At 37.6% G+C, this 144,179-nt stretch overlaps 9 protein-coding genes across 12 annotated transcripts; 6 read left to right on the top strand and 3 right to left on the bottom strand.

Moving 5' to 3' along the window:
- The first annotated feature begins 36,220 nt into the window (after window positions 1–36,220).
- On the top strand, window positions 36,221–37,012 carry LOC105233886 (cuticular protein 47Eg). Its single transcript, XM_011216056.4, has 2 exons — window positions 36,221–36,377; window positions 36,571–37,012. Exons 1-2 carry the CDS (start codon window positions 36,366–36,368, stop codon window positions 36,910–36,912), a joined length of 354 nt encoding a protein of 117 aa, XP_011214358.1. The 5' UTR covers window positions 36,221–36,365; the 3' UTR covers window positions 36,913–37,012.
- A 9,050-nt stretch (window positions 37,013–46,062) lies between these two features.
- On the top strand, window positions 46,063–46,646 carry LOC105233885 (larval cuticle protein 9). Its single transcript, XM_011216055.4, has 2 exons — window positions 46,063–46,219; window positions 46,290–46,646. The coding sequence occupies exons 1-2, from the start codon at window positions 46,208–46,210 to the stop codon at window positions 46,557–46,559; spliced, it is 282 nt and encodes a 93-aa protein (XP_011214357.1). The 5' UTR covers window positions 46,063–46,207; the 3' UTR covers window positions 46,560–46,646.
- Window positions 46,647–49,540: 2,894 nt separating this feature from the next.
- LOC105233884 (larval cuticle protein 9) lies at window positions 49,541–50,199 on the bottom strand. The gene is made up of 2 exons (XM_011216054.2): window positions 50,051–50,199; window positions 49,541–49,963 (listed from the first exon to the last, which is right to left on the bottom strand). The coding sequence occupies exons 1-2, from the start codon at window positions 50,060–50,062 to the stop codon at window positions 49,628–49,630; spliced, it is 348 nt and encodes a 115-aa protein (XP_011214356.2). The 5' UTR covers window positions 50,063–50,199; the 3' UTR covers window positions 49,541–49,627.
- Window positions 50,200–64,703: 14,504 nt separating this feature from the next.
- On the top strand, window positions 64,704–69,622 carry LOC105233883 (endocuticle structural glycoprotein ABD-4). Its single transcript, XM_011216053.3, has 3 exons — window positions 64,704–64,881; window positions 67,673–67,873; window positions 69,070–69,622. The coding sequence occupies exons 1-3, from the start codon at window positions 64,870–64,872 to the stop codon at window positions 69,280–69,282; spliced, it is 426 nt and encodes a 141-aa protein (XP_011214355.1). The 5' UTR covers window positions 64,704–64,869; the 3' UTR covers window positions 69,283–69,622.
- Window positions 69,623–82,558: 12,936 nt separating this feature from the next.
- LOC105233882 (larval cuticle protein LCP-30) lies at window positions 82,559–83,914 on the top strand. Its single transcript, XM_011216052.4, has 3 exons — window positions 82,559–82,713; window positions 82,787–83,343; window positions 83,602–83,914. The coding sequence occupies exons 1-3, from the start codon at window positions 82,696–82,698 to the stop codon at window positions 83,840–83,842; spliced, it is 816 nt and encodes a 271-aa protein (XP_011214354.2). The 5' UTR covers window positions 82,559–82,695; the 3' UTR covers window positions 83,843–83,914.
- Window positions 83,915–88,259: 4,345 nt separating this feature from the next.
- Window positions 88,260–89,652, bottom strand: LOC105233881 (uncharacterized). Of its 2 annotated transcripts, XR_007422073.1 has the most exons (4): window positions 89,048–89,652; window positions 88,846–88,985; window positions 88,641–88,778; window positions 88,260–88,561 (listed from the first exon to the last, which is right to left on the bottom strand). XR_007422073.1 is itself a non-coding variant. In XM_011216050.4 (3 exons), exons 1-3 carry the CDS (start codon window positions 89,499–89,501, stop codon window positions 88,704–88,706), a joined length of 669 nt encoding a protein of 222 aa, XP_011214352.2. In that variant the 5' UTR covers window positions 89,502–89,651; the 3' UTR covers window positions 88,261–88,703. The 2 variants fall into 2 exon arrangements, 1 of the variants encoding a protein (XP_011214352.2); XM_011216050.4 differs by having other exon boundaries at window positions 88,261–88,778; window positions 89,048–89,651.
- Window positions 89,653–105,215: 15,563 nt separating this feature from the next.
- On the top strand, window positions 105,216–106,350 carry LOC105233880 (uncharacterized). The gene has a single exon (XM_011216049.4). It carries the CDS (start codon window positions 105,316–105,318, stop codon window positions 106,213–106,215), a length of 900 nt encoding a protein of 299 aa, XP_011214351.2. The 5' UTR covers window positions 105,216–105,315; the 3' UTR covers window positions 106,216–106,350.
- Window positions 106,351–122,672: 16,322 nt separating this feature from the next.
- Window positions 122,673–130,298, top strand: LOC105233894 (activating signal cointegrator 1 complex subunit 2 homolog). 3 transcript variants are annotated; one of them, XM_049452168.1, is made up of 7 exons: window positions 122,673–122,913; window positions 125,550–125,598; window positions 126,413–126,442; window positions 127,004–127,154; window positions 127,280–127,295; window positions 128,519–128,682; window positions 128,912–130,298. In XM_049452168.1, the coding sequence occupies exons 1-7, from the start codon at window positions 122,878–122,880 to the stop codon at window positions 129,507–129,509; spliced, it is 1,044 nt and encodes a 347-aa protein (XP_049308125.1). In that variant the 5' UTR covers window positions 122,673–122,877; the 3' UTR covers window positions 129,510–130,298. The 3 variants fall into 3 exon arrangements, with proteins under 3 accessions (XP_049308125.1, XP_049308122.1, XP_049308123.1); XM_049452165.1 differs by having other exon boundaries at window positions 125,550–125,688; XM_049452166.1 differs by lacking the exon at window positions 126,413–126,442 and having other exon boundaries at window positions 125,550–125,688.
- A 9,268-nt stretch (window positions 130,299–139,566) lies between these two features.
- On the bottom strand, window positions 139,567–140,477 carry LOC105233879 (uncharacterized). The gene is made up of 3 exons (XM_011216048.4): window positions 140,350–140,477; window positions 139,816–140,281; window positions 139,567–139,747 (listed from the first exon to the last, which is right to left on the bottom strand). The coding sequence occupies exons 1-3, from the start codon at window positions 140,365–140,367 to the stop codon at window positions 139,674–139,676; spliced, it is 558 nt and encodes a 185-aa protein (XP_011214350.2). The 5' UTR covers window positions 140,368–140,477; the 3' UTR covers window positions 139,567–139,673.
- Between the last annotated feature and the right edge of the window lie 3,702 nt (window positions 140,478–144,179).

Genomic DNA, 144,179 nt, shown 5'->3' with positions numbered 1-144,179 from the left:
GCCATGAGTGCCAAGTACGCGTCGCGCTACGAAACTGTGTTCCTTTGCATCTATCCGAAAGGTCCCAAAATGTCACAATCAGCGGCTGCTAAATATATGAGAAAGTCGAAGGCATTTGTACAGAAGTGAATACAGTGATATCAGTGGCTAAAAATGTCGATGATTTACCAGAACGTGGTTCGGTATGAAAAGAGAACAAAAAAGATGAAAAAAGAATAGTGAATCTGTTTTCGCAGAATCCTGCTTAAACACTGCGGCAAGGACAAGCTAAATTAATGGCAAAGGGTTTAGATATATCCTACGAAACTATCCGAACCATTATTCATACTCATGATCTGAAATGGCGCAACACAATGAAGAAGCCTCTGTTGACCGAAAAACTTCTGACAAAGCGATTCGCTTGGGCGCATGAGAATATTGATAGAGATTTTGAAAATGTCTTTTTTACAAATGAATGTTCTATATGGACACGTTCTGTCCTCACGGGAGCCTGGTCAATATCCACCAATAAGCTTGTTCAACGGACCGTAAGACATGGAATAAAGGGGCATCTTTGGGGCTGCTTCTCAAAGCAGGTATTCGCCGCTTTGAACCTCTTTACTGATAACCTAAATGCCGGGAAAATAAAAAAATAAAAATCTACAAAAAGGCTTTACTGCTATCTGCCAAACGATGGTTCAGAAAAAATGAAAAACACCACAGCAAGCTCTGTACTCAGTGGAAAACTCAATCTGGTATCGTTACATTGGACTGGCCGTCGCAGTCGCCCGATGCAAACCCTATTGAAAATGTATGGGCATATATTAAACAGAAGCTTCGTGGAAGACCCACATACACTTTGAAGCAGTTGTCTTACGAAATTCGTGGGATCTGGAGATCCTTGCCACTAGAATACGCCGTCAAATTAGTAGAAAGCATGCCTCGGAGATGCCAGGCAATTATCGACGCCGGTGGTGACTGGATATATTATTGACCAAATTGCATCATTGTTTGTGATGTGTACAATGTATATATATATATAGTAAATATGAAAGTTTCATAAAATAATTTTTTTTATAAATTAACACGACCACGCTCTTACTTGACAGACTGTATTTGTTATCGACATATTTATATTCATTCAAATGTAAAAATATCTCTGAATAATGAAATGTAATAGATTCTGTGACTGTCACTTACAGGAATAGCAAAATCGTCTCAAGTCTCAAAAATTGTCTCTAACTCAAAATCCCAAATTTAGAGATTTGAGACTGTGTCACAGTACAGAAACGCACGGTAAAAAGATTAAAATAGCTGTTTTATTGTAAAACCAAGGGTACAACATAGATGAATAAAGGTAAGATAGTTATTAAAAATGAAAATATGTCATTGGAAAAGCGTTTAGTTTGTTTACAATAATTTTTTAAAAGTGCTGTTACCTATAGGCAACATCCTGTAACAAACGAAGCAGGACACTTAGGACTTTGAAATTTGTATCACTTCATACTTGAGTTAAGAATAACATATATCTGTCCTAAGAAATGTTTTAGCTCTGCCCATTTTAATGAGAAGGTTAAAACGTGCGCTGCGCAACGATGGATGTCGCTTTAAGAGCGGTATGGTAGTAATCGGTATGAATAGTATTCTTTGTTGACAGTTTGGCTGATTGAAAGGAATTTAGAGTGCACCACACCTCGAATATTATTATCAACATAACCTTGATAATAGACCTGCTTTGCGTTTTTTCGGCTTCGGCTCACCTTTGTCACGGTATTCGGCCGATTGGTCATCCGGGTCGTAAGCTTAGATCATAGATCTCAATCCCATGTATTTTTGTACCGACAATACCGTTTCGTCTTTATTCGTAAGATACAATTTCACTATGAAAAGTTTGCTTATTCAATATAATTTTTTATATGCTATATCATAGCCACAGCATAATTAATATTTTTTTTAGCATTTATGCTTACTTACAATAAATTAGTATATTAATAAATATAACCCCTGCAAAATATTTAGTTATGGAACTTTTTTCACGCGGTTCAATTTAGTGTAAGCCTAAAAGTTATTTGACTACATAAAGAACAATAAAATAAAATAAAATATAAGAAAAGCTTAGAAAAGCGACAAATGTCTCGCTCGTCTATAGTTTTTCTTAATGAAATCCATTAATCCTTCCGCTGTAGCAAAACACCTACACGACATACTTAAACATATTATGGAGTATTTGTATGTACCACAAATACACAATCATTTTTTGGAAAATGCTAATAAATTATTTGTAATTAACACTTTCAGTTGTTTTGGGTTCAATTCCCCAATCTACGGCTCACTGGTTAACTTGTAAATGGAATTGTTTTATTGACAGCTAACAGTTCAACGAATGATGAACGATGTGGTGGCTGCTGTTGATGCCAAAGCTGTCGATTGCTAGCAGTGTTTTAGGTAAACAAACACACAAGAATTGATTTGTACATACATACAAGTTTCTACGTATGTACATTTGAATGATAAGTGAGCGCAGTATTTTGCATTAAGGGGCACATCTAGTGTAACAGCGGAAAAAAGGAAGATTTTTGATAAGTTTTTAAAAGAAAACTATTTTGTGGATTATATTCAAATGTTAAGAAAACACTTACACGTATTTGAAGAACTCACACAAAAATTTAAAAAAAAAATTTAATATTTTTTGAGTTATGCAAGATCTCCGACTGCGCTAAAAAACGGTCATGCGTTGTTCAGTGATTCCGGCCTTCTACGAAATGAAACTTAAAAATAAAAAGTTCGCGTTAAACAAGAAGATATTCTCCAATAATTCAAAAATCATTTGCGATGTCGAAATAAACTTTTTAATACGGTATTTTTAAAGGCGATAGCTATCTAAATATAAAAAAAAAATATTTTTTCAAACTTTCGCACTGGTTGTGCCCCTTAACTTTTGGTTTTGCTGCACAATATTTGTAGCATACATAGTATTGTTATTGGCGCTACAAGCAGTTACAATATTTAATCGGAACACACACACTCCCGCATCTATTATACAATGAAATTTTGATTTGAAAAGTGTGTTATTTTTAGTGCCTTTTGCCGATTGTGCTGCAAGCATTTAACGATGGTGTTGCTGCTGGCTTTGGTGGTGGCGACAGTAATGTCAGTGGGTCTGTGATTTACGATGCCACAAGATCCCACTCACCCACTTGCTGCTATTGTTGAGGCATCAACATTTACTACTGTTGCACCGCTCCTATCATGCACGAACAGTTACATGAGAAAACGAAATCAAAAGGCGAAATCATATGCGAACTTAATTCAATTATAATCGCTGCCCTGAACTAACTGTTTGCACTAATAAGCGCTAAAGAGCTTTGTTCTAGTGTAAGCATAGTCATTTTAGGTGTTTACCGATTACCTTGAATAGATTGCTGAACTGCTGCAGAACTGCTGCGATTCTGTATTGCTTAAGTGATTGAATGCCTACGATTATGAATTTACATACATATGTACCTATATGACGTCGTGTGAGCTTAATGTGGCTGAAGAAAATGGATCTCTTCCAATGAAAGTGTACAGGTATTACGAGTATATTGTCATATATAGGGGAGTTGAAGATGTATTTTAGACAAAGGTGTTCAAGGGACAAGATCCTTTAGAAATTAAATTCAATACGAATTCCTAATATTGCCTTCCCTTCCAGAAAAGAGTGGGAAAGAGAAGAGGTATAAGAGATATAAGTATTTATATGTACGAAGGGGTCTAAACTACTTAAGAGCCATCTTATTCTGACAAATAGTGTACTCACAGCAACAATATATTTATTTGAAATCACTTAAATCTCTTAGGGTTTCATCAAAGATACTGAAAACTGTCTTGATCTCTTAGTGGATATAACAATATGTTTTATGATATACCTGCGATGGATTCCAGAACGTAGCGATACAACTATTCCTGAAACTGTGAAGCAGATGAACTAGTTCGAGCAAACACCACTCTGCAGTTAGACTGAAAAAGAGGTAATTTGTTTGCCTTTAGCTAATTGAAGATATTTCATCGACAAACATCTTATAAATATGGCGATAGTTCAGAGGGTGGTTCAGAGGGGACATAATAGAGAGGAGGATTTTAGTCCCGATGGTTTTAAAAGAGACGTCCTAATGACCCAGATGCATCATCCTGTTTAACTATCTACTAAATAATTCGATTATTTTATAAAAAACTAGAGATTTATTAAACTTTTAGAAAAATGTGGCATTTAACTCCAATTCACTAATTTATTCATATTTCTTGTTACTTGTTTCTACATTCTTGACACTTATTTGTATTTCAAACTATTAAGACATATTCTGACTTCAGGAAAGCATATACTGGTCAATCAAGGAGAAGGATGAACAGAAATATGAACAGACTTTAATACATCTGTTCATATATCGATTGTTTTTAATACCATAAACTGATGATATACATACGAGTATGAAGATACGATAAAAATTTCGAATGACTTGGGTAGAATTCGAATTCGCTGGTGAAATAGATGTGTTCCCTTGGCATACTAAAGAAGATGATATTGCAGACTGGTAAATTGCCGTTTATGAAATATGTTACGAGGGCTGCTATATATATTTCTGGCCTAATAATGAAATTAGTATAACAAAGCCACAAATTAAATAAATTTTGTATAGACCGCACAAAATAAGACCACATAAAGCATACACAATTTTGAAAACTAATTTCAATAAAACTATTTCAAAAATTACTAAAGCGACATCAACCACCACAAGTACGTAAACCACAACTTTACTGTATACTATTTAAGTACAGCATCAATTGAGCTATGGACGTAAAAATTACAAAAAATATTGTTTCTAAGGCATGGCAACTCTTGTCTAAAATTTGTCTAAGTAATTCGCAATATATTCTTTCTATTCCTATCATATCTACTATGAGGATCTCCTTGTTTACTGTAGAGAAATTGAGCGCGCCAGTCGTTTCTTCTTTTCGCTACGTGGCGCCAATTGGATATTCCAAGCGAAGCCAGGTCCTTCTCCACCTGGTCGTTCCAACGGAGTAGAGGTCTTCCTCTTCATGACCGGAAATATTGATAAAATATTGTACCTGCTTAAATTCTGCAGCTCGAACTATTTTCTCCAGCATCAGATTGAAGAAATCGCATGATAGGGAATCACCTTGTCTGAAACCTCGATTGGTATCGGGAGAGGTCCTTCATGATCCTGATGAAGCTTTTGGCGGCATAAAGGCAGGCCTTTTCGTGCTGTCTAAAGCTGCTTTGAAATCGACAGAGAGGTGGTATGTGTGGATTCTCCCTTCACGGGTCTTTTCCCAGATTTGTCGCGTGGTGAATATCTGGTCGGTTGTTGATTGGCCAAGTCTAAACCACACTGATAAGGTCCAATCAGTTTGTTGACGATGGGCTTTAATCTTTCACATAATACACTCGATAGAACCTTATACGCAATGTTGAGGAGTCTTATCGCACGTAGATTATGGGGTCTCCCTTTTTGTGGATTGCGCAGAGCACACTTAAATTCCAATCGTTGGGCATACTTTCGTCCGACCATATTTTGCAAAGAAGCTGATGCATGCACCTTATCAGCTCTTCGCCGCCGTGCTTGAATAGCTCGGCCGGCAATCCATCGCCCCCTGCCGCTTTGTTGTTCTTCAGATGGGTAATTGGTATTCGAACTACTTCATGGTCGGGCAGTGGAACGTCTGCTCTATCGTCATCCATTGGAAAATCGGGTTCGCCTTCTCCTGGCGTTGTACTTTCGCTGCCATTCAGCAGGTTGGAGAAGTGTTCCCTCTATAGTTTTAGTATGCTCTGGGCATCAATGACTAGATCCCCTATGGGAGTTCTACAAGAGTATGTCCCGGTCTTTAAATCTTCTGCTAGCCGCCGCATTTTTTCGTAAGTTTTTCGAGCATTACCCATGACGGCCAGACTGTGACGCTCTTCGTGCTCACGCTTTCTTCAACTCTCGGTATCTATGCCATACCGCACGTGTTGTGGTCGATCGTAACGTTGCGAGGTAGGCAGCCTGTTTTCTCTCCGCTGCGACTCGGCACTCATCATTGTACCAGCTGTTCTTTTGCATTTTCCGAAAAAAAGTGGTTTCGGTTGCAGCTGTACGTAAGGAATGTCGTCCCGCGGTTCCCTTATACCGAGTTGTTGACGAGTGCTCTCAGACAGCAGGAGGGCAAGCCGAATAGAAAATCGTTCGGGTGTCTGTTGTGGTTGCAGGTTCTCGACGTCGAACCTTCCTTGTGTTTGTTGACGTGCCTTCTTTGGTGCACAGAGGCGGGTGCGAATCTTGGCTGCAACAAGGTAGTGGTCCGAGTCGATTATAGGACCTCGGAGCGTGCGCACGTCTATTGGAGACGTGTCTTCCGTCTATCACAACATTATCGATCTGGTTGGTGACTTTTCAATCCGGAGACAGCCAGGTAGCTTGATAAATTTTTCTATCCTGGAATCTAGTACTACAGATTACCATATTTCGGGCCCCGGCGAAGTCGATCAGCCTCAACCCATTTGGGGATGTTTCCTCGTGCAGGCTGAATTTACCGACTGTTGCGCCAAAGACACCTTCTTTGCCCACCCTGGCGTTAAAGTCGCCAAACACGATTTTGACATCGTGGCGGGGGCATCTCTCATAAGTGAGTTCCAAGCACTCATAAAAGGCGTCTTTGGTCACATCGTCCTTCTCTTCCGTCGAGGCGTGGGCGCAAATCAGCGATATGTTGAAGAACCTCGCTTTGATGCGGATTGTGGCTAGACGTTCATTCACCGGAGAGAATGATAGTACTCGGCGGCGGAGTCTCTCTCCCACCACGAATCCCACACCACACTTGCGCTCCTTTATATGGCCACTGTAGTAAATGATACAAGGACTTGTCCCGTCCATCGCATTTCTTGGACGGCGGTGATGTCAGCCTTTATTTTTACGAGGACATCAACCAGATTGGCAGCGGCACCTTCCCAATTAAGGGACCGGACATCCCAGGTGCATGCCCTCAATTCGTAGTCCTTATTTCGTTTGCCATGGTCGTCATCAAAAGGGGGGTCACTCATCCGAGGCTCTTTTGTCTTTTGCATTGGTACTGTTTTTTACATGGCGGGTCCCAAACCCAACGCACAACCCTGTGAAGGGGGTGTTTCGCCTTCTTACCCCCACTCGCCTTCAAACTGATGTTCTTAAGCCACCCAGAAGATACTTGGTCAAAGATCGGAAGTCGTGAGCAGCTTGAGCCATATGTAAAATAGTCATTTCTGGCCACTCCCCAAGTGAATAGCGATCAGAGAACTTTTCTCACCTGTGTGAACTTCTACACATGGGTGTTTTTTTTAGATATGTTGTTTTCGAAAAGGAATAAAACGAATATAATTTAATATGATGGTCAAGAATTTAGCTTAATTATAAAAATAAATGTTTCTCATTATGTTCTGAAAAGGATTTCGAGAAAAAAAAATAGAACACACCAAAAAGTACTTTGTAGTAATCGAAATGACCAACTCCGAAAAAGTATTACTTCATTAAAAACTACAAATCGATCTTTAAAGTAAAGAAGTTCCTTCGAAAGGCTTTTCTGCTGTTTCTCGCTGATTTATCAAAATAAAAAATTGGATATAATTTACCACAGCGTCCGTGTTAAAGTTAGTTGTATTCCATACACATTTTGTAGGGACAAAAACTTAAAACGGCGCTGAGTTCCTTCTACAGAACTAAGCTTCCACGACTCTTTAAAATCGCTACAGTGCTCTACCAAAATAGTGAAACGCCCCTTTTCGATTTTTCCCAACCATTTACCAGCACCTCATTGTCAGTTAAATCATTTAGACGGCGAAGTGAATGCAGTTACCTAGACAGAAGCGGGCAAACGACGAGACAAGTCAGATAACTCGAATTAAGCCGCCTTCAGCGCTGGTGGCCAAGTGCAAAAGAAGCTCGTATGATTTATTTACATATATCTCTTTGTTAAGTTTTTTTTATAGATTTATCTTTTGTTGTTAACAACACATCTTCCTCTTCGCAAAGCAACCTCTAAACGGACTGTGAATTATTTAGTAGGAGCATGATTACAAGTACCTGCAATTACATATTCATTATGAGTGCTTTGCTGCGGCTCCATGAGTTTCTATGTGGCTGCGTCTGTTTGTGCTTGGGAAGCATGAATCGACGCCTCGTTTGCTCTACCACTTTATTAATGTGTTCAAAGCTTAATTTTCCATAACCTTCCGAAATCATTTTTCCAGCGCTTCTTAGCTTTGTACTCATACCGTCATGAAAATGATCGCCTCTTGTTCGGCGTGTTGATGAGATTATTTACCCACTCAACGCCGTGTTCCGTACGCTTTTCATTATCTTTATTGTGTTTTGTAAATTGGAGCTGTTAATTGCATGCTTACTATCATTTCAAATGTCTCTACCGACTTGTTATGATTATTATAATTTAATTCTCAGCTCTCAACGACTTTCGATTGCAAAATTATTCGTTCGTTTCATTCTGTGGGAAATTCATTGAAAGGCTTAAAAAAGCTATTTCGAAATTCTGAAAGTATCATATTCGTTGAGTTTATACATAGATATACATATATGTATAACATATAAAAAGCGGTAGGAAATAATGAAGTAATAAGTATTATGAAATTTCAGGCGAAAATCATGTTCAGCAATTTAATTAACCTATTTTGCGGGTGATTAACACTCTCACATGCTTCATAAAAAATAAATGCTTTTGAATGTAAGAAAAATTTTCTCTTGATTGCTGTTTATATAATTCCGTTTAATGTGGAAAGTATATGAATAAAACGGCAAAAAAATTGCTAATAATAGCAGAGTACAGGGCGTACTATTCTATATTTCAATATGTAAAAATTTTATGACTTTGACTGAATATTTGCCTTGAGCTCACCATTGATCCCAGATTATTACTATTTATAATTTGCTTAGCGAATAAGATCAGAAATTGGCAAATTTCGAGATATGTGACAGCATTTTGAACGAATTTTCTCGTTGCTTAGTAATTTCCGTTTTAATGACTTCTTTCAATTTATATTACTTACTCATAGCTATTTCCGTACGTTGTTTCGATGTAAAGCGAACGCATGGTTGATGCTGTTTAGAATTAAAGCTTCCAACTATAGTAACTATTAGTTAATAAAATTCAGTGTTTAATGATGACACACCCTGCACATTAATGTAGACCAGTGGTTCCCAAACTTATTTTGTCTACCGCCCATTTTGAGAATAAATATTTTTTTAGCGCCCCCATTTTTTCACCTATTTAAAAACCACTATAACTTCAAATTAATTATTGTGACCTATATACATATGTATATTAACGGAGAATTCTAAACAAAACTTTTACTATAACCAGCAACTTGAAACCTGAGCGCAGTAGGTAACATACAACGGCGCTTAGGTCTCAAGTTAACTCTTACGGGCTCCACCTGCCAATAAGAATGATTATTGAAACACAACTTTATAGTATTAAAACAGAGAATATTTTATTAAAAATTAAACTAAAATAATCGATCCATATATAAAAACTAATGTGAAGAATGAATCTGATGCTCTTTAATAAGTTTGTTAATATCAGGTTCCTATTTACTCAAGAACAGTCGCAAGTCGCCACGTTCGGTAACAAGCAAACGATTTCCATTTTTAGTAAGCAGTGTTGCCACAGCACTAAATCCACGTTCACACAAATATGACGATGGGAATGCTATCAAGAATCGTTGAAGGATTGACCACAATCCAGGGTACAATTACGAGATCGGTTTTTGTAGCCAAAATTCTTGGAACCATTTTTGAACTTGATTTTTATTTCCTCGTTTGTTGTCAATTCTATAAGTTCTTCTTCCAGCTGAGGTGACATTGCTGTGTTGACATTTGAAAACGGATCCAACACCCAGTCTGATATCTTTAGTTTCCAAGAACTAATCTATCATTCAAAGAGCTGTTGCGGATTTTATTGACTGCTTTGATGACATATTGCAGTGATTGAAATAGTTTTTCACTTAAGTTTCTAGCAACTAAATGTTGTCTATGAATAACGCAATGTACGCCAAGGACATCTGGAATTTTATTTTTTAAGTGCGCTATTAAGCCTTTATGGCACCCTATCATAGCCGGAGCGCCATCCGTAGCAATTGAAATAATATTTTTCAAAGGAATCTCTTTCTCATCGCAAAACTTTTCCAATATATTGAATATGGTTTCGCCTTTTGTATCGGTCTCTAAATTTCTAGCAAATAATAGTTCTTCACATATTTTCTCATCTGTAAGCCTCTTTCTACACAACGCCTCCATTTTCTTCCTGGGTCTCTTACCGCCCCCCTTGACACCTGCAGCGCCCACAAGGGGGCGTTATCGCCCACTTTGGGAAACACTGGTAAAAATATGTATAGGGATTTCAGAGCATTTTAGTAAGACTTTTTAATTTAAATTTCGCACGCATTTGTTAACAAAGGACGGTATTATGGACTACCGTATTCGCCGGATTTAGCTCCGTGTGACATCTGTCCATTCAGTGAACTCGAACGGCCGCTCCGGGGAAACCGTTTCGAGTTAAATAAATACACTAAACATAAATCGCTAAGCGCATTAAATGCTATTCCGGAAACTGGCTTTAACAACTACTTCAAAAATTTGAAAAAACGTTGGTACAAGCGTATTGAGGCCAAGGAGGATAACTTTGAGGGGGGCGACATATGTATGTACATATGGAAAATAGGTTTTGTAGTTTTTTTACTTTGATTCAGCATTTTTCCGTGCGCAAAACCCAGTTTTTAAGTATCACCTGCTTCAAAGCTAGCTGATTTAGCTTTTGTTGTTAATTAAGCACAAGCAATTGAAATTTGAGCTGTAGCTTTTATTATTATTCATCACCTTATACAAAATAAAAGTCTTAAGCTTGACTTACTGAAATATGGTATGTAAAGATGAATTTATCAAAATATTTGTAAATAACAGAATAAAATCAACATTAAAAATCGGTACCGTTTTAATCAAACATAATAAAGTTGCGAATTAATATTTACTATTATTGTTATTAAAAGCATTTATTTTTATGGTGCCTACCAATACCTACGTATCATATCACAAGTCAATTTAAACACTTTCAATCTTCTCATATTTCATCCGTTTTATTGTTTAATAATATGGCTTAGCCAAAGCTTGGAGTATATTTATTTACATTTATTGATATTTTTATTATTATAATTAATGAATTAATAATTAAATATTGTGATTATTAGCAAATTGATTTTTGCGCTGTCTCGCAGATTATATAAAATACAACTTCATCAGCACACATTGCTCTGAGAGCTTCATTATAGTCACTAGTTTCTTAGATTTGTCATCAAGCACAGAGTTCACTAGATGACTTGAAAACCACACATGAAAACTTTTACGCCTAAAAGTATGCAACTATTTGAAAAACTGACTTAAAAAAGCTTTCTCGCTGCACTCTGACAGAATCATTCATCATGCATTATTGGCGTTTTTGTGCATAGAGTCAGTTAAAATTTAAAGTTTTAGTTTTAAATTTAGCTATAATGTGTGCTGCTAATATAATTAAAAGTTCGACTTCGACTTTTCTTTAATTTTTTTAAGAAATTATTTTCCAACTAGCAGTATCTAACTAGTGTAACTTAAAAAAGATATCTTGCAATCAAACTCTGCATATTTATTTATCATTTTAAAGATCAGACTAATTATGACAAATTATGCGGGCAGCCAAAATCAAACTCTATGTCAAAGTATGTTATTTTCTTAAATTTCTTATTTTTCTAAAGTGAGTCATTGGTTTTGATCAGTATCGAGCTGATTTAGAAACTTTATGTAAATTGACTTTTATCTTCACACTTTTAATTCCGAACATCCATCACTACATTTTTATGGCATAATACAGATCCACGAAAGCATAGTAAGGAATTTCTTATAAGCGGCGAATATGAAACAATTTTGTACTTTTTGTATCTTATTCAACCTAAAATGCAGCGTTATTCAAAAAACACGCTCTCACAATTTTATTAAGATAATTCACATATTTGCTGTTATATGCTGCATTAAGTCACCTGGAAGTTCGAAATTTTTTACATTATTGGTAAAAGAGTCTCTCTGAGTTGCACTGATCCACATTTTCGGCCAAAAGTCAAATACTGGGGTCCAAATATTCGGTACCTGGGGACTTGAAAAGTTTTGGTAAGATTTTAACCATTTTTGTTCATAAAATAGCAAACGAAAAGGCAAGCAAAGTTATATTCCGTTATATTCATTTCTTCTTGATTTGGAAAATTAAATTAATGCATATACAAAATGCATTCCAAAGTAAACAGGAATCTAGTGCCCCCTGGAGGCGCCATCTATATGTCGACTGGTGTCGACTTAGAATCTGCTATCTTTATCGATGGCCCAGTAAGAATTTCATGACATTTCATTGATTGAAAGTGAAGTTATTGCGTTTTAAGAGTCAGTATGTTTGTGTTATCGGTGCGAAAATGAGCTTCGAACAAAGAGCCAACATTAAATTTTATTTTAAAATTGGTAAAACTTTTACCGAAATGTTTCAACTGATGAAACAAGTTTATGGCGATGATTGCCTATCCCGTAGCAGAGTGCACGAGTGGTTTCAACGTTTTCATAGTGGTCGTGAGGACATAAATGACGATCAACATGTGGGCCAATCAAAATCCGTGATGACCGGAAATTCCATCGAAATTGTGCGTGTATTCATCAAAAATCAGCGGAAATCATCATTGAAATTCATGGAACTGGAATTGAATATCTCCAAAACATCGATTTATCGCATTTTGAGCGAACATTTAGGCTTACGAAAGGTGTGTGCACGGATTGTTCCGCACAAATTCACTGACGACCAAAAATTGCTCAGAATCCAACATTCGAACGACACCATTAATGAGGTTTATTTGGCAAAATATCACATTTTAACCATTAACCACTCCCCGTATTCACCTGATATGGCACCGTGCGACTTCTTCCTTTTCGGAAAAGGAAAGCGTTATGCAGACGTAGAGGCCATTCAAAAGGCTTGCACCGGCATACTGGCGGTCATACCGGCCATAGAGCTAAAACACTCGTTCGACATGCTTTTGGACCATGCAAAAAGCTGTATTGAAGCGGTAGGAGTCTATTTTGAATAAAATAAATTGATTTTGCCGAAAAAACCATTTGTTCTGTTTTTTTGGAACATTGTACATATAATAACATAAGATTGTTAAAAATCTTAATTGCTAGCTATTGCAATGGAGACTAATATTTCATGGCATTTATTAATAGCAATGAACTGTACGATTGGTGATTTGGAAGAACTGTTTTCGTTTGCACACAAATTTTTAATGGGCAACATGGGCATAGTTTCAGTCGCATGATGCCTGCAAAGATGACATCCCAATGTCCCGTGCTTTATGTTTTGTTGCGTAAACTGCAATTTAGCAAAGTAATATTCGAAACATAAGTTTTAACAAAGCATGGAAAATTGTAATAAAATGCATAGATGTGTATGTATGTATGTATGTCTATAATTAATGTTTTAAAGATCGTTGCTAGCATACATATGTAAATATCTTTGATCATATTTCATTACAAAATTTTGTGCCATAAACACAATAATTTAAGTCTTCAAAAAATTAACTCTTATTTTTCCAAAAAATACATTTGTAGAAGAAAGTAAAAATCCATATACAAGTATATATTCTCCACATAAACTTTTGCCATCCTCGTATAATTTAAGCGATCCAAGACCTCAACCATGTTATATATCAGCTAGAACATACCTACCAGAGTTCATTTCGAGAATGTTTATTTCATGATAGCAAATGCCCACACAATTGACAACCTCAACGACAATGTATTTGGCAGAGGTCCAGCAAAGTACATTGCCGGTGAAGATGCGGCGTTAAAGTCACCTTCGTTTTATTTTCTTTCACTCATTCGCTTCATTCACAGATTCAGATACTACTACTTTGCAGCGCCGCTGTTGGAAGATTAATGAAGACAAGTTGCAACTGAAAATGAAAGTGAAATACGAGCCAACACACATTTCTCCAGGGAAAAAATGTAAACAAACTGGTGACCCACTGACGGCTTAGTTCGTTGTGCTCTTTACCCACTTTTGCCGCTACACAGCTCACTAGCTCTCTTATTTTGCTTTATACTCACCAGTACAGAGGTCGGCAACAGTCGATTGACGTACAGTGGGATTGAGCGACAAACATTTTAAATATTTGATATTTGAGCCGCTGAGTAAAATTGCTCAATCGTAACTTCATAATCTTACAAAATCTGCAAATTTAGATTATATAAATCTTATTTATGTATGGAAGACAACACGAGAAATTAAACTGAGTCTTCACATCCCATTTTCTACAAAAACTGAAAGATTTTACAAAATCTAACCATAGAAATTATTCACAGTCCAATAAAAGGATGCAAATCTTATAATAGCCAATCCAATAAAATTATACTCGTATTCCATTTAAAACAGAAAACCGTCACTGCGAGCCAATTTTGGGGAACAAGGTGTTCGTCCAAAAAGTCAGTCACAACCGTGCTAGAATGTAAAGGCGTAGTACCGTGATTAAAAATCGATGAATTATCTGCCCATAAGTCCAGTCTTTTGCGACGAATTGCTTCACGTAGATGACTCAAAAAGAGCAAGTAGTATACTTTATCGACCATTTGGCCATGTGAAGCAAATTTATGGTGAACCACACTATAATAATCAGAGAAAAAGGTTATCGTCATCATCGGTTTCGGACCGCCATTGGCCACATTGTTGGAAAATTTCGACGTTACATTGATAAACCCACGTCTCGTCAGCAGTAATGATTATTTGGCAACCTCTACATGACGTAATTTTTGCAAAAGATTTGGGTATTTGTGTATGAGTCCAACATTGACACGCTTCGTACCCAAAACTTTAACCAACATTAACTGAAATGAAATTACATTTTTGTGTTCGTAATAAAGTCGACTTTACAACTAACTAACTAACTAACTAACTTTTTCAACTTACTTCTTTTTTATTTGTGAAACCATATATGATTTTTAGATAGTTTGGTTGACACTAGAACACTGTACGTTCATACTTTTTACTTTCATTTCCGCCAAGTTTTGTCTCCGTATACAATTTTTTCGCAGTGTATTCACAGTCACACTTTGCACTTGAAAAATGATTACTTCGTCAACTGCCCGAATCGTCCGGAAACCGGTTATGCCTCCTTAATGGTGTCAGCATGCCAGCGAGGTGTGAATTATGCATAACTGCATATCTCTGGTATATACTAGGTATACTCTTGTATATGTATTAAGTAAAAAGTGAAAAAAGATCTGTAATAAAAACTGTGATTCACATTTTCTTAACAAGTCTACACATGTATATTAAAATAATGACAATTATATTGAATAATTCTTCTTTTCTAGCGCATACTAAAATAGAAGATTTTCTAACGGACTAAAGAAAAAACTTAGAGGAGCATTTTACTGATCATGGAGGAAATTTTAAAAAACCAAGAGTTGTCGTCCCATAAATCCGACCTCTTTTTACGAATAGCTTCGCGCACTCGATGCATAACACTCAAAAGTATTCCTTGTTAACAGTTTGGCCAGACAACATAACCTCTATTTTTGACCTGCTTTGACGTAGATTTTTCAGCTCCGGCTAACCTATGCCACTATTTTCGGCCGATTGATCGTCTGTTTCCGGGTCATATGCATTGATCCCAGACTCATCGCCCTTAATGTTTTTTTTGAAAAAATAGAGTATTTTTGGAACCAATCGTGATCTCACTTTTCTTAGCCCTAAATGGTTTTTGAAAATGGTTTTCACGATCTTTCCGATATTTCAACGATGGCAGTAAGATCTCTAACTGTTAACCGTCGATTATCAAGCATCAATTCCCTTAATTTATTGACGTGTTGATCATCGGTGATGTTGGCTCATGTCTAGCAAGGGTGTGTAATCTCCTTTTAGCACACGACTGAACTAATTACACATCATAACATATCTACTTTTTAGACAGAGGAGATGAACACGAACCCCTAAATGTGGCCGCAGCGGTGTCAGTCCTCAGTTCTACCGGACATCCACTACTGGACAAACAGACGATCTGCGGACATGGATTTCTATCTGACCCAAATACTTAATGAACGTGGGTGCTTCAAAAGTTACCTTTAAAGATTCCACAATGACATTAGTCCGAACTATCCGACGATCTCCAATTCGCGCCACCTTGCGAAAAGAAGAAACGACTGGCGCGCTGTTGTTAACTCGGCTATAACCGCGTAGGCAGTTTCTACTCCAGTCAAGAAGAAGAAAATCCGACGTGACCGAGTATATAGAAGACTCAAACTTATTGTCCTCACTTTTCAAATACGAGGGAAATGAAAAGCTCTAAGCAACGCGTCAGCTTTCATAATGACATAACATAGAAGAGACTTAAATGTTCTGTCCCTCTTACGAAGTAGTACTTAACCGGTGGTTCCATGAGATAGTCTTGAGTTGGGAGTAGTTTAGTTTTAGCTGATCAAAGTTTCGTACTCCGCCTTTCGATGCTTCCCCCTATTATAAAAAAAAAATGCTAGGTAGATTGTTTGCGTGAGTACCATGGGATTCTTTATGAGCTCAACATCCGTGTTTGATCGCCAGATGTCAAGTATTTGAAGGTATGTTTAATATGTTAAGGCTTTCGCCCAAAGGGATAACGTTCCGAGGGACACCACCATTTGTAAGACAATTGTATATATAGTATATATAATAGAGCGAGACGATTTTTTATATAATCGATCCAGCGATTTTTAAAGTAAAGTTTAATCTGTCTAATCATACGGATATCTCGAAGACTGACAAACAATTTTTTACAATTCCTACAAAACTTCGCCTTAAAAATCGTCTAATTTTCGATGGAGCCCACGAGGAGAGAAATTCGCTCACACCAATGGCTTGTAACTGCTGTCAAAAAGACTAGCTCACAAAAATGTACTGCCTCAATGAAACCCACATGACGAAAAAAAACACCCTGCATATTTCATGCACATTTGTCTGTCCGTATATATTTAATAAACCATCCGGTTTCCCCGGCATTAAAATTCAATATATTTTCGCTCTGTCTTTTCATTATTTTTCTTGTAGATAATGCGATAATAATCTTATTTCTTGTTAACAAGATGTCCAATTAAGTTTTTATTATAAAGGGTGATTTTTTAAGAGCTTGATAACTTTTTTTAAAAAAAAAACGCATAAAATTTGCAAAATCTCATCGGTTCTTTATTTGAAACGTTAGATTGGTTCATGACATTTACTTTTTGAAGATAATTTCATTTAAATGTTGACCGCGGCTGCGTCTTAGGTGGTCCATTCGGAAAGTCCAATTTTGGGCAACTTTTTCGAGCATTTCGGCCGGAATAGCCCGAATTTCTTCGGAAATGTTGTCTTCCAAAGCTGGAATAGTTGCTGGCTTATTTCTGTAGACTTTAGACTTGACGTAGCCCCACAAAAAATAGTCTAAAGGCGTTAAATCGCATGATCTTGGTGGCCAACTTACGGGTCCATTTCTTGAGATGAATTGTTGTCCGAAGTTTTCCCTCAAAATGGCCATAGAATCGCGAGCTGTGTGGCATGTAGCGCCATCTTGTTGAAACCACATGTCAACCAAGTTCAGTTCTTCCATTTTTGGCAACAAAAAGTTTGTTAGCATCGAACGATAGCGATCGCCATTCACCGTAACGTTGCGTCCAACAGCATCTTTGAAAAAATACGGTCCAATGATTCCACCAGCGTACAAACCACACCAAACAGTGCATTTTTCGGGATGCATGGGCAGTTCTTGAACGGCTTCTGGTTGCTCTTCACCCCAAATGCGGCAATTTTGCTTATTTACGTAGCCATTCAACCAGAAATGAGCCTCATCGCTGAACAAAATTTGTCGATAAACACATTTCGAACCGAACACTGATTTTGGTAATAAAATTCAATGATTTGCAAGCGTTGCTCGTTAGTAAGTCTATTCATGATGAAATGTCAAAGCATACTGAGCATCTTTCTCTTTGACACCATGTCTGAAATCCCACGTGATCTGTCAAATACTAATGCATGAAAATCCTAACCTCAAAAAAATCACCCGTTAGTACACTAGTCTTAATATGGGTTCATAGGCGGTCACATTAGTTAAGTGAGCAGGTGCCAAGAATGTCACTGTTACTTCTGAGATCAAGTGATCGATCTAGATTTTTAATGCTTAATGGCTTAATAGGTACTCAGAACTCATAATAAGGGTATATTAAGTTTGTCACGACGTTTGTAACACCCAGAAGGAAGCGTCAGAGACCCTATAAAGTATATACATATACATGATCAGTATGTTGAGCTGAGTCGATTTTGCCATGTCCGTCTATCCGTCTGTCTGTCTGTCCGCCTTCGACGAGCAAATTGCTCGTCTCTATGAAGTTGTTTGGGGGGTAAATGATAGGGTCTTTGGTAGGTATGAGTGTTCCAAGATTAGTAAAATTAAATGGTGGACGCATGAGTTAACCTTGATGAGGAGGACTGTCAGGCGATTGAGGCGAAAGTTTCAACGCGCCCGACGGTCCAATTCGGATAGGCTGTCCCAGCTTAGGCGGGAATTTAGTTGTGCGGATAGGGAATATAAAGAGATGTTGGTGAAAGTAAAGGAAGATGAGTGGAGGAGCTTCGTTAGGGAAAATAAGAACGACCCCTGGGGTCAGGTCTATAGGATCTGCAGGGGTCGTAGGAGGGAGGTCTCTTCGCGTCGGTGACACTCTGTTATCGTCATGGAGAGAGTGTGCGGGGTTCTGTTAGGAGCGTTCTTTCCTAGATCGGAGGTGCAGGTTCCTCATGCACAAGAGGTGCTTGTCCCTCCATTAGATGATGGGGAGTTGGGGTACGCCTTTGGCCTGGTTAGGTCTAAACGGTCCCCAGGTTTTGATGGTTTGAACGGAGAGATGTGTAAAAGCTTATGGAAGTTCATTCCGGAATACCTGGAGGCCATTTACAATAAGTGCGTCTGGGAGGGATACTTTCCACGCGAGTGGAAAAGTGCTAGGATTGTTCCTCTCCTGAAGTCCCCTGATAAGGTCAGGAGCGATCCTCGATCTTATCGGGACATCAGTCTCCTTCCAGTACTTGGAAAAGTGCTGGAAAGGGTCATGGTGGAACGGCTTCAGGAGCTAACGCGGGGTATGTGGTCGGATAGGCAGTTTGGGTTCAGGAAAGGACGCAGTATAGAGGATGCATGGTTTTTTGTACAGAATGTCGTTAGGGAGAATGTCAACAAGTATGTCCTTGGCATATTTGTTGACTTCAAGGGGGCATTTGACTACCTAAGCTGGGATCGAGTGGTGCAACGGCTGGAGGAGCTTGGCTGTCTGGAAATTACTCTTTGGCGGAGTTATTTTTCGGGCAGAAAGGCCTCTCTTGTCGGCATGAATGGGAGTGTGGAGATTGGAGTTGTTCGAGGCTACCCGCAGGGTTCCATCTGTGGTCCATATATTTGGAACCTCATGATGGACACTCTGCTTGGGCAGCTCGAGCCACTCTGTAAATGTTGTGCGTATGCGGACGACCTTCTTCTTATGGTTGAAGGTCGCTCGAGGGCGGAATTAGAACGGGTGGGAGGAGATCTCTTAGAGATTGTTAATTCTTGGGGTTTAGGTGTGGGGGTTGGCAATGCTGCTGAAAGGTAGATTATCGCCGGTTCGTCCACCGATTGTCCGTGTGAACGGGGTCAGCATCAGATATGTGACGCAAGTTGGGGTCTCGGACGTCGTTAGGTGCACCCCCTCTTGACCTGATTGTCATACAGCGTGCTGTTGCATTCAGGTTAAGAAGGGGCTTGAGTGTGTCATTGCTGCGGAATGACTGGATTTCTGACGATGATGTGGAGAGGGAGGGATATCTAGGGAGCAAGAGGCTCCTAGATGATAGGGTTAGGTGTAGGTGGCAACAACGTTGGGACAATAGTCCTAACGGCCGAGTGACGTACGAGTACATTCGGAACGTGGGGTTCGTTGAGGATAACCCAGACTTCAGATTTTGTCTGAGTCTGGGTTTTCTGCTTTCGGGGCATGGGCCTCTGAATGCATTTTTGCATCAGAGGCACCTATCAGATACGTCGGGGTGTTTTTGTGGGGCAGTTTCAGAAAACTGGTCGTATTTAATTGCGGAGTGCCCGATGTACTCGGACATTAGTGATCTGGGTGGTATGGGGATTAGCTGGACAGATGGACGGTTAGATGTTAGTGGTGTGATCTCCACTAGTCGGAATACCGAACAGTTAGGGTTGTTTGCGCGTGAATTATTTAAGAGGCGAAGGCGGTTTGCTGGAAATTAGGGTTTTAGTTTTTTGTATGATTGGTGTGTGTAAGTGATGTATGTATGGGGTCCAACCCCTGGCCACCAGTCCAGAGCAGTATGGAAGCTCAACTGGTAGTAGTTTCGGCTACGAAGTCTGACCGGAGACTTAATTCTGGTACCACGGGGAGCAGGAGCCCTTGGAGGTAACTCCAACCTGCTCATGCGGACTGGCCCCTCGGGGAGTATCGTGGTGGTTGTGGTTGAAACCCAAATCGCGGGAAGAACTTTGTCAGTTGAATGTGGAGTTGCATTGCAACCGGGTGCCGGACCCAAAGCACGGTAGAGGTTTTAGATGGGCCTCGAACCCGACCAAGGTGGTTAGTGTGTCCATTCCACACTGCCAATTGGTACTGAAAATGCTTAGCATTCTCAGGGCGCTGATCAACGCATTGATTTGATCCGCTGTGCTTTTGAGCGCCGTGGAGTAAGGTTGTCGTCAGCAGGTACCCACGTAAAACACACCGGACGTTGTCTGTCCGCCTGTCTGTCTGAATATATACGAACTAGTCCCTCAGTTTTTAAGACATCATTTTGAAATTTTGCAAAAAAAAATTGTCTTTCAAGGAGCTGCTCATTTGTCGGAACTGCCGATATCAGACCACTATACCATATAGCTTTCATACAAACCGAATTCGGAATCAAAGGCTTGTATGGAAAACTTTCGCATTTGACGTGGCATCTTCACGAAATTTGACATGGATTACTGCTTAAGTTTATAACATAATCTCCGAAAAAATTGTTCAGGTCGGCTTACTATAGCATATATCTTCCATACAAACTGGACACATAGTTACTAAAAGAAATGCACCTGTGAAAGGTATATTAGCTTCGGTGAGCCGAAGTTAACGTTTTTTCTTGTTTTAAATAAATTTATATAGAAACGAATGTTTAGTAGTTATTTTTGACCTTTCCTAAAAACAAATAAAAATTATGCACCCTACACTTGAACCCACTATCTTACATATTTTGCAAAAGCTCAACGAACTCAGTGTAATATTTTATCCATATATAATGTCACATCTTCTCATTAACCGCGATTTGTTTTCGCATTTTAATTAAAATGTCACGACTTTGTCATACACTTTTGCTTTCAGTTTTGCCATTTTGCTTTAACCGGCTTTCGCAGTGAGTTTGCATGTTACGGAGGAATGTCAAGTCATCGCAGGTTTTGTGCGTCTGCAACTAAGAAATCACATGCAACAACTAAATGTGAATATAAATATTTGACAGCTCCAATGTCATTAAAGGCATTGATCAATTACACGAGCCGCACTTCATTAACATAGGCGTTTGAAATCTGGTTAGGCCAGGTTTGGTTCGATTAGGTAACATGGTTGATATAGACTGATCGCACGTGTACTGCCATAGGGAAGTATTGTGTTGTTTCCACTTCATCTTCTTCCATACAGCTTTGACAAATGGCTTCTGATAAGATTCCTAGTCTTGCCGCTCAGATGCCAATATGGCAATGCCCTGTTAAAAGCCCCACAACTAGGGAGAGGCTTACATAATGGGTTTGACTATGGTGTCGTAGAGCCAGAGGACCACTTTCGATGGTCACTGCTTTTACAGCATTGTAAGCCAGTCGATGCCTTTTTTGCTCTCTCTGCGCTTTCGGCTTCCATTAAAGCTTCCTAGCCGGGATGAGCCCTAGATACTTCACTGTATTTATCGACTGCGGATGGATGTCTCCCATTTGCAGCGGCGGTGCCACCGGGATTTTGCACATTCAAGCGAATAAAACAATCTCGGTTTATTTGGGTTGATGGCGAGACCGTTTATGACTGCCCAATTTATTACGATGCTGAGATACCCCTGGGTCAATTCGTAAACGGTATGCAGGAACTTTCCTTTGATCATAAGTGCTATATCGTCTACATAGGCAATCTTCCTGTACCTACGATCCTCAAATTTTTTAAGTAGGACAATAACGACCAGGATCCATAGACGAGAAGAGTGAATTCCACCTTGTGGGTCATTCACTCTATCGCATAGAAGACTGAAAATGGTTTGATTCAACCCTAAGTCCTTTCAGAGCAGTTATGGCTGCTTCCGGGAGGACGTTATTGAAAGCTCCCTCAGTATCGAGGAAATTCCCAACAGCGAATTCTTTAACTTTAATGTCTTCTTCAAGCCATGACAATATAATATGCAAGGCAGTATCAACTGGGTTGCCTTTACAATAAACATTTTGCGCTTCGGATAAATGATCCCTCAGAAATGCTTCTCTGTAGGTACCAGTCCATCAGTCTCTCCTAAGTTTTTAGCAAGAAGGGAGAGAGTCTGATGGGGCTAAGGTCCTTGGCTGTAACGTGAGAGCCCCTACCAGCCTTTGGAATGCACGTAACTTTGACTCGTCTCCAGTTCCCCGGAATGTAACTCAGTGTTATGCAGTTCGCAGAAATGGAGACGGCCAGTTCCATGACACCTAAACAGTCTGCTGCAGTTGCGCTGGTATAATGCTATCCGGTCCAAGTTATTTAAAAGGTTTGAACGAGATAGTCGCTCAGATCAAGTGCCGTTTATCGAGAAGGTCGACAAACACCGCGCAATCATCTTGCACCACTGCTAGAGATATTCTCGCAAGTACGTATTGCTCGAGAAGGAACATCAAGGAGTATCCGAAGTGTATTTTCACTGCTTAAGGTCCACGTCGCTGCGTTCTTAAGATAACCCCGGGAGATGGGCTTCTTTGTTCTCTCCTCTTTGCCTTTCTTAACTTGACCTATATGTTGTAAATCCCGTTTTATACAACGTCCAGTTGTCAGTTGACCCACTCCTACGGGCCTTGTTCAATATACATCTGCAGGTCGTCCAGATTTCTAAGAGTTCCATAGTCCACCAGAGAGGTTTTTCTTTGCCCTTCGGTGTTCTCAGTGGACAAAAGCTCTCTAGTACAGTTTTACACGCCGAGCTGAAGACTTCGACCCACCCGTCCAGCGTGTCGGTTTGTGTCTCACGAATGGTCCAAACTTCTCTAACGCTTGGCGAATGGAAGATTTTTCGATTATCTTATGACCTAGTAGCTTCACATAATTTGAATATTTCTTAATTTTGTACGCTGATCATAAAAATAAAATATGAATAATTCTTCAAACAAATACAAATACAAATAATACACATCAGAAGAGAAGATTATTAAAAATCGGCGGCATAAAAGTGATAAGTTTATTTCTTATATATGTTTTAGATTATTTAGCATTTGGATGCTATTTAGCCGTTAGATTAACTTTTGAATATTCAAAAGCATGAATATTTATATATACCCAGTTGGCAAAACTAAGAATAATCCATTCAAACATATTATCTACGCACAAAGCGACGAATATTTTTCGTTTTCATTAGCATATTTTTTTAGTTTGGTTAAATGCTTCATTAACTGTTAATTTATTCAATCATTCTAATTTTGTTGATTGATTCTAAAATTATTTCGATTTTTTATTGAGCAATGAAAGTGAAATTTATGCAAACAAACTGGTTTTTGGTTGTTTTCGATTACAAGTACAGGCTTCAATCGAATAGATGAACATTTTAGAGCAAACATGAATACATATGATGAAGTGGTTTCTATGTACTCAACAGAACAAACTAATAAAAAGAGTTTTGATGGAATTCGAAAAAGCATGGAGACATAGCTAGAGCTCCGAAAACGTATCTATCGATAGGTGTCGCTGCAATTGAAATAACTTCATTTGGTATTTACTCGATATTTACTAGGTATTGACATATGATAATTACCAACAGATCGCTTTATTTTTATTTCACTTGGGGCAAGTGGTCCTCATATAGACGAAGAGATTAGAACTTCGAACTTTTAATATTATTTGTACTCACTTCGGTAGGCGACCGCTTCACAGGGAGACAATTGAGCGAGTGAGGCGTGAGCCGAGTGACACTTTATTTCATGACACTGACTCTCCTCTCGTGGTCCAATGACGCCCACATCGCTTGTTATGTTGAAGCCTAACTAACCGAGTCTCCGCTCATAAGGTGACTTTTTTCTAATACTTACATTTTTAATTCGTGCGATCTTTCGAATAGAATATCGAAATCAAATCATTCCAAAAATATTAAATCAGTCTGGAATACGAAATAGATAATTTTCCAATGATAAAAACAAAGTTGTAGTACATTTTTTTTGTTCAGTAGGACTCACAGGGCACGCTATGTAAGAAATTGTTTGAGTACAAGTTTCACGACTTGGGTTACATTGTTGGTGTTTTAGTAAGGATGCATAACTTTTTTTTACAGGGCTAGTATACCAGGGTAACACTTTCAAAAAAAAAGTTTTTTTGGGCACTTTGTTTTGGCACCTCTGAAGATGTGCTGTCTTCAGTTATTTTTAAAACTTTTTGTAAAATAAAAATCTTAAAAAAGAAGTCCGAAACATTCAATCGAGTACTTTCTTTAAAAAAAAAATTATTATACTAAAATTATATATACTACTAAGTTCACCATAGAGAGTGTAGCTTCCCAATGGTGAAAGAACTCAAGTAGTTTCGGAGCGTATCCAATTCAATTAAACGATCAAATCTTTCCTCTTTATTGATAAACTTTATAAAAAAACACGGGGTTGATCGGGGTTTAGAAGCAATTGTGATTTATATCATCTCAAAAAGGTGAGACCTAGGGCTTAACAAGTGTTGTCATAACATGGTATAAAAATGAAGTCACACTATTTTTCTTTAATCAATTTGTCCATGCTTGATGCTCCATTGATCCATACTCCATGAGAACCGTTCGTTATAGAACAACCCCAATATACAAAAAATGTTGTATAGGGTGATTTTTTTGAGGTTAGGATTTTCATGCATTAGTATTTGACAGATCACGTGGGATTTCAGACATGGTGTCAAAGAGAAAGATGCTCAGTATGCTTTGACATTTCATCATGAATAGACTTACTAACGAGCAACGCTTGCAAATCATTGAATTTTATTACCAAAATCAGTGTTCGGTTCTTTTCTTTTTTATCGACAAATTTTGTTCAGCGATGAGGCTCATTTCTGGTTGAATGGCTACGTAAATAAGCAAAATTGCCGCATTTGGGGTGAAGAGCAACCAGAAGCCGTTCAAGAACTGCCCATGCATCCCGAAAAATGCACTGTTTGGTGTGGTTTGTACGCTGGTGGAATCATTGGACCGTATTTTTTCAAAGATGCTGTTGGACGCAACGTTACGGTGAATGGCGATCGCTATCGTTCGATGCTAACAAACTTTTTGTTGCCAAAAATGGAAGAACTGAACTTGGTTGACATGTGGTTTCAACAAGATGGCGCTACATGCCACACAGCTCGCGATTCTATGGCCATTTTGAGGGAAAAACTTCGGACAACAATTCATCTCAAGAAATGGACCCGTAAGTTGGCCACCAAGATCATGCGATTTAACGCCTTTAGACTATTTTTTGTGGGGCTACGTCAAGTCTAAAGTCTACAGAAATAAGCCAGCAACTATTCCAGCTTTGGAAGACAACATTTCCGAAGAAATTCGGGCTATTCCGGCCGAAATGCTCGAAAAAGTTGCCCAAAATTGGACTTTCCGAATGGACCACCTAAGACGCAGCCGCGGTCAACATTTAAATGAAATTATCTTCAAAAAGTAAATGTCATGAACCAATCTAACGTTTCAAATAAAGAACCGATGAGATTTTGCAAATTTTATGCGTTTTTTTTTAAAAAAAGTTATCAAGCTCTTAAAAAATCACCCTTTAAAAGCCATTTGAACCTGAAAACTGACATTATTCTATATTGTACATATATTTTGAACTACAGGGTGTAGTATTAACGCAAGAATTAAATTTGCCACCATTTCAAAAACTCTTCATAGTGGACAAAGTTAAATCTTGCGTTAATTTTGCGACACGCTTTATTAATCATGTATATGGTAAGGTTGAAATCTATCTTGAGTACACCAATACACCTAATAGTAACACATAATATGCTAGTTCTATAACTCCTCCTTTTAAATTTTCGCTTTGATTCAAAACAAACTTGAGAACCCCAAAATTTGCGCTTCTATCGGCTAAAACTGTTAATATTTTCCTACATATTTTCCTATAACATCCTTTAATGTATATCATAGCACCGGATGTAGAGACTTCTTTAAAAATACAATTAATTGTCAATTTGGAAATAAATTTTTGGTAATTAGCACATAGTTATTAGACAAAGAATCTCTTAAAAATAACTTGTAGAACAAAACAAAAACAAACTCACCCATTTAACTGCAGTTTTTGTCGAATTTCAACCGGTTTGTGTGACTATTTTATTCTCATTATAATTTCGTTTGACATTTTTGCGTTTTGCCAATAAATTGTTTACTTCTAAACTTTTGGTAAAAAAATCCGTAATCTTTGCTATTTCTTGTTTATTCAAACAAATCTGATAGACATGTGGCCGAAACAGCCACTTAAAGCATACATATCTATATTTATTTGCAGTATAATTATGAAGCTTTGTTAGCCACAGCCGCAGCCGCAGCCAGAGTCAAAGTCAATTAAATTCTCCATGAAATTTTCGTATGCAAAAGAATAGAGATGCGACCGAATGTTGGCGCATGCAGTGTAGATTGGCCGGCAAATCTAGTTTGGTCGGTTTTTGGGCTTGTTTTGATATATCGTCGCCATAAAATGCAAAACAGTGCCGCTGAACAAACGCGCACCGTTAATGAGCGAAGTGGTTTGTGGACCGACTGCTGGGCGGTCTTGGAGACAAAAGGCGAGAGATTCGTTGAGCAGATTGCGGTAATTGTCTGAGCAAGCGTGAATTGACATTAAGCTTGGAATTAATGCAGAATTAAGAGTTTTGTCTCCTTGCTGATAATGATTATCCAATATGGCATTGATTACACAAAAAATTTCTATAAATATATTAATAACGATTATCAAATATGTTACTGAAGACATAAAAAGGTTCCTGCTGGAATATTGATAGAGCCAAAGTAACCAGTTTTGGTCGAATATTTTCATTTTACAGCTTATTTAGAATAATGTACGAAGAAACGCATAAGAGGCATAGCATCTCTGGTTGCATCATCGATATATAAATTATTGATTTATCTATTCTTAAAGTACATTTTAAAGGTCCGTTTATCTCCATACTTTAAATTCAGAAAGAAGAGCAGAAGATCGAACTATTCAACGAGGAAGGAGATTTGGTAGCAATTCGCTCGTGTTTCGCACTGATGAACGTTATAGACGTACCCAAACTGGAAGAAAAATTGTAACGATGGCGTGTGCGACTTAAATGGTTTCATTCAAGTCAAGTTTAATCTTGAGATATGAAGTATTTATTTTTAATATAATTTTATTCGAATATTAAGTAGTTTTGAAATATTAAAAAGAACTGACTATAGAAATGCACATGTCCCTATATACTTGAACACTGCTGTTACCTATTTAATTACCTCTACGTTAAGTACATTCGGCAAAATGTTTGTCCGCTGAACATCGGTAGACATAAATTATATTATTGATGTTTCTTAATTAAGTGTTTAGCAGTTTTCAACGTTTGCAATACATGTGATATGATGTGTGAGAGACAAGAAATATAATAAATTCTAAACTAAAGTAATAAAAGAAGCATTAAATATTTACAAACTGATAAAATAGCTGAGAATTAACCAATTTCATCTAAATACGACGTAGTGTAAAATATATATGTCCGATTTAGGTAAAATATGTTTGAAGGTAATTTAGCATTGCCCTATTTCCCATTGGCAAACAACTAAAGCATCCGATTTTCATAAGCTTCTCTTAAGCCGAATTTTTCACCAGCAAAATCATTCACCATAGAAAGGACCAGGTACTAATCGCTTGGTTCCAGGTCCAGATTATAAGGTGGATGCACAAGAACTTTCAGCCAAGCACATGGAGCTTCTGGCATATCACCATACATGTGTGTGACCACTTGTTGCATCAGGACCCAGTTCTTCTTCTATCTGCCAAACTGGCCATTTCTGACAGATTTCTTCTCCAGACGCTTCAATTGTTTACAAGAGAGTTCCTCATAGTTGTCGTCAGAGACCCATTTGTCATCACCAGTTATATCCACTTCCGAAATGCACCGATTTTGTTGCGATTCCACAGCAATTCGGTCCATGAGGTTATTTCAGATTAATGCGTGTTGCACTGTGTTGGTATCCAGCCTTATTTAAATGATTCCAAAAGGGTTTTTGTCCTGGACAATCGAAACAGGTCTTACACAAGAAATTGTGTGGCGTTCAGCGTGAACTAATTTTGTATACAGTAAATGTCCCACTTATGACTATAGTTGTCTCAATGGACAACTGACGCTCTTGAAATATCAGTTTGCGCACAGCATCAATAGTTTCCGAAACAACAAGTGATTTTTAGGACCTTTTCGAAATTGGACTTGGAGTGAACTACGAGCTCTATTGGATTCACCATACCATCGATACCTCTGGACCTTGATGGAGTTTCATCGTGAATAGTTTAATGAAGTTCACAAATGCACTTTAGCTGAGATAGTTCTCGTCGAAAGTTGTAAAAAAAAATTGCGCGAAGAAGTTCGTGATTTAATTCCATTTTTGGTCGAGAATAATATTTTAGGTTACTGTAAACGACACAAATAGCCCTGTTAAAACGTTCTGAGTTTACTTACCACCAAAATGTCAAACTTTAAGATAAAATTTTAAAATTGCAAGACTAGTCTTGCCAAATCCCGAAATATAAAAGGCAGCCTTTGTATTGAAAAAGAACGGATTTATTTTTATGCATCAATCCAGTCTTCGAATTTATCAGCTGTAATTAAATTGTGCCCACCATAAGCATTTGATTAAACATCTTCAAATGAATTACAATTTCAGAAGCATCGTGACTGCACTTGACTTTGGTGCAACAATAGCAAACAATATCTAACCAAAACGAAAAATACTACTAGTACACTGCCTTTAAAATCGATGTTTAGACATATTTACATGATGACTTTTATTCTTGAACAAATGCGAATGAGAATGAGAATAAATTTCATTACCAAAGTCAGCGAGCATTAAATGTCATGCACGTGCTATTACCAGCGTTATTTACGATTATGTGGCACTTAAATGTGGCAAAATGGCTGTCCGTATTCACAGCTCAAGCACAAAAAAGAACAACGCTGGCACCCAATGAGGCTTTTAATAGCGCATGGTATGTATGTGTGCTTGTGGATATTTCATTGTTCTCTAGTGACGAGCAATTCCATTCACAATTCTTCTCACGCGCTTGTGTTAGTGTTTATCATTTACATGTGTACGTTGAGGCATAATTGCACCCTGACCTGACCCCATAATGCATGAAACAACAAATGATTTGAGCAATATGGAATATCGACTTGCCACCGCGATTGTGGCATATTGTAACAACAATAGCAATAAAATTATTTGTGTGTGTTGAAACACGATTGACCTTCTTGCTCGTGGTTGCAGTGCACTTTGCATGCCACCACTCACAACAACATTGCCACATTGCTGCCGCCAGTACTCCGCAGTTAATGATTTGTGCAAATATTTGCGGATGCTTATGACTCTGCATTTGATGAACACTTGTTTGTGTCGTCTTATGATCGCGGCCAGCGATTCACTGCAACCGATCTTGCTCCGATGGCATCATCACCGCTGCCATGCAATAACCATAAAACGGCAATAATGGTGATAAATAGCTGAAATAAGTGTTTGTCCAGCTGCGTACAGCCGCCGCATTCAGCTGAACACACCCACAGACACACATATCTGTAAGCCAACCGCTAAAGCTACAACTCTACGCCAGCGCTTACACGCGCATGCTCATACCGTACTTCTATTCATATTCTGCTTCGGTTTTTGCGCAGATTGACTGTCAACTATGAAAAGCTATCGTCTGCTTCGTATTGTTACATGCCAACCGGTAGTGCGCTGATCGTAAAGAGCACTTGATTGCCTTAAAATATTTGAAGTGTTGGAAGCTGATAATCTTGACTGGAAGTAGTCGAGTTGTAAATACGCACACATACTTACAATTTATATTAAATTTAATATAAAACTTGATGAAAACTACATAACAGGTGAGACGAAGCTAGAGAATTCGGAAACATACTTGGAGCTAAATGTTTAGGAAGCGTAATTTGGCTGTGAGTGTTTACAAAGCTATACTAACTTTGATGGCTTATACTATTTCAGACAACCCAACATGTTAATAGGTATCTAGCAGACAGACAGTGAATTTAATATCGCCAAAGTTCAAATTAAAAATTCGATTTCTGTGGTCAACATTGTTGCCATGCAAAGCGATATACCACCATATTAGACATATAGACAAATTCATAGAAGATTGAAACCTATCGGAAAAAAGGATGAAAAAAGTTTATGTTTTGACTTGAAATTTTTTGATTGTAAATTAGGGTTATTTTTCAGGTCAATATAAGGAGAATTTATAACCAAAAAAATGCTTGGGACACAAGAAGGTAAGTTTCCATATAAGTTCGTGAAAGAAAAAATTTATGTAAGAGATCAAAATAAAAACATCAAAAAAGTTTGCTTTCATAAATTTTGAGGTTATGTGGTAAAGTCCGTACACAAATGTTATATTTCACTACCTACAACTTTGCCTTATAACTTTTTTCTATAGAACTCTTGGTTTCACCGCAAATCGAGGTAAACCCCTTTATTTTCCTGCCCACAGATCACCCGTAAATTGCTTAATGTTTAATGTTTATTATTTTATCTTTTATGTCTCATGGGTTTCGATTTCCTATGCATTTTCTTATAATATTTCCAACTTTTCGTTATAAATTTTGTAGCATAGTAAACTTTTTGCTTTAAAATTGGTCTTAGTTCTCCATCGAGACGAAAGGACATGCGACCCATTAACGAAACTAAGTCTCAGGTGACCCTGGACATCGCATTATGTCTGAGAATGCCCTTGGAAGCTGAGAGGCAGTAGATATGATGGCTGTCAAAAAGCGGCTACATATATTCTGGATTCCACACAAGTGCCATCTGCTTGACTACCGAAACAGTACAAAAAATACGCAAGTCCTAAAAAAAATAGACAATGAAATTAGCAAACAGCTGACACGGATCAGCGTGAAATGAAATGCCTTATGGATAGGCAGAATTGCCGAGCTCGTATTCAAGAGGACAGAAAGAAAACAAGCTTGTTTTTTACTCACAAGGTCTCGAAAAGGCTAGAAGATAGTGTTTGTCTTCACAGGTCATCACATACTGGCATCGCACACGAGCCGAATGAAAATTAATAACGATGACACATGTGGAAAATAAACGGAAATAGGCATCAGAGTGATGATGGAACACCTTATTTGCTTGTTCCTGGCCCTATCTAAAATGTGGTAGATATATAAGAACTTCACAGTTTAAGGGACGAGTCTCTTTTAATTTTTACAGAAAGCGTTGATGTCCTGAACGTCTGGACTGAACCTCCATCTGCCAGACCCTGTAAGTATGCGCGGTGTGAAAGTTTATCAGTTTAAACTAACCTAACATAGTTTTGCCTATTATCTCCTGAGGTCTGCGCACTAAATGAATTCAGTTCGGTTCTGTTCATCATTTCTAGTCCACTCTGTAGGCTGTCTGTTGGCCTAAAGAGAGAAAATGATGTGACTTTATTACATCCATCGCCACATATCTACGTAAAACGACGATTATACAATACAAAAACTGCTCAAAAAAAGCAACTGGTTGTTGTATTGTGAGTTCGGGTGCACACAATTTTGATATTTCTTCTATTTTAAATACGTTCAAGTCCTCCGATAGTCCACAAGGAATTAGGCAAGTCAAGAGCTTATGAGACCGCTTTTTAGTATCTGTTTTTTAGAAAAGGTTTAATTAATACGAAATTTCTATTCATCTAATTTTTCTCAAAACCCGAAATTTATATCAAAATTCTATATCTCACGAATTTTACAAGTGTGTTTTGAAGGTTAGTTCTAACTTCAAAGCACGAGGATTCTAGTATATCCATCTTATAGTGACGCCATGAACTTTTTCCTGTCTTGTCGATATTTTTAAAGTATTTTCGAAAGCTATCAATAGGAGTTTAAACTTCCATTTTCATCATCTTTAAATTTTAAAATTTATAACTTCTACGGTCGAGCCAATTCAGATATGACTTGCAGGCAGGGAAATTTTATAATTTACCACATGACTTAATTTTATTAATGCTGTTAGAGTAATGAGGCCTCAAGAGCTTGTTAGGCTGCTTCTAACCAATAATAATTAGTTCGTTCATTTTATCATTTATCAGCTGTTTACTGCTAGAAAAAATTATGAACCCTTTTATCATATTAATATCTCTTATATATTTAACAAAGGGATAATAGGATGCATATGATATTTTTTTTATTTGAGGGTGTCTAAATATTCAGTATAATTTCACCAATGGGTGTATCCTATTGTACATAATTCACCTTTCACTGAACGAAAACTTTCACCATTGTAAGTTCAAGGATATTTACTAGATTGTGGCTAGTTCGAACCACTGAGTGAGAAAAACTATCCTGAGCCAATAGTCTCACGAACGTTACTTTCGGGAAACTACCGTCATCCCATTAACTAAATCCAAATATAAACGTTTATGGCTGGCAATGAATTGTTTTAAAGTCTAAATGTTCATTTGAATAACCAGTTTTATAGTTTTCACATGCTGTTAGATCATGTTTCGTAGACTCAACTCTATGTAGCAGCCAATGATCAACCGTCCAATTAAAACGCCCTTTACGAAAAACTAGACTCAAATCCAAAACAAAAACTAAATCTATTAATTTAAGCAGATTTTTATACAAGTAATTACATATTCGAAAACTAACCGGCGCTTATTAAATTATTCATTGCTTCCGAAAATTAATTAATAAATCAGCAAATCGGAAATCGTTTGCTAATTCAGTTGTTTGCGAGTGGTCTTTAAAAATTTCGGTCTCAAAATGCAATAAAAACAATGAGTCGCAAAAAATAACTTTATTTCAATATATTGCCAAGTAGGTGATGTATGTATTCATATTTAAATATATATTTATTTGTTATTTTCCAAAGCTCTTCGCTTGTGTTAATTTCAATAAAACTACTATAAAAATACATTTGAACAACAGGTTAATCGCTGATGAACTATCGAACCAAATTGATTCTACAAACAACTAAACATTTACACGCATATTTCGAACATGTTTATAACTTAATTTGACTAACTAAATTTTTGTCCAAGCGCATGTTCGCACAATATTTATAAAATAAACTTAGCAAAACTATCATTAATTATGTTGTTATAACTATTTTAGAATTTGGGTGGAACTTGGTTCGTTAAGCCACTAATAGGATTTTTGCCGAAGTTTGTTTTGATCTTCTGACACTTTTGTACCAGACATTACCTGCCGAGGGCTATGAAACATTAAAAAAAATATGTTTTTGAGTGCCAATTATGTTCTTACATTTTTTTCTTCTTTATTGAATTTGTCTTTATTATTATAGCCAATTGTAGCCAGGTCCTTAACTACCTGGTCTTTCCTCTTCCTCTGCTTACACCTAGGTCCTTCGAATGCGGTATTCGCCGTTACCAGTATGTAAAGTGCAATAAATCTTCAGCAGAACCTTTTCCTGGAAAATTGCCTCAGCACCTTATAGCAGGACGGAAATAATGAGTGACTCATAGGCTTCCTTGTCCAGTCTGGAGAAAACAGAACTAACGGCGCGGGTGTTGAGGCCAAAGTTATCAATATCATCGGCATATGCCAGCAGCTGTACACTCTTATAGAAGATGGTACCTTCTCTATTTAGTTCTGCAGCTCGAATTATTTTCTCCAGCAGCAGATTGAAGAAGTCGCACGATAGGGAGTCGCCTTGTCTGAAACCTCGTTTGGTATCGAACGGACCGAGAGGTCCTTTCCAATCCTGACGGAACTTTTGGTATTGTGCAACGTTAGTTTAAAGGCAGCTCCTTTTTGTGCCGTCAAAAGCAGCTTTAAAATTGTTGATGTAATAGTGTACGCCGATCCTTTTTTCACGAGTCTTTTCTAAGATTTGGCCCATAGTGAATATCTGGTTAGTTTTTGATATGCCCTGTCTGAAGCCACATTGATAATATCTAATCAGTTTGTTGATGGTGGGCTAAAATCTTTCACACAATACGCTCGATAGAACCTTACACGTGATGTTGGAGGCTTACCTCACGGTAGTTAGCGCAGATTGTGGGGTCTCCCTTTTTGTAGATTGGACAGAGCGCACTTAAATTCCAATCGTTTGGCATGCTTTCATCCGACCATATTTTACAAAGAAGCTGTTGTATGTTCCTTATCACTTCTTCGCCGCCATATTTAAATAGCACGGCCGGCAACCTATCGGCCCCGCCGCTTTGTTGTTATTCAGACAGGTAATTACTATTCGAAGTTTTTCTTGGTCGGGCAGTGGAACATCTGCTCCATCGTTATCGGTTGGGGAAGCGGGTTTGTCTTCTCCTGATGTTATGCTTTCACTGCCATTCAGCAGGCTGGAGAAGTGTTCCCTCCCTAATTTTAGGATGCTCTGGGCATCGGTTACCAGATCACCTCCTTTAATTCTATAAGAGTATGCTCCGGTCTTGAAACCTTTTGGTAGTCACCGCATTTTTCGTAGAATTTTCGAGCATTACCCTCACGCATTTCGGTCTCTCTTTTTCCGTCTGCAAATGCATCTCGATTCCCTCTTCAATTCTCGGTATCAATCCCATCCCGAACGCTCTCTCCACTGCGACACGGCACTCCGCATCGTACCAGCTGTTCTTTTGCTTGTTCCGAAAACCAATGGGTTTGTTTGCAGCTGTACGTAAGAAGCTTGAAATGCCGTCCACAATTCCCTTATACCGAGTTGCTGGCGAGTGCTCTCAGAGAGCAAGAATGCAAGTCGAGTAGAAAATCGTTAAAGAGAGATTATTGGACCACAAATACGGCAACTATCAGCATACGACCCTTTGAAGAGAAACTGAATGATTAGAAAAAAACTGGAAATGTTTTGTGAATATTGTTCAAATTTTTCTACGAAGCCATAAATCGGAAAACTCCAAAAACTTTCTAATGTCATATATAGTTTAGTTTAGGGTGTAATATGTCCTCAAAAAAACTTAATCTGGACTTTCATCTGAAAGATTATCTTCATAACTTCCATAAACAAAATGTTTTCCAAAATTTTGAAAACTTCCACGAATCACATTCTTGCCTCAACGAAATTTTTTTGAGAAATGCTGCTTAGTTTGTACTCCTTTCCGGATAAAAATAGTGGTCTGTTCCGATTACATAGACGCGACTGCTGAGAGAATATTGCTGGTACCATTACGTTTTTTGATAAATTTTTCGAGAGCTGCTCATATCTGACAGCACTTAGCTATTCGCACTCAAATAAATCACTCTCTTTTGTACTTACAACTAAACCTTTAATTTCATTGAAGTTTTTTGATTTTCTTGTATCGCTAAGCTTTCGCACGGCTTCAATTAAGCGCCTTTCTACTATACTCGAACTCATACGGTATTCACCTGTACTTAGTTTCTTGTCCGCCGCTGTGCGATTTTAACGAAGTCACCTCAACGCACTTCGTATCACTTCTTGACGCCCTTAGCTGAAATATGAAGTATGTAAATTAATTTAAATATGACGTCTTAAGTGTTTAGCCAGCCGATAATATGAACATGCGGACTCGTGCATATCGATATAACGACTTCTACAGTAAAACATGTATATTACCTCAATGCTAGTTTCCAAACAAAAAGTCAACGAAGACGAAAACAATATTTTTTAGATGCGACAAAAACAAAGCGTTAATATGTGATGAGCTTGTATTTTCAGTGTCATCAATAGACCAGACACTCATTAGTGACTTGTTTTTAGAAAAATTTAAATAAAATTTGATGGTTAGCATGCCAATAGTAATTAGCACATTTGTATAAAAACCCGTGAAATTGCAGACTTCTGTATCAGTTTCGTACTACGAATCAACGTGATAGCACATAACATTTCTCAAAATGAAATTCTTTGTAAGTGTTTCAAAATCCAAAAAATCGAAATAATATTCAATTGAAAATCATAACAACTCAAAGAAAAAGTTTCTAAGTTCTTAAAAAAGTTCAAATTGAATAACAGATTTTAAACTAAAAATTAAAACAAAAAAAATTGTGAACGTGCTGTGCTAATTAATTACTCTCAACTGTCTCGTTATCATTTACTTAGGTCGTCCTTGCCTGCTTTTTGGCTGTCGCCTACGCCAACGAAGAAGCCGATGTCCTCCGTTTGGACAGCGAAGTGAACCCTGATGGCTTCAAATACGCCTACGAGTTCTCCAACTCCATCAAGGCTGAGCAAGAAGGTACCCTGAGCGGTGATGCTTTGGTCGCCAAGGGCCAATACTCGTTCACCTCCCCCGAAGGTGAAGCTGTTGCCGTCCAATATGTTGCTGATGAGAACGGTTACCAAGTTGTGAGCGCCAACCCACCACTCCCAACTCCACCACCAATCCCAGAGGCCATCCTTAAGGCTATCGCTTACATCGAAGCCCACCCATCCAAGGAATAAGCAGCTGTTATGTGCTTTTACAACATTTTTAAATTGATTGTTTCGTTTTTTACCTCCGTTTTTTGAATAAATGCATTCTAAGTCATTAGGATAAAAAAAATATGTTTGTGTTTTCATCCAATTCAGTTCAGTTTTTTGGCGATGAAAAGTGAAAGTTGAAAAAAAAATTATTACTCAATAAGTATAAACTTAAAATAAATGTCATAAATAGTTAAAGTGACGTTATAAAAATTCTTTATTTTATCCGGAATACATTTTTTAGTAAAGACTAAACATGTATATTAATTTTGTTTTCGAGTGAAACCTCTTTTGGTGCATATTCACTTGTAGAAAGCATCTCAAATGTCTCTCTGAAGTAGTATGCCATCATTGAGGCGCTCCATTGTCCCTGGTATCTATTTTATATCTGCTAAATGGCTTAGTGAAATTGACATCTCCTAAAGTTTCTGGAAAGTAACAGAGGTGAGAGTTTAGAAATTGTACTTTTGGACTCATTAGGTAATCGAAGACTAACAAACCTTTTAATATTCTTTTGGCGATTGCTTTAAATTAAGTTAAGGCTTCTGTTATTCACCAAAACGTTCACTATGACGTCTTTAAAGACAATCCAACCTTTTGTTTAAAAGGACTTTATGAAGCTCATTACGTAATCAATGAGACTAAAGTCCCCTACACCTATTGTGTTCTCTTTGAACCCCTCCATGCTTCTGATGAAGTTTATCAATACAAAAAGTTTTATCTGTACAACATCTGAAACAATATACATCTATAAGCAGTCCTACGAGAATTTATATGTCTTTCCTTTTGAGCTTTAATAGTCGGCATATACTATACAGCCCAAATTCCATTCATCCCACTTTTGCCTGCTTGTTAACCAAACAAGAAATTGACTCCACCAAAACTCAGCTATGCATATTTACAGCCTCTTCTTCGATTAAATTTTTACAAGTAGCCAGAGGCATAGAAATCTTCTATTTATGGAAGCCTGAATCTACCTTAAGACGTGCAATGCCTAGTCTGACGAAAATACTTTCCTTCAACATTGCCTCGCAGTGGTCGGACAATTTTAATACCAAGCAATCTCTTGGAAGAGACTTTACAACTTGCTTCATCAATCCCAGCGTTTTGTCGATAAGTTGATGAGGAGGCACTAAAATTTCTTTCGCTAACTTATCGGTCCATTGGATGCAACACATTTTAGTGAAGTGCCAAAAAACATTCATTTGAAGGCGAGCTAAAGTGAAAAGGTAAGACAATCCCTTCCCTGGATTGTGTGCTAAGTTTGGGACCCGCCACGTTAAAACCCTACTAATAAAAAGAATAGAATATTCTCGCTTTTTTAAACTCGGCTATAACCCCGTAAGCAGTGTCTCTGTCAATAAAGAAGAAGAATAATAATAATAAAATATACATATATACTATGTATGTTTCATATTAAAAATATTCTTTTCCGCCTAACAAAAGTACTTTCTGTTTAAATTCTTAACACTTTTATAAAATAGGTAAATATAATGGAAAAATATGAATAAAATAAAGCTAGCCTACATTTTGGCGCAGAGATAAATGGTTTGGCAGAGTTGCCATTTGGCTTTTGCTGCCAAAAATTTCCTTATTCTATTTAAACGAGACAAAAAATTAAAACGTCTGAAGTTTATGTTAACTTCAACTCCATTTTAATAATATATGTATGTACATTCATGTAACAGTCTGAAAGTGAAGTAGTGCTTCTTTAAATGAAACGGCTAAAAAATACTTTAGTTTTTATACACTTGCAACATATTGTTACAGAGTATAATTAGGTATAATAAGCATCATTGTGTCTAAAACTGATAACATCATGTTAAACTGACTCAACTTCATATAACTGATATTACTATATAACCAACGTTCGCGGCGAGTCTAAGCCTCGTGTGAGCCTATGTATACGACAGTGTTCAGTCAGAACAACCGTAATTGTGGCGGGATTGATTTTGCTAAGAGCCAGTAGTGCGGAGGGCCCCTTACAGTTCACTCTATGCCGGTAGGATCTCGCAGTCGCTTAAGTTTTGTGGTTGTTGAACTCACTGGAGGTCCAAAGCTCCAACGCCAGAACGTCAATGAGATATTATACCTTTTTCGGAGTAGAGCGTTCCACAGTATCTAATGTACGAGTATGCCAGTGGAAATGTCGCAGATACTATTTAATATTGTTGGGAAGTGGTTATTATCCGGAGTGAGCAAACGCGCCCCCATCTCGTCGATAGCTTTCTATTGGCCAAAGAGGTAAAATTTAGGTGTGGCACTGTCTACCTTTAGATGAAATCCTATATCTCTCGTACATTATGTTGACTATTTTATGTTATATTGTGAAGATTAACACAGTAATATTTAAAACAAAATCATATACCTAATAACCGATTTTTGTACGTCTAGTTGACTTTGTGTAGTATGCTACTGTCAACAATAAATAGTAAGACCTTTTAATATTGGGTTGTCAAAAAGGTCTTGCGGTTTTTATACTCTCGCAACAAAGTTGCTAAAGAGAGTATTATAGTTTTGTTCACATAACGGTTGTTTGTAAGTCCTAAAACTAAAAGAGTCAGATATAGGGTTATATATACCAAAGTGATCAGGATGACGAGTAGAGTTGAAATCCGGATGTCTGTCTGTCCGTCCGTCCGTCTGTCCGTCCGTCCGTGCAAGCTGTAACTTGAGTAAAAATTGAGATATCGTGATGAAACTTGGTACACGTATTTCTTGGCTCCATAAGAAGGTTAAGTTCGAAGATGGGCAAAATCGGCCCACTGCCACGCCCACAAAATGGCGGAAACCGAAAACCTATAAAGTGTCATAACTAAGCCATAAATAAATATATTAAAGTGAAATTTGGCACAAAGGATCGCATTAGGGAGGGGCATATTTGGACGTAATTTTTTTGGAAAAGTGGGCGTGGCCCCGCCCCCTACTAAGTTTTTTGTATATATCTCGGAAACTACTATAGCTATGTCAACCAAACTCTACAGAATCGTTTTCTTTAAGCATTTCCATATACAGTTCAAAAATGGAAGAAATCGGATAATAACCACGCCCACCTCCCATACAAAGGTTATGTTGAAAATCACTAAAAGTGCGTTAACCGACTAACAAAAAACGTCAGAAACACAAAATTTTACGGAAGAATTGGCAGAAGGAAGCTGCACCCAGGCTTTTTTTAAAAATTGAAAATGGGCGTGGCGTCGCCCACTTATGGACCAAAAACCATATCTCAGGAACTACTCTACCGATTTCAATGAAATTCGGTACATAATATTTTCTTAGCACCCTGATGATATGTACGAAATATGGGTGCAATCGGTTCACAACCACGCCTTCTTCCAATATAACGCTATTTTGAATTCCATCTGATGTCTTCTCTGTATAATATATACATTAGGAACCAATGATGATAGCGGAATAAAACTTTACACAAATACGGTATTTGAGCTGAGGTATCACGTTTAAAAAAATATGTAAATGACGGATAATGAAATCTCGATTATCACTTTATCATGCGAGAGTATAAAATGTTTGGAGACACCCGAACTTAGCCCTTCCTTACTTGTTTTTATTGAAATTGAAATGATTTTTTTATGACTCATGCCCAGCTCTTGACCGATGCTACGGCTGATGCCGGTCTCTTTCGACCAATTCAGCGATTTTATCGCAATTTTCGAGGACAGGCCTTCCGGAGCGTGGCGCATCTTCAACCACCTCTACACCAGAACGAAAACGTTGAAACCATCGTTGTGCGGTGAAAATGGAAACTGTATCGGGTCCATAAACTGCACAAATTTTAAAATATGCCGTATTTTCTCTTTATTTTGCTCCATGTTTGCGACGCTATAACTTACGAACGACTTAAAAGAAACGACAATCAATCAAACACGTGTTAGCGCGTGAAATAAGCTTTCCAAAAAGGTATAGCATGACCCGACGCGACGAACTACGCGCTTTCAGCGCCAACTAGTGAAAACACCGCAAGACTTTAATACTATTATTAATTTGACTGTAACAACTATTTCAAAGATTGAAAAAAACTTTGTCGCAAGTACATTTGGGCCAAGGGAGAATACTTTGAGGGAGCAGCATAGATTTTGAAGATTAATTTATGAAAAAAAATCTTACTATTTTTTGCTCATAGTCAAATATCGGTCAACACGTGAGGTATCTAGTTATTAGAGAAATTTGACGTATCTCTCCAAAAACATCCAATTTCAAACTTCCAGTAGAATTAAATGAAAATTAATTGGTTAATGTGAAAAATATCTTAAAAAACTTAAGTGAATGTATAATTTTCAGTAAGATAAAGGTTTATTCCGGAAATATGTGAAATTGTCCCATGAATTATCCCAAATTCCATAAATTATATATACTGACATCTGTTATTCTAGCAAACCTTATGCTCAATATGTCGGTCAGAGTGTGAGATATCTTAAAAAAAAATTACTTGCAAGCATGTTTTCGCGTATACCTGATATTCGATATTAAAGTTAAAGCATTCGGTCAATATCTTCCTTCTACCCAAATTATGGTGTAACCATTTGCAACCATTTTAACACACAATGTTATGGTTTGAGGTCGGAAAGACATTCTTTAATCTATTTATCTTTGTGAAATAATGCGTCCACAACAATATCTCTAAAATTAAACCTAATATTTCCATGATATTAACTATTGTTATATTTTGCATATAAAACTTGTTGCGTGATTATAAGATGATATAATAATAACAGCTGATATGAATGTATATAAAAGTTTAAAATGCACCCGAATTGTTCGTGATCATATGAAAACAGTGTTATGAAATGTTGTCTGTTTTGAAATCGAGAACAAGAAGAGTAAGTAAAAAAAGACGTTAGAGGTTTAAATTATTAGATCTATTCATTGCCTAATCTTCTTTTCAACTGTGTTCCAGAAAGTATAATACACGTTTTAAATTTGCTAATTAATTTAAATTTATTTTCTGGAGATGTTGTTTTATTAAAACATATAATATACACATGTATGTATATATATACATATGTACATGTATGTAGGACAGTACAAAATAATTTATCTGGCTGTTTTGGAATTTCTCTTCATTCTAAAAAACTAATTAAGTGAAAAATTTAACAGCAATTAAGCACAATAAATGTTCGCAATAAAATTAAACAATCTCGCAGATAAAATCAGTTTGGTGAGTTAAAAGTAGGTGTTTTAATCGAAAACAAGAAGAAACGCTAACATGGACTGCACTAAAGCTATAATAACTTTTTTAGATATATGTATAACTAAATCTGACAACACAATAACCAACGGTTTGCATCCAAAGAAAATTGTTTTGCCTTTTGTTATAAACAATCCTCTAATCGTATCGATATTATCTTCCAAGAAAAACATATATGTTATTTTTATACTCTCGCAACAAAGTTGCTAAAGAGAGTATTATAGTTTTGTTCACATAACGGTTGTTTGTAAGTCCTAAAACTAAAAGAGTCAGATATAGGGTTATATATACCAAAGTGATCAGGGTGACGAGTAGAGTTGAAATCCGGATGTCTGTCTGTCCGTCCGTCCGTCCGTGCAAGCTGTAACTTGAGTAAAAATTGAGATATCATGATGAAACTTGGTACACGTATTTCTTGGCTCCATAAGATGGGCAAAATCGGCCCACTGCCACGCCCACAAAATGGCGGAAACCGAAAACCTATAAAGTGTCATAACTAAGCCATAAATAAAGATATTAAAGTGAAATTTGGCACAAAGGATCGCATTAGGGAGGGGCATATTTGGACGTAATTTTTTGGAAAAGTGGGCGTGGCCCCGCCCCCTACTAAGTTTTTTGTACATATCTCGGAAACTACTATAGCTATATCAACCAAACTCTATAGAGTCGTTTCCTTCAGGCATTTACATATACAGTTCAAAATGAAAGAAATCGGATAATAACCACACCCACCTCCCATACAAAGGTAATGTTGAAAATCATTAAAAGTGCGTTAGCGTACTAACAAAAAACGTCAGATATGCAAATGACGGATAATGAAATCTCGATTATCACTTTATCATGAGAGAGTATAAAATGTTTGGTGACACCCGAACTTAGTCCTTCCTTACTTATTATAGGATAGTTTTTTGCTGAACGCTTTAATGGTTTAATATGAACAAACTGTTCGAAGTAGACAGTATTCTGTGCCAAATTGTGTCCAACGAAACAGTTGCCCTTACAAAGGCAGAGTAATGGATACATGCAAATTTTGGATAGATAGCTCAGTGAGAGAGTAGTTCACGTACATTGGGGCAAAAGGTAAAATTGAGAACTATAAATTGAAAATTGGAAGTTGTAAACAAAACGCAAAATTTTTAACTATTCATCAATATTAATTTTTTCGTCTTCAAAGTGATCCCCATCAGATGTAATACACTTATGCCAACAAGTGTTCCAATCATCGAACCACTTTTCATAAGCACATCCCAGGTCTTCTGCGAATTCCGTTTTATCTCTTCGATCGAAAACGGGTTCCACGGAGCGATAACTTCCGGTCGGGGAACAAGAAAATATCACACAGAACCAAATCTAGTGAATACGGTGGTTGATCGATGGTATTAATTGCGTGGATCAATGCGATGATTTCCACAAAGGAAAAAAATTAAGGACAGTCCTACCAACTTGCCAAATACAGTTTTTGAAATATCATTTACCCAGGAAAATTAATTATAATTTCAGGTTACTTTTTGTCACAATGTATATACAGACAAAGATGGTTAAATTAAATAATTTTGTGACACTGCTCATACGCAACGTGTGTTTTTTAAAAGTGTGGTTTCCATTGAGGAAATACTTTTTTTAGAGTTCGTCTATTTGATTTATACTCAGTTTGTTTATTACTAAAATAATTGTTCGGTTCGCGCAACACATCGAGCTTTGCAATAATTTATCGGTTTGCACCATGTTAACTTTAGCAAATAATTTGAATCCTCAAAGATGCTATACAGTACTCAGCGAAGACGCTATTGTTGCTGTTGGTCAGAGTATCGAAGACAACTGTAACGTCATCAGTCTGTCTGTTTGCGGACTTACAAAATCGAAATCGTGCAAGAATTGAAGCCCAACCACCAACAGGTACATCGTTTGTTTGATGAGTGGGCGCGAAACGGGATAGCCCGACCGACAAATCCCGATTGAAGCTCACTCCCGATCCCGATGAAGCTCACTTTTTGAATGAATATGGGTGATACTCTATAAGCTATTGATGAGACGCCGTTGTTTCTGCAAAAAGTCACCGTTTGATATGCTCTGTGGGCGCAGGGAATCATTGGTCTATATTTTTAAGAATAAAACGGACCCTAATTTTGCAGTCAATGGTAATCGCTATAGGGACGAATGACTTTCTTATGAGGTGACGTAAATCAATTTGTTGAAAAAAAATTTTGTTGCACGCATTATCGTGCGGTTTAACACCGCTGGAGTATTTCTTTTTGAAGTTAATTGAAGTCGCTTTTCTATGCTGTTAAGCCTGATGACGACCCTAGCAAACGTGTTAAGGATTTCGATTTAAGGGCATGTACCTGGAATGTCTGATCCCCTAATCGGTAAGGTACCGCTACCCAACTGGTTGATGTTCTCATAAGAATAAAGGCTGTCATCACCGCCGATGCGATGAACGGGACAAGGACTGAGACGAGTAGGTCTTTATTGCATTTACTAGAGTGGTCATATAAAGGAGCGCAAATTTGTTGTGAAATTCGTGGTGGGAGAAAGACTCCCTAGCCGAGTCCGAGGCATTCACAGATCAATGAAGGTCTAGCCACAATCCACACCAAAGCGAAGTTCTTCAATATATCGCTGACATGCGCCCAAGACCCGATTATGTTACCAAAAATGTTTTCTAAGAGCGCTTGGAAGGCAAGCTAATCCCAACACGATATCAAATCTGCCTCTGGAGCGAAAAGCCACCAGCCTGATCGATCAAATTGTGATAGACGGAAGATACGTTTACAGTGTTTTAGATGTGAGTACACTCCGAAGTTCTAGCATTGATTTGGACTACAATCTTGTTGAAGGTTCGACATCGAGAAGTGACTGATGCCCAGAGCATACTAAAATTATGGAGGGAACACTTCTCCAACCCGCTAAGCTAGCAGTAAAAGCCAGATAGCGAATCCGGTTTCCCAATCGATGACGAGGAAGTAGACGGTCCTTTGCTCGACCATGAAGAAGTTCGAATAGCAATTACCCGTCTGAAGAACAGCAAAGCGGTGGAGACCAATGGATTGTCTGCCGAGCTATTCAAACAGCTTCTTTGTAAAAGACCCGTGAAAAAAGGATCGACACACACCACCTCTCCCTCGACTTCAAGACTGCTTTTGACAGCACGAAAAGAAAATAGAAGAGCAAAACTCTTGGCTATAACTTTATATTATAAGCTTTATATGTCTTTTTGAAAAACACATGTCTAAAAAAACATCTCATGTGTATGTACTTATATGAGTTTCCGACCTTTCCCTCTGGATATTACAAAGTTCCGGCAAACTTTATTACACTGTACAGGATATAAATATCGGAGCATTCATTGCTTAAAATGTGAACCAGTTGCTTTCGACTCTGAACTCTCTGAGTGCAGTTTGTTGAGCGTGTTTGATTTAATTCCGACCACATTTTACATACCAAATCAAACATTTTAGTTGAACTAGAAGTGTTTATCATTACGAAATTGTTTATAAATCTCTTGTTCTTCTTCTCTTTACTCAACATACTAATTGATTAACTCTCCACTGCATTCGCACACAAATCATTTACTGTTGTCATTATCAAGATCCTCAGTTAGAAAATATAATTAGGCGTTTAATATTCACCGCTTGGCATGTTTGCTCCTTTTATTTCGAACCCAGTTTTTGCAAATCATTAAGCTTGTAGATCTGGGCAGCTAAAGTTTCGGCATTACTACAACTACAAAAGCGACTTTAAGGTATCGGCTGTGTCAAGTAGTTTGACAACGGTAATTTCGCAGAACCAGTTGCCGGCGTAAATATGTGGTAAGCGTGAATAATGGCAGGGCGATGCAATGTTCTAGCAAAACAAAAGCGGCATTTGCCGCAATAAATTCTAATAATTAAGTTCAAAACTGGAAATATTGCAGCAAACGGTTTCTATTTATATTTTCTTTGTGACACTTGTTCGGCGAAATTGGCGCCTCTCCCCACATTTAGGAATCACATAAATATTGCAGTTAGAACCTATGGCGGATGTAGTCGAGTGTTGTGTGCAGTCAGATAAACTTAAATTTAAATAGACAAAATGAAATTCGTTGTAAGGATTCACGTTGTAGTCATATTATTAAATAAAGAAGCACTCTTTTCATATAAATATAACTTTCCAGATCGTTTTCGCTTGCCTGTTCGCCATTGTGTTGGCCAACGAAGAAGCTAATGTTTTGAAGAACGAACAGGAAGTCAATCCAGAGAGCTTCTACTACACTCTTGAGCTAGACAATCATATTAGAGCCGAACAAAAGGGTTCATTGGAGGGCAAGGAAGCATGGATCGTCACTGGTGAATATGAGCATCTGACGCCCGAAGGCAAAACTGTCAAAGTAACTTACAAGGCCGATGAGACCGGTTACCATCCACATGTTGCCACCGTGCAGTAAGGAATATCAAAAAATGTGCAAATGCTTTTTAATTAATAAAAGGAACAAATAAATAAAGAATTTTTGAAAATAAAAATATAGATTAAATATTACTAAACTTTTAAATTCCATTCCGGCAATGTGATTTATCTTCATCGTAATAATATTAGGTTGTCAAATTCTTCCTTCCGCCTTTTTGTCTTTTGAATTTCGCGGCTATGTATAATATAAAGCGTTACAGAGCTCGTATCAGGCAATACTAAACATCTTTGAAATACTAAACATCTTTGAAAGGAGATTTTATCATATCCACTACATAGCCCGGACATAGCGCCAAGTGATTACTACCTGTCCACGGCAAACCCCCTTGTTGGTGTAAAGTTGAACTCAAAAGAGGCTTGTGAAAAGTCGCTGTTCGAGTTCTTCGCAAATAAGAAGGGGGGTTACAATGAAGTTGCCGTCAAGATGGAAATAGATTATCGAACGAAACGGCGCATATTTGAACTAAATCCGATCACAGTAACACTTTTTATAAAACATTGAATAAAGAGCAAAAAAGCGGAAGGGAGATATTTGACACCCTAATATAAATATGTAAATATCTGTTTATGTACATACCTACATACAAAAAGGAGTGCGCTTTCCTCTGAAGCACGGAAAATCGATAACTAACCATTCGACATACAAAATCCGCTGCTTTCGAGTTAAACTATCATATAAATTATATGAAAAATATAATGCTCAATATTTAACATACTTTTAGGCATTGTTAAAGTTATTTAGTAAACAATTTAAGAAAAACAAGTCGGAAGATAAATATTTATTCTTCCATGCACTAAACTCATAACAAATTAAGTATGATCTTTTAAACTTGTTCACTAGGAAGAACATTTATTTGCAGTTACTGATTAAGATTTCTTAGTTAACGATATACATGAACCCAATTGAATCCTTATGGGTTGTTATGAAGCACTATCACTTCGAAAAAATGCGTACAAATTCAAAAGGGATCAAAAGTGCTCTACAATCTAGCAAAGGTAATAATTTCCATCTGTAGGAAGATTGTTTTAATGCTCATATTCTGCCTAGACGAAACAATTTTCTCCAATCAATAAGTATCTGGCTTCTGGTGACTTTATTCCATACTGGTTTTCTTTCAATAATCACATCAATTATATCCGACTCCTTTACGTTATAACTACTATTTACATCTTTTGTTTTTTTTTTACATTGGAGTATGGTGTGTACACCTTAAACTCGACGCTCTTTTTCTGTCTTTCATTTGTTTCCGATGTTATTAATGGAGGTATTGACTGTCCTTATATGTTAAAAAAAATTAATTTCAATATTCCTCAGCGTTGCCTCAGATTGATATCTCCTTCTAATTTTACAAATGAGAAAACTGATTTGTAAAGTATGCCCCCCTCAAGCACGCTGTACGCGAGTTTAACTCGATTTCTGGGAAAGTTCCACTCGATTGTACTCACTATAGGGCTTCCTTTATTAACACACTTAATTCTGTTTTTTACTAACATTAGCCTTTGTAATTTCATTATTTTATATTTAAGTCATAATTTTCTAATAGTCTGTAAAAGTTAATGCTCATAAACTTAAGCAACTAAATAAAGAAATGTCAGTTCAATTATTATTTAATTTCAGTTAGCGCTTGATTTTTTGTCTTAGTTAGTCCATATATAGATAGGCGGAGGTAAATAGCCGCTCTCCCCCAACGCTTCATGAACAATTCAATTAAAAGAGCAGACAAATTATTTGTACATATTTTTAGTTCTTTTAAATATTTATATAAATGAAAATAAACAAATTCTGCAATTTTTAAATTTATAAGAATTTTTTAGTTTTTGATGCAGTTTTATTTATCACTTATATAATCTTCAAAAGAAAAAAGTGAGTTTCTCGAATAAATGTTAGCGTTGTTTCTAAACTTATTCGTATTGCGTTTATAGAATTTTACGTCCTCACATTTTATTTAAAAATAGGTATTTTATATCAATTCAGCCCTTTAAAAATAGTAGAATTTTTTTGATTAAAATCAAATATCAAAATGATATCAGTTTGGGAAGCTCTATAGAGAAAAGTTGTGAGGCAAAATTGTAGGTAATAAAATTTTCTACAACTTTTCTATTATCACCTTTCTGGCTTAAGCTAACTTGAAAATGTACTTCAAATATCCAAAAATCGGGTTTCTTATTTTTATCTGTTCAAACGCAAAACTTCTTCCACGAAATTACCCGTAAACTTACCTTCTTATATATGTCCCAAACATACTATATTTTCCATTTGAACGATTATCGAGGAAACCTTTTTTGGATATAAATCGAAAAAACACGAAATTTGAATCAAAACATCTCACGACAAAACAGCAGATTTTTTTTAAAAAGTTAGTAGCTTTTATGTTGGTTTAAATCTTTACGTTCTGAGTATAAAAAATATATACATCACTGTAGTGAATATGCTGAGAAAATGGAAAAAAGTTCTCTATTATAAAGTACATTGGTCTATATTAATAAATCAAGGCAATTTCTGCTTCAAACCCGAGGCATGTGTAAATTAGTGGAAAAAAAACGAAAAATTAATCGTCAGTAACTGTTACAAAGTTAACGAATAATTATCAAAAAATATGTGTTCGATATTATTGTTATTTAAAATAAAGTTAAGTATTTCCAAGAAAATTTAAAAGACTTAAGCAACGAACCCGATAATTCTATGAAGGTACGATTACGTATTGATTTATACAAATGGTTGTAATGTGGCGGTTAAAACTTTTGTTTTATATTTTATTTTTTTTCGTTTTTTATTGAAAAAGGCATGCAAATAAAAAAATTATCCAAAAATAGAACTCATACAACATTTTACCAATGAATGAAGACTAGTTTCAAAACCAGATTGTATGAAAATTTCTCGTATTTTTTCTCAAACCATACGCTCTTACCACGAATCATCACAATAATACAACAAAAACGATAAAACATAAAACAACTGAGTTAATATCACATTCGTCCATATATTTTCATTAGCAAGCAAATTAAAACTTAAATTAAAGAGAAATTAGTTTTTACAGTGTGAACACTTTATTCTTGGCTTGGGTGATTCTTAATGTACTCAATGGACTTGATGATGTGTGCAGGAATAGGATGGATCCACTTGCTGTTTGGATCGGGATGGAAACCGGTATCATCGGCATTGTAAGTCCAACCGACCTCTTCACCTTCTGGCGAAATAAATTTGAAAGAGCCATCCACCGTCCAGACATCATCACCCTCCAAACGACCTTGCTGCTCTAGGAGCACACCATTGTCAAGTTCAAGTACATAGTTGAAGCGATCGGGCTCAACTTCTTGCTCGCTCCTAAGTACATTAGCTTCCTCGTTGGCGAAGGCAATGGCCAACATGCAGGCGAATACAATCTATATAAAAGAAGAAGAAGAAGCATTATATATGTTATAACAAAAGTAATAGTTTTATGTGGATCAAGAATCAACTCGTCAACTCACAAGGAATTTCATATTGTCTGTTGCTCAGTGATTTGTGTGACAGATGCCGAAGAACTGTTGATGCAAAATATTTGGTTTTCTATATTTATACTAAACTAGATCTATGCAAAATTTCTTGCTTTGCCATAAACTAAAACTAGTTGAAGAACTAACTGCAACATATAAATATGTGTCGGCAAAGAAAGATGTACACAAGATCGCCCAATGAAATACATAGAAAATTCACATAACACTATCTTAATGTTTTTCCAGTTGTGCACAAAATCTGTGTTTAAATTTAGTTAAATGCTAAGTTAAATTATTTTTACGAATTTCCAAACCGGATATTTGCACTTCAGTTAACCAAATTTAAGTATCTCTTGATCGCTTCAAAGAGTCTTCTTTTTTCTTATTTCGCTTATTTTTATTTAAAGCGGAGAGAAATGAGAGCAATTATTGTATTCGCATAAAAAATATTAGTCAAGTCGTTAAAAATTAATTGAAAATGTTGTGGATTTCAACAAAAAAACTTTTACAAGAACTTGTTGTTTTGCCATTTTTTTTTTCACTGTAACTTAAATCGGCAGCTGGAAGTTAGAGTTCATAAGCATTCCTCCGTTGAACGGTGATTCAAAGCAAAAAACCAAAGAAATTACAGTGCGTTCAAAAATTTTACTTTTTTTTGAAGTGCAGATAGCGTTGAGAAAAATGTTTTAATTATAGAAAATTCATTCTTTTGTTATATCTTCCATTACAGCTTTTCCGCATTTTTCACAGAAAGCGACTTCGAGATTTGTTGAAGTAGCCTAATGAAATCCTTCGTTGGTATTTAATATTGATTTATATAATTAGCTCAGTCAATAGTATCACGGTCTTCAATTTTCAAAATTTGGAGAGTGGCATATCTCATAAGCAACTAGTACTAATACTCTTTCTTATAAAAGAGCTTTTTTCACATGGCAGTATTTTGACAAGAAGCCATGAACAGGAACAGCTGGTAATCACTTGGCGCTGTGTCCGGGCTACATGGTGGACGCGAGAAAACCTCTCATCCGAGCTCCCGTAGCTTCTGACGTGTTATCAACGAAGTGTGTGGTCTGGCGTTACCCTGGTGGAACACTACACCCTTCCTGTTGCCTAATTTTGGACGCTTTTGGTCGATCTCATGCTGCAAGCGGTCCACTTGTTCGCAGTAGGTTTAAGCGTCTGGCCATATCGGAGCAGCTCATAGTGGATGATTGCCTTCAAATCCCACCAAACACACAGCAAAACCTTCCTGGCCGTCAATCCCGACTTCACCGGCCTTCGATTTGCCTTTAACGAAGGAAAACCTGAAAATAGCGCCAATTTCGGCGTTAGCGAGCTCCATGTTTACACGTCTGTAACAGTTGAACGCAATATCCAAACTTATCATTCATAGCTTGGTTTTGTAGATTGCTCCCAATTGGAGCTTTGATCCACATATCCTATATCTGAGAACTTGAATAGTTACGGGTCGGTTTGAACAATTTTCTTTCATAAGGTGGCCGACCTTAAGCGCACTATTTTGTAATGAAAGTAGGCGTGGTTGTAGTCCGATTTTGTTTATTTTCGCACTCAAATATAGGAATGTCAAGGAATGTATACCAAATTTAGTTGATATCAATCGAGTAGTTCTTAAGATATGGCTTTTCACTGAAACGTGTTCGGTGCCACGCCCATTTTCCTTTTTGTTCCTTTCCAAGCTTTATTATTAGATTTTAATTTTTACTCAGTTATCGCTTGTATATGCGGACATTGAAAAGTAGAGTAGTTTTAGCCATGTCCGTCTATATGTCGGCTCTTCCTTTGAGATATGGATCAGAAATTCTTCACCCGCCCTTTTTTCATCAAGAAGCTGCTCGTCAAGACCTTTGTCAAAAATTATTACCATACAAATTGACCGATAAAAGTTCTTTTAAGGAATCGTTTATATTTTCAACAGCAATTAATGTTTTCTTCTGTTTGAATTAGCTTTCTGTCAGATTTAATGATAATATTGCTTTCCCAAAAGAAGTAAGCATGGGAAATTTGACAATACGACAATGATTTTTCATTAAAACGCCACCGAGTGATGACCTAAATCTTGTATTAACAGTACGAATATTAAAATATTTGAAAGGAGTTTAATTCATAAATTCTCTTTAGTTTCAAAACTTGTTCGATATTTAAACAAATATTCACTCAGCAAGTTCTAGATCGAATTACGAGATTTCTCTGTCCCACTGACAATCAATTTATGTTTTATGACTGTTTTTGAAATTCTCTCCCACGAACTATAAAAATATTCCTGATATTGAACAATAACGGAAACTTCTGGCAATACAAGTTTAGACGGTTTCGTAATGCTACTCAAAAGCTAGTTTCATATTTTCAGCTTAAAGTTTGCATCTAAACACATGCAATGATAACATATTCTATATATAGTATATACTTTACTTCTATATATATGTATAATATGTACATAACGTTAATTCATCTTTGGACAGAGTCAACGGCAGAGATAAATTTAGATAAAATTCAAATGTTCAATAAATATGCGAATGCTTATTAGGTGCCTGCATTCGATTTTTTTAAGAACTGGTTCGCAGCAAAAATAAACCAATAGAATTAATTTATGTGACAAGAATGAAAAGTTAGAACCAAAATAGTGCATGCGAAATATTGAAGGCAAGTAAGGCAAGTGAAGAATGGAGTTAGGCGGAGTTCGGCTTAAAAATGCCATGTGGCAGATTTTTCAATCATTCACGTTAAAAGTTCTTAGATAAAACATTATTTTTAGTTCCTGGATAAATCCACTGACATAAAATTACCAACACGAAGCTGAAAATCATACCAAATTATTGTGGACTGTATAGTATAAGGTGTTTTTGGGTGTAAAAAATCTTCTAAAGGGAAAGCTGTCAAACTAGCTGTCAAAATAATCGAATATTTGACATATAAATTGAGTATAATTTGGCATGCAACCAAAGCATCACATCAAGAAGTGAGGCAATTAACCGCCTAGATCATATTATTTGACTTCACCGAACTACCGACACTACCTGGTACTTCAAAGGTCAATGCTTTATACTAATAAGGTAGCGTCGCTGAGCACATGGATTGCAAAATTTGTCTGAAACTGCCAAACGAAATAACGGGTGATTTTTTTGAGGTTAGGATTTTCATGCATTAGTATTTGACAGATCACGTGGGATTTCAGACATGGTGTCAAAGAGAAAGATGCTCAGTATGCTTTGACATTTCATCATGAATAGACTTACTAACGAGCAACGCTTGCAAATCATTGAATTTTATTACCAAAATCAGTGTTCGGTTCGAAATGTGTTTCGCGCACGTGTTTTGTTCAGCGATGAGGCTCATTTCTGGTTGAATGGCTACGTAAATAAGCAAAATTGCCGCATTTGGGGTGAAGAGCAACCAGAAGCCGTTCAAGAACTGCCCATGCATCCCGAAAAATGCACTGTTTGGTGTGGTTTGTACGCTGGTGGAATCATTGGACCGTATTTTTTCAAAGATGCTGTTGGACGCAACGTTACGGTGAATGGCGATCGCTATCGTTCGATGCTAACAAACTTTTTGTTGCCAAAAATGGAAGAACTGAACTTGGTTGACATGTGGTTTCAACAAGATGGCGCTACATGCCACACAGCTCGCGATTCTATGGCCATTTTGAGGGAAAACTTCGGACAACAATTCATCTCAAGAAATGGACCCGTAAGTTGGCCACCAAGATCATGCGATTTAACGCCTTTAGACTATTTTTTGTGGGGCTACGTCAAGTCTAAAGTCTACAGAAATAAGCCAGCAACTATTCCAGCTTTGGAAGACAACATTTCCGAAGAAATTCGGGCTATTCCGGCCGAAATGCTCGAAAAAGTTGCCCAAAATTGGACTTTCCGAATGGACCACCTAAGACGCAGCCGCGGTCAACATTTAAATGAAATTATCTTCAAAAAGTAAATGTCATTAACAAATCTAACGTTTAAAAAAACGAACCTTTTATTTTTTGCAAATTTTTTGGTTTTTTTTTTTAAAAAAAGTTATCAAGCTCTTAAAAAATCACCCTATAGAAGTTCTGCACCTCTAAATAATTCGGCGAAATATAGCTGATCAATACGAAAATACTCTGAACAATATGATGCGAGTGTACAAAAAAAAATATTTTATTGCAGCAGATCTCAACTCACTTCGTTTCCGGATATTTTGCTAAAAAAGGAAAACAAAGTACTAAATCATCAGTAAATGTTCTAGTGAATTCATACTAAGAAATATATCAATTGTCACACCCTCTTTCTTTGCAGATTCTCTTCTGAATATGCTTTATTCAGCTTTCTGTTGCTAAGATAAAGCATGGCAAAAGCAGCATGAACTGGAAATCATAAAAGCAAAAGTAATAACAAATTTAAAAATGTCAACATACATATATCCGTATATTTAAATAGATTGCAGCTTCAGCACGATTTAATTCGGTAGTCGGAATACAGTGCAAATTAGTCAAGCGAAAGGTGACAATACTCTATTTCATAAAAGTATACATTATTATTCTATTTCCAGATTTTTTTCTGAGAAAACTTTTGAATTTAATGATTCAAAAATTTGTACTCATATTATGGTAACTTTTAACTGTATTTTTATAATTGAACGTTTTGCGGTGACCGCAAGATCTCTAAACTCGAACCTCTGAAATTCAAAAAAAGTCTAACAGAAAAATTATCTAAGAAGCTCGTGTTAAAAAGCCTTTCCAAATTTGCGTGTATCTTCGACAGTATTCACCGGAATGATATGAAATTTTTTGTGTGTATTCCTAAGTATATGTTCATTAAGAAAATAAAATAAAACAAGTAAGGTAGGGCAACCGAACATTTTTACTCTTGCAACTTACAAGAATTAAAGCCAGAGCCAAATAACTTATGATGTATAACGTCAGCCAGAGGATCGAAACTAAGCAATTTTACCTATGCTTATACTCTAAATGCCTCATACACTGCCGCCACATTTGGCATGAGATTTGTTAGAAAAACGAAAGTCATTATACGTACATAGTATATGGGAGTTAGGTTAGCATTGACCCGATATTATCGAATAACTATTGTCATTAAAGTAGCTCACATATGGTACAAATACCAATCAAATGGAGCAAAATCAGCCGCATCTTCAAAAATCCTAGTAATGGGGCTGGGCCAAAGTTTTCGCTCAAAAATATATATTGAAGACACAAATATACAATGTTATGATTAAAACACGCTCTCCCTATTTCATTGAGATAACTAAAATTTTAATCGATATATCCAGCATAAAATCACCTGGAAGTTCGAAAATCGTTATATTAGGAATATGACGGTTCAGGGAAGTATTGACCCGATTCAATCCGTTTTCGGTATACACACATACCATTATCAGGAAATGATTGTACCTTCATTTTAATTAGTTACACACACATTGCGCCATATTTTCGGTCAAAAGTCAACTATCGATACTGGGTTCCATATATTCGGTACCTAGAAACTTCAACAGTTCGGGCTGGATTTTAACAATTTTAAGTCATAAGGTATAAGGTCATAAATTATTAGTGTAAAATTTTATTCCGTTTAAATTATTACTTCTTGATTTGTGTACTGGAAAGTGAAAGAATCAAGTGGAATTTAAATTTTGTTATATGGGAAGAAGGCGTGCTTCAACCACTAATTTCGCACATTATCGAAATAGGCCCATTGGGTCCCGAGATATGAGATTTCATCAAGAAGTAGGTGATGCCACGTCCATCGTCCTATTTTCAGCCTAGATGTCATAAGATCTACTCATGCCACCTCTGAAGTAAAACTGAATGTCTCTGGCGTAATTAGTTATGGATATATTGCCCTTTTAGTTGTTTTGAACAGTACTGTATCAATTAAAGACTTTAACTAAATACTTACACTAAAAACGGTAGCATTGCACTTGGAACAAGTTCGAAAGTAGTATTAAAGTAATTTTGCTTATTTGAAAAAGTTTTTAAATCACTCCAGTTGGATTTTCATTTCTTAGCTCAACATCAATTATGCGCCACTGCCGTCTCCCGCAGCTTCTCGGCCGTGGATTCCCCCAAAGAACACTTCTGTAAATTTCGTCAATATCCTAACGTAATCATACCACAATTAGGTAGTATTCAGAATAGTGACTAAATTAGAGCACTATCCGGGCTATAGACAATACGAGAAAAGCCATTGGATTGTTAAATTCATGGAAAGGAGGAAACGATAAAAGCAATGTCCATAAGAGTCTGTTACAGACGAAAACTTCAAAATAATGTACAAAATTACTTCGAAAAACCTTAAAAGGAGGTTAATCGAGATACCTGAGGGTATGCGAAAACTCTGGGAAAAGCGGGCAATATTGTATGAAACGGGCTTTGAAAAACTTTTACGTTCTCCTTATTCTCCATATCTGGTTTTAGCTACTACTCACCAACTACAAAGGTTAAGAGGTAAGGAAAGGCTAATTTCAGTTTACAAGGATCAAAGCTCGGGTAATATTACATTTACACTCGTGCCCATGTAAAGCTTATGTATGTATGTATGTGCAAGAGCAATTAATATTTTATATCTGCAGGTATCTTCTGTGAAGGTCTTCATGCTTTTATTACTTATCATCTGTGCATGCTGAGAATTCTGATAAAAAAGTTGACAATCTTTTTGTAGTTCGCGAACATTTCATTTGAGTCACACATAGTTCTGTGGATGTTGATGAAGATCTCCTTGATGACCGCCGCAAGAACGAATTGCCTAGAGAATACGAAATGCAAAGGAAGCCATTAACCTCTGTAGGTGTTGCGCTGTGATAATGAATAAAATCAAAAGCAACAAAAACATATTCTTTTATATTCCAGTAGGCAAAAGCTGAAGACAATTTTACGCTTCCAGCGCACGTCTCAAAAGTGCGAATGTCAATGGTGTTTAAAGAGAAAAGTAAGTATGCCTACATAATATTTGAATTAAAACTTGAATTAAAACACATTTGATAAAAAATATTTGAAATTATAATTTGTTAATCTAAGCCATGCGAAGTTCAAAACATAATATTACAAAAAATTATCAAAACTTTTACATTTTACACACGATTGTTTGTTTGAGTAAATATTTCACTAACAATAAGTTGAGAATAAATTACTTTAAACCAAATTCATTTAACAGTTGTTGTGTTTTTAGCGCAGATAATGCTTTTGAAAAAATATCCGCTATCATTTCATCGGTGTCAATATGGTATAATTTAATTTGGCCATCTTTAATTTTTTCTTTGATGGAGTTTGATTTGATGTCTAAATGCTTCGTTCTGCTTGAGTATGAGTTGTTTTCAGATATTTGTATGGCGATTTCGAAGCTTTGCGCACTAACTCCTTTTTAAATAGCTTAAGCCAGTTTGATTATTGTATTGCAGACACCAACGACATTAATTCGGCCTAATTAGCTGATAAGGTTATCATACGATGCTTTTAGAGTGCCTAATGAATGGCAGCATTCTGAAATGACATAGCCAGTTGTCGAGCGGCGATCACTTACATTATTTGTCCAGTCAGCAAAGCAAAATCCAAGGATTTTTATCGGAGCTTCTCTTGTAGACTAAGCCCTTGTTCTTTGAGATACCGCATGACCCGCTTTATTGCAGTCCAATAGGCCATCCATGCCGAAAGTTCGGATTACATCCGCAAAGTAGCATGATCGGTCGAACCTCAGAGTTCCTTCTTTGCGATTTTGAGCTATGCGCATACCAAAAACCGATGATGCTGCATCCAGATCTTTCATTTTGAAAGTTTCAGAGAGCTTGTTTTTAGTTTGTTCAGTGGCTTTGTGTCATTGCAGTAGAGGATGACATCATCCACATGAACAGCGATGACAGTATATTTTGATCAGTTTGTTGATCACAGTACTATGTATAAACTACAATTCTCTATTGTGAAGTGTTTGTAATTTTTTACTATAAATAGACCACGTTATACAAATTTTATAAAACTCAAATGATTATAGCGCTAACCATTATTATAACCATTAACTTTTATTAAAATTAATAAAACTAATATTAACTTACATTGTCAGAGAGTGTTAACGAGAGCTCCCAAAATCGAGTCGCCGGCATATTGTTGATTGGAAGTGGCACTGACTAAACGCCTGTTAATGAAAATTGTCCCAAAATCAATGCTATGCCGCTCCAAATATTCTAATGTTGGTAAGTTGAGAATCAGATTGAAAGAAATACATAAATCAACCCTGGAATACATTTAATCATCATTGGCTTGCTTCACTCCTATCTTTTGTCCAAAATATCTGCACCTAAACTCACAAGCTTCCAGCGAGCTCTAATTAAGCTTTAGTGCATTGTTACTATGACACCAAGGCTACCATCATTCCTTAAACTATATCTTTTCAGTGGCTGAAAGATTTTATGGTTCTTATACAATCGATTTTTAAACAATGTTAAGACTGCCATAAAATAAATATACGAGGTGTGTTCAAAAAGTATCACGAATTTTGTGTTTTTTCAAAAATTATTTATTTATTCATGAATATCTATTTTGTCCTCTTCAAAGTAGAAATAGAAATAGAATGATATTTGAGGTTCTGCACCGCGACCTAGGGTCTATTGTGCCCTCCCCTATATCACATGACCTCCCAGAGCCCCAGCAGCCTGAATAATTCCAGTAGTTTGCCGGGTGCCAGTGAGGTGATGTGATCCCTGCTGATGTATACTGAATCCAGGGCCTTGAGCCTTTTTCCACAGATTGCTGAGCAATCTAGGATTAAGTGTGCTGGTGTTTCCGGCTCCAAGTCGCAGAACAGGCAGGCAGCACAGGAGACCATGCCCATGTTGGACAGGTGCTTCCTGAGCTTACAGTGCCCTGTGTAGACTGCGACGAGGAGACGGAGTTTCTCACGGGGTAGGTTCATTAATTCTTTGAACCTGGAGAGGTTGTATCCTCCTAGGAGCAGCCTGGCGTGATGCATACTTGCTGCCTGCTGCCAGTACCGCTCCCTCTCCTCTCTCTCCTCCGTGCGGAGCAGCTCCTTAAGAGTGTGGGGTCCTACTGCTATATATGGCTCTGGTCCCCACATCTTGGACGCTGCCGCCTTGCGCGCCAGTTCGTCGGCCTTCTCATTTCCTTCCACTCCCTTGTGCTCTGGTACCCAAATTAGGTGCACCCGGTTGCGCAAGGACAGGCGGTTTAGCCTTTCTACACATTCCTCGACTAAAAGTGATTTTGTCTCGAACGACAGCATTGCTTTTAGTGCCGCTTGACTATCACTGAGAATAGCTATGCGCTGGTTGCGATAGTTGCGGCTGAGGTTAACTTCGGCGCACTGACTGATGGCAAAAATTTTAGCCTGGAAGATGCTCGGGTAGCAGCCCATAGGGATGGACATCTTAGTATGTGGACCCACTATGCCTGCCCCAATGCCTTCCGGTGTTTTTGAGCCATCAGTGTACCATTGAATGGTACTGTCCTTCCACTCCGTTTTGCTGCCTTCAAAGTAATCCCCATGAGATATTGTGCCAACGGTTTTTCCAATCTTCGAAGCACTTCAAAAAATAATTTTTTTTATCTTCTTCAGCTCCTCCTTCGATGCCGTCTTTATCTCGTCAAGAGAAGCGTAACGTCGTCCTTTCATGGGCCTCTTCAGTTTAGGGAACAAGAAAAAGTCACAGGGGGTCAGATCTGGGGAATACGGTGGCTGCGGCATCATTAGTGTGTTGTTTTTGGCCAAAAAGTCGCGCACAAGCAACGATGTGTGAGCAGGGGCGTTATCGTGGTGCAATTTTTTTGATAGGTAAAAATCGAAGAAACAATTAAATGAACATTCAAAATGGCCGAGCTTGTCGGCATAAGTGAGAGACATGAGTACCAACATAACGCCACAAAAAATTCGAAATTCGAATATACGTAACCCGTGAAAATTCAAAATTCGCGATACTTTTTGAACACACCTCGTATTCTTCGTCGAGTTTTTATATTCAAGCTGGTGGAAGAGCCGAATGGTCAATGGTCCCACAAACTGAAAATGCAAATTTTTAAATTTAACCAATTTCGTAATAACGTAAGTTATATTAATTTAATAAATAATAAATCTTAAATTAATGTCTAAGCATAAGCAGACTACCAAGAGCTTTTACTACAATAAAAATTCATGTGTGCCATTCTTGCTTATTAAAATATTTTGCGGTGCATCGCCATTGTGCAAACTCATGGCAGCTGTACATCGTTTTTTTTACTAAATTTTGGTAATTCTAAACTGGAAAATTGCAATTAAATTTGTAAAACTCCCCGCAACCAAATCGAATAGGACCTTGAGTGCACTCACATACTCGCATATTGTCAGTTATACCAAAAATTCATATTTCAGCTGGCAGGCCAACCAACCCACTCCAACCACAACTGATAATTATAATTTGATTATTTTCGAATTGACATTAAACCATGTAAAATTTATTTACAAATTAGCTGCTTAAGCGCACATACTTACATGTGTACGCTTGTATGATTTTATGTTAATGTCAAATATTACTGTTAAATTGACCAACACTTTGGCTGATGAGCCGCCACAAAGAGAGGTTCAGCGTGGACAGCTAGCGAATAACTCGGCCGACAACCGGTTAGCTACTCCCACATTGCCATGCAATGGGTTGAGCGACAGACATACATACGAACATATATGAGTGTATGTGCCCATGTATATCTGTTTCTCTTCAGCACTAAAGCAAAAACTACAATAATTTACAAATATTTTATAACAGAGCTGTGGGTAATCACTTCATTTGCTTGCTTTCTGAGGCGAAAAATTGTTTTAATTTTTTTACATGCTTAAGAAGATGACTAAATACATGTCTGCTGCGACTTATCGCTCGCCTGTCATGTTTATCTGCGTAAAGTTTAAATAATTCGTCAGCTAAACTATGAGTTCGCTTAGCTTTACAGTGGAAATGAGAAGAAGTTATTGTATGTAATATTACTTGGCTCACAATTTGAAACTGCGCGTTTGCTGTCAAGAACTCTCCATTAACTTCAGCTTCAGAATGCCAGACCAGCAGAGGGGCTATTTTGGCCTCGCTGAAAGTTCACTCAAGTTTAGTCAAGCAATGTTTGACTTCACTAACAATGGCATGAAGTTAAAGGGTGATTTTTTAAGAGCTTGATAACTTTTTTTTAAAAAAAAACGCATAAAATTTGCAAAATCTCATCGGTTCTTTATTTGTTAGATTGGTTCATGACATTTACTTTTTGAAGATAATTTCATTTAAATGTTGACCGCGGCTGCGTCTTAGGTGGTCCATTCGGAAAGTCCAATTTTGGGCAACTTTTTCGAGCATTTCGGCCGGAATAGCCCGAATTTCTTCGGAAATGTTGTCTTCCAAAGCTGGAATAGTTGCTGGCTTATTTCTGTAGACTTTAGACTTGACGTAGCCCCACAAAAAATAGTCTAAAGGCGTTAAATCGCATGATCTTGGTGGCCAACTTACGGGTCCATTTCTTGAGATGAATTGTTGTCCGAAGTTTTCCCTCAAAATGGCCATAGAATCGCGAGCTGTGTGGCATGTAGCGCCATCTTGTTGAAACCACATGTCAACCAAGTTCAGTTCTTCCATTTTTGGCAACAAAAAGTTTGTTAGCATCGAACGATAGCGATCGCCATTCACCGTAACGTTGCGTCCAACAGCATCTTTGAAAAAATACGGCCCAATGATTCCACCAGCGTACAAACCACACCAAACAGTGCATTTTTCGGGATGCATGGGCAGTTCTTGAACGGCTTCTGGTTGCTCTTCACCCCAAATGCGGCAATTTTGCTTATTTACGTAGCCATTCAACCAGAAATGAGCCTCATCGCTGAACAAAACACGCGCGCGAAACACATTTCGAACCGAACACTGATTTTGGTAATAAAATTCAATGATTTGCAAGCGTTGCTCGTTAGTAAGTCTATTCATGATGAAATGTCAAAGCATACTGAGCATCTTTCTCTTTGACACCATGTCTGAAATCCCACGTGATCTGTCAAATACTAATGCATGAAAATCCTAACCTCAAAAAAATCACCCGTTACTTCGATATCAGACCAATTTGGGCGCCTGAAATCGCAACAAGAAGCAAAACTTATGAGCCTACAGTAAATGTGCCGTTTGCTTACCCCATCAGACTGGGTCTGGACTTCGCTGGCCTATTGCACTTTAGGGCTGGACCTGTGGACATTGTGTGATCTCCAGAAGGAGCTTTGTTGGTTTGTGATATTCTTTCGATCACAATGAACCGGCGTTGCCAGCTGCCGATTTGGAATCATTCAAACACACAAAAATATTGAGGTGAAGACTGTTTCACTAAACTTTAAGGGAAATAATGAAGACATTTTTTTAATGTATTTTGAAAGGAGATAACATAAAAATTGAAACGTCGTGGAAGGAATTATCTTGAAACTGAACTCAATAATGACTACCACTGTCATCAATACACCAAATTATCTTAGGTATCCTAAATTTCTCCAAAAAAGGCGTTTTGATTTTGTTATATCATTGCCATACATTTCCAATTCAGGCCGCTTTCAATGCAATGTCCGTTATCTAAAATCGGTCTACGCAGTTATAGCCGAGCTTACAGCAGCGAAGAACGTTTGTTTAATGATAGCAGGAATTTCGTCTTATCCTCGTTCACTACAAGACCCATTTGCTTCGCTTCTTTGTCCAAACAAAACTAACGGCGCGGTTGATATGGCCACCTTCAAACTATTCTTGTAAAATATCATTGTAACAGGTTTTTCGATAAGAAATAAGTATTAATGAAACTCTTTATATCTGTGAAATTACTTTCGATGGCCATTATGTATGGAACTCGATTTCTTTTGCATGACCACCACGGGCACGCTGGCAGAAGTCCAGACGCTGAACTCAATTTTCGACGGTTTTCAAGCAGAAATCGGCCGATACTGCTGCAATTTCACGATCGTTATACGTACGAAGTTCGTCAAGCGTCGCTGGCTTGTTGGACCATAGACTTGACGTAGCCCCTTGGAAAAATTTAACGGCGTCAAATCGCACGACCGAGGCGACCAATTGACTGGGCTAGTTAACACGTTCACCAAACTTGGTTTTCAATAAATCGATTGTGACATTCACTGGCTTCTGATGCCGTCCATATCTTCCAATTCGGGCCAAAATATTCGGTTATCATTGAGCGGTAGCGATTTCTTTTCACAGTAACGTGCCGGTCATAATCATCACAGAAAATGTGCGGTCCAAAGACGTCAACGGCCCATAAACCGTAGCCAACCCTATTTTTTTCGGGAGGCAATGGTTACTCATGGAGTACGTGAGAATTGCCACCTGACCAATAACGCATACTTTGCTTCTTGACGAAGCCATTCAGCCAGAAATGAGCCACATCGCTGCAGATGAAATTTTTGATAAAATTCCGAATCATTTATAAGTTATTGATCAGCCCAATACGACGATTCTGGTGGTGAAGAAGCCCAAGACCTTTTCACAAAGTTCGCCACGACGACGTCACAGAGATGGGCCACGCCTAAGAACGACGTGTGAGAGACTGCAGCAATATTCTCGGCAGCAATATTCTCGACTCTATGGACACTTCTTTCTTTTACTGGCACAGGAACATTTTTTCCTGTAACTGTATTATTATTATGACGACCATAAATTGGTCGTAGCGCTATTAAAGTTGAGGCTAGTGACTCCGAAATTCGGTAGCAACTTTTAATAACTTTGACTCGATTGATTGGATCGTATATCTTTACATGATGAACTGGCAAACCTTACTGAAGAGAAATGTCGAAAAAGCGGGAAAAAATATGGCGGCGTTTTATATCCCTATCGGTCTACTTTTGTAGCGTCCCTATGAAAAACCTCTTTATAACATATTAGATACACTATTCGTTATGGTTGACTCCCAATCGGTAGTAGCGAACACAAAACACTAGACTAAGACCACAGCCGAAAGTGAATTTGATGAAGTAATGGACGAAATATTGAATAAAATAGGAGTATACAAAGAATTACAATTTTTTCGATACTGACGGATATACATAAATACTTCATTAAATAACCAAAATTACAAGCAATTTTAGAATAGTTTTTCAATTGCCTCGCATCACCGTAATCATTGCGAAAATTATTCAATATATTCAACTCATTTGTATAAATTACTTGGATGGCCACATTTGTGACCAAAGCATGTTAGCATGCAATTGACTAGCGGGTTATCGATTGGTGTTGGTTGCCGCTTTGACTTTGGCTGCTGCTTCCTTTTGTGCTGAGAGTTCCAACACTTAGCCACACAACCACAGTTGCTTCTGCTGCTGCTGGTGCTTGCGACCACTCTTGTTGTTGCTGTCGGACGTTGTTCTTGTTGCTGATATCAGTAACTCTCCCACTTGCAAACATAGACGTGTGTACATATGTACTTAGCATATACTTCTGTCAGCGTTCGTACAGCAATTGTTGTTGACGCGACGTCTGTTGCTGCCCGCCACAGCCAAAGAGTCGCCGAAGCGGCGAAACAATTCATTAAATGGTGTATTTGTGGCACTTTGTAATGTGCACAAAGTTCAAGTGAATCTTCACTCGCAAGACACACCAAAGCGTTCAAGACTCACATTTGGTATAAATATTCCTGTTCATTCTGTTTGCCACACAGTATACAACAAACACTTTTCAAGTGCTGTGTATGGTGTGTCGTCTGAACAATCTCAGCTTTATTGTATCAAACGTGATATCCTTGCAATTGAATAGCAAAATACATAGTGCGCTCCTAGAAGTATCCTGATTGTGTGAAAACATAAAACTTGATCATGAAAATAATTGTAAGTTTCCAAAAATTACAACAAAGGTTGGTGAATTTACAAGGATCCTCGTTGGAAAAGATAATAAAAATAATTATTGTGAAGAGTTGGTTTTGTGAGCTAAGCAAATGTGTGGTTGAAACCGAAAAAAAAAGTGTAGTGCAGTAGAAAATATTTATAAGAATACAAAAAAACCTATAACAAACGGGCATTTGAACAATTTTTACCATCGAACTTTATGATTATTCGAAAAATGACAGTTATACAGACTCTTACAGCCGTCTGTGAATGGCAATTTTTAATACTGAAGATGCCTTTATTAATAATGCTCATTTAAAAACACTGGACTCAGTTAATAAAAGTATATATATTACATAAAAATGCTCTCAAGTCTGAAACAGGAGGTTGAGCCCTGATTAGTATCCACTTTAAGCTAATAAGTAAGCGATTAAAGGCCAAAATCGAGATATCAATAATTCCAGCCTTAGAAAATATTTAACTGAAAACAAAGCCTCGAATCACCTATTCTATAAAAGAGTATATTATCTCTGTCTAACAGTCATATTTCTTTTAAATTTAAAATCTATAAAATAATCTTGTATAAATTTTGTGAATATGTATAGGGTAATGATCCAGAATTTTTGATAATAATGATAGTAAATGACTCTTATCAACAAATTTAATGTACAAAGTACAATAAGTGGGCACTTATCTAGCACTCAACTTAAATATCTAGGAGTTTCTCTCTCTCTCTGTATACGATATTAGGCCCCTATTAAACTTCAGTAAAAGCGTTGACGTCCTTCATGACGAAGACTTCAGAAACCTCCATCTGGCATTACAAAGAACCTGTAGGTACTGTATGGTGTGACAGCCAGCCAGTATAACCTATTTTTTTATTATACAATGATTCTTATTATTTTTCTTATTGCACGATTTAGTTCACGTTCCTTGCCTCCTCGCACAAGTTGTTGCCAATATTAAAATATGTTAGGCTTGGTTGGTCTGGTAGGCCAATGAGCCACGCATAGACCAGTTTTGGTCCTTTATCAGATGAAGTTCAGTTACTAGATCCATGAAGAGTTGTCATTAAGATGCCTGCGCTTGACGCGAGTTTCAACAGACTCTGCGCTCTCCCTATCGATACCCCTTCCTGTATATTATACCGTGGGAACCCCAGAAGCTTATAGCGTAGTCTTGCCAATGCGGTATGAGTGCACAAGAGAAGCTCCATTGTTTTTCTGGTGCTTTGCTCTCGACATTCCCTCCAATCTGCTTGATCTGTCCAACAGTCTGTTCTATCAAGTGCCAATAGTAATTTTATATACTACCGATCTACAGTTTTACATATGAATTTTGCAGTTTTACACCCAAGTATCTCGTTCCATCGAGTTTGCTTCCTGCAACACTTTCCATTGCTGACCTGCGTCCCAAATAACTTCTAGACGAAATGGATACGAGGTTACTATTGCTTGATTGCTGATTGTCTGTTTAAATATGTTACTGTCATCATAAAAAACATTTACTTTCTGTAGAATTATATCAGAACAATTTAAGTAAGATCAAAACAGTTTTAATCCTTTTTTAATCTTTAAGTTAGAGTCTATTGGTTGGAGTGGATATGCATTAAAGTGTCTGAGTGTCTGAACATTCGTTCCATGTTATAATATATTCTATGCATGATCCATCCTTAAGAGGAGTCATAACAAGTCCTTCGGCAAGACAGAAAAACAGCTATAGTTAGAGCTTAATCAACCAGTCATTCGGTAGTAAAAGGCAAGAAAACAGCGATTTCATCTCCATGTAATAGAAGAATGGAGGGCTCACTAGCTCTAAACTGTCAACAGTGACATAAATAAATCGGACTTTTTCTTTTCACAATTCCGAGCTAAGATTACAATCAACTAAAAAATATTCGAAGGTTTACTTGGTTCTGTTCGTTATATACTGTGGAGTAGTCGACAGAGCATATTCACGAACTCTGGCCTTGTAAGCCAGTGGATTCAAATTTGGACATCCAGACTGACAATTATCAGCAGTTATGTGAACAAGAATATTGCTTTATAACTACTGCTGGGTAGTTTTTGTTTCTGTGTGCTGGAGAAGAATTTTGCTGGAAGTTTTAAGCCTTTCCATCAATGAGCATTGCTTAACCGCCTTACTTTGCCTTCCAAAACCTCCTGCTGGTAGATTTTATGACAAGACTAAACATTCTCAAATTTGAGAAAATCGCTGCCATGTTAACACAATAGAAATTTATTCTGGAATTTTTGTTGTACATCAAACTTTTCAATCATTTGTTGTACTGCGTTTGATATGGTTGAAGCGTCAGCAAATCGATTTAAACAGACCATTTAAAGCAACACTAAAAAAAAATCGGGCTATTTATTTATTTCAAGACCGCAAAAGTCAAATAATACTTCCATGTTCTTGAGAATACCTTTCATAAAGTTATATCGTCAACTAAAATGCAAACCAACGTATCATCGAAAAAAATCGAAAATCGCTGTCAGATATATTAACCAATATATAACCATTTTATAACCAAAACTTTAATTTTGTTTCAATTTAAGTGCATCATAATCAATATATAACCAATACATAACCGATATATAACTAAACTAAAATCAATATATAACCATTTTATAACCAATACATAACCGGTATATAACTAAAATAAAATCAATATATAACCATTTTATAACCGAAACTTAAATTTTTTTAATATGAGTGGTTTCTATTGTAAAGTTTTTCTTCGACATTTTTCGATATTTTTTTACTGCTTTTTTTTATTGGTAACTCTCTTTTACAGATTAGTTTGTTGATCACCTTGTTGCTCGATGTCACACTGGCGCGACCTCAGGGCCCCACCACCGAACCCATTCCCATAATAAGACAAGAGCAAGAGGTCAATTTCGATGGCTCATACAAGTTTTCGTACGAGACCGGCAACGGCATACAAGCCGATGAGGAGGGCTACTTGAAGAATGCCGGCTCCGAAGCCGAAGGAACGGTAAGATTTACAAGCCATTTACTAGCGTAAAATATTGCTAAATCAAAGTGATAAATGCATACGTTAACGTATGACTATATTTTAATACAAATTTGCTTGCCACAACAGCGATAAATCAATGCAATTGGCGCGCTGAGCAAAATATTCGCTGTAATTAAATAAATTACTATGCTTTGTGGACGCGAATAGCAGTTCACGAACTTGGGACGCACCCATTACTTACATGTCAGTGGGCTAAGACAAATTGCTGAAGAAGCGTTTGGTCCAAACGCCGATAGAGATCCGCAACCGCCCAATAAATTGCTGCTGCCAAGCGCTGCATGGTTCGAATGCTGAGAATGCGAAGCGTTTCATCAATGAAATGTGGTTGCTGTCAATGTTGTTGTAGTGCAGTATATGTGTGCTCGTTTGTATGTGCATACATATGTATTCATGCGCTTGGATTTGGGTTTTCCGTTTGGCTGTGGGCGTTTGTCACGTGGCTGCAGACAGTGTTTCGGAAAATTTTAATGCGATCGTGTGTATGCTTGTATGTATGCACATGCTTGCATATGTGTGTGTGTAGTCGCAACCGTCATTATCGCAATAAAATTGTCTGCATTGCCGCTAACACGGTCAATAAGAGAAATAATGTGCGCATAAACCGCAGCGGCGGGTCACAGCCGCGTCTGCAGATGACGCCACCACTAACAACAGCGCCAACAACACAAAGTTAAGCGGTAAACCAACTACGGCGCTTCATCGCTCATTGCGCGCCTCACTTGCTTGATCAATTTCTGCATTAATTCACTAATGTGAGGCCAACACGCTGAACCTGCCTCAAGCGCGCCGTTGTGTGTCTGTGCCAGCGCTTGTAACTTTTTTCTAAGCTCGCCTCTGTCATTGCATGGGCACATAAATTGCGGTGCGGCAAACACGATTCCGGCGCGCATTGTTGCCCAATGATTCACCGCGATTACGAGCGCGCAGTTCAGCGGTTCAGCGATGCGGCAAAGCGACGGTAATCCAGATTGACATTTGTGGCCATTTGCGGTTTTCTGCAAACCCACTAACCCACCTTCGGCAACAATGTTTGGCGAGTCACGAATTGATGTTCAAATGAAATTAGCGCTGAATACCATTAAATGTATTATATTTTCTTAGAGACATCTTCTAAATGCGCTTTCTTTCTTTTTTATTGACTTTTTTCATTGCAGTCGGCGCAAGGCTCTTTCTCGTACACCTCACCTGAAGGTGTGCCCATACGCATCACCTATTTGGCCGATGAGAACGGTTTCCAACCGCAAGGCGATCATCTGCCCACTCCACCACCAATTCCACCAGCCATACAGAAGGCGCTCGCTTACTTGGCCACCGCGCCACCACCGCAGGATCAGAGCAACCAATTTGCGGGCAATCGAAGGGGTTAGAGCGCGTGAGGGGAAATAGAACAATAATAACAACAACAAAGCTGTGAATTTAAACTGCAGTATGCAACACCTATGATTAGCACAACACACACACATACATACGCGGGAGAAGACAACGACACACACGTCTGTAGAAATTTTAAACCAGAAATTTGAAGAGAGAGCCCAGCAAATATATATGAATTTTGAGGGAAAGCCAATCTGCCTGTAGAATGGACGCTGCGGTGGAATTTACTTTATACGACAATACTTTTCTTACAAAATATACCTACTTGTTTACTATATATTTGAAAATAACTCTTGTAATAAAGTTTACACACTCTAAAAACTTGTTTTGCATTGGTTTAAGGATGAATTCAACATATTTCGGTTATCGTTTTAGGTAAGAATAGAAACTTTCGCAAAAACAACGTCGAGCAGAGTTCGTAAAAGAGATGATTGATAACGTGTGGCTGAAGACCTTCGAGTCATCAAACATATCATTACTGATAACGAGTCATTGGTTTATGAATATGATGTCGAAACGGCCCAACAATCAAGCGGATGAGCTGGAACTGGGTTTTTGGGCAGAAAATTCACAGATTTTTCACCAAGATAATGCGCCGTCATATTCTAGCACAATTGTGGCTGACTTTTTGGCCAAACAAGAAACGGCCACCCTCGGCTCTGTCACCGTATTCGCCGGATCTGGCTCTTTGGTACTTTTTTCTGTTTCCGAATTTGAAAAATCGGCTTCGGGGATCGTGCTATGAATCCATCGAAGCCATTAAAAATTATTCGCTGAAAGCAGTGAAAATTTAATTAAACTTTAATATGCTTGTATTAGCTCAGGGAACTAATTTAATAGCGATAACAAACATTTGTATTAAAATACGTGAAAATGTTTTTTTTTATCTTTTCTCTTACACTAATTTCCTACTCAACACTTTGAATGATGGTCTCAAGGTTTACTCCATATATACTGACTTTAGCAAATCACAGAATTCTTGTCTCTAAGCTTCAAGTCTATGGAGTCGACGCCAATACCTTGGATTGATTATATTCCTACCCGGTAAACAGATCCCTGCAAGTTAGAGTTAATGGATATTTGTCTGAAGAATATAAGGTTATATCTGTAGTGCCACAGGGATCCCAGTTAGGACCACTGCTTTTCAACATCTTTGTCAATGATATTGGCAAAAATCTCCTGTCAGAATACCTGCTCTACGCAGATGACCTCAAGATCTACAGGACCATCAAAAATGAGCTAGATGTCCAGCTGTTTCAAGATAACATTGACAAACTCTCGGCCTGGTATACTAATAACGAACTTGACCTTAACGCAAATATGTGCGCGGTAGTCTCGCGCTCTCACAGCAATATGGCCACCAGTTAAAAACTAAACGGTCACAACCTGCAAGAAGTTCCCGACATCAAATACCTGGGCATCATCATAGTCAACAAACTCACTTACTTGAAGCATATAGACAAGATCACACTCCAAGCTTTCAAGGTTCTTGGATTAATCACGAGAACAGGCAAAGAGTGTCGCAATCCCTACACATTGATATGTCTATATCGCCAACCCATACTTGAGTACGGCACTGTAGTCTGGTCTCCTCACACTGATGTTTCAATCAACAGATTGGAGAAGGTCCAAAAGAAATTCTGTAAGTCTCTATCCTTTCATACAACCTTGAGGTCGCAGGTACTCTCCACTGATGATATTCGTTCACGCTATAAAATCAACAGCTTAGGTACACGTCGTCAAATTTTACTTTAAGGTTGCTAACAACCTAATTGATGCCACAGAGATTCCTGGTAGTTTTGAGTTTGGTCCTACGGCATTCTCGCTGATACAATCACGGAAACTTAAAACCACAAAGACACAGAAAAACTACGTCTTCCATGGACCTCACAACAGTATTGCTAACCATGTAAATTCACTTCACCAGAACATCGATTTCTATGGAGGCTCCCTCAGTTCATTCAACAATAATATAAAGGACAAACTCCTTCCATACCATTAATTTGTTCACTGTAATACAATTGTCCTTATTATTATATACATATTTTTTCTCTTTTTTCTTTTACTTATAAAAGTAACTGTTGTATATTGCCGATTGGCGTTAATTTAATAATTAAATAAATAAATTATTTCAACTTACAATAGTGAACTTAACATTCTCTAAAGTTTTTAACCGTTTTTTTAAATTTTTGTTACATATGTACTTATTTCAATTAAAGCTGAACGTTTTTCTATTTCCTTGAGTTCGGAAACATTTGCATATTTATATATAGCTGTACCACTCTTCATCGACTCAGTAATATTTATTGCTGCTTCCATGACAGCGCAATAAGATGTTGTCACACTTATTACCTGTTTTCTTCATTATTTATATTACATAATTGAAAATCTAATTGAAACCATAACTTCTAGTTCTACTACTTCTAGATAAATGAGCAAATGCCTCACTAGCAATATCTAAATTTATGTTTGCAATACTTGGATGTTAACATTAAATACTAACGTGGTATACGTAGGTTGCCTTTTATATTTCGGGATTCGAGAACAAAAACAAAATTTTCATCATCGAAATCGTTTAATTTTTTTTTCAAAATATTCTCCATTAAGATCTATAAACTTTTGAATGGGTTTGCACCAAATTTCGAAGCACTTTTGCCACTCTGACTGAGGTAACTCCAAAACATGTGTTCAGAACGCATCAACCGCCTTTTTATGTGTCTTAAAACGTTGACCTCTTAGTTTTCTTATTACGAATAAATAAAAGGAAGTATTTTCTCAGCTCAGGACTATACGGTGGATGACTCAAAAATGCAGTTGTTTCAGTCGATGTGTGAGAGCTCGCATTGTCGTGTTGAAGCGTGATCCGCCATCGGCACTTTTCGTGATTTCTTGAAAGGCAACTGGCAAACAAAATGATTGTGTACCTCTTAGAGTTTACTGCACTACATTTTTTATGACATGGTTGCGATATATCCTGCTGTTTCAAAAAATCAGACAACTATTCGATTGGAAATATTTCGTAAAGTAATAGGGCTGACTTTCTTCCACCTCGATTGTATTTCGCACCGTGCGCGCGACTGAATTCAGTAGAAGGCGTTCCTAGCTAACGAGCGAGCGGCTGGTCAGTTGTCTCCGAGAACTTGAAGAGTCAAGACAAATAGTTTCGCGCGACATGTTTCTGTGAATGAATCAAGCCGAAGATGCAGCCCTCAATTTTTTTTTGTTTCCTTGCCTGAAAAGGCCGATGAAAGGGGATGCAAGCAGCATGCACTTCGGCTCGCAAGACAATTCCGGAGGATGCCTTCCGTGACGCCTTCAATGCTTGGAAATCGCACTGGCAGCGCTGCATCGTCGCGGAAGGAGCCTATTTTGAAAATTTTAAAGAATTGTAACGATTGGTTCAATAATTATTTTTAAATCGACTCAGTCCTATTACTTTCCGGACAAATTGTGTAGCATCAATAGTTTCCGGAAAAACAAACTGATTTTAGACAATCTTCACGAAATTCTTCTTGGAATGATCTACGACCTCGATTGAATTCACCATATCATCGATAAACACTGATCCTTAATGGAGCTCCATCTTCTAAAATTGAATTACATCGAAATTTGTAAAAAAAATAGTCGCGCGAATATGTTCGAGATTTAATTCGATTTTTTGGTCGAGAAGAATATTTTAAGTAACTGTGAACAACACAAATAGCGCTCGTATGTATATTCAAATATTCTGATATTCTGAAATGTCAAATGTCAAAATGTCAAACTTTACCATAAAAATGTAAGTTTCCACTTACATTTCAACACTAGTCTTGCCAAATCCTGAAATATAAACGGCAACCTACGTAAGCATTAGTAAGTTTTACGCAATATTCTAGCCATACTTCACAATCAGCGATTACAGCAAATCGATTTGAAATGTATTTTATTAGACCTGGCATAATTTAATATACTTAATATAATATGCAAAACACTAGAAAGATGAACTATGAAATGCCGTTAGGATAATAATTATTGCAATCACAATAAATAAGATCAAATATGTGCTTACGTATGTACAAATGAACGGGTGCTTATGTAAATAATACTACAATTACTAAAGTATTGCCAATAAATTCTGATCCAGTTGACTTTGGTCATTATAGATGCACGACATTACTTACTATATAAACAGTACGCATTGATGGCAAAAACTTGCTCTTCGCAACATTCCGATCAGCAATGGACGTAGGCACCCTAAATGTATGCTGCATAATTTATAGCCTACAGGTGAATAGAAATATCAAAGCGAACGGGTATTGAATAGAGTGTATGCACAAACGCTAGCATAAAGTGAAGCAAGTAGTCTTTATAAATTAAAATTTTAAAGAGAAATATATATTTTTTTTAATTTCAAACTTACTAAGGTATTTTCATTAAATGAAGAGAAAGAAATTAAATATTATATACAATACAATACCCCATTGATTAGAGAAGTAAACTCAGTGGAAATGGCCATCCCCTTTTTCTACTTAGAGGTAGTTAGTGCTCGAAATTTATTGGTTTAATAACTCCAATAAATCGAATCAGATTTTTAAAAAATAAAGTCAATGATGGGAATTAAATTTGTTTTCTTCGCTATTAAAATTAATACTATAATATATATACAGCCATGGACAAAGAAATAGCATACTTTAAAATCACACTGTAACGAAATTTAATTGGACAAAGAAATAACACACACATTTGGTTATTTGTTAGTATTATTAATTGGCGATCGTGGAAAAAAGAGATCGTTTTAACTGTATTTAAAAAATGAATAAACATTTGCATTGTACTCTGGAAAAAGGTGAATGATTTTTGATCCACATAAAAAGGCAAAAATAAAAATAAAATTGACAAAAATTGTACAGATACACCATAAAAGCTGTTAAACACAACGATGATAGCGTGATGGTCTGTCTAGCTGGTACGGCGTTTTACCATTAGTGAGGATAGATGGTAAAATGGACCAATTTTTATACCTCAACATTCTCAAAAATACTATTTAACCACTCGCATTAGAATCGATATCTGCGAATTGGGTTTTTATGCATGACTATGATCCAAAGTAAGCAGCTAGAACTGTGAAGAATTAGCTCACTGCAGGAAGTATTGACGTACACAGCTGGCCAGCGCAAAGTTCCGATGGAAGTAGAAGAGTTGATACAAATTGGACCGATGGCTAAATCGACTTTTTTCTTGGTATTGGACCAAGCGAATTTTTCGAAGAATATGTTCATAATTAAGAAAGTGATTTTCCAGTCTTTCAAAGTTTTCATTTGAATTGTGAAACTGCGGTTACGGCAAAGAGCATTATTTTGTATAGTATCCAAGTTACAATGAAAAATACAATTTGGAAATCACTTACTTTTACTCACATTTCATTTCGCATTCGGTAAAATGCGGATATTCTAAACAAAACCAAAGGATGAGGACATATGTAGAAGTTCATGAAAGTCAGGAAAGTTCTTTGAACGCCATTCACGTGTGAGTGGCCTGAAACAATTTTTTAACATATGGCTCAAACTGCTCACGAGTATTAAACCAAGTATCCTGTAGACAAAACTGCTTTGGATGGGAGACATTTTTCGGCTATAACCATGTAAGCGGTGTCTACGCCAATATAGAAGAAGAAAAAAATCAAATCTTCTGCTTTATTTTATATTTGCTGCTTTTTTTTCAAAATAATTACCATTATTTTGTAACGTTCCGAGTGATAAAAGAGAAAGATTTTTTGTTGGAGTGCATGAAAGGTTGTAATAATTAAAGTCATTGGAAAGCAATGTCAAGTTATTTGTTGAAATTATGTGTGTCTAATTTCATAAAGTATGAAGCCATCTGATGAACAAGGAAAAGTACTTTGCACGAAATTTCTGTACCTTTGAGGAAAGAAAGATGATTTAAACGAAATATGTGCCGTGGATATTGCCCAAAAATCACCACGAGCCACGATAGAAGAGAGTTGAAAATAATGATGATATATGATATAGCACTGAAAGTCAAGGTGAATAAAAATGTGATGATTTCTACATTTGCTCATTATAGGTAGGTAGGTAGGAGTGCAGCCCTATCGGGCTCAATTAGCACTGATGTGCCATTTTGATACACTGTTCGTAGAAACCTCCTGTATCTGCTGTTACGTTCCACCTTCTCTCTCAAACCATTTTGAGGTTTCGATGAAACTACTTATGTCCGATATGCTTTTGGTGGAAATCCATTCAAGGTTTGGTGCTTGGTGGATTCCGAGTGTTTTGTGTCGGATCTGTGCCAGAGCTGGGCATTCGCAGAGAAAGTGGAAGATTGTTTCCTTGTTCCCTGCTACTCCGCAGCCACGGCAGATGTCGTTGTAGGGCATACCCATTTTGGACGCATGTTCCCCAAATGGCCAGTGCCCTGTTGTGGTAGCTGTTATTCTGTATATACTTTTTCTTGACCTATTTAATAGGTCGTTGGTTCTTTTCCTGTCGTATGTTGGCCATAATTGTTTAGCTATGACGCATTTTGTAATGTTTTTCCACCTGTTGTTAGCAATTTGTTGAAATTGTCTATTGATCTCTCCTTTGATCGATCCTAGCGGGCTGGGTATGAGCTCCGCCTCGGATTCATTGAGGAAAGCTCCTGCCTTTGCCAACTCATCTGCTTTTTCGTTACCGAAAATGTTCCTGTGGCCGGGAACCCAGATCAAGTTTAGCTGGAGCTTGTCTTTTATTGAGCTTAGCGCTCTCTTGCAGTTATGAACTATACTGGAATTTGTCATGGGTGAAGACAATGCCAGGAGGGCCGCCTGGCTATCCGTAAATATAGTTGCTATATTTATATTCCCGTGGTTTTCTAATAGAACTTCGCAGGCTTTTTCTATGCCTAGTACTTCTGCTTGGAAGATGCTAGCCGAGTTCGGTAGACGTATAGAGAGAGATATGCCCAAATCAGCGGAGAATACCCCCGTGCCCACTCCGCAGTCCATTTTGGACCCGTCGGTATAGACTGAGGTGGTACCCTCCTCTGCAATTGAACCTCTTCTCCATTCTCGTCTAGATGGTATTCTCACCTGGAAGTGTCTATTGAAATCCAGCTTTGGGAGAATGTAGTCTGATTTGGTCATAGTGAGTTTGTTTAGGATTACACTATGTCCGTAGTTCTGCTGATTCCAACCTCCCAATTCTTTTATTCTTATCGCCGCAATAGCTGCAGTTTTTTGAATAAAAATGTCCATTGGTAGTTGATGCAGGATCACATTGAGCGCATCCGTGGGACATGACCGGATTGCGCCTGTAACACCCGCACATGCTGCTCTTTGTATTCCATTTAATTTTCTAATGTTGTACAGTTTGTTTAGCGCTGGCCACCATACCAGAGCTCCATATGTGAGTATGGGTCTTATGACCGCCGTGTACATCCACATGATTATACTTGGTTTGAGGCCCCAATTCTTGTTGACGATTTTCTTACAAGTATAGTAGGCCATGTATGCTTTGTTTATTCTTTTTTCTATATTTATTTTCCAGGACAGTTTGGCGTCAATCTCCACCCCCAAATACTTAGCTGTTGGGGATAGAGTGAGTGTTGTGCCGTTTAGTACCGGAAGTTGAAACTGAGGTATTTTGGTTCTGCTAGTGAATAGCATTAGTTCTGTTTTGTTCGGGTTAACTCCTAGACCATTGCTTTTAGCCCATAGGTTTAACCTACGAAGTGCTCTTTCCAAAATCTCGCTGACTGTTGAAGGAAACATACCTGATACCAACAACACTATATCGTCTGCATACGCTACTGCTTTCACTCCACCACCGTTTAATTGGAGGAGTATTTCGTTCAGCGCTACAACCCATAGAAGCGGAGAGAGGACCCCCCCTTGAGGCGTCCCTCTACTCACATAACTTATTTGTGTTGCAGCGCCGTTTGAAGCTATAATCTTCCTATTCTCAAGCATCGATAGTATCCATCTGCACACAGTGTCATCTATGCCCCCATGCGCCAGAGAATTAACTATCGTATTTACTTCTATGTTATTGAAGGCGCCCTCTATGTCTAGAAAGGCAGCCATGGTGTATTGTTTGTGGTGCAGTGATTTTTCAATCACACTTATCACCTCGTGAAGGGCGGTTTCGGTTGATCGGCCCTTTATGTACGCATGTTGGGACTTCGATAACTTCTCCGCCATTATTGTTCTTACGTGTATATCTATTAGCCTTTCTAGTACCTTCAGCATAAATGAGGTAAGGCTTATAGGTCTAAAATCCTTGGCGTTCTCGTGCGTTCTTCTGCCTGGTTTCGGAAGGAACACAACTTTACTCCTTTTCCAACTTCTTGGGATGTAAGATAGTTGAATGCTTGCTTTGTATAAATTTTCAAGCCTTAGAACCATTGGTTCTACCAGTTTCTGCAGCATTATGGGCATAATCCCGTCAGGACCTGCCGCTTTAAATGGTGCAAAACTATTTATGGCATATTTGATTTTCCTTTTGTCTACTATTTGGCTTCGATAGTCAGCTGCGTTCACCGGTGATTCCGGTTGAACCCTCGTTGAAGGTGTTTGCTGACTCCCAGGGAAGTGTGTTGTGATTAGTACTTCCAGAGACTCTTTTGCCGAGGAGGTCCAATCACTTCCCTCCGCCCTAATGTAGGCAGTATTTATATGGTCTTTGGATAGCATTTTACTCAGCCTAGCGGCTTCTCTGCAACTTTCAATCGATGTGCAGAAAGATCGCCATGAGTCATTTTTAGCTTTCCTGACTGCTTTTTTGTATTCCTTCATAAGGTCTTTATATGGCTGCCATATTTTAGTTCTAAAACTCTCATTGAAAGCTTTCCTTAGTTGTGTTCTCAAATTCTTGAGTTCACTGTTCCACCAAGGAAGAGACTTTCTCTTTTTCAAAACTGTTAGCGGAGTAGATTTATTAAAAGTGGTGATTAGGATTTTTTCCAACTTCTCCACTTCTGAATCTAGTTCCTCTGGATTACTGATACTCTTATTGCCTCCCTTTTCGAGGCATTTTGTTGCTATACTGGTAAATTTTCCCCATGCCGTTCTTCTAGGGTTCCGGTATGTGAGAGGCGGACTGCACCTCTCGCGGATGCTGAAGAGTATCCAGGAGTGATCCGACATGGAAGGCTCATCGGATACCCTCCAGTTATCCACAACGAGACTGTCTGTGTCTGTTGATAGCGTGAGGTCAAGAACCTCCTCCCACCCCGGGAACCTTTCCGAGCTTGGGAAAATAAAAGTTGGCTTATCGCCCTTGTTGCAAATACTTAAATTACCATTCAAAATATAGTGCAAGAGTGACTCACCTCTGGTGTTTATACTGGAGCTACCCCATACGGTGTGCCTTGCATTTGCATCACACCCTATTAGGACATCATCCTTCTTGTTCTCCTCTACTAGCCTGGTGAGCGGGGCCGGTGGTATATCTTCGTCATGGGCCAAGTAGGCCGAGACCAAGAAGAAGGGCTTTTCTTTCTGTTCCACCTTCACCACTGTGATATCTGCTGTGCTGTAATTAGGACAAAGAAATGCATTTATACTTTTATTGATAAGAATGCATGCCCTAGGTTTACCTCTGTTCCTCGTGTAAAACAGGTTATAATTGCTGCTGTTTAGCCCTTTTATGGAATCTTCATTGACCCAGGGCTCCTGTATTAGGCTGATGTCGATGCCCCCTTCGTTCACGAGGGTTGTCAGATTCGCCGTAGCACTCTTCGAGTGCTGCAGGTTAATCTGTACACATCTTATGCTGTTGTTATTGGGCATCTCGGGGTTCTTCAATGCCCACATTCCTTAGCAACTGGCTGGCGTCGTCGACCTCTTCCGTGTCGTCTTCGTCAGCCGCTTTGTCGCCTTGGAATATTTTTATTCTTGCCTTACGTATTCCGAAGCTGATTTTGTTGTCAGTCTTCTTCAGAGCCTCAATGGACTCGTCGCAAATGGCCACTAGTATTGGCTTGCTTGCTTTGTTCGGGTTTTCCTCCTTTATAAGCTGCCACTCATCTATACCAGGTATAGATTTGTTCTGCAGCTTAATGCACCTCAGGAGTTTTTCGCCTGGCTCCTCTAGTGGGGGTAACCAAATGCGAGCCCGAGGTCTCTTTGGAATATCCCTGGCGGGTATAAGCCTCAATTGGAGGCCTACAAAGGCGTTGCTAATTTTAGCAACACTACCCGTCAGGAAGTCTAGCGAGGCCTGGTCCGCGCACTTGATGACCCTGTAGCCCCTGAGGGTCTCAGAGGAGTCAAACTCCGGGTGGGGACCCGCAGGATTGTCGAGTACATAGCTTAGCACCATACTCGACAATCTGACATCGATCTCCACCCATCTCTCCTGAATAGTGCTCGGAGAGGAGGATTTCCCATCTATTATGGCCACCTGCAGGCTATCTCTGGCTACATCGCAGAAATGCCTTGCCGTTGTTGTGCTGCTGTGTTCACCCTCACTCCTCCTCGGTTTTTTAGGTTGAGCTCCGGGTACTTCTGTGGTGGAGCGATTTCTCTTCTGAGAAGTGCTCTCTCGTTTGCTCTCTACTTGAGGTTGTGATTGCTTCCTTTTCAGGTAGCTCTCATAATCCTCTACAATAGATTTGAGGCGCTTTGTTTCAGCCTCATCAACTGGGGTACCGGCTGCCTGGTCTTTGGCTATCTTCCCTAGTATGAAGACCGCCCTCTGGTACCGGTTTTTCCTCAGCTGATTCTGGGATTTTTTTCGTTTCTTTACGTCTCTTTTAGCCGCCAGTGCACTTTGTTTGGTGCTCATGGCAGCCTTGGAGGTGGACGCCTCCTCCCTTAAATTTGATGGTTTGTCTGCTGTATCTACCGGTGTACTTTGGTTGGTACGTCCGGTAGTACTCTTACTTGTCTCCTGGCTGGAGGCAAGCAATTCGTCTTCGTCGGATTCCGTTATAGGATTCCTATATTTCATGTCCGTAGTCGTCGCTGTTGTCGTCGTCATGGTTGTTGTTGTAGTTGTTGTTGTTGTTGCTAAGTTATTTGTTTCGTTCATTTTTGGTCCCACGAGTAATCCGGAAAGGGTTGGTCACTCGTCCGCAGAGCCGGTATACGGAGAGAAGGCGATTTATACCTCCGACCTCGCCCGGGCATCGGAGGGGACCGTTCGCGATCAGCTATTTATTACCCCCCGCTGACCATTCAGCCCTTGGCACGGGTACCTCGACACCTTGGCTTAGGGTGGTGTTGGTTCGGGTATCCTCACAATTCCACAATAGGAGATGGGCGTAAAACCTAAGGGTTTATTCATCCATATCACTATTGTGGGAAATTATGAAGTGTCCCTCTTAGTTCGTAAGATTAGAGTGCGTTTCCTTTGGGATGCACACTTTACTCTTACTTAAGCCCCTTCGCCACGGCAAGGCGACCAACTTCAAAGAGGCTCATTATAACTTTAATAAAGATATACGAAGTGTGTTCAAAAAGTTTCGCGAATCGTAACTGACAGTTTTCTTCGATTGCAGGGGCGTGGTGCATCATGAGTTCTTGCCACAGGGAAGAACGGTGAATAAGGAATATTACCTGCAAGTTATGCGCAATTTGCGCGAAGCAATCCGCCAGAAACGCCCGGATTTGTTCACTTTTGCCACGATATTCGATCGATTGATCGCCTGTTTCCGGGTCATAAGCAATGATACAAGACTAATCGCCAATATTAATTCATTTCATGGCATCCTGGTAGTTGTTTCACAGACATTAAGCGGCGCGGCTTTTCAAAAGAACTGTGTGATCTCAGATCCTTCCGATATTCGAACGATGCCAGTAAGATCTTTGACTCGTAATCGTCGATTCTCCACTTGAAACTTCTTTATAGAATAATTTCATCGTAAAATTGGCCGAAAGCGCTTTATGTACTTCTGAAAGACAAGCGTTTACTAAACGCTAATGATTTATTGGTGTGATATTTGGCACAGATGTCCTTGACAGTCATATCATGGTAGAAAAAAAAATACTTCGACGAATGGGTTTTCGTGCTAAATTTGATTTAAAAAGTCTTACTATTTATTGACCACTGTGTTACATATGTAAATATATATTCTCGGAGAAAGGACCCTTAACGAGGATACCAAATTTCTACTACTAAATCCATTAGTTCCTGAAATATCACATAAAATACTTATTTTTAAGAATATTTTGATGTAAGAATTTTTGATTGGATGGTGTGTTTTTTACTTTAAGTTGAAAAACTCTCCCTCAATATTTTAAATGAAAAGTACAGTGTGTTTGAGACTCATGAAAATAAGCTTACTCAAAAAATTGGATATTTTCTCAAATAAATATTGAGGTTATGTAATGAAAATGTTACGATAAGGGTTGTAGATCTTTTTATTACCTACAAAATTGAAATTTTTTTCTATAGGACTCCTAGCTTTTCCCGAAATTTAAACCGCTTTTAGCCCCTTTCCCATCTCAGACTGGCAGCAAATTGTTTTGCCTTTCATTTTTGTTATATTGCCTTTCGTTGCCAATAGATTTCAATCTACTATGATTTTATTTGCTGTCAAAAATTAGCCATCCTGGTATTAGGTCCTGTCACTAAACCTGATCTCTCGAAAAAAAAATTGGTTTGGTTCAACACACAGAGTAACTTACTATTTCGGCTTTGTTATCAACTTAAATTAATAGTATTAACAATTAATTGCGTAGTGTTTATTCAATTGCCAACACAAAGGCAGTCGAAGCCATTTCATCCGCTTAAGCAAACTCAACCTTAATATGATTTCGTCAAGATAAGTCATCGCAAAAACTCCCTAGAAACTGATCCACCTTTTCCATCCGAATCTGAAAATTGGACCGACACTCTCGATTAGTGGCGGCACCATTATCATTTGATGTACCACAATTTCGTATTCATTGTACAGTTTTTATCGTTCAACTCATTAGTGGCATAGCCTTATATAAGAATTTAAACATTAAGTTATTCATATTAAATACCGTGCGTCATTTTGATGCAACCGCTTTTCGCAGACGACTATACAAAAACGAATATGTAGCATACATACATATATATAGTATATAATAGCGGTTATTTTACATACACATACAATAAATGGCCCGTGTGAGAAGTAACGCACTCTTCAATATCGTAGCTAAGGCCTAGAATGAGTTTCGTAATTTTCGTTTGCGCATCTTTTCAGCGCATCAGCACTGGTGCACCATCAACATCAATATCAACATCGTAAAATGCGACACTTTATTGTTGCAAGTAAATGCGTTCAATTAAACGAGATTTCAGCAACCGTTCCATTTACCCACGTTTCCGTTAACTGGCGAACAACAATGACTCGCTCAGAAACGCAACAGGCTACCAAAATAGTGGTGCGTCTATAAAAGCAACAGCAACTGATTTTCATATTCATTTCATCATTTATTTAACGCGTGAGAACTCGCCATGTGGTCGAAAGTAACGGTAAGTACGCACATCTCATGTCAGAATTACAGCGAAGATAAACAGGATTACCACCGTTGATTCCTCCAAACAGCTAGTCGGCTTAGTAGGTGTAGTCGCGCTCGTCGCTGTTGCGAGCGCACAGAATGATGGACGCTATCGCCCCACGCCCACGCTGCCTTATTATCAGCGGCCACGTACAACACGTCTCCGTCCTACGGTCATTGGTGACGGACGTTATCGTCCGAGTAATGATGGGCGTTATCGGGGCGCAAGCGATGGACGCTATCGCGGTGGTAATGATGGACGGTATGTGCACCAGGATGTGCCCTATGTGCATGACGATCGCGCCGGAGGACAATATGAAGGCGATAAGGACCGGTTTGGACCTGGCGGTGGTGCCGCCGGTGCGTCCGGTGCGTTCGGAGGCGCTGGGCGATCACGTGCGGGCGGTAATGCGCTGGGTTCGGCTGGATCAGCTGGTAATCGCGCGACTTTGCCAGCGCGTACAACAACAACACGAAGACCGACACCAAAAACAACCGCAGTTACACCAGCACTACCAAAGGGCAGCGGAACGGGTGAGGGTGGTGGTGGTTGGCGCATTCTGCAGCTTTTCGATAAGGAGGAGAAGGACGGCTATCAGTATATGTAAGTGTTCCAAGTGCAACATGAATAAGTGGCGAACACTTTCGACTAACTCGCTATAAAGCCATAGAAATCCATACGTCGCTTAAAAACTTTATAACAAAACTCTACCATTATTAACTCAAGTTAATAGCGTAGTAAGGACTGTAGTTAACAGCATGCTGTTACATTTAATCCACTGTTTATTAACAGTATTTCCATCACATCAGATCACAGCCAGAAAGTATGCTTTGAATTAATTGCAAATTTAATTTTTTCCAGTTATGAAACAGAGAACGGCATTTTGGCGGAGGAAAGCGGACGCATCGAACAATTAGCTCCGGAAAAGGAAGGTTTACGTTCGACGGGCTTTTACGAATACACCGGCGATGATGGTTTGCTCTACCGTGTCGATTATGTGGCCGACGATAATGGTTTTGTGGCGCGTGGTGCGCATATACCTACTCCACCACCATATGTTGCCAAACTGTTGGCATACTTGGCCGCGAACGCCAAAAATTAGTTATTTCAAATTGTATTTATATTAAATTCATTAAATCGAAGTGTGTTTTCATCAATAAATCTCGTTGAATTTTAAATGATAATGATGATTTAAATGATACGAATACTTCTTGAAATAAACTTATCTGCATCGGGGAAATATCAAAATATGTATACTTGTTTTTATATCGCCAACACAACAGTCCTAACCGCCATTATGATCCACAGCTGAGTGACATTCGAGCTGTTTGCTAGTATGGTTCGTACCACCTGATAGCGTCACTGAATATATTTATTTGTAAGATATTTTTTTGTGGATAACCACTTTAAGCTTGTTACTGATATTTTTTTAGAACCCTTTGTCTGATATATATAATAGTCAGTACATAAAGCATGAATAGTTAATAGTAACTTCTATCTTCTTTCGTTTTCACAACCACGGCAATTACTGTTATAGAATATATCCATTTTCAATATGTGCTGTCCAAAGAAAAATAGACTTTTATTGCAGCTGCACATTGTCATATACCTTTTTTTCTATCTTTAACCCTTTCAGTCCCAAAGGACTTTTTAAACGATGTCAAGCATAGATAGAAGTTGCTTATAAGCAACTTCGGGGCTGAAAGGGTTAAGGATCTTATGATCCAGTTTGTAGGAGCTTATAGATATCACAATAGGTTTGTTCGGAATGTAATAAAACTGATTTTCTTCCGCCGCTATTTCGGATCGTGCGCGCACCGACTAGCCGATTGGAAGTTGCACCACCAATGCCCCGGCTCACACCGCCTTTCTTGTGAACAGCTACCTAACCAAGGCCGGCATCCCAACACTTCCGTCCTTCAGCCCATATGTGGCCGCCGGACATTTTTTGTTTTCTTGTCTGAAAAGGCCGATGAAAGTTCAGCATTTTCAGATGACAGAGGGGATCCAGCCGCATGCACCTCGGCTCTGAAGGCTACACCGCAGAATACCTTCCATGACGCCTTCAAAGCTTGAAAATCGCGCCAGTTGCGCTGCATCGACGCAAAGTTTTTAAAGAATTGTAACAAATGGTTCAATAAATTCCGGACAAGCCCTGTAGATCAGCTCTCTCAGACATCCAAATGAATCTGTCTTAGGATTAACCTCTTAACCTAATTTAACCTAATCACACAAGCAAATTTAAAACATGTACTAGATAGAAAATCGTGATTAAAGACATACTAATGGTGCTGGCTGAAATAAGCTGCATCACTTTAAAATGCTGTAACTGAACGTTTTCTATTTCTGTTTGAATAATTTAAAAACGTGTTATATTATTTTATTATAAAGTGAATCACCTTCTTATTAAAGAAAAAACACAGAAACTTCGCATTTGATTGTAAATACATATGTATATATTATAATTTGAAAGAACAGTGAACAGATGTTAAGTTGAAAGCGTGCAAAATACAGCTTGTGAAAGAATTGAAGCCGCTCGACCTGCCAAAGCGACAATTCTTCGATTTATGCGCTTTTGAAAACTTCCAACAAGATCCGACGATTGCGAGCCAAATTTTGTTCAACGGCGAAGCACATCAAGCGTGTAATTCGCCAAAATGCTCGAACGAGTCCTCGAAAATTAAAGTCAACGGATAAACTATCTGAGACGTAGCCGCGGCCAACATTTGAAAGAGATTATTTTCAAAAAATAAATGCCAGAGAATATTCTTACGAATTATAATAAATATTCTTCTTTAAATTTTAAGTATCTGTGTTTTTCTTAAAAAAAAAGGCGAAGAAAATCGAAATGGATCACCCTTTTGTACTATTCCAACTAATTTAGGATAAATTGCAGTCTCCCTCATTGGACGGATCGTCGTATTCCGTATTATTTTTTAGTGTTGAAGACAGAACTAAGAACATTTTTCTCTTAACGACCATTTAATTATTTCTCTAAGGAGATGGATTGTTCTATTTGGATTATCTCTTAAAACTTTTCCATGAATTACACCGAATACAGTGTTAGGTTCTTATAAAGAATATTTTGTACTTGGGAAGAAAAAATGTAAAGTATCTAAGTACATAACTTTACGTGCCAAAAACTATAATTGACCAACACCCTTAATAAATATTGACATATTTTAGCAAATATTTCTTCTAATCAGGCTCCGAATTATACATTTACGGACTATACTATACGAGGTGTGTTCAAAAATATCGCGAATTTTGTGTTGTTTCAAAAATTATTTATTTATTCATGAATATCTAAGTACTTTGTCCTCTTCAAAGTAATCCCCATGAGATATTATACACTTGTGCCAACGGTTTTTCCAATCTTCGAAGCACTTCAAAAAATCATTTTTTATTTATCTTCTTCAGCTCCTCCTTCGATGTCGTCTTTATCTCGTCAGGAGAAGCGTAACGACGTCCTTTCATGGACCTCTTCAGTTTAGGGAACAAGAAAAAGTCACAGGGAGCCAGATCTGGGGAATACGGTGGCTGCGGCATCATTAGTGTGTTGTTTTTGGCCAAAAAGTCGCGCACAAGCAACGATGTGTGAGCATCTTGAATAGCATTTTGAATAGGTTAAAATCGAAGACGATCCAAAACACGTGCAAGCAAAGCAGCTGTCAACAATTAAATGAACATTCAAAATGGCCGAGCTTGTCGGCATAAGTCAGAGACATGAGTACCAACATAACGCCACAAATTTCGAAATTCGAATATACGTAGCCCGCTAAAATTCAAAATTCGCAATACTTTTTTAACACACCTCGTACATATAAAGGAAATTAAAAACGTATCTAGTATATCTGACATTATTTTAACACTTTGAGGCGAATTAGCGCACACAAAATGTTTCCCTAAGAGCATTCAACGTAAGTAGGTTAATTTTAAAATGTTTAGATTATTTTGTTTAGCACAATGAACAATGACGTTCCCATGAATAGTACCAAGAGATGCATCGTACTTCATCGCAATGTTGATATCCCATTATTTGACAAACCAAAGCATCGGAATAGTAGACTATCTCTCTTGGAGTCCTCAATTTCCAACTAATTATGCAACAGGCATGCTGACAAAACACATGTTTTTCAAATTTAATTTCAATATTATGAATTCGGTTGCAGATGTTACACTGATGTTAGAAATTTTTCTAGTTTTGCATGGTTTGGCGTCAATGTTTTGTTTCCATTGTCCAAGATGTCAGCACCCGCTGAAAAAAATTTTCTTTGATATCTTAAAGTGTCAGTTACCTTAACTTGATTTATTTTCCTTTCATCCCAAGTTGTTGGAGTATTTGAAAGTTTTCATCCTAATAGTCAGTTTTGAACGTCCTCTGTGTTCATCGTATTAGTTGATCAATGGTCTGGCGCTGAGCCCAAATAATATTCATCAACACAGTAATTGGTTGCTGTGGCATTTTTTTTTCATTGAAAATGTGTACGATAGCTGTAAAATTTATGCACCTGCCTATTTAAGGTTGGATCAAACTACTTACTACTTCTATAATTGAGTTCTACTATCATTTTTTAGGTTAGGTTAGATGACTGATCTAGAAAGTAGCCAATACAAATTCGCACAGGCGTTTAATTTCCGTTCCCGGCAGTTCAGTATGATGTCTGGAGGTATGCGCTACCAAGTGTTTTGTTTAAGTCTTGACTTCCTAAACGCGTGACACTCAAAAAATAAGTGTTTCCACCTCATCTTCTTCCATACAGCTTTTGTAGATGACATCTGGTAGGATCCACAGCCTTATCACATTCACGCCAATAGGGAGAGACTGGCCATACCGAAGGCTAGAAGAGAAGAGATCTCTAGATTTCTTGCTATCGATCTTGGGCCAAAAGACTTTGGTGATATGGATAGTGACCCAGCGCTGGCAAAGCTTTCGCGCAGCCCATCTATCTAGCAGTAGAACAGAACAGAATTCGGGAGCATGGACCCGCTCCCATCCTACGATTCTGCCGTGGCCAAGCACCCACACCAGTCTCATCACAAATACACTGCTATTGATAGCGAGGTTAAGTACACCTTGACCACCCCTGAACGGTTCGTTAATGAGTTCAAGGCTAGTATCGTCCCCATCTTTTGCCAATGGTTTCTCTACAGTAGTATAATGTAATTATTGCCTTTTTTGCTCTCTCTTCGATATTCGGATTCCGTGAAAACTTCCTTTCAGGATGAGCCCTAGATATTTCACAGTATCCTACGGTTGCAAATGGATATCTCCCATTTGCGTCAGTGGTGCCACCAAAATCTTGTATTTTCTAGTAAATTAAACCTTCTAGGTTTATTAGGGTTGATGACTAGCACCTTTTGGTAGTAATGATTTTCTACCGACTTCGTTTGTTACGTCTCTCGATTCTTTAACGATTTTCCATATCAGAAGAAATGGTTGGTGCAAAATGCACCGTATGATTTCATCTTACTTGAGGACATTAAACTTTGTAACTTTGTAGTTGAAAGCATTGAATTAATTGTCGGCATCTTATATATTTTATTTCATTGCTGTAGATGACAATTTATACATGATTTTACATAAATATATATATATTAAACGACTGAATACAAATAATACAAAGAATTTAGAGAAGAAACTTTCAGGTGAACACTTTCCAAAGGCAATAAAGTTTTGGAAGCATTATAAAAGGGTTTTTTTTGTTTTCCAATGACCATAAATGAAGTTTGTTCACATTGAAAGTATCCAAATCGACACGGCAATTGAAGAATAATAGAGAAGCTCGACCAAACAGCTGACAACGATGGCAGCCTTAAACTATTACGTGTTGTTATTGTCAATAAAATATTTTATGTACCAGTTTTTCACGGTCTTGATATGAGTCATAGTATATTACCAGAGTGATATAAAATTAGTAGTAGAAAAATAGTATTTCTTTGACCAGAGTATACGCCGTCTTTTACGTTAGAGTTGGCAGCACATTTGTCTGAACGTAATCGAGTACATCACTTATAGTCGCTTGAATGTTGAATTGCTATAGAAATAAAATAAGTCAGACTGTCATGAAAGCAAAAACAAAAAGTGTGTTTGAGTTGGCTTACACTCGGAGCATTTTGCTCATTGTCATTCGTATATTTCACATTATAGATATCATCTTGGTACTCGCCCGAGACATGCACATTAGTCGTATCTCCTTCCGCTGGCTCCTCGGTCGCAGTCGATTCCACATCAGCATTCACATCTAATTAAAAACAAAATATTTTTTTTCTCAAAACTAATACTGCTGCAACTCTTCCCCCTTACCATAGTCCGATGGCCACAGTTGATTTTCATACTTGTAGTCGTAATGCTTTTTGACGTCATCGTCGTTTATCCACTCGAACTGCACGATTTGCCAACCGCTGCCGTCGAAATTGAAATCTACAGAGAAGCGCAAATGATCCTTCGGTCCCAGTTGGAAGCCATTGAGCGTGCCGAATCGATGTAGAGGCAGCCCACGAGCATCGTGGACATAAATTTGGCCACGATCGCCATAGCCACCGTTATAGGGCACTTTAACATGATGATATTTACCGCTTTCGTCTGGTATATATTTGCCACGATCAGCGCCATGCAACTCTGGTATGTAACGACCATTACGCAGTGGATTAATCGGCAAGCCGTTTGTCTCCGTGTCTTGTGGGCGACAGTGTGCCGTTTGTAATAGATATAGCAATAAAACGGCTAGTTTTGTATAAGTGGAAGAGTGAGAAGTCATAGTGCCACGCAGGATAATAGTACGAGTAAATTACTAGAGAGAGCTTGGCTTAGATTATCGAATTATCACGTATACGCCACGCTGGCCGCGCGATTCGACGCCTACAACAGTTCACACGATACTGAACTACGAAATTGCTGCAACATTACATGCGGTTTTCCTTTTTGTTGGTATTTATTTTCATTGGCTAAGCAAATATTTTCTCGAATTTATTAACTCGCACAATTATGGCGCCTGATTAGTGGAGCGCCACTTTGGAATTTAGACGTTATGAGTTATGCACGTTTGTCTTGCCTCCAGCTGATAGGTTGTCATTGGGGCTCACTGATTAATAAAGGGTGCTGCAATACTCCCAATTAAATTCTATTGCCTTTATTTTAAATTTTAAAGTTCGAATATTCAAAGCCTTGCACACGAAACTAAAAGTTTAGGTTAGGTTAATCTGGTAGGGAGTTGCTACGTCCATGAGAAGTAATCATTATTTAGGATGCCTGCGTTTCGCGCGAATTTTAGCAGACTCTGCGGCCTCATTATCAATGCCTCCTTTAATGTATCATACCGTGGAGACACCCCGATGCTTACAGCGTGGTCTTGCCAATACGGGACAAGTGTGCAATAGAACCATTGTTTCTCTGAAGACTTGCTCTAGACATTAACAGAAGTCTTCTCGATTTGTCAGTGATTAGTTAATATTCCGATCATGTCCTACAGTCTCTTCTATCGAGTGCCAATAGGAATTTTGTGTACCTCCGATCTACCGTTTTGCACATGATTTTTGCAGTTTTGCACCCAGGTAGCTCGCTCTACTACGGCTACTACTTTATTGTCCTCGATGCCTTTGTGAGCTGGCACTCAGTAGAAGAAGGGTTGCCTGCCTCTGGCAACACTTTCCACTGCTGCCCTGGACAAGCAAAACAGTTCTGGCCGATATACGATACGAGGTTACTGCCTTGATTGCTGCGTAGCTGTCTCCGTAGATTTTGATTGGAATTGCCTATGGGTGCATTGGAGCCAAGCTCTGTGGCTTACGCAATAGCAAAGCCCTCAAATATATTGCAGTGGTCCGGAAACTTAAATGGCTGGCTTATGCCTAACACTGGACAGTATATTCCCGCACCAACTACATCCTCCATTTAAATGCCATACGCATAAATGTCTAGAGTGTTGCGCGCAGCTAACATACCATTACGTTAGCCATCATTTTCTATGTTTTCTTCGAAGCTTCTTTCTCAGTTGGAAAGTGGGACCATGCAATCGGTGTTAGCCCAACCGCCATTACCCACCGAGCTATGTCCCAAAGTTCTTTTTGTAAATTCTCTTGCCGCAGCAGGCATCTGAACTAAAATAGCTGAGAAAACTGCGGTTCACATGGACGATATAGGAGTTTTTTTTTTACTTAAAAAGGGTTGTGTCTTCAGGAAATCAGCCAAAATAAAAAATAAACAACTGAACATATGCATATACTATACCTTAGATACATCACTATTCAAATTACTACTCGAACTAATTGGATCACCCTTTAAAAACTTATATAGCAAATTTTATATTAAACCCGTTGCGAAAAGTTCTTTGTTATTCTATTAATGAGACTATTTTAAAAAGACTACTTAAGCTTGAAATTTAGGCAGAATCTCAGTCATATTACTGTGACAGATCCATATTTTTTTCAGGGGTTACATGGGCTTACGAGTTTCAAAAAATTGATTTTTTACGTTGATCCGAGTAATAGCTTCGGAGATACAGCCTTGATAACTTGTGTACTCGAGGCTAGCTAGGGGTTACATACGTTTGCTCGGGTAAGAAACAGCCTTTTTTCAACAATTAAATAGTTTATTAGAATTGTTTAAACAATATTCGAATTTTTGAAACTCAAAAACTCATGTAACCTATTTATGCTTCTTGTGGGCAAATTATTGAAGGCATTTAGATGTGGAGCTCTAATATGAGATTCTTATTTCTCCAACACCTTCAGTTTTGATCGTTTATATGTATGTAAATGGGTTGCACTCTGAGTATAAATGGCAATCTCTCCATAGCTTTACTCGAAAATGTGAACTTAATCAAAATTTATTAAATATTAAAGACTTCAGACTGCTTTATGTTATTTACAAACACATGACTTCAGTCAAAAAATCGTTATTTCGGTAGTTACCGGGTAAAACCTAATTTAAATTTCCGTTCCTTAAAGTATGAAATAACAATGAATTTGCACTGTTTTTTCTGGTGATCTTTTTCTTTAGAACTTGTGTTGAGAAATTTACTAAAAAATTTTCCTGGAGGGCGAATGTTTGGATTTTTTTAACTCATTTGGAATGTCAGAAATGTTTTCAAAAACAGTGTTTCAGAGCAAATTTTTTGGTTAAATGTATTTTCTGAAAGCTATTTGTCAGGCTTAGGCAAATATATAAATAATTCCGTCGAAATCTAAGGTTAATATATGGTAACAATAAGGAATAAATATCTACGAAAACTGTAAGACGAGATTGCGCTCATCGTATTTCTTAACTGTTCTGAATTTAATTCGATCAGCTGACTTCCCTGTACACTTTTACTACTATACAAACCGCTTCAAAGCTGATTTCGTTGAAATAAATTTATTAAATATATACTCCCTTTTTCTAATTTGTGCCTACTAAGCCAAATTAATATTACACTGTATCGTCTTTTGCAACACTGGAAAACCGCAACGATATCTAACACTGTATGCGTGTGTGTGTGTTAATTATCACTCGAAGACGAAACACATAGTCGTTTAATACGAAAATTATTACGCGTGAAGTGGTATGGAATGCGAAACAATGTTTCCAAGCCTGCTTGCATTTGAATACGAAGATGCCGAAGTACACTTGCACAAATACATATGCACACATAACTGTGTATTCTAGAATATATTTGACAGTACGCTATGTTGTTGTAACAACAAATTCATATTTTTCCAATCGGTCTAATTAATGTGACGCCTCCGGATTAGAGATTGAAAGTAATGTGTTTGTGTCGTACGTGCAAAGTCGTATATTTAGTGGGGAATTCCATAAACAGAAGTATTTCCGAACTAACTAGGAATGACGCATCATAATTTCAGGTTATGATGGTGAAATTATAATTATTTTTAGATATATCCATGTCTATTAAAATGGAAAAATCTTTGTGAAAAAATTGTTTATTGATAACTTTTATTATTTTTTATACAGAAGAGCCATTGGCTTAAGTTGGAGTCTCTCCGGTTCCGATCACCGGTTCTTGTATGGTGGAGGGTATTTTCTCTGCACACTTGTCTGTGGAGTTCTACTGAATAGATACTGGGATCCACATAATCGGTACCTAAGGGATTGAACATTTTTGCTTGGATTTGGACAATTTCTGGTTATAAGGTGGCATATCAATTATATATATCAATTATATACGGAAGTACCGTACTGAATTTAGTCGAAATCGATCGAGCGGGTACGGAGATATGTGATTTCATCAAAGAGTAGGCGGTATCACGCCCTAGTCATTATCTTACCACAGGTCCCATAAAGCACATCTCGGTGAAATTTAATGTCTCTGGCATAATTAGTTATTGATTTATTGCGCTTTTAGTAGTTTTGAACAGTACCGTTATATGGGGAGTGAGCGAGATCTACACTGTCGGCAGAATTTTTTTAAATATTTGCGTTCAGGAAAATTGGTTGTTGTAGCTTTAGCAGTTTAAGAGATATGTACATTAAAATTATTAAAAGGCGTCGCCACGCCCATTTTTTCAATTTTTTTTTGCCTACAGGTGCCCCTTGCTACTGCGATCCAGTGTACCAAATATGTCTTAATTTATTGCTTAGTTACGGCACTTTATACGTTTTTGGTTAATAACGATTTGTGGCCGTGGCAGTGGTCCGATTACGCCCATTTACGAACACGTGATTTCTTTTTTGTACTAAGGCACCACATTAATTTATATTAATTTTTACTCAAGTTACAGTTTGCACAGATGGACTGACAGACGGAGGGATAGGCAGATAGACACCCGAATTTCAGAGTTTTTAGAATAGTTTAAATGAAAATAGCGAAGTTTCTTACAAGCATTAAATTTTCAAATATGGGAAATTTTCATATTATTATCGGACTCCAATACTCATATCAAAACACATAATATTCATCCAACACTTCTTCCCTTCTCCCGTAAAGCCCTATTATCTGGCCTGCTGGTATTCTCTATACGCTGGTGTACTGTTGCAGGTAATTTCCAACTTTTTATAAATTTATTTCATTATCTCATTTAATGTACTTAATATATAGACGAAATAAATCTTTATGGCTGTGATATTAATTGAACTTATTCAACAAATTTACAAGCAAACAAATACTTATGCACATACAAGTACAGGTCATAAATTCAGCTCCGATTTCAAGTGTGAATAAAGGAGTGAAAGAAAATGACATGAATGAAAAATTAACACAATTAAAAAATTGGTAGTATAGGCGCTGACAAAAACACTTGCGACTAGCGACGCATATATCGGTACATTCGTATGTATTGATAGATACATATGTATGTAAAGGGTGATTTTTTAAGAGCTTGATAACTTTTTTTTAAAAAAAAACGCATAAAATTTGCAAAATCTCATCGGTTCTTTATTTGAAACGTTAGATTGGTTCATGACATTTACTTTTTGAAGATAATTTCATTTAAATGTTGACCGCGGCTGCGTCTTAGGTGGTCCATTCGGAAAGTCCAATTTTGGGCAACTTTTTCGAGCATTTCGGCCGGAATAGCCCGAATTTCTTCGGAAATGTTGTCTTCCAAAGCTGGAATAGTTGCTGGCTTATTTCTGTAGACTTTAGACTTGACGTAGCCCCACAAAAAATAGTCTAAAGGCGTTAAATCGCATGATCTTGGTGGCCAACTTACGGGTCCATTTCTTGAGATGAATTGTTGTCCGAAGTTTTCCCTCAAAATGGCCATAGAATCGCGAGCTGTGTGGCATGTAGCGCCATCTTGTTGAAACCACATGTCAACCAAGTTCAGTTCTTCCATTTTTGGCAACAAAAAGTTTGTTAGCATCGAACGATAGCGATCGCCATTCACCGTAACGTTGCGTCCAACAGCATCTTTGAAAAAATACGGTCCAATGATTCCACCAGCGTACAAACCACACCAAACAGTGCATTTTTCGGGATGCATGGGCAGTTCTTGAACGGCTTCTGGTTGCTCTTCACCCCAAATGCGGCAATTTTGCTTATTTACGTAGCCATTCAACCAGAAATGAGCCTCATCGCTGAACAAAATTTGTCGATAAAAAATTTTCGAACCGAACACTGATTTTGGTAATAAAATTCAATGATTTGCAAGCGTTGCTCGTTAGTAAGTCTATTCATGATGAAATGTCAAAGCATACTGAGCATCTTTCTCTTTGACACCATGTCTGAAATCCCACGTGATCTGTCAAATACTAATGCATGAAAATCCTAACCTCAAAAAAATCACCCGTTATGTATATGAAAGTTGCAGTTCATTGCACGAAAGGCAATGAAAACCATATAAAGCGATAAATTAACAAGTAAGGAAGGTCTGAGTACGGCTGTAACCGAACATTTTATACTCTCGCAATTTGTAAGGAAAGTTTTAACTTTATTTGTTGCGTAAGAATTATTTGACGAAACCGTGAAGGGGTCACAAACATATTTGGTATCTCGGATATACCATACCATACACTAAAATCGACTTGTCTCCCTCTAATTGGAAATATGTGATATAAACTCCACCAAGCCAGATAACCAGATCTTTATCTTATATATATGTGGTTAACCAAAACCAAGCTCAAGAAGAAGACATTACAAACATAAAGATTATATGTATGTAGTACGGTGTACCGGTATGAAGTGAGCGTTATGATACAAATGTGCTGGTAAGAAGCATTTGTTGTGAATGAGGCTTAATTTTTTTCCATTCAATATTGATATAAGGGTTGAGGCAATGCGTAGATTGATTTTAATCACTTTAGTCAAGAAACTATACAGCTAATACTACACGGCCACTTAATTTTGTTAAAATATTCTAGTTGGTGGCGTTTCTATTCGATATTAAGAGTCAACCATAAGTTTAAAATTCTTATATTAGGTATGTGTTGACGCCGCCCCCGCCCAATTTCTTTGCCACGTCTGTATCGGCAGATCAATCTTTTCTCTTTCTCTGTTTCGAAGTTTTTTCGAAGTTTGAATTAGCGCGCAACTAAACACTAACTAAATAGTTGCGCGCTCTCTCTTTTTGCGACATTCTAGCGATACAGACGTGGTAAGTGTGTTTCCAATTTGTTATATTAAAATTATATATATTATATGAAACCCTTTGTTTTGTTTAATATCTATTTCTGTGGAATAAATTTGCGCCGAACGTTTCCCTACGGCCAACCACATCATTGGAACGAACGAGCACCGTGCTCCACCACCCGAATTATCATTGGTCCTTCGAGCCGGATAACAGGTAACAAGTGAATTTTATTTAAAGTGAAAGTGCATAATTTGCCCGCTTTAGCAACTCGCAAGTTACAACCAAACATATTTTGGATTTGTGCTCTGCAAGCTAAAGGCAATATATTGGTTAATTTGTGCATCATTTATGTACAAAACCTATTGTGCTGTGTGAAGTGGAGACCAAAACTTATTTTTGGCACTCTACCCACAAAATCAAAGCACAAGATCGCAGGTAGTATTGTACTTCATTTAAGTACAACAACAAATACACCTGGCAAATGCACTATTTCACTTTACAAAAAAAACCACACTCTCTGTTATTCGAGAAAGTATTAAAAATTTCTTGGACGCACAAAATCGTCTGGAGCGTCAAAAATCTCTCTCGGTTTTTTTGGCTTTTCTTATAGTCAATTTGAGTCTAGTCGCTCAACTCTGCCTTTCCATATATTGCTCTAATAGCAATAAAGGCAAGCAGCAATAACGCAGCTGCAGTTTCGCGAGTGCCAAAACAAAAAAAATATATACAAAATTACAAGTGCAGTGAGTGACACAAAAAAAAAACTTAGCAGAAAAGTGAGCGACGGCAAGAAAGCCAAACAAAGAAGTGAGAGCAGCAAAGGAAGAGCAGCAAAGCCCAAGCAGCAGAAGGAGAGCAGCAAAGGTAAAGCAGAAAAGTGAAGTGAGCGACAGCAAGAAAGCCAAGCACAAAAGTGAGAGCGGCATACCAGCATAGGCAAAGCAGCAGAGGCAAGGCAGCGCAGCAGCCATTCCAGAAGGACAGCAACAAGCGGAATAGTGCAGTGATAAATTAGAATAACCCAGTGAACAAAAGTGAATGTGAATAAATTCAAATAAGTGTTTGTGAATTTATTCAATTACTTGTATTGTATTTGTACATTTTAATAAAGCAATTAAGCACAAATCAATTTTGTTTGTGTACATAGTTGAAGACTAGGTGTGCAAGTGCATTGGGCCGATTACCCAGCAAGCACATTGAAAATAAATTTGGGAAAATTACTTTGCGGAAATACTTCACTTAATTTGCAAGTGCAAGTACAAGTGCATTGGGCCGATTACCCAGCAAGCACACACGAATTAAATTTGAAAAAAATATTTTGAAAAAAAATACTTCACTAAATTTATTACTTTTTTTGTTCGTTCGAAAATTCACTCTTCACTAAGAAACAACGCACTACTAATTTATAACTTGTCCGGATTGGTTCAATAACTTTTGCAACATATTTGCAAATATTTTTTAAATTTCAATTTCAAGTTTTAAATCCGATTTTGTGCAACATTTTTGCAGTTCCGTTTAAAATTTTGAAAAAAAAGGAATCAAATATAGCCTATACCACAGCATCAGAAGCTCTACTGGAGTTTGAGGAGTCTTTTACTCCAACAGCAAACAATCAAAGTGCCTACTCTCTCGAAGTTCAACAAGCTGAACTGAAATCTCTGTGGGCAGAGGTAAAGTCAGAGTACAAGTTGTGTTTGACAAAAGTGGATCCTTCCGACACAAGCTCAATTGACGACCTCAAACTTAAATATACAAGCTGTTACCACGCTTATGTGTGTTGCGCGGCCTTGATGGGCGAACACATCCACAACCTCACGGCGTTCAACCAAAGCCCTGCTTCAAATTCGACAGTTATTCAACCTGAACGGTTACAACAAACTGTAGAACCCGTGAGGTATACCATCAACCTACCGCCATGTGATACCGAAATATTTCATGGCGATGTTTTACAATGGCCCTCATTTAGGGATTTATTTGCCGCCATTTATGGGAATAACCCGAGGCTCTCTCCGGTAGAAAAGTTATTCCATTTGAATCAAAAAACGCGAGGTGAGGCAAAAGATATCGTTTCGAAAGCGCCACTGACGAATGACGGATTCGCATTGGCTTGGAACAATTTGTTGTGTAGGTATGAAAACAAGCGAGTGCTTGTCAACACACAATTAAATTTACTATTCAAGCTTCCGCACATTTCTACAGAATCTGAGACCGAACTCAGAAATTTACAGCGGGAAATAAATAGCTGCATTTCATCTTTACAAATACATGGCATTAATACAGATAGCTGGGATGCCATATTTACGTACTTGTGTTCTATCCGACTGCCGGACTATACACTGTCGCTTTGGGAACAATCTCTGGATTCGGATTCAGAGATCCCAAAATGGGTTGAGTTAGACAAGTTTCTAACCAAACGGGTTAAAACGCTTGAGAGAGTATCAAACCTCAAAGGTGAGTTGAGTACTCAACCTAATATTAAGTCGGCTGATGGTGAAGGTCGGATACCAACCTTGCAATCAAGGATTGGATCCAGGTCCATCAATTCCCATCACGACAGAGCAAACAATACCAGATGTAAACTATGCTCATCTCAATCGCACATTTTGAAAACTTGTCAAAGATTCATTGAGATGCAGCCTAACGCACGGTTAAATGCTGTCAGAAAACTCCACGTCTGCCTTAACTGTTTATCAGACTCACATGAAGTCAAAAATTGTAAAAGTATGTTTAATTGTAATAAATGTAAACAGAGACATCACTCTATGATTCACCGGGATCAGAGTGAGGGAATAGCTCAGACATCTGACAGCACAGACACTGCTGAGATTTCTACTAAATCTCATGTGGCCTCCATTAAGGCCAATATTTCAAATGTGCCTACCAGACGAAGCATGCTCTTAGGTACAGCCATGGTGACCATATGTCACAACGAAAGCACCTTCACTGTCAGAGCCCTGGTTGATTCAGGATCTGAAGCCACCTTCGTAAGCAATAGTCTGCAAAAAACGCTTACAACTGGCAACCAAAAAGGTCAGCGCGCGAGTTTCAGGATTGAATAATACCGTGCCAGGACGAGTTCAATCGGTATGCTCGATCACAATTGGCTCGCCCCGTAACAAAAGTTTACGACTAGAAGCGGAAGCGTTGGTACTGCCAAAATTGACTGGACTGCTTCCATCCCGATCAATAAACCCTTCAATTGTCAAAAGGTTACCTAATATCCCCTTGGCGGATAATAATTTCTATACGAGTCAAAAGGTTGACTTGTTGATCGGAGCAGATCTTTACCCGAAAATCATTCTAAACGGGGTAAAATCGAAAATCTTCGGATCCCTAGTTGCACAGCATACAGTGTTCGGTTGGATTTTAACCGGTTCCGTTCCCTCCGAAGAAACGAAGGTAAATGGCAAAGGCGACGGACAAAATTCATCAATAACTAAACAACAAACACAAAATCATTTTTGTAGAGTAAATAATACTAATTTTATATTTACACAACAGAAACAACATCAGCAGCATCAACAGCAGCACCAGCTACAACGGGATCAAAGTAACGATGATGGCGAAACAAATGATGCGCCCGGCTCATCGAATCACACCGTTACGCATGGTAGCGTCGGTGTGCCGACATTGCCTGCAGCAGCGCTATCTCTGTCAGCAACATCCGTAGGCAGCACACCGCCGAGCAGCGCTGAAGCGACAAATGCCAACAATTTCGCTTATTACACGGGCGCCGCTGAAACGGTGGTAGCAACGCACCGACATGCTGTCGCAGCAACGCCACCACCACCACCCCCATCACAATCGTTGCCGCCATCATCAGCTGTGGCGGCCTCATCAGCAACAGCGCACTATCCACCACCACACCAGCAACACTATGCCACGAGCAACGCAGTGGCGCCACTGTCGGATACCTTTCACCACGAGCAGATGCAGCTACAGCTACAACAACAGTACGAGCAGCGTTATCAACTGCAAACAGCCCATTATCACCAGCAACAGCAGGCGCCGCCGTCTCAATCGCAGCAAGAAGACCAACATCCATCTACACAATACCAACATGCGGCGGCCACAACAACAACAGTAAAACAACATGCAGCGTGCAGCAACAGACAAGCAACGCTGTCGACAGCCATACATCACGCAACGTACACATCACAAGCAGCAACAACAACACAGCAGCAGCAACCTACAGCAATGGCGCACGCGTTGACACACGCCACACAGCAACAACAACAACCGTGTCAACAGACGTCATCAGTCACGCAAAGCTCTGACCAACGAGGCCTCTCCCGCATACCACATGCCCAAGATCGAGCCAGACTCGAGTCGTCTCGCCGACTTCGGCGTGCTGGTAACTTCCTTTCGGATTGGCGGCATGGCAACGATCGACTGAGACTCGATTCGTCTCAGCGACATTGCCCGGACCGAACCAGACTCGATTCGTCTCGTCGGCCACCCCATCCGAAGCGAAGGCGTGGACGAGACGCTCGACGTCAAGCAGATGCACGCTGTATAATTAAGGAAAGGCACGCAACACTACCTTGGCAGCAAAGACTTACGGCGTCATATAACATCGGCACAATAAAGTGCACTGGCTGCCAACGCCTCTCACATTCACCACCTACCCAGTATCGAGTTAGACTCGAGTCGTCTCGCCGACCTCGGAAGGTGGTGACTTCTATGCAGATTGGCGGCATGGCAATGACCGACTGAGGTTCGATTCATCTCAGCGGCATTTCCCGGACCGAACCAGACTCGATTCGTCTCGTCGGCCACCCCATTTGCAAAGAAGACGTGGAAGAGGAAGTGCAGGAGCCAGTTAGTTAAGTTAGTTTTAAGTAATTGATTGTAAACTGCATTTGCAGTAATACTGCAAGGCGGGGAGAATGTTGACGCCGCCCCCGCCCAATTTCTTTGCCACGTCTGTATCGGCAGATCAATCTTTTCTCTTTCTCTGTTTCGAAGTTTTTTCGAAGTTTGAATTAGCGCGCAACTAAACACTAACTAAATAGTTGCGCGCTCTCTCCTTTTGCGACAACCTAGCGATACAGACGTGGTAAGTGTGTTTCCAATTGTTTATATTTAAATATAAGTATTATATGAAACCCTTTGTTTTGTTTAATATCTATTTCTGTGGAATAAATTTGCGCCGAACGTTTCCCTACGGCCAACCACATCATTGGAACGAACGAGCACCGTGCTCCACCACCCGAATTATCAGTATGTTAACCCGACACTAATTTATGACTTAAGGGTACCCTACGGGTATGATATGAAAATTATCATCTTTGAATTTGAACAATTTAGTACATATTACAGTTTGACGATCCTACGCCATCCAGTCCAGTTCCAAGTCTAAGGTTCACTTGTTCAACATATTAGGTCTGAAAAGTTAAAGCATGATTTTAAAAAGGTTTTGACTTCATATGGATAACCCTGAAAGAACTATTCGTGCAAATATTTCTAGGTTTTATTGATTGTGAAGCCCTTCTGTCTCATTTTGGAATTAAAATTTATGCTTCTTACACAATTACTTAGTGAGTGAACGCACATTAAGAAATTTTATTATAACCATTTCATTGAGAGCTGGAAAGTGAACGAGGGCAAAACGAAATATCTACTGTCATCGAACAAACAATCGTCACACTCGCACCTTGGCTCCCACGTTTACCGATGAGAGTCATAACTTCGAAGTCGTAGTTAATTTCGTTTATCTTGGGACCAGTATCAGCACCACCAATAATTTCAGCCCCAAAATCAACTCAAAATAACTCTTGCAAACAGGTGCTACTTCGGACTGAGTAGGCAATTGAGAAGTAGAATCCTCTCTCGATGAACAAAAACCGAACTATGTAATAACGGGTGATTTGTTTGAGGTTAGGAGTTTCATGCATTAGTATTTGACAGCTCTGGTGGGATTTCAGACATGGTGTCAAAGAGAAAAGATGCTCAGTATGCTTTGACATTTCATCATGAATAGACTTACTAACGAGCAACGCTTGCAAATCATTGAATTTTATTACCAAAATCAGTGTTCGGTTCGAAATGTGTTTCGCGCGCGTGTTTTGTTCAGCGATGAGGCTCATTTCTGGTTGAATGGCTACGTAAATAAGCAAAATTGCCGCATTTGGGGTGAAGAGCAACCAGAAGCCGTTCAAGAACTGCCCATGCATCCCGAAAAATGCACTGTTTGGTGTGGTTTGTACGCTGGTGGAATCATTGGACCGTATTTTTTCAAAGATGCTGTTGGACGCAACGTTACGGTGAATGGCGATCGCTATCGTTCGATGCTAACAAACTTTTTGTTGCCAAAAATGGAAGAACTGAACTTGGTTGACATGTGGTTTCAACAAGATGGCGCTACATGCCACACAGCTCGCGATTCTATGGCCATTTTGAGGGAAAACTTCGGACAACAATTCATCTCAAGAAATGGACCCGTAAGTTGGCCACCAAGATCATGCGATTTAACGCCTTTAGACTATTTTTTGTGGGGCTACGTCAAGTCTAAAGTCTACAGAAATAAGCCAGCAACTATTCCAGCTTTGGAAGACAACATTTCCGAAGAAATTCGGGCTATTCCGGCCGAAATGCTCGAAAAAGTTGCCCAAAATTGGACTTTCCGAATGGACCACCTAAGACGCAGCCGCGTCAAACATTTAAATGAAATTATATTCAAAAAGTAAAGGTCCTTACCCAATCTAACGTTTAAAATAAACAACCGCTGAGATTTTGCAAATTTTATGCGTTTTTTTTTTTTTAAAAAGTTGTCAAGCTCTTAAAAAATCACCCTATATATTCCCGTTCTGCCAGACGGTGCAGAGGCATGGACGATGACAACATCTGATGAGTCGGCCATATGAGTTTTCGAGAGAAAGATTCTGCGAAAGATTTATGTTCCCTTGTGGATTGGCAACGGCGCATAACGCATTCGATGGAACGATGAGTTGTAGGAGATATATGACTACATTGACATAGTTCAGCGAATTAAAAGACAGCGGCTATGCTGGGTAGGTCATGTCATCCGAATGGATGAAACACTAAAGCTGTGAGAGTATTCGGCGCAGTACCCGCTGTGGGAAGCAGAGGAAGACCTCCATTCCGTTAGAAAGATAGGTGGAGAAAATTGGAGAACCTGACTTCGCTTGGAATCTCCAATCGGCGACACATAGCAAAAAAAAGGAGAAACGACTGGCGCGATGTTGTTAACTCGGCTATAATTGCCCTAGTGTGTTGTATAATATTTTAATTAAGCCTATCAGGGAGCGAAACCACTATCAGTTTTTGGTCGCGACATTCTCCAGCAACATGTTGCGATAATATAAAAATAGAACTAAACACAAAAAAATGCATTAATTCGACTTCACCACAGCTATAATACCCTTCACATGATCTTCTTTTATAGCTTAAAGTGGTATAAAATATTGTTGTTCTGCTTCTGATCGGTCAGTTTAAATGACAGCTACATATGGCATAAACTCTAGTGGTTCGATCTGAACAATATATTCGGAGATTGTAGCGATGTTTTGTAGATTATCTGAACCAAATTTTGTAACGTTAGGTAGATTGCCAACTATGAGAGATTTTTGTACAATTACTTGAGTTCAATCGGTCAGTTGGACAGCAACTATATGCTATAATAGTCCGAACTGACGAAAATCCATTGCGAATTTTGTAAAGAGATATTGTCAAATAAGAAATTTTCCGTAGGTAGCCCTATCGGGGTCAATTAGCACTTGATGTGCCATTTTGATGCACTATTCGTATAACCTCCTGTATCTGCTATTACGTTTCACTTTCTCTCTCAAACCATTTCGAGGTTTCGATGAAACTACTTACTTATGTCCGATATGCTTTTAGTGGAAATCCATTCAAGATTTGGTGCTTGATGGATTCCAAGTATTTTGTGTCGGATCTGCGCTAGAGCTGGGCAATCGCAGAGAAAGTGGAAGATTGTTCCTTGTTCCCTGCGCCTCGGATTCGTTGAGGAAAAGCTCCTGCCTTGGCCAACTCGTCTGCTTTTTCGTTACCGAAAATGTTCCTGTGACCGGAAACCCAGATCAAGTCTAGTTGGAGCTTGTCTTTTATTGAGCTTAGTGCTCACTTGCAGTTGTGAACTATGCGGGAATGTGTCATGGGTGAAGACAAGGCCATGAGCGCTGCCTGGCTATCCGTAAATATAGTTGCTTTATGTATATTTTTTCTAATAGAACTTCGCAGGCTTTTTCTATGCCTAGTACTTCTGCTTGGAAGATGTTCGATAGACGTATGAAGAGAGATATGCCTAGATCAGCAGAGAATACCACCGTGCCTACTCCGCAGTCCATTTTGGACCCGTCGGTATAGACTGAGATGGTATCCTCCTATTGAACCTCTTCTCCATTTTCGTCTGGATGGCATCCTCACCTGGAAGTGTCTATTATAGTCCAGCTTTGAGAAATGCAGTCTGATTTATTAATGGTGAGCTTGTTTAGGATTACACTATGTCCGTAGTTCTGCTGATTCCAACCTACCAATTCTTTTATTCTTATCGCCGCAATAGCTGCTGTTTTGTGGAAAAACCTTTCCGTACTTAAAACTATCTTTTATTGTTCAGTACGACAGCACCTTCAATAAGGCGCGATATCGGCAGTTAAGACAAATGAGCTGAGAAAAGAGATTGATCAAAATTTCAGATCAATCTTCCAAACACTGAAAAACTAGTAAGGCTATATACAGGCAGACGGAAAAAGAGACGGGAATGGCTAAATCGACTCAGTTCGTTATGCTGATCATTTAGATATATAGTATACATTTTATACGGTCTCCAATGTTTCCGTGTGAGTGTTACAAACCTCGTGACGAACTTAATATTGTATACCATGTTCACGGTATAAAAATGGACTATATTATGTCATAGTTATAAAAAGCAAAAAGTGCTGTTTTTCTTAATAATATGGTGAAAAATTCTTCCCTTAGACTCCAGCGTTATTTTTATTTCTGATTGTTTTTAACATTGCCGCGGACAGCAAATCAGGTTTCGGATGTGCCTACGGGTCGCTGCCAGCATATCGCATTTAACAACGTGCAGTGAAGTAATCATTGCAAGCACTAAGATCCACAGAACTGCTGTTTGTATTTAGCTATGGAAGAATAGCTGTCCTCCAAAGACCTATGTCATTTAATATGAGTGCAGAAACGTCGGCATTGCTGCTGAAAATATTATAATCTTGTTTAAGACTTTTCCGAACAACTTTCCAACCGACCTTTGTCCTTAAAAATCCATTTTGACCTCCAATTCAATTTGGTGTCAAACGCGACAGGAGGACGAAGAGAGTAGAGAATAAGAAGTTAGAGCAAATATGTATTTTAAAATCCAAGCAATTTGTTTAACCATTATACAAGGGTTAAGAAACCACAAACACCGAATATTCGCCTAAACTTTCAAAATTGATCCCCAGTATGGTGAAATAATAATTCAGTTAACTTCATTGATTTGTCAAATGAAAAGTTTTTTATTTTCTATTTTACTATTTAATTTTTTATTCTCAAAAAACAAGGAATTGAAAAACTCACAAGAAACAAATGCAGAGAAGCGTCAAATTCTGTACGGGAAGCAATTACGTTGGTATTTATAATAACCCACTGAATTGCATGGAAGGATACGGGCTCTACGTATATCCCGATGGCAGCGAATACCAGGGGTTCTTTCGACGTGGTCGCTTTCACGGCATCGGACGTCTCACCATGGCAGCACCATATTCTTTTACATTCATCGGGGAGTTCGATAATGGTGAATTAACTAGCATCAACAAAATGATCTATCCAGATGGTTTGATATTTAAGGCCGATTTTAACAAAGCGAAATTGAATACCGCTAATTGGACTTACCTCAGCAAGAATGATCGTCGTTATACGCGTGAATTGTGTATGGACTTGCCACCAGTGGTGCCAAATGAGCCGGTTTCGCGTTATAGTCCGCGGTCACTTCAACCGAACACCTACGATACTGAGGAGGGAATTTATGTCGAAAAGAGTCGCTTCATCACTAAAATACCGCCACCATTTTACCATCTACGCTTTGTGAATTGTGATAAAGAAATAGATTGGATACGACAATTTTGTCGCCATGATGATAGTGATGTAGCCACTGAGCCAGACGAAGCAATTGGACGCCAGATTCTTGAGTCGAATGTCAGAGCGTCTACGGAATTAGGTGAAAATCTGTACACTTGTACGTGTAATACGGAAAAAGGATTACAGACAGAACGTTTAGGAAAGTTTTGTAGACGTGCTTTCCATAATCCCGACGACTCATCTTCTAGTTCACAATACTCGAGAGATTACAAAGATGCGCCTAGTTCAATGAGTACCAGCTCATTTTTGGAGGTTCCAATAAAACTGGATATGCAAACGCAATGTGATAACGAAGTGGCACAACTACGCCTAAAGCCCAATGACCTCGGACCGGAATATTTCTCATAGAATACAATATTATGCTAAATGGAAACCCTAGATGCTGTAAAAATTCTACAATGCCCCTCCTAAACAACATATTCACAAAAATTCTTATTTGCATAAGTGATTTTGATAAGGAAATATACGCATATTGTTTTATAAGTTCTTCTGTTAATTCTTAATTGTCTCATAAAATAATTTTCAGTCAATATATAATAATATATGAAGCATAGGAGTTCTTTAAACAATGAATTACCGGATTTTATCCTTGATCATCAAATAAAACCAATCTCCCTTTTTCATAAGTCAAAACACATCTGATAAGCCCGTCCTGATGTACCTTATAAAACCGATGAGAGAAAATCTTTCGCAAGCGGTGTGCAAGAGTGGAAAACTGTATTAGTATTACCTAATATAGGGACGCCTGCATCCAAAAATAGGCGTGCAGAGCTGTTAGATCATCAGGTACTATTTAAACATTAAAGAGCTTTGAAGATTAAAAACGTATCTTGAACAATGCTAGTTACTAATGGTACTGATACTATCGACTTTTTATGATCCGCTCTGTTAGCGGATATCTAAAAGAGTGATCAACATTTTTGAGCATCATCCAAATACTAGTAGTTTCGTAGTAAACAACAATAATTTTTTCACTCAAATATCTCGCACTTTGCACCTAAAAAGAGTTTTAGCGGGGGATCTTTTTCAATAATGTATTATGAAAAGATCCTAAAGTCCTGTGAAAGTTTATGGTAAACATGTTCAAGCTGAGCAAACGTGCTAAAAGTGGTTTGTTTCATTTAAAAGTGGTAATTTTGCTTTGAAAGACGAAAAACGGCCTATGGACAAAACAGTTTGAAGATGAAAAACTGGAAATATTACTCTGTAAAAATTGTTGCCAAAGGCATGAGTACCTCGCAAAATCTTTGGAAGTCACTTAAACAGCCACACATTATGTGGAACCTTTCTTAGTAAAAATGCCAGCTCCAGTTAATGAACTCGAAAACGAATTGACCACAGAAGTCGCATCTGCTCCGTTGGCCACAACATATGCCGCTAAGGAAGATGTCAGCTTGAAACCCACTGTACTGGCAGACAGTAAGAAGAAAACAGAAACAGAAACAAGAAACACAAAGCCGAGCTATTGCTGGAGAATATAGAAGGATACGAGGCTGGTGTGGATTTTAATAAAGAAAATACGTGGTTGTAGATAAATCAAAAATAGACACTAATGGTTACGAAAAGAGGGAAACAGAAGAGAGCGCAATGCACGAGCTGATGGCCATACCATACCGGCACAGTTCTTTCTGATGAAATTGCCAGAAAGATGAGAAAATATTATAGTTTCAGTTGGACAATACTTTCAATAAAACGATTAAAATTTTGAAAAGAAATAACAAACGCAGGACTACAATTAAAGGCACAAAAGCACGACACGGTGCCAAAACTCTTTATATTTATTTTATGTATATGATTTTTTTTATTATGATATCACCTGGTTTATATATGAGATTTTAAATGTTTTCTCAAATTGGAAAAACTTTTAATTCATTTTTTTTAATTCTTACCGAATGGTAAATGGGCTTAAAGTTGTTGCTTGCTCTCGGCTAAATTAGCAAATCAGCGCTCAGTTCGACTAATTTCTTAGAAACATTTCCAAATTCAACATTTGAGTCGCTTCTATAAATCTTGCTGTGAGATTATCTCAACGCTTCCTCCAGTTCCTGATTGCATAGATTGAGTTTAAATCCTCCAATAAAGTCTATAAATAAATGATGTGGGGATGAGACACCGCTTAGAAGTGATAAAAATATGTGTATTTTATTGAATTTCAGCTGTTTACCGAATAAACTCATCTTTGACACCGCTGCCACATATTGCAAGTGTTTCATTAAAATGGCACAAAACGATACTCATATTCCAAACTGTTCTAATATTCTTTTAAGTAAGTACACGCGTTTTATGCTATTTGGACCCATGCTGTTCGCGGAAGAGATAGAACTGTGAACTCTTCAATCACACTTGTAACGAATCATTACTCAACTGAGCACTGACTTCCCGCACAGCTGGGTAATCGAGCGCCCCTACTCACTTCACTTTAATTTAATTCACTTCAACAATCATATGATACTTCAATTACATATCATTTCCATAAGTCAATCAAATCGTAACAGCCAACAAACCTAAGCGGATTTATATTAATTATCTCCTTAAACAGTTCCGACTGCAATCAAATTAGCAAAAAACAACAGTTATGTTATTTTATTAATTCTTTTCCGGTAGCAATGTTAATCATTAATTATAAGCAAATATCCTCAATGAAAAAATAAGAATTCTTTGCATTCAAGCTTATTAAACTTAATTACAGCACTTTCAAAAAATATAGCACATTTACATCGGCAATTGACGCCTCAACAATGCAAGATTAATTAATCAAAATTAATCAAGCGCTTGAGTGCAATCGATGCTCGTGCTGACATAATTTATCATTCGTACATTTCGCGAGCACTGTAAGCCATCTTCTATACATGTAGGTATGTCGTACGGTTACTTGTATGGCGTACTGTATATCGACCGGCTTCCAGCAGGGACAATGCACCGCCTAAGCAGATGTTATTAACCTAAGGTGAGTATGAGCGCAAGGCACAAACATGGGAAAATACAGGTTCGCATCACGCACCTACAAACACGTACTTATATAGTCTGAGTTATAGCATGCGACTCATATTATATTCTAATTATGCCTGTTTAAGTAAATATTTTTGAAATGCGTAAGCAAATTGTATAGATTTTTTATAGCAGATTTGCCTCAAATTAAACAAACGAAGCGCATTGTTCGTATTCGGATTAACTGGGTCATAACCTAAGAGGTGATTGTACTCTATTGACCTGTGTGTTTTATGGTATCAGAACGTTCTCACGAAGTAAGTGATGACTAACCTGACTTAGTTGGTGCTTAAAAACATATACAAACCAGTATATTACTATACAAAGGTTCTTCTTTACCTGGTCTTTCCAAAGTAGTGAAGATCTCCCTCTAACTATGCTTCCCCCGGCAAGTACTACGTCGAATAAATTCAGAGCTGGAATATTTTTATTCATACGGACGACTTGACCTAGCTAGCGTAGCCGCTGTCTCTTACTTCTCTGAACTATATATATCAATATCGGCATCGAGTGGTGTTTCCTATAATTTTAGTGTGCTGTAGGCATCAGTCACTAGATCACACCTGGATGTTCCACAAGAGTATGAACTTGAAACCTTATGTTAGTTGCCGCATATTTTCGTAGAATTTTCGATAATTACCTATTTCGGCCAGCTTGTCAAACTCTTCGTACTCACACATTTCGGCCTCTCTCATTTTATGGCTGCATGTGTCTCACTTTCCTTTTCAACTCTCGGAATACTTGTATATCCCTCATTTTCATTAGTAGTGGGTTTTACGTTGCGGGTTCCAATTCCAGCACACAACCCTGGGGTGGCGATGTTTGGCCTTCTCACCTTAGATCGCCTTCAAAGGGATGTTTATTGTCTACACAGAGGATGCTTGGTCTAAGGCCTCCCAAGTGATTGGCGCTCAGAGAACTTTCCTCATTTGCGTGAACTTCTACACATGGCTCCATCCACCTAGCGACTAGAAACTGATAAAATTTCGTGAGGCTGCCTTAACCTTTAGTGACTTTAAGAGACTTCCCAGCGGCAATCCATAACAAAACAAAAATTTGGGAACATGTCGTACTTTCATTAGCTATTTTTTTCAAATTTCCCACAAGTTCTTTATTTTACTATTATTACCTACGTTTCTCTACTTTAATTTCCAGGATCCCTCTTCACTTCTGTCAAAAGTTATTATGTACTTGCGGTCTCTGCCACTGTTAAATAATTATTTCAACTGGTTTAATTAAATGATTTTGGATAATTTAGTTCAGAAAATACTTGACTGGCGGTTACTCATCAATTTGATGGCGACTGCTTTTCAGTCGGACCTGCTCATATACATATATGTATGTGAATGTATTTCAAGAGATGTAAAAATATTGAATGCAAATCTTGTATTTCAAAAGCAAAGAAACTGAAAAAGTTTCGATACTTTAATGTCGACGTACTTTTTTAAACAGCTTACGCAATTAAATGCTTCCACTTGTGATTAAGGCTTTTATAGGATAATTCTTCGAAATTAAACCATTTATAGGCTAAATACTTGACATGAAGGGTTAACTACAAAGCGAACATTTTGTTAATGCTGTAAGCCACTAAAGGAACCAGAATATATAGTATATCTTATATTATGAAATGAAGAAGAAATAGTATGAAATTATGAGTCAATACTTTGAAGGATGAAGTACTCAAAATTGTGTTTAGTGTAACTGATCAAATAGCTCATGACGAAATATTGAATATTTATTACATTATGAAACAAACACGAGTTTAACCCTTTCGCCCCTACTGGGACAATATGTCCCAGCAAACTTCAAACATGTGTATAACTTTTAATTTTGTTCCTTTTGGTATTATTGGGACTTATGCGTCCCACCTATAAACGTTATTGGGATTATATATCCCAGGATAACCGTAAGGATATCCGATTTTTCAGGTATGCCAAACATCTTATATTTTAGTCATACTACAGTATTTGCTGTCGTAATGATGAAAAACCCGCCTGATTTCGAAAAAAAAACTCAGGGGTGAAAGGGTTAAAGTTTTGTAACGGGTGATTTTTTTGAGGTTAGGATTTTCATGCATTAGTATTTGACAGATCACGTGGGATTTCAGACATGGTGTCAAAGAGAAAGATGCTCAGTATGCTTTGACATTTCATCATGAATAAACTTACTAACGAGCAACGCTTGCAAATCATTGAATTTTATTACCAAAATCAGTGTTCGGTTCGAAATGTGTTTCGCGCGACAAATTTTGTTCAGCGATGAGGCTCATTTCTGGTTGAATGGCTACGTAAATAAGCAAAATTGCCGCATTTGGGGTGAAGAGCAACCAGAAGCCGTTCAAGAACTGCCCATGCATCCCGAAAAATGCACTGTTTGGTGTGGTTTGTACGCTGGTGGAATCATTGGGCCGTATTTTTTCAAAGATGCTGTTGGACGCAACGTTACGGTGAATGGCGATCGCTATCGTTCGATGCTAACAAACTTTTTGTTGCCAAAAATGGAAGAACTGAACTTGGTTGACATGTGGTTTCAACAAGATGGCGCTACATGCCACACAGCTCGCGATTCTATGGCCATTTTGAGGGAAAACTTCGGACAACAATTCATCTCAAGAAATGGACCCGTAAGTTGGCCACCAAGATCATGCGATTTAACGCCTTTAGACTATTTTTTGTGGGGCTACGTCAAGTCTAAAGTCTACAGAAATAAGCCAGCAACTATTCCAGCTTTGGAAGACAACATTTCCGAAGAAATTCGGGCTATTCCGGCCGAAATGCTCGAAAAAGTTGCCCAAAATTGGACTTTCCGAATGGACCACCTAAGACGCAGCCGCGGTCAACATTTAAATGAAATTATCTTCAAAAAGTAAATGTCATGAACCAATCTAACGTTTCAAATAAAGAACCGATGAGATTTTGCAAATTTTATGCGTTTTTTTTTTTTTAAAGTTATCAAGCTCTTAAAAAATCACCCTTTATTTATAGGAAACTGTTACATGCTCTTATGTTTCGAAACCATTATTAATTAATGACGTATATGGTTGTCAAAGCCACTATAACTGCTTTTTATTCGAAATTTTTTTTGCCGGATATTCTCTTCCTTGAGGAGTTGTTGAAGCACAGGAACTTGGAGGTCACGCCACTGACCCATGACGCGAGATAATACGCTCGCTTATTTCCTTCAAGAAATTGATTGTTTTGTTTAATGTATGACTTGTTCGATACAGATCTATGGTTTTTCGAATAAGCGACTCTGCTGGAACTTTTACTGTACTCTTGCAAAATGTTGCTACAAAAAATTATACGAGGTATGACAATTAAGTAATGAGACTGATTCCATAAAACCCGTATATTTCGAAATTATTCTACAACTCTGCCATCCTCTGCAAAGTAGTCCCCTTGGGCAGCTATACAGCGATTCCAGCGTGTTTTCCATGCTTCGTAACATTTCTGGAACGCTTCGACTGGGATGTCCGCGAGTACCCTCGTCACGACCGCCTGGATGTTCGTAATCTACTCAAAATGGGTTCCTTTGACCACCGATTTTGTTTTAGGAAACAAAAAAGTCACAGGGTGACATGTCGGGCGGCTGTTGCAACACGGCGATCCCTTTAGAGGCCAAATACTGGGGCACGCTGAGGACGGCGTGGCACGGCGCGTTGTCGTGATGAAGAATCCACAACTTGTTCATCCCAAAATCGCCGGTTAAAATTTGTCTGACTGTTTCACTGTTCATACCCAGCTCCGAGGCCAACATTCGAGCTGTTAAACGCCGATCTTCACGGATTAATGCTCGAACACTCAGCGCATTCGCGTCGGTCCGCACCTCGACTGGTCTCCCACTCCGCGCCTCGTCTTCCACGCTTTCACGCCCTCCTTAAACCCTTTGTGCCATTGAAACACCTGGGCACGACTAAAAACACTATCACCATATACTCGTACAATTTTAGCGTACATTTCCGAAGCTGTTTCGCCCAATTTGGCGCAAAATTTTATCGCGACGCGTTGCTCTTGATTTCGTTTTTCCATTTTCGTGACGAGCATTACAAACACACGTCTACTCAACTTGACGCAGCAGGCGAACTAAACAAGCTAGAGCGATGGAACATGTATCAATGGAGAGATGCCGGAAAAAGAGAAAGGGAATTTCAAGGTCACAGGTTTACCACAACGCGGCAATGAAATCAGTCTCATTACTTAATTGTCAGATGATTGAATCATCTGCGTTCTGAAGGCAGCCACCTTCAGGTGTCGAAAAACGTTGACCTCTGAGTTTATTTTTACGTTCGGGAATAAAAAGAAATCATTCGGTCCCCAGTCAGGACTATATGGTGGAAAACTTATAAAATCGATGTTGTGAGTGCTCAAAAATGCGGTTGTTTCAGACTACATGGTGTGTTCCAAAGTAAACAGGACTTAAAAGAAAAACAGAACAAATGGTTTTTTCAATTCATTTTATTCAAAATAGTCTCCTTCTGCTTCATTACAACATTTTGCGCGGTCCAAAAGCATGTCGAACGAGTGTTTTAGCTCGTTGACCGGTATGGCCGCCAGTATGCCGGTGCAAGCCTTTGAAGATAGCAGATTCTAACCCACCAGTCGACATATAGATGGCGCCACCAGGGGGCGCTAGATCCAAAATTTACTTTGGAACGCACAACTTTTGAAGTATTCGGTTCATATTAGAACACTTATACAGTCGACTGCTTTTTACCTGCGGACGCATACGAGTAAATTAACGATTTGTCACGATGTCATAGACGTGTTTCGAAGTACAACTATTGTATTATATTAACGTTTTGCTCGAACAATCGAGACGCGCCTTTTTTTCATCGACTGACAAATTGTGTGGAGCCAACGTGAACAAATTTTTTTACAATCAAACCTTCTTGCCATATTCAATATATGCTGGTACCACTATAGTTGCCTCAGTCACCCGATAGGTCACATGATAATCTTCTAATATCAGTTTGCGCACAACATCAACAGCTCTGTCCAAAACAACAACTGATTTTGGACGACCTTCGCGGAATTGGTGTCGAAGGGATCTATGTAGTGTAATTAGTTGTGAACAAAATTTAGGCTTGAGCTTATTTCAATAAAGTTAATAACTCATGCGTTAGCAAATAATTCGTTTTCAGAACGCCGTTTTGTCTTTCATCTGTCTAGTAGAACATGATTTGACTTTGTTGCTACAATCAACTTTATGATCATGGTTTCCCCCAAAAAGCAAGATCAAATTCCTTTCTTCCCTTCTCCTATTCAACTTGAAAAAAAAATAAATAAATAAATATTCTTAATATAATAAACCAGACAGTTTTAGTTGACACGGCCTTCATAACTGTTAAATATCTTGATATGTATATATGTATATATCTATATATATATGAATGAAAAAATCTATGAGCATCTATATTTACATATTTAATAAAAGATTATGGAATAATAGAATTGCTGTCTAAAAGGCATTACCTACATTCATATCAAACTCGTTTTAACTCACACCCATTCGCATTACATATATATTATATATACAGTTATACTTTTAGTAAAAGTAGAATATAATAATTGCTAAATTCCGTTTCATAAAAGAGCTCAACAAACACACGAACAGAGCGACTCATTTCACAAAGAACGAAGTCGTAAAAATTAAATTTGAAGACGAAATTAAGTTGTTAAAATTATTTTCGACTTCGCAGCCATAAATGAAGCAACCGAAGTATTGGTTGGTATTTAAATGGGACCATAAAATACATACGTATGCCTTAATGCACACAATTTCAGCCTGCACGTATTAACAAAAATATACTAAAATTTGGTGCTCAATCGAGAATAATTTTGACCGTCAACGTCAATTCATTGCGAAGGGCAAATGCAGACGGTGGAAATTGGGATATTTTAGGGCGTCAATGCAATTAAATATTTTAAGACCCAAACACACACCAACATAATATTTATGCCTATATGTATATAACATTTCTTGGGCGCGTAACTGTTGTTTGCTGCCAAAAACGCTGACGTGTGAAGACACCGAATTGGCAAAATGCACCAAAGACCTTGAGCAACTGACGCACACAGAATGCAACCACGGCGGAGGCAGTGCATTGAACCGCCGGTAGCCGATAACGCAAGTATGTGTATGTATGTCTCAAGAGCTCACACTACAACCACACACACTCAAACTATGATTCACGAAGTAAAAATCGAAAACCGTTGCTAGCGACTGCAACCGCTACGCTCAAATTCAGACACAGACTCAACACAGTTAAGCTGACATGCTACCATAAAATCCATAAAATCCGCTACTAAGACGACTAAGCGATTAAATGTTAATTAAATTAAAGTAAACTAAACACAAGCAGCGAATAAAAAGCGCATCAAACTTTTGTTGCCATAATTGATTGCCAGCGAAATTCCATTAAAACCGGCATTGCGCATTTCGCTCACTTATAGATAGGCTGCTGCTCGGCTGTTGGTGACGACTACCGGCACTCGATATCAGCGCGATGGAGCGCGTTTGTATTTGACATTGACCTTGACTTTGGTTTCTTAGCTGGCGATTAAGTTGCGATTTCCCTGCGCCTGCAACGGCTCGAAACGGAAATTGTGACGGCGTAGTAGCCGCAACCGTAGCCGCAGTCGCATTCCGCCGGCGCGGCCAAGATTTATGCGTACTTTCACCCAAAGCGGTGGCGAAATGCGGGCGCTCAGTCGCTCGGCAGCGCATGGGAGTCATCGTTGTGCTTGACATTTTCCCACACATGCATTCGTGCATTAGAGACATGTGGGTCGTGTTAAACTCGTATTTGTTTGTACGATTGTGTTCGTATTTTCTCAACGCCCTAAAACAATTGGGTGCAAATGATTTGCGTAGGATTTGTCAAGTTATTTTATCTGATTTTAATTTCGTTCGTATGCAGATAAATTTGGCGAAATATGCATCGCATTTAGCGTGCATTGATTTCGGGAACAAAATTATTGACCCGCTCGAAATCCATATTCATAAGTTCGGCTTTCGGCACTTGTTGATTTGCACTGCTTCAACTTTTGTTTGGAAATTTACTAAATAAGATTAAGATTTCAGTGCACATGTATATTTTTGGCAGGTGTTTTGTCTGGCGTTTTCTTGCAAATTCAGTTTGAGAATTCAGACTTTCAGAATTAAAAAAAGTCTTAATGGTTTTCATGCACCTGGAGTTTTCCGGCAATGCCACAAATGTTTTTACCAAGAAAAAATTTGTTTTTAAATTTTATTCAATCAAATAATTTATGTTGAACAAGAGAATTGAACCTTACTTCATAAAGCGGAAATAATTACACTGCTCAACAAATATACAAGAAAAATTTGCGACTAAAGTGCTAAAAGGTTATTAGGGGCAAAAATTTATGAAGACTACATACGATAAACAAGGCCATATCTGGTCAGTTTTCTCATGTATCCTTCATATAAATCGCCTTATGAAAGCAATTTTATATTCTCATATGAGCAGATTACGTCGATTTTAAATACAAAATTTTCAGCAATCTTAAGATTTTAGTCCATGCCAACTAAAAGTTTTAATTTACTCATAATTGGGGTTCTCACATCCTGTCGTAAAGCATAGTAATATCGTTAAATTATATATTTTTTAACTTGTTTATATTTTTTGTTGTTGGTTTTCATACAAAAATGAGATTTCACATTTTCAATTTTCAATGCTATGTTTTCGAATCGTTATAACTTACAACTTTATGAGACTTGTGAATTGCACAAATATTAAAATTTATAACTATTGTAAAGAAGTTTCAAAAAAATCGAGTTTTTTATTATCTTACTGAATTCTACAATACCTCTAGAATATTGTCCTAAATTTTCGAGGTAATCCGAGTAAAATTTTCACAGATATAGCCTTTAGAACTTGTGCTCTCGAGGCCGCCAAAAAACATTTCAGGAAATTTTCTCTGACATTTAATTTTTTTGTAAATTTGTCTGCCAAAAAACAAGTTTTCAGTTTTTTGCTTCATCCAAGTTCTAAGTTAACGTTTTAACTAAAACAATTTTCTTTTCACTTTGGATGATCCTGTAGGGAGTTATCCGAGTTTAAAAGATTTTTTCCATTTGTTAATAGTGTATGTTCATGTAACACCTTAAGTTGCCTTTAAACCTAAATTGACCTTTGATTGAGTTAACGTGTTTTTATACTCTCGCAACAAAGTTGCTATAGGGTTATATATACCAAAGTGATCAGGGTGACGAGTAGAGTTGAAATCCGGATGTCTGTCTGTCCGTCCGTCCGTCCGTCTGTCCGTCCGTCCGTCCGTGCAAGCTGTAACTTGAGTAAAAATTGAGATATCGTGATGAAACTTGGTACACGTATTTCTTGGCTCCATAAGAAGGTTAAGTTCGAAGATGGGCAAAATCGGCCCACTGCCACGCCCACAAAATGGCGGAAACCGAAAACCTATAAAGTGTCATAACTAAGCCATAAATAAAGATATTAAAGTGAAATTTGGCACAAAGGATCACATTAGGGAGGAGCATATTTGGAAGTAATTTTTTTGGAAAAGTGGGCGTGGCCCCGCCCCCTATTAAGTTTTTTGTACATATCTCGGAAACTACTATAGCTATGTCAACCAAACTCTATAGAACCGTTTCGTTCAGGTATTTCCATATACAGTTTAAAAATGGAAGAAATCGAATAATAACCACGCCCACCTCCCATACAAAGGTTATGTTGAAAATCACTAAAAGTGCGTTAACCGACTAACAAAAAACGTCAGAAACACAAAATTTTACGGAAAAAATGGCAGAAGGAAGCTGCACCCAGGCTTTTTTTAAAAATTGAAAATAGAACTACCAGGAACTACTCAACCGATTTCAATTAAATTCGGTATATAATATTTTCTTAACACCCTGATGATATGTACGAAATATGGGCGAAATCGGTTTATAACCACGCCTTCTTCCAATATGACGCTATTTTGAATTCCATCTGATGTCTTCTCTGTATAATATGTATATACATTAGGAACCAATGATGATAGGTAAATGACGGATAATGAAATCTCGATTATCACTTTATCATGCGAGAGTATAAAATGTTCGGTTACACCCGAGCTTAGCCCTTCCTTACTTGTTTGATATGTCTGGCTTGCAATGAGAGAATATTTTGTTCTGAGTTGGTCTTTTTGAGAGGTGTTACATAATTTATACCCCATCTACTCTAACGAATACGATAATGTATTATACCGAATAATACGCAAGAGTGCTATGAGCAGAGTGCCGAAAACGACGCGAATGATTCCATCCGCCTTCGCGCGCAATAATTGAAGCTGTACCCATCCACTTTATGAAAGATTTTGCGAAAGAATCTTGGTTTGCAGACATATAAAATTCAACTCGTATAAGATTTAAACAAAACGACCATCACGTGTGTCACATGTTCGGTTAATAGACCCAAAACGAGATGGCCACCGATCTTGATTTTCACAAGAAATGATAATCGACAAGTTATTGTTGAGACACCATTACATCGTCAAAAATTCACTGTTTAATGCGCTCTATGAGCACTGTGAATCATTGGTCGAAATTTCTGCAAAAATGAAGCCGGTCAATGGGGAACGTTATAGAGACATCAGTAATGACTTTTTGGTGTCTGAACTGGAGGTTGTTGAAGTGGACGACCTTTGGTTCCCACAACATGGCGTTACATGCCATAAAGCCCACGAAACAATAAATTTATTCAGAGTCTTTGAGAGCCTGACCTCCAAGATTGAGCGTTTTAACACGGCGAAACCATTTTATTGTTTGCGTCGATAAGTCCAAGACGATTACCGCCTTGGAAGATAATATTCGGTTTTTACGCTGTGGTAATTTACTTTGAACGTAAAATTCTTTTATGAATACATTTGCAATCTTTAAGGAAATAAATAAAATTCCTACTCAAAAGTACGACATAACTTTATAAAAAAGCCTCAGTAAACAAGGAGCAAAATATATATGTATATATATTAACTGCAGCATATGTTTTCATAGCTTATAGTTTTGCTAAACGATAGTTCGAAGAATTAATAGATCTGTATGTTACAAAATCTCTTTATACAACGTGACTTAGGCCTATATTAAAATATGGCCCTGTGGTATAGAACCCTGAGTACCAAATGTAATTCTCCTAATTAGAGTAATTTGAAAACAATTCATACTTTTCTGACTCAATCGTGGAAAATCGTGCGCCCCGGTGATACCTTTTTTGACCCTCCAACACTTTTAAACCTTAGCTGGCTTCATTTTCCTTTCTTCTGCTGACCAGCTGTTGTCATTAGAAGACTTACAAACTAAACGCTGAGTTATTATTATAATATGCTTAAGTCGCCTAAAGCGAAGATAGATATTTTAATTTACGGCCGCGTCATATCTCTTATTATTGATGTATTCTAAGCAGTAACGTCAACACTGCATTCCATCAGAATTATATTTTAACTGATTATGTTATAATAAATAAAATTCTTAAGCAATTTAACGAGTTTCTCATATTTACCTATAACAGTTAGCTTCCCGTTTTAATTATATATTTAATTATTTCTATAAATATAATGTTTCGTTTCTCCTCTTTTATGTCTGCCGACTATCTGTGTTCATTCGACGTAGCTCATATGTACTGTTAATGAAGCCGACAATATATTTTGTTATATGGCATTTGCTTTGGAGAAGGCTTACCAATCCATGGATATAAATTCAAAAAAATAATGATGATGAATTCGTCAGAATTATAAGTGACGAAAGAGTAGTTAGATCTCCAATAGTTCTAAATGCTTAAGGAAACGAAGATAAACTGTCTTAAAGGTTTGTGTATATAATTGAAATAATCCCTTCCGCAAAACCACTTTTATAAACCGTTCAGGCAATCCCTTAATTGAGTCAATTAGCAAAGATTTATATTTCTTAATGAAAGATTTTCATAAAACGTTCTAAAAAGTTGCTGAGCACGGATGATGAATTAAAAATATTCATTCAAAAATTAAAGCCAATTATGAACAAGAATTTTCGATTATACTGTTTCACCAGCAAATATTATTAAATCACCATTAATATAGAATAACAATATTCTTCCTTTATATTCGTGGTTACTACTACCACAATTTTGAAGGAAATGTATTTTATAGGAAGTTAAATACAAGTTTAGTGCTTGATAGATATTAATTGTTAATTCTTGTAAGATAAATTGAGTTACTATGTTATTAATTAAAAAATAATATTAAATCTTCTATAATTATAAAAATTATTTATAAACAAAATTTATATATGGTTATACAACTATTCAACTTACATCTATTACATTACATATACTATGTACAAGTATTTACTGGAAAAGTATACTTAAAGGCGATTGAACTGATCTCTATAAAAATTGGAAAACTTCACCTATTAGATACTGCAAGAATCGATCGAGCTTTAATACGCAATTATAAAAGCTTAAATCCCCACAGATAACGAAGACAGCAAACCTCTGAACATTATTACAATCTGTGGAATACTGTCACAGCTTTCTATTTATATTATTTGAACCAAATTAAACGAAAAACGATAGGTGTTTTAACTTCACTTTCACTTAAGAAGCTAGATCAGTCTGTGGCCTACAAAAAATACCTAACTTTGGCAACTTATGCTGAGAATAAGAAAAAGGAAATCGCGTTTCTCTTGGGCTTTACTTCATTTCAAGGAAACAAATTTCATATTGGCAACTATTTTAAACTATACAAGACGGTTAATGAGCCAATATTCGAAATCACTTTTTTCAAGGAGGTCTATACGTGTACGCGTGATTTGGGAACCGGTGCTATTTGAAAAAAAAATAATAATGAGAAGACATGCAAGACAAGTTTTTTTTAGCCAGTGTACATCGTGACAAAAAAGTCATTAAATTCCCGGGGTAACATTCATGTTTGACTCGTCCCTATAAAGCTGATTTTTTTCAAAAGAAATGCTCGATCTTGCGAAATCCGAGTCCACATTCATTTCATTTATGAGTTTGATATGCATCGAGAAACCATTGGAATCAAATTTAAAGCCAAAAACGCAATGATTACCATTGTCCAACAACCGTAGTCACTAGATTTGGCTTTTTTCTTGTTCCCAAAACTGAAACTGCCGCTTCGTGGATCGTGTTTTCAGTCGACCGAAATGATAAAAAAAAAATTCCCTGAAGACCACCCCGAAAAGTGCTAATGAAAAGTGTTTTGAGAACTAGGAAAATCGTTGGCATAAATGTATTACTTCTGGTGGTTCTGGTTTGGCAGCCAAGTATGAATCAAGCCAATTTTTATACCCTGTTCAGATCTGAACCTTATTCCAGTAAGGAAGCTCTGCATCGACTCAAAAAAAGTTGAAAGATTATTGTCTCATGCCTAGTCGCAAATTCCGCGTATCTTCTGACATTGACTCACTCCGATTTGCTGAGTTGTTGTCGGTAGCTTCCCGATTTTAGAAGCTGATAATAAGAACCCCTGTTTAATCCCACCAAAGTGTATTACCTTGGCGTAATTGATATTCGCCTTTGCCTTTGCAATGGCTGGTTTCTCAGATCATTTCCTGCATTTTGGGTTGACATATTGGAACCATTTTTCATAACCAGTCACAACCCGATGCAAAAACAATTTCTTCTTGTAGTGTTCAAGCAACATTTTTGACATGAAAAATGTTTTTCAATTTTTTTTTTTTACTTCAATTTCTATGACATCCAATTTCAATACTTTCGAAGGTTTTTGAAACACTGCTTCGAGTTCCTTTACTGCAAAATTGGTTGGCCGCCCAGGAGATTCTTTATTTTTCCTGGAAGCTAGAGCATGTTTATCATAAGCTTCCAACAAAATACAATGACTTTTGGCTGAGGACTTCTTCACATTAAAATAATGAAGAAAAATCCCTACAAAAACACTTTCTCAGGCAGAAACTTGATTGCATATGAATATGATGAAAAAAAGCACAAGGAGCAGGATCTTTATAAAGTATGTTCGGAATATTGAAAAAATAAATCATCTTAGCAAATCGCACAATGTGTTATAGACTCAATAATTATAAAAAAAAAATACTTTTTTTTAGTAAATGCTGATATAGTTCTTCCCAAACATACACCTTCACTAGTTTGTCCTCCGACTATCAGCCTCTCTACAAATGTAATAAGAATAGATTGTGTTGCTCGCATTCTAAGTAATTTCATCACACCATATAAGTCATCTTTCTTCGAAACAAATATTTTCGAGTGGTGAAAAGTTCATAATGACTAAGTAGCTAACTAAAATGACACACCAGGAGTATTGAACTCGAAAAGCGATTAAAAGTATTTTCACCCACAAAATGTCAAATTCTCAGGCACACACACACACATCGACAATAAGCCTACGCAATATTTTTTCTTTCTTAATTTCAAATCACGCGAATTATACTAAACAGTGCACACTAAGTCAAATAAAGGCATGAAATGTATAACAAATATATTACCAGAATACAGCAGCAACAACAATAAACAACGATCGAAACATTGCCGAAGTGTGGCGATGAGCGAATTTCAGCACTTTTAAGCAACAACCAAAAAGTACAACAACACGAAAGAGTAAATTACAATTTAATCTGAAACAAATACACAATAATAACAACAACCACAGCAAACAATAATTGAACTCTATGTAGCGAGTGAGCGCTGTGATGCCGAGTACTCCAACTGGCAACAACAACAACGACGGCAACTTGAATATTGAGATCAACAAAAGCAGACGTTTCAAATCAACGCCTGACGTCGCATATCAGCGCGCCACTTTCGTATATAAACAAGCCGAACGCGAACGGTAAGCACACATTCCTGTTGCAGCCAGCAAAGCCTAAGGATTACCACAGCCGCCACAACCAAGTGAAGCTTACATACAAGAGTGAAACAAACAACAACAAATCCAACAACAAACATATAGTGCATATTACTGTGTGTTAGTGAAGTGTGAAGTGGTGTATATTTTAAAGAATTTTTCAACAACAACAAAAATTTGCAACAAAATGCATACCAAAGTGATCTTATTCGCAACGATTGTGGTGAGTAAAAGCAAACGCTTGAAATTGTTGTAACAACAATTGACAAAAAACACTGCAAATACATAAAAAACTATCAAATGAGAGTAAATAAGAGCAAAAGCCAAAGACAGTGAACTTGAAACAGTAAAAAGTGTAGTGACAGTGAGGGCATGGTGCTGGTGGTGGAAAGCCAGCTAAAGAGCAGAAGTTACTCATACGACGTGAGCGCCAGTCAGTGTCAGCGCCTGAATGCAAACTATTTATAAGCACAAGTGTATGTGTGTGTGTGTTGAGTGCAATGAGGAAATGTGAAAATATGGCAAATATTGCAAATATGTGCCGCCGCTTGCAGCGCACCAGTAAACTTGGCTGGTTTATGGGCGTTGAAGATTAGCATTTGCAATGGCATCTGAAGCGACTGATCAAGTGCATAAATAATTGGCGAGTAAGGTGTGTTGCGGCTGCTGTTCATATACAACAGCAATTATTTTCGCATTGTTTGCAATTATTTACTTCGACTGCTGCATACTTTCCACGCTTGTTTGTGTGGCAAATGTTAAAATAAATAACAACAAACAGCGCAATTTGGCAGTTCAACGCACTTGAGCGCAGCTTTTTTCGATTTTTTGCACTCGCTTTTGCCAAAAGAACCTTCATAACAGCAAATGTTAATTGAATTTTTGCAATCAGCTAACGGCTGTGATGCAACCCAATCAAAACAACTGCAAAAGTATAACAATGCAAAGACTAGTGTGCGTGTATATGTGTGTGTCGCGCTTAGAATGCGACCTTTACAATTCCACAGCTTTGAACTTGCCTTAAGGCGCAACAAAGGCACACATACACACTCAGCTGCACATAAATATATTTTCATATACATATATGTATGTGTGTAGTAACTATGTATGAGCAAAGCAAATTGACACAATCAATCATTCTAAATGGTGCGCGCTCATATTTTTCCCAACACATACACACACACACACGCACGTATGCTTGTTGTGCGGCCTGCAGCGCTGTTGGCTTGAGCGCGCATTGGCCATAGATGAGACCGCTGCCGCCAACGCTGCTGGCTGTCTATGCAACACACCCAAAAGCGTCTGATTGTACACCAAAAACCAAAGTCGGCTGCTTTTTTTAATTAATAGCAATTTGGTGAAGTGCTAAAAATACTTATTTTGGCGTTTTTAATGTTATTTTTTTTTTTTTTTTTTAATTTCAACGTTTTTTTTCAAATTTATTAAATATTTTTTTTTAACACTTCTCTTAATATTACTTTTAGTATTGCTCTTTGCTGCTAGTCCGGAATTTATTACAGCTTTTTGTATTGATATTTTTTGGCGCAAACAAGAAATGACCAAATTTTCTGGCTTTTTGCTGCCACAGCAGCTTCTAATGATTCATTAGCACGAAATTTATTGTTTTGCCAAATACTCGTATAGCCAAAAAATGTTTGTGCAATGAACTGCTGGCATGCGTGCAGTTAGCTTTTGAGTTTATATTTATGTTTTCACTTTTATATATACATATGTACATATGCGTATATAAATATGTTTTATTAGATTAGGTGAAAGGTGAACGCGCCAAATTCGAAATTAGCAAAAAAGCTAAGACATTAAGCCTTTTTTAATCCAACTAAGGAAACATAAAATGCTCAAAAAGCTAAAATTTGGAACAGAAATAAAAATACTTGTCTGGAATTGAGCGCTTGTTATATAATTATTCCATTTATGCAAATATGGTAGACACAAGTTGCAGCTTTATACATTTTTTTGCTCTTAATTACCAAAATTAGAAATTTCAGTTAAGAATACTAATTTCTAGGATATTTATTTTTTTTTATAACAATCAAAGTTTTGACATTTTGTTAAACAAAGAAATATACATTTTAGTTTTTATTTTTTTTTATTTCTTTTAATTTATATTTTTTTTTTAAATTCAAATTTTGTTAGGCGAAAAATTAATATTTTTGTTTTTGTTTATTTTTATAAAAGAAAATATGCTAAAATTTATTATTTGCGCTAAAAAAAATTTCCTATTTATTTTTAATTTTATTTAATATATTTTTTTATTATATTATATTATTTTATTATATTTTTTCTTATAGAATTTCAAATTTCAAAATTTTTTTAAACAAAAATTTTTATATTTTTGGTTTTTATTTATTTTTTTTTAAACAAAAATAAAAATATTTTACACTTTAATTGCCAAAAAGTATATATTTTTTATTTTAGTTATAAAAATGCACCAATTAAGTATTATAATTATCAAAAATTGTTCCTTAATTGCTTAAAATATACTGCTTGGCTTAATATCTCAATTAAAGTTGTGCTAGAATGCGCGAATTTCTAATTTTTTGTCGTGAAAAATGCTAGTCATTTAACTGTATTAAAATAATAATTGAAGTTAGTAAAATTTTTGAGTACTTAAAAAGAGAAAAAATGCATATACTCTTATATTAAGTTAACTAAAATTTTTTTGCAAAATATTTTTACTTAATTTTTTTAAAAATTATTTTATTTTAGTTTTTTTTTTGTGAATTTCAATATATTTAGAACTTTTTTAATATAAGCAACAATAACTATCTCATAAAATATAATAAATAATCCGACACAAGCAATTCTAATACAATTCTCCTCTCTCCCCTCTCTTTTCAGGCCGGCGTTGCGCTCAGCACCGCCTTACCGGTCGGTGACAACGAAAATGGCAAGTATCAGAATTCGGTAGATAATAAAAACGATGGCAAATATCATCCAAGCAATGATGGCAAATATCGTCCAAGTTCTCGCGGCGAAGGTAATTCCTTCAGTTTCAGAACGTTTGCACAAGCCAAACGTTAACGCTTTCTTTCAATGTACTTGTAGTGTTGCGCTGTTGTAATATGCTGCTATAGTAGTTGTTATTGTATTTACCATAAGTAACTAGTACTTACACCAAATTAACACCAAGCAAAACAAACCAAACAACAAAAACAAAAACAAAGCTAACTTCAACTAATTTCTGTAACACTAAACCGACTTACTAATACAATCAAGATTTTATATACTTTTTAGCTGCGCGCCAAAGTAGTGAAAAAACTACAAAAAAACAGAAAAAAAAAGAAAAATATAAAAAGCACTTAAAATACCAGCGCAGAGCGTACACTAAAACCGTAAAATAAAATATGATTTAACCGTCAACTTACCACAAACGATTCACACGATAAAACACTGACACATATAACACACGCATAAATCTATGTGTATATATAGTATGTATGTATGTAGTTGTGTATAAATTGCCAATGCTGTCATTGTAACTGTATTTCTGTTTGTTATTTGGTCGTTAGCATACGCATGCGCGCAGTCTCACTGTTGTTATTGTTTATGTTATTGACTCAACATGTATATAAATATGTGTGTATACAAGAAACAAAACAATTTGGATATATATATTTGTATATAATGACTTTAGCTGACTTTCAGTGCGCATAAACATGTGTTATTTGTACTTTTTCTAATACACGAATATCTACTTCTAGGCGCAAGAGGCGGTTACTATGATGCTCAGGGTAAAGATAAATTTTTCTATTTTTTATTATAATAAATATTTGCGCAAATACATAAAAAGCATAAAAAACATGTAAAAACAAACCACCGAAAAATACCATAGACACACCAAACCCAGTTCCGCATAGACATTATACAAAGACAAGGCAAAAACAAAAGAAAAAATTGTAAAAAAAAAGTAAAAAGAAATAAAATTAAGAAGAAAAACAAAATTAAGAAGACAAACAAATTTAAATATAAACAAAACGAAATTTAATTTAAAATCATACAAAAAATTTAAAATCACTTTTAGTAGGCAACCAAATGTCATGCTCCCTTTTAACTTTTTTTGGTTCTCGGCTAATTTAATTAAAAATAAAATTTACTTGAAACTCACTTAAACACACTGCCTACTAACAGCAGTGACATTTCCCCTACTAACATAAACAGACACATACACACACGCATGTAAACGCAAACGCTTTTAAAAAATGCTTTTAATGAATCGCAAAAAGTTATTAAAAATAACAAAAATATGAACTTCACTAAGCAAACATTTTTCTCTTTCTCCCTTCTGCTTGCAGGACGTTACATACACAGTTCGCAGCCATATCGTCACGTGCACGATAACCGAGAACTTGGCAAATACACGCACATCCCCTACCCCTACGATGGTGGTTATGGGCCATACAACGGAACCAACATTCCGTATATGCATGTCGATGTGCCCTATGAGTAAGTAGTACACACACATACACACATATACATATGTACATACAAAATTTATATGCATATTTTTTTATATTTTCTCAAATTAATTTTTTTTATTAATATAAATTATAATTTTTATATTTCCACAGCCACAATCTTTACACAGTAAGTAATGCTGATTTTAAAGTTCCTGAAATCAAATTGGAATATGGCTTCCCTGACCATGAACCACAAATCGACATCACACCCAACACCGACAATCCTGTTGTTAATCACTCCGCTGATTTAATTGAAAACGGAGATGAAACAACGTCCAAATCCCCAAAAGCAGAGCAATAAAAATTTACCAAAAAAAATATGCACCGCCTCCAAACAATCCACAAACAATCCCAGTATCCCGCATCCATCACTCATCAACTATATTTAAAGTATTAACAATGTAACAGTAAATTCATGAAATATCTCACCTTATACATGATATTGATAAGAAGAATAAGAAAACTTATATTTAATTTAAAAGAAACAAACACCCGTATTCCTACTTTTTTTAGAAAAAAATTTAATTAAAATAATTTTTTTAATTAATTAATTTAAAATTAATTTAAAATATTTGAAAAAATCACCCGTATTCCTAATTTCTTATAGAACTTTTTTTTTGGAAACAATCTTTTTGCTTAAAAAAATTTAATTAAAAAGATTAATTAAAAAATTAAAATAAATTAAGAAAATTAGTTTAAAAATTTTTAATTTAAAACAAATAACAAAACTAAAAAAAATAACAAGAAAAATGAATAACTTTAAAAAAATTATTAATTTAAAAAATTTTTATTAAAAAAAAATTAAAAAAAAAAAAACTTATTTAAAAAAAATAAGCACACTTAGTATTATAAAACAGTTCAGCATTAAAATCTTAACATTTGAGAATTAAATTAAAACTAAAAAAAATAGACGCAATATATTTGAAAACATTTTTAATGCTATCCACCTTCCAACAACAACAACATGATCCCCTCTCACATACACTTGCAACTGCACGGGCACTAACTCCCACACACATGCACAAATTTACAATTCCCCACGCTGCACTCACACATTACCCCAAGTAACGTATCTATGTAATGCACACACCCACACACACATACGCACTCACTTGCAAGTAGTTGTTTCAATTACCGTTAAACGCGCATTTACTCAATTACAAAATTCCACCCCTTTTTCAACAAAAAACTCACCAACAATCATCAATCAAATCAACAATATACGTATAACCACCAACAACAACAACAACAATTCGTACAACAAACACACTGCCATTTGTAAACAAAATCCGAACAAATCATGAAAACAAAAATCCGACAACCAAAAAACACATACAAATACACATGCAGTCCACAACAACAACAACGAAGAAACCCACAACAACCACCACCACCACAACAACGACTACCACTACCACAACACCACGCACGGTGCTGTTTAACTACGATGAGGAGGGCAAATACAAGGTGGTGCATCAGGAGGATGCGCGCAAAGAGGACAAATACGATCACTCGTAAGTGCAATATTGACAAACGACTTATTTGAGTTCGATAGTATTTATCAAAATTTATTTTCTGAATTTTTAATTTTTATGTTCAATATTATTTATCGAAATTTCCTATAAACTTGCAAATTATCTCGATTCTCGTTTTTGAGCACAAACCAAAAAATTCTCTTATGACTTAATGTTTACTCACTATACTTAAAAATATCAATTTCTCTCTCTCCATCGCTCTCTGTAGTTACTTGACTGAGAACGGCATCTACGGTGAAGAGCAAGCGAAATTGCACAAGAACGGCGGCACCGACGCCAAGGGCTTCTACGAGTACACCGGCGATGATGGCAAACTCTACCGCGTGCACTACGAGAGCAACCACAACGGCTTCGTGCCCAAGGGCGATCACATTCCCACACCACCACCAATCCCAGAGGCCATCGCACGCGCACTCAAATACGTTGACGATTTGCGCAAATCTCGCGGCGAAACACCCATGTTCGATCAACGCGGTTTCCGCATCGACCAAATGGCATCCAAGGCTTTCATGGCCAAAATCAAGTCGATCCACTTGGAGGAAATGCCCAAAGAGATCAGCGAACAAATCATCGAATTGCAACATGAAGTCGAAGAGTACCAACAAATGATACAGGCATACGAGCAGGAGCAACCACGTGAGCAATATGTCGAAGAGTATCAGCAGCCACAGCAACAGCAAGCATATGAGCAGCAACAACAATATTATGTGCAACAACAGCAACAATATGAGCAGCAATATCAAGAGTACCAAAGCGAGCTGTACAACGAGCCGGCCACCGAGAGCAACACACAGGCGTACAACTAAGCCGAGCAGTACGCTGCAAATAGGTGCCATTTAATTACAAACAAGGAAGAATATAGCATTAACAAATTGAAAAAAAAGACAAAAAATCGATAAAAAAAACAAATTGAGAATTAGACGAATTGCAGCACATCAGTTAAGTAACACGAACGATTGGCTCGTTTCTATTGTAAGAACTTGAATAACTGTTACTGCTCGCTTATATTATTCAAATTATGTAATTGTGTAAAAGCAGCAGAAAAATCGAACTAAAATTAGCGCTAAGTTACAACGAAATATTCACACGTCACACACATCAACGAACATCAACTGCCATTAAACATAGGAAAAGCTTGTTGGCTCCAGGCAAATGCTGCGCGGAGTGGACCCTCTAGCACAGCAGCGACCTTGGCGACAGCAAAGTGCCAACAAAGCCGAATCTCAGCCACAACAACGCATCATACGCACACGGAAGTGAAGAAGTCGCGGAAGACGCACACCAACACGCTCATCAACACGCATCACACACACACAAACACACCCTTCCCCCACTGGAAAGCAACAAAATACAAAAAACATTCCCCACAAAACAAAAACAACAAGTAAAAAACGCAAAAAAAAATAACAATCACAACAACAAATGTTAAGAATTAATTTCATATTTAACTATTTATAATAAATTTATTAGTAATCTCAGCAAACTGAGAAATAAGTCATACAAATGTGTTATATGTAATAAAAATTTAACCAAAAACCGCAAAAAAAAATAACTTAAATAAAATCGAATTAAACCTTTAGCAAATTGAAAACGAATACGCCTTTTTTAATTAAACTTAACTGCACTTAGCTGGCAGCCACCGCCACTGACGCAACGAAAAATCAAAGAAAATACATAAAAACTACGCGCTCAGCAATAAAAAACGGTTTTTACGAGTTTCCCTATCGAGTCGCCATCGTCAGCCACAGCAGCAGCTACGCGCGTCGGCGGCAGTGCCATCGTCATCGCCGTCGTCGTCATCGCCGTCGTTGTCGTTGTCGTCGTTTACCCACCCGAAATTGCAACAATAAATTTGATTGGCTCATTTACGATTGCCACTTATTGCCGGTTATTTACTATTTTATATTTCATTTTTTACACTTTTTTCTTCATTTTGTAGCCGTGTCTCACACAGCCTCTTCACTGCGTTGGTTGGTGAGTTTTTACAATTCGTGACTATGCGTACATTTTGTTTGTGTAATTACTTGATGCGCGCAATATTTCTTAAAATTATCTAGAGTAAAAGGAATTTCAAGGTCGCACGGTTGGCGTACGCAACGGCATGCTGTTGGCCATACTCGTAAATAGCGCGCATCCAAGTGTTAGTACAGCAGTACAACTACCACACACACCTACACAAGAGTGTATTCGTGTTGACAGTTATTGCGTCCATCAGCATTGGCACGTCTGTCCAGCAGTCATATCGAACCGATCGATCGCATGACCCATACGCGCACTATGCGGGTGTTTCCACACTGGTACAGGTATGTGTGTGTGTGTGTGCAGCGCGTCGCATTGTGCCAGGAAGTGCCATAAATTTGCGCGCAACAACCGCCATTAAAACAGTTGGAATTAATTAAGCTTACAACCGCGCACATTAACCGCGCGCTTAGCCACTGGATAGTCGCGTCGTATAGCGGTTGTGTGCGCATGTGTGCGTGAGTTATGATTTGCAGGACTGCAGTGAATGAACTGTAATGCGTTGAGGCCGTTCGCTGAAGGTGAGCGCCGTTTGGTGTATGTAAATTATTTGCGCTTTTATTTTGGTGTTAAACAACGGTGTCACATTAACTATATTTACGGTAAAGTTCGGTTCGGAGATCATCGCGATTTGCTGCATATGTTCGTACTTAATAGTAATGGCTGCCTATTCGCAATAAATTTTTTCATACAAATTGTTGGGTCGAAAATATGCGGATACACGCAGCTAAAGAAGCTTAACAAAATATATCGAGTAAGGAATCTCAAAAAACAAAAACATGTGGGAAATTAACGGCGGATTGAAATAGCAACATAACACTCTGAAGAATTTAAGTTTGTTCAATCATTTTGTAGAACATATCACATATAAGTTTCTTTAGTTATATGTATGTATATAAATGATAAATAAGTGATGACGAAACGAGTTGAAATCCATGTCTATCCGTCCATCCATTTATGCAAGCTATAGATACGTTAGATGGCTAATGAAAGATCGCATGTGGACTGCTATATAATCTAGTCCTTTGTGAAGCCATAAACGAGCTCCAAGAGCGTCAATACAAATTTGCAGAGGTATTTAATTTCAACTCCCGGCAGTTCGTTGGAATGTCTGAAGTGCCTTGAGCTCTCAAACGAGGTATAAGCAAGAAGGAAGCGTGGAGTTGTTTCCACTTCATATTCTTCTGTAAGATTCCCACCCCAACAGCATGGAAGCCAATAGGGCAATGGCATGTTAAAAGCCCCCCAACTAAGAAGAGGATAGCTTTACTGAGAGCAAAGAGATCACTAAGACTCTTGCGATCGATCTTGGGCCAAATGGCTTTTGCGCAAACGCATGTACAGATGGAGGTCCAGCGCTAGCCAAGCTTTCGTGAAACACATTCCGAAGGACTATCTATCAGGAGCGCAAGAAGCCATTAGAGTTAAGGAATTCACTGTTGGGATCTTCTTTGATATTGAGGGAGCTTTCAATAACATCCTGCCGGAACCAGTCGTTACTGCTCTGGACTGTCTTGGGGTTGAATCAATCTTTGAACGTCTCATTCTTAGTCTTCTGTGGGACAGAGTGATAGAAACAAAAAGGGCCAACGCACGCGCTCGACGAAATTTGAGGGGAAACCCACAAGGTGAAGTTCTCTCTCATTTTCTATTGATCCTGTTCGTTAACGACCTGCTTAAACAACTTGAAGATAGTGGCTGCCGTGTGATAGCTTATGCAAATGATGTAGCACTTATGGTCAAAGGAAAATTTCTGAGTACCGTGTACGAGTTAACGCAGATCACCAATTAACCATTTGTTCGGAAGCTATGGAATTTAGACATGTCTTTTTTAAAGGTTAGAACTCTAGGTGAATCACTGCCTCCGCGTATATCATTATGAAAACAAATAAAACAACATCAAGTCTCTTGGTAATACATAATACTATTTTGATATAATCAGAAAAACAGAATTTTTCGGTCAATACTACCTTATACTTGTTTACATATTGCCGTCAGACCACAGATTACTTTGGTAAGTCCATGAAGAGAATATGTTTATGAAATAAAAGAAAAACTATTGTATTATTTTGCAACGTCTTGTGAGAGTTTAAAGAAATTATCTCATCGCGTCGTGATGATGCTATTTTGGTAACAATTAACGAAGTTAAAGAATTTTGTTAGAGATAAGAAACATTTGACGCTTTAAATGCTTTGTTTTTGAAACATCATTAATTATCGTAAATATATTAATATCTGCTTTCTTGTGAGCGGGTGGCAAAACAATGTTCAGAAAAATTAAAACGAGAAAAGACACTAACTAACTAGAAGCTATAATACCCTTCACAGGTGCATTTTTGTAGCATAAAAGATCTTTATGCTGATTTTGATTGATCAGTTTGAATGACGCCTATAGGCTAGAGTGGTACGTTCTAAGCAATATATTCGAAATTGATATCTTAGATAATATAATTTTGTGAGAGTTCTAGGTTGCAATTAAACCCTATCTCTAAACTCTATTATGACAATATCTCCCTAGAAGATCATATTCACTCTTCCTGTCAGGAGCAAACGCAATGCCTCAATCACTCACTACTAAAGTAAACAAAATTGAAAGTTAAGCCAAAACATTCTGACCAGCTCAAGTCAATGACTCGTCGCTGTAGAAGTCTACTTGGATACAACTGACTCATTCTAATTATCTGATTCTCTGTTGCGTATATCATGTAAAAAAAGAATAAAAGAACTGGTAAGCAACTACATTTCTTTCATTCTTGTTTTAACAAATGATGACTCGCGAATTTTTTTTTAAGTTTGCCAAAGTGTCGGATATAATCGTCTTGTGCGAATCTCCAGCTTTTGAAAACAACAAAATATTATGTAATTTATGTATATGAGACATTTAGTTATTTGCAAATTTGTATACCCAGAAAGTGCCCGTAGAGGATACTGTTTATAAAAATTTTATTACTTATTAAGAACATAAAAGTCTGCATCGTAAATCACTTCGGCACTGCCCTCTTTCTAAAAAAAATTGTTATCGCTGTTTTTCGGTGCTTCTGATTTTTCTAATGTATAATCAGTGCATTGAGTTCACCGCACTGTAATTTCATATTTACTTTATTAACTTGTTCCAAAAAAAACAAAAAATAAACAGGTTATTATATTGTTTTTTATCAGCAGTGGTCGTAAGGTCGAGAGAATTTATAAAAAATATTTGTGTAATCATCCAAAAATTGGGGCATTGAATTGTAAATAATTCTTGGAGCGAAATTTCGCCGCTGATAAGTGAGTGCATATATATTTATTTTTTTTCGATATTTATAATATTCGGCTCGTGCAGTTATTAATATAATATGATACTAATACATTTATTTTACTAAATGTATATTTAAGATTCTATCTTTAAAATTTTAAGAATAATTGAAAGTTATTAAAAAAATTTGTCGGATTAACTGTACTGTTTAAAAATGAAAGAAGCTTTATGATTTTATGGATTGGTTAAAAACTTCTAGAATTGCTGGATATCTTGGGAGTTATCTTTAAAAATGACAATAAAGAGTAGAAAATCTAAAGGTCTTTGATCTAAGTTAGTATAGTATAAGAGAAGTTGCATAAATCTGCCAGAACTAGCTCTAAGCATGTCTACAGCCGAAAAAGTTATGGTCACCTGGAATTCACAATGAATAATCTGCATTTATTACCTGAATCAAATCGTCCACAGTTCTCGGCTATGCCTACATATTGTGTCGATTCAAAGTCGTATTGCAGAAAAACATTTCCCATTTTCGAAGTAAAGAGTTCTCTTTCACCTTGAAAACGTAACGGATCATACATCATATCATAAATAGTTAAGTTAGTCAAGTTAGGCTATATATTGATTGTACCTTGCGTGACTTTCTTTTGCTTCCAAATTCAAAAAGTCACTTGTCGAGCCCAAATTTGTATTGAATTATCTGTTACTCTCCAGACCTCCAAAATAACTATATCCTTAATAGATTTAGGAGAATCACTCACGGACGGAATATAACTACTCCTTGTCAGATATACATAAAACGATATAAAGGGAGGCGGGAACAGAAGCAAATGATGAGAAACATAATGGTAGAAAGGTAAATTGTAAAAGGAGCAGGTCGGATACCGTACTCTCAGATGTTTTTGACTCGAAGTAAATTGAGAAAGATCTTCCGAGCGCTCCCAGCAACATTTGCCTTTCCCTAAATGTGGAAGTTTAAACTGATCATTATCCAATCAGCCTGCATGCAGTAAAATTAAAAATGTAGTTTTAGAAGTTAATTGAAATAAAACGATTTTTCAAAATTTTCTTCTTTGCCGTGCCATGTTCAACCTTAGCTAATTCCGACAAATCTGTGTCGTTGGGCAAATTAATAAGATAAAGTGCTATTATATGTAAGGGCAAATTACAACAGCAAGGATATCATAATTTTTGGCTAGGACAAGCAATTTTTCAGTATTTTCATCAGTTTCACCATATATACGAGTACCTCACAATACACAAAATGAACGTTGAATATGCTTTTCTCATTTACTGAACATACAAAACAATTCTAACAAGTCAATTTTAAGTTCCCCGACCTGATTCATATGATTTTTAATTAGCACTAACCTTATAATAATTGGCAGCTGTTGGGTCATCAGTTTATCTATGATATCATTTTGAGTGCAGTAAGTTTTATTATTGTGAGAAAATAGGTAAAAATGTTGCTTTTTGGAGGGAAAAATTCGAGTTGAAGCAACAACTTGTCTTTATGACAAATTGCCGGACACTACGACAAAAACAACAAAAACGTCCACCTAGGGAGCGGGACTCCATATACATCAACTGATCGTGTATATCTTATCGTTTGTGAATATTTTCTCTTACCCAAATATTGGGGTCGTGCGAGCTCACTTTAAATCAAAAACATCGACGAATTGATCATTAAGAGCTGTATTTGGAGTTTTCGCTTCATATGTGACAATGCATCGAACATGGCTACATCATTTCACTCTAAGGTCCAATCGATAGTCATCTGAGTGGGCTGCTTACGATGAACCTGTGTTTTGGGATGCGCATAGAATCATTTACCTTAAAAATTTAAGAACCAGAATCATCAACAACGCCTGTTATATTGCGTTATTGGACCGTTTGAAAAAAAGGACCGGCCGCATTTAAAGAAAAAGAAAGTGCTGTTTCACAAAGAAAATACACCTTTTCACTATTTCCTGTTATCAGATCGCCGACACTGAGGCCTGTTTTGAGGCAAAGGACCAAGCGTACTATAAAAATGAAATAAAAAAGTTGGAGGGTCCCTACAATCAGTGTAGCATCCTTGAAAAAAACTACGTTGATTAAAAAAAAACGTATTTTCCAAAAACATGGACCACCACTATGGTTAGACGGAGACTTTTCAATGAACCTGTTAAGTATTGCAATAATTTTTTAGAGATTAGAAAAAATAAAAATGTACTTCTTAAACCACGTACCGAATATCGATTTAATTATATAGAAAGAAAAATTACTAAACGGCAATCAACATACAAAACCACAAAAGTTCATCAACATTCACTCGAAATATGCTGAAAACTGTTATACTAACAGTATGTTTTAACACAAGCGCTCAAATATTCAAACAGAAATCGAAAACAAATATTGAATAATTACATTTTCAGCGTACCCGATTGCATAACTTAAACCGTTAATTTTTTCATAATTAGAATATATTTCAATGGCCAACATCTCAGCACGAAATTATACCGTTAAATACGTCATATGCACAGCAACTATCAAATTAAATGTCAAATTCTGCCGGCAGTAAATTTGAATATACAAATTCCAAATAAATATGCACATATGTATTCATGTATAACATGTATGTATGTCTGTATATACATATATGTATGTAGGTAAAGCTTAATATTCAAATTTAATTAAATGACCGAGTTAAGCGCTTCTAATTGCGATAAGCGCTATTAAAAATAGCAGCCGTAAAAATTGTGTGTGAGAAAACAACAACAAAAAGTGCGATTCTAGCAAAACTAAGCTTGGGAACGACAAGAAGTGTTGCTTAAAGATTAAATACGAGAGGTTGCCAATACAAGTGTTTAAACATATAGTAATTCTCCATTGGCTCATATGCTTGAATGCCAGTAACCGCGCTTCAAAGCATACTTTTAGGCACACTTTTCAACACAACAAAAGTTATAAGCCGAGCTTTTCGACGAACAACGGAAGTGCTTCGATTTAGTAATAGATTTCTCCGCATAGCTGTATAATATACATACATACATTAGATTATAAAAGGAGACACAAAGGTCTTTATAACTAACGGGTGGGCCATCTAACGTTTTAAATTTGAATTATCTATATTTCGATATTGGAAACGTTAAATACCATTCTGAAAGTGACAGATATTCAGTAAATAGTCTAAAATTTACGAAATGGGACGCTATTCACTAGAAAATCAATTTTACCGAAAAATCATCTTTTCGGACGAGACTCATTTCCACCTCGATGATTACGTTAACAAGCAGAATTGTCGCATTAGGGGCACAGAAAACCCGCACGTAATCGTCGAGAAGCCAATGCACCCAGCACGAATCTGCATGGTGCGGATTTTGGTCTGGTGGAATCATCGGCACATTTTTCTTCGAAAATTAAGAAGGAACCGCCGTAAGCATAAATGGTGAGCGATGTCGCGAACCGAACCGAATTTTCTTCAAGCAAATTGAAGAGGAAGACTTGGACAACATTTGGTTCCAGCCGGACGGCGCTACGTGCCATACAGCAAACGCTACACTCAATCTTTTACGCCCTATCTTCGAAATTTTAAATTTTATATGGCCCACCCTTTTTTGAGGGAAAAATACTATTGAGCTTGGGCTGTGCACCAGTGAAACAAACCGAGTCCAGTCGACAGCCTAGTGGAGTGCATATTATGAAACAGTTATCAAGCATGGAAATACAAAAAAATCGGCTGGCAAAGCTATGACATCAGTCTTTTGAGATGGCCGTGGTATATTATTCATCGAATGTTTACTGAGCGAATTTTAATCCATTGCACTGCGTATTTGGTTGCAGTTCAATCCTACGAATATTTAGCAATTTAATTATTTTTTAGGAAGTATAAGTTTGAAATTATACGCATGTACTTCATTGTTCCGTTTTAAACATTGCACTGCTCTGTGCAATGTTTCGAAAAGATTTTTGAATGTCTTAAATTATAATAGAGCTTTTTATTAACGCTCCAATTATTCCGCTATATTTGTATGCTACATATCCCGTTTGGTTTGTTATGAAGCATTTGCGTCCTTCGCCCATAATCTAGCAAAATTTCATATCGATGTCTCAAAAACGGAAGGACTGGTTCGCGTATACACAGACAATCAGACAGAAAGGCGGACTTTGCTAAATCGGCTCAGCCCATCATTCTGTTTATTTATTTATATACCTAATACAATAGAATAGAATACCCTCTTTGAGTTGTAATTAAATGTGTTCCAATAAAATATCACTTGAACCTGAACTGCAACCAATGAAAGTACACTAATCTCAGACGAACAAAAACACAAGCTTGCTGCAAAAGTAGCATGTCTCTCTGACCTTTCCATAAATTGAACCAGTTAGCAATCATAAATATTTGTAAAGAAAGTCATATTTTATTTCTTCGAAGTAGAGTTGCTACACCTCCAAACCTCTCATAAACCTTGGCTGGATTTGGCATATTTCATTAGATCATCCAGATCAGTGTTTCTCTAAATATTTTGAATTATACAACGATATATTTATATTTTTATATGTTCCCCTGTGCTTACTCTGTCTGAAGCAGCCGATATGGTTAGACGTGTTGTTATAAGTTTAACGACCTTCAAGCCTTCACTGTACATAGCGAGTCAAGCTTAATGTCTTTAATTGACTCAAAACGGTTTCCCCGGCACAGTCGTGTGAGTTTGCTGAATATCCAGAAGTCACACGGAGCTAAAGCAGGAGATTACGGTAGTAGCGGCACCATATTGATTGAAATTTTGGCGAAAAACTCACACAGAAGCAAAACAGTATGCAACAGTGCATTATCGTGGTGCAAAAACCAAGAAATGTCGCACATAATTCCGGACTCTTTTTACGAATAACTTCGCGCAAACGACGCATAACACTCAAATAGTACTCCTTCCGCTCTCGTTAGCCTTGTATGTTTCCGGATCGTTAGCATTGATCTAAGACTCATCGCCAGTAATATTACGTTTCATAAGTTCTTGGTATTTAGAAAGCATTGTTTCACAGACGTGACCAATTTCTTTATTTTATTGAGGTATTGATCATCAGTTGATGTTGATGGCCGACCTGGACGTGGTTCGTCGTCAACGCGTTTTCGACCCTCTTTAAATAATTTCTCGCAAACAATTACCACCGAAGGCCTTTTCCAGCATTCTGAACGTTTCGGCACCAGAAGTTTGATTAAATTGCATGGTTCTAAAGACTAATGATTTTTTTAAGCGATATTTGCCACCAATGTCACTGGCAGTCATACCAAACTAAAAAAGAAATATTTTAACGGGTGGGTTTTTTTGGTTCAAAGAGTGTTACAATTTTTGCCCACAATAGTAAGTGCCACCAACAAGAGTCAAAAGAACAAAACTATTATACTCCGTTGCAACCCGATGCGAGAGTATAAAAATTAAAAATGTATTTCGCACTCATCATCGAAATACATATTTGTTCTTGCTTGAATTTGTTGAACTTCAGCTTTCGTAAATTAAAAAATCCTCACTTAAACAAAAATAACTGTAAGTACATAGAAGGTTCTGACGCATTTCAATACCCTTAATAGGCAAATTTCAATTTCCCCCAATAAATAAGAATATATGTATTAGCTGAATTTCTTTTTATAAAACATTCTTGTATTTCGGATGTCACTAACATCGTTTCTGAAGTCTTCGTAAATGCAAAGTGCGAACGCACATGTCAAAAGCAATTAATTTTGGCGTATAATTACAGTGTCGGCCGGTTGTTGGACGCGTGCGTAGCGCTCAGCATCAATGCCGTCATCTGTGTGGGCGAGGGTAATAATTAATTAACAGTTATACTAATTACAGTTAGAACATTCAGCTGCTTACATGATATTGTTGGATGAAAACCATTCTCATCGGCAGTGTATTTGACAATCACACGCAAGCCCTCGGCAGTCACATACGAGTAAGAGCCCTCAACCACCTCCTTCTGCTCTTCGGTGCCCAACTTCACTGGTACACCGCGCTCCTCGGCTTGTATGCCATTCTCCGTTTCGTAAGAGTATTTGTATGTGCCGTCATAATTCAACTCATTCTCCTGCTGTAGTATGCGTGCCTCTGGAGCGGCTACGCCAGAATTGTATTTCTTAAACAAATTGTCGTAGTATTGGCGATTGTAGTAGTCGCGATTTTTAAAGGCACGATTGTTGTAGTAAAGATCGTTATAATAGGGATTAAAGCGACCGCGGGCATCAAAACGCGCAGGGTTGATGATCGCGCTCGGTGTCACTGTGCTCTGCTGGGCCGCCGCCAAAGCGAAGAAGAACAAAGCAATGACGCTTACGAGCTGAAACTATATCGAAATAAAATATTTGGTTAAGAAACTATGATAAAGTTATATAATATAATATATTTGTATACTTTAACTAAACTGTTCATCTTTCAGTAATTCGTGAGGATCCTCCACTCGTTTAGGATGCAAGCGCTAATGATGCTTTGACGCAACTGTAGAATTTGAACATAAAGATTCCCATTTTATACTCGAAATTGTGTAAGTCATAAAATTCCCTGGGAAAAAAATCTTTTCTAATTTACGGCACCCATTTTCAGCATAAATCGTAAATTGGCTTAACATGGCAATATATAGTGCATTAGACATATTTAAGCGAAGCGCTTGTGTCATCCGCACCAAGCGAGAATCTACGCACGTTTCCAGCAACGAGCGCACCATCATTCGATTTGGCAGCGTCGTTCATTTTTTAAGGCAATTTCCGTTAATATTCACTTTTAATGAATCTTTGTAAATTTTGCTGCGCCATGTCAATAAACATGCCGCCACACACAAACACAGGTACACGCATATTGGTCCGAGGCTTAAACTGTTTCGAAAATAAATTTGCTAAAAGTTGCCATAAAAATGCGTCAACGTTTCAGAACATCGCATATGCAAATACCGCTTGGCGGATATGAGTTGGCCGTTTGGAAAAAAATAGCATTTGAAAGCACCATGTTGCGCGACTCAAAAATAATAATGTTTCAGTGTGACTTTTGCGCTTTTTTTAGCTCCATCCAATTAATTGGCGGTGGCAATGCTGACGAGCTGCCACGCCACAAAAACCGTTCATTTATTATTATCTTACCTGTTGAGCAATTAAAAAGAAAACATGTAAGGAGTGAGCAAGTTCGAGCGCAGCCGAAAATTACATACAAAGCAAGCCTTCCTTAAAAAAAAACTTAATTTCGAAAATATTATATTTTTTAATAAGGACGCTACAAAAGTAGTCCCATAGATACATTTTTTCCCACGATCCAACAACGAGTCGGATTTATTGAAATTTGATACCGAAATTCGGTGACAGTGGCCTCAACTTTTAGAGCAGTACGTCCATTTTATTTATGGTCATCATAATCATTCTGACTGATCAACAATTGAGCGTCTAGTGAAAATTTAAATTTGAATCCACAGGCACAGTGCAAAATGTTCCCATGCCAATGAGACAAAGAAATGCTCGTAATGTCGGGCTGCCGCTAGCGCATCAATTGAGGAAAACCCAAATCAGTTTCTCACACGTCGTTCTCAAGCGTTGAACATCTTTGTGACGTCTTGGCCTAGATCCTTACAAGATCAAATTGACGCAAGAACTGTAACCGCTTGACCACCAGAATCGTCGTATGTTCGTGAATCGGACTGAGCAACAACTTGAAAATTTTCCGGATTTTCATCGAAAAATCATCTTCAGCCATAAGCCTCATTTCTGGCGTAATGGCTTCGTCAATAAGCAAAATATGTCTTATTGGTCAGTCAGCAATCCACTCGTACTCCGTGAGTCACCATTGCATCCAGAAAAATTACGATTTGGTCGGCTTATGAGCCGGCGGCGTCATTGGGCCGTACTTCTTCCGTGCTGATCAAGATTGGTATGTTACTGTGAATGGGAATCACTACCGCTCAATGATAACTGAATACTTTTAGCCCTAACTGGATGATATAGACTTGGACAATATGTGGTTCCAACTGTTCGATTTATTGAAACTGAGTTAGGGGAACGTGTTTTCTCACAAAATGGCCCAGTCAATTTGCAGCTTCGGTCGTGCGATTTGACGCCGTTGAACTATTTCCTTTAGAGCTACGTCAAGTCTATGGTCTATGCCAATAAGCCAGCGACGATTGATGATCTTCGTAGGAAAATCAAACCTGAAATTGCAGCAGTATCGATCGATGTATGCTTGAAAACCGTCGAAAATTCGGGTTCAGCGTCTGGGCTTCTGCAAGTGTGCTAATGGTGGCCATGCAAAAGAAATCGAGTTCCATACGTAAAGGCATCGAAAGTACTTTCACATGAATAAATAATTTCATTGATAGATATTTTTTTGTAGCGCTCTCGTGGAAAACCCCGTTACTTATAAGCGCAAAAAATAGGAGATGCGAGGGTATAATAAACAAATAACATATTTCTAGATTAGCAATATAGGTAGATTATGTTGGTCATATCCATACATATTAGAGATGTGCGTGTATATTGAGACCCACCGAACTAATTCCAGAAATCGATATGAGCGATTTCGGAAAAGACTTTATAAATATAGTTAAGACTAGTGCAAGAATCCTTTTTCTAATTTTGAAGGAATATAACACCGGAAAATGTCGAATGACTCTGTAATTCTTTATTATTTAAAAAAAAATCTCCCAAAATCACTTCGGGACTTGTTAAACCAATTTTTGAGGATCCCCATCCACACAACACAGTCATCGTATTCAGCGCTCTTTGATATTTTATCGAATCATCAACTTATTTTTATCAGGTTAGGTTACGTTACGATGCCGATCCCAACACGGATCTCACTTGGGCAGCTTAGAATACCGGTTCTTTGTGGTACCTAAAAACTCCTATATACTGGATTATAAGACCTTTACAAATCCACACAGCGTCTTTAACATATGACAAATTTGTTGACACGGCTAATCTTCAGGTTTGCCGAAGGTAAAACTACCGAGATGTTTCAGCCTAAGTCGTGTAAAGAAGAAGGTGTTTCCACCTCACCCTCTTCCTTACAGCATTGACAACTAACGTCCGCCAAGATTCTCTTACATTCTACTCTAGTCGAAAAGAGTCCCGCATTCACACAGGAATTGATCATCGACCTGCACTACCGCCACCTTTATAGCAGCCACTTCGACCTGAAAAAAACTATAGTGATTCGGTAGCCTAAAAAAAGAAAACTCTTTGCCGAAAATTTCCCACACAATCTTCCCTCCAAGCTCACTACGCCTCTTCTCTAACGACTTCCATCCACAAATCTTTCGACGGGAGCAGGGATAAAGCAACCAAGAGTGGCCTCTGTGAGTCAGTGATCCAAGTTTCCAAGGACGCAATTGAAGAAGTAGAAAATTTAGAGCACACTTCGCAGCTATACACCTACCGGTAATGTCCTAGGGCGCTACGTTTAAAATAACATTAAGTGATGTTTGGTTGTTGTAGTCCGTAATGCACTGGAGATACCAGTGAGAGCAGTTCTTTGGATACGCTAACGCTTTTAATCTCCTAGCCTGTGCGCCTTCCACCAGAAGAATATGCCATAGAAAATTATTTGCTTGCTTACGGTTTTGTAGTATCAAAGTACCACCTATGATGAGAGACCTACATTTACAATATAACCGCCTGCGTCATTCCCCTATTAACCTTTCGGGACGTCTTAGTTTTACTCCTCTCCGGTAGGACCATTCTGTCGCAAAGAAGACTGTTTATGAGATGCTTGCGGTTTGTTTCCATCTCAAATTTTCCGAAGGCCTTAGTCACCGCCACCGGCCACACATTATCGAAGGCCCCTCAATGTCCACAAAGGTTCCTACAGTAAATTCGTTGTGCATAAGGGCTCCTGCAGCCATGACACTACATGTGTGCAAAGCAATATCGACCGATCTGCCTTTGACAGCCTGCCTTTCCTCAGAGCAAAAACTAATTTTTTCTATTTTTGTAAAACCTAAGGAGAACCCAACATCTTAATAATATAACTTAATATTTCAAATTCATATTGCATTTTTTCGATATCGATTATCGGAACTAAGGAGCCCATTTAGAGTAAAGTCGAGACTAAAAATTTAGTTTCGCTTACATCTCTAATGCGTTCATATATGTATGTATATATATGTATACGATTATAGATATTTTATCATTAGTGGGCTTGAATTCTCCAAATTGATGACTTAATGGCATCGTTTTATATAAACGGACGGCAGACACCCTCATTTT

Source organism: Bactrocera dorsalis, chromosome 3 (assembly GCF_023373825.1).
Source record: "Bactrocera dorsalis isolate Fly_Bdor chromosome 3, ASM2337382v1, whole genome shotgun sequence".
NCBI classification, from domain to species: Eukaryota; Metazoa; Arthropoda; class Insecta; order Diptera; family Tephritidae; genus Bactrocera; species Bactrocera dorsalis.
The sequence above is the reverse complement of the archived record's forward strand: the minus strand, read 5'-3'. Positions and strand labels throughout refer to the sequence as shown.

Bases quoted from the DNA above. Each gene is read 5' to 3' on its own strand.
- LOC105233883 (XM_011216053.3), top strand. The intron at 67,874-69,069 runs GTAAGATTTACA...TTTTCATTGCAG, and splicing joins GCTCCGAAGCCGAAGGAACG to TCGGCGCAAGGCTCTTTCTC.
- LOC105233882 (XM_011216052.4), top strand. The intron at 83,344-83,601 runs GTAAGTGTTCCA...AATTTTTTCCAG, and splicing joins AAGGACGGCTATCAGTATAT to TTATGAAACAGAGAACGGCA.
- LOC105233881 (XM_011216050.4), bottom strand. From the start codon at position 89,501: ATGACTTCTCACTCTTCCACTTATACAAAACTAGCCGTTTTATTGCTA. The intron at 88,986-89,047 runs GTAAGGGGGAAG...GTTTTTAATTAG, and splicing joins ACTGTGGCCATCGGACTATG to ATGTGAATGCTGATGTGGAA. The intron at 88,779-88,845 runs GTAAGCCAACTC...TTATTTCTATAG, and splicing joins ATGAGCAAAATGCTCCGAGT to CAATTCAACATTCAAGCGAC.
- LOC105233880 (XM_011216049.4), top strand. From the start codon at position 105,316: ATGCAGAGAAGCGTCAAATTCTGTACGGGAAGCAATTACGTTGGTATT.
- LOC105233894 (XM_049452165.1), top strand. From the start codon at position 122,878: ATGCATACCAAAGTGATCTTATTCGCAACGATTGTG. The intron at 122,914-125,549 runs GTGAGTAAAAGC...CTCTCTTTTCAG, and splicing joins TCTTATTCGCAACGATTGTG to GCCGGCGTTGCGCTCAGCAC. The intron at 126,443-127,003 runs GTAAAGATAAAT...TTCTGCTTGCAG, and splicing joins CGGTTACTATGATGCTCAGG to GACGTTACATACACAGTTCG.
- LOC105233879 (XM_011216048.4), bottom strand. The intron at 139,748-139,815 runs GTAAGCAGCTGA...TCGCCCACACAG, and splicing joins TTTTCATCCAACAATATCAT to ATGACGGCATTGATGCTGAG.